The sequence below is a fragment of the Arvicola amphibius genome, chromosome 1 (genome assembly GCF_903992535.2).
Source record: "Arvicola amphibius chromosome 1, mArvAmp1.2, whole genome shotgun sequence".
In the NCBI taxonomy this organism is placed as follows: domain Eukaryota; kingdom Metazoa; phylum Chordata; class Mammalia; order Rodentia; family Cricetidae; genus Arvicola; species Arvicola amphibius.
The window spans coordinates 14,542,655-14,679,599 of record NC_052047.1 but is presented as its reverse complement, the minus strand read 5'-3'; the positions used below and the strand labels follow the sequence as shown (position 1 = coordinate 14,679,599).

Genomic DNA, 136,945 nt, shown 5'->3' with positions numbered 1-136,945 from the left:
CGGAGAGGAATATAAAGCAGGATGAGACAGGAACTTGTTCTTTCAGTTTAAGGATTTTTTTTAGAGGTAAGAACTCTCTAGTGACCGGGCTGCTTTGCTTTTCTGATCTCCAGACTGAACCCTAATATCTGTCTCTGGGTTTTTATTATTCATGTTACAGCTACCAAGGTGCAGTTACCCACTACCCAATCGGATTCCTCTTCTATTGCGTAATTGGAAATACCACATCCCAATCCCGGCAGATTTGTCTTTACATCTGTTGCAAGATTTGTTTAATTTTCCATCTGTTCCTCTAGAAGAGCAAACACTGAGTGTCCTGGTGTAGCTTTCATCTAAGAAAGAATTGTGCCACAATAGATGTTAAAAAACAAAACAAACACAAAACCACATTTTGAAATGTTAGTCGCAGTCAGGAAAAGGGTGTGGTTAGTATGAAGTATTTGAGGAAGGAGGTTGTTCTGCTAAGAATTAACTCACGGGACTAATATCACTAATTATCTTCTGGAAGGAAGATCTTGGCACATGGGTAAGTACAGGGGAGGCTTTCTCCTTTAGTGTGCAGAACTCAGGACTCATTGGTTCTAGGTCCAGGACACAAAAATTCCAAGAACAAATTTCACAGAAAAGGGTCAGGTTTTAGGATGTTTTATTATTATAGAAAGGAAGGTTAGGAAGAAAGAGTAAAGATTTATATCATAAAACAGTTCTGAGAGCAGGGACTACCCTTTATGGGGCTCCAGGAAAGCAGAGAAGCCTGTTGAGCTGGTCATCTAGGAGCTTTTCATAGGACTTATGGCAGAAACGGACAAAGACTGGGGAAATTTCTGTTGAAATCGGTTAGCTCTCTGGGCTATCATGAGCATAGCCACATCCAATGGAGGGTCCACACTTGTCTCTATACCTGTCCCCTGTCCCCATCAGTAAGATGGTCATGTGCTGCTCCATCTCTGAGTCCTGCCTTGCTAGCGGCCATCTTTTGACTGTAGTGCAGTCAGCATCATCTTGCAGGCATCGCTGGCTGTTAGACCATGCTCTCTCTGATCTCACTATTACATGACCTGATTGGTGCTTTACCACAAAGGCAGTCAGCTCCTTCAGAGCCACCAAGATGAAGCTGCAGTCCCTCTTGACTGTCCCAGCTCCTGGGCCATGATGCAGGCTAGGTGGTCTCTTTTCTACAGTAGGTGGTAGCTTCTCTTGAGAAGCCATCTTTACCCACAGTTCAGCCGGTCACACTGAGCCGCATTAGAGGGAGCTATATGAAAGGGCAGCCGCGCTTTGCACGTGCTCCTCCAGGAAGGCGGCTTCTGAGACGCCACTGGGACTGCCAGCACAGCTCAGAGTTCTGTCCTTGTCACCTCTGCTTGGTGGTCTCATGCCCAATTGAAAGCCCTTTGATTTTTCATCCCTAGTGTTTCCAGCTTCAGCTTTCAGACCCTAACATTTCCCATTCGCCCTAGCATCCACTCACAATGTATCGTTATGACAGCCATAACCCAGTTTTCATCTCTTTTTTAATTGATTTTATTGAGCTATACATTTTTCTCTGCTCCCTTCCTTCCTCTTTCCTCCCCTTCAACCCTCTCCCATGGTCCCCATGCTCCCAATTTACTCAAGAGATCTCGTCTTTTTCTACTTCCCATGTAGATTAAATCCATGTATGTCTCTCTTAGGGTCCTCATTGTTGTCTAGGTTCTCTGGGATTGTGATTTGCGGATGGGTTTTCTTTGCTTTATGTTTAAACACCATTTATGAGTACCACCACCAACAGCAATGTTTCTCATCTTTTCAAAACACCTGAGTACTTTCAGGGACCTGACAAGAATGCTCTTCATTACCCACACAACCCTCCAATTGCAGTGTGCTAGGCAAGCATCATTTAGTTATATATATATATATATATATATATATATATATATATATATATATATAATTGAGTCTCCCTCTTTCTCTTTTCTAACGCATTTACCATACAACTTTCCTACCTAGTTCTCATTTCTTTAACTTTCTTTACTTCAGAACCTTCAGTTGACTCAAAAGCTCAGTCTTCAAGGAGTCCCCCTGTAGGCATTGTTATCTCTAGGAAGTGGTACATCTAAGAACACAGACATTAAAAGGCTTTTTGTCCAAATTTTTACCCATGACCTTTTGTCTTCCTGGCTGTTGAACTTACACATTTATATTAAATGTGTTAAACAGAGACTTGATAATTTCTCAAATATTCAACATTTTTCTTTCTTGTTTCTTGTCTTATTTCATTCACCCTTTGGCACAGCCTGGACATAAAGAGGCAGTCATATCTGCAAGTTGTTCTCTCTATGGCTTACTGTAACTCTTCCATATTTCCCTGTCTTTATTCTGTTTCTATCCTCAAATTATAAAATAATATTATGAATGAAATTATGTAAATTGATGTAGATATTTTGTATCAATAAATATAACATAATATAATATAATATAATATAATATAATATAATATAATATAATGCAGTGTAGCATAATGCCTTCTGGTCCTAGTGGGGCATTCTGAGATCTTGCAATCCTTTGCTTCATTAATGTCCACAACCTTTGGACCTTCAGAACTGTTTTCCCAAATCCTGGCCACTGCTCTGGAGTGCACAGCCCTCTCACTGGCCGTGATCACTCAGTAAATAACGTGTCCTCCTTTTCTAGCACAACAGTTCCTAAACTCACCTCCCTTCATCCTCAGCATCTTCATAGATGCCTGTTTTTTATACTGAGAGAAATATTACACATAACACATGGGCTAAACAAAAAGTCAATAAAACCAATTAACCTCAACACATTTATACGCTGCTTATTCAAATTCCCTTCATTTTTATTTATTCTGCTTAATTGTTATCATGACAAAATACCCCAAAAATTCACCACAGAAATGTGCATCTTAATGATAGCTATATAGTCTTGTTATGCGACCACCACAATCATCCATTTCCAGAATGCCTTCATCTTATAATCCCATGTCTGATTGATAATTCCTGGGTCTGGAAAGATGGTTCAGGGGGTAGAGTATTTGCTGTACAAGCATGAAATATTAAGTTCACATCCCCAGTATCAAAATAAAAATTACAAGTGACCACATGCATGTGTCTCTATTTCCAGCACTGTGGAGAACAGAGAGACAGGCAGAATGGCAAAGGCAAGAAGTTCCACTGTACAAACCAAGCTCCAAATTAAAAGGAAGGGGAAAGACTGTTACGTGAAGGCACAAATTGGAGACTGGAGATTGAAGAAGTTAGCGATTGTGAGGGGAGGTGAACACTGATAATTAACTGAGTTCTTTTGGACAGAGACATAGCTTTCAGCATCTTCAACTTATCGCTCCAGAGTAAAGCAATTATAGGATAAGCTAGGACTGCCAGACAGTTATGGAAGTTACACCAACAAAGTCATCAAGGTAAGTGAGGGTGGAGTTGAGCTTCCCCCTTCGTTCATGGTGCCTAAGCAGCAGTCGGGGCTCAGTGAAGCCAAGTTGTCTGCAGATCTCACTGGCTTGTCAGAGCATACACTTTAATATGGAATGTACTAAAAGTTCCCATGTATAATGGAACTTAACTGACTGAGCATCTATTTTGTTCTTTAAGATTTATTTTTAATTATGCATATGTACACATGAATGCCATGCGGGTAGCTGCTGAGGCTCGTAGCAGTATTAGACGCCTCTGGCACTGGAGTTACAGGTGTCCATGAGCTGCCTGATTTGAGTGTTGGTGACTAGACTTGGCTCCTTTGCAAGAGCAGTACATGCTCTTAGATGCTGAGCCATTCCTCCTGCCCCTATGAGCCTCTGTTATTTTAGAAATGACGTCACCCAGTTAGTTGTTATATGGTTTACAACTTGTTCATACAGGGTGGCATCCCACATATAACAAAACAAGGAAGAACTCTCTTATCACAGTGTGTTTCACAACATTGTTACTCTTAGAAAATTTGAAAACAGGTTTAGTGTTTGGTGGAGGACTCTTTTGTGCAGATGGCTACCACTTCCTTGCATAGTCCTCAGGGAAGGAGCGGGTGGGTACCAAGACTCAGCATAGACAGATCTCTGAACTCCAATGTGGGCTCTAATCCTATTATGAGTACCCCACCTCCATGACCCCATCTATATCTGGCCAGCTTCCAAAGTTCCACCCCCAACCCCATCACATTGGCACTTAAGGCTTTGACGGGGAGGGGGGCGGGACAAACATCAGTCCATTACCGACAGAGCCACAAAACACTGCTTCTGCTTCATTTATTCAGTAACTATCTGCAGAATGCTCCCTAAGTATCAGTGTTCTATAGCCGCTGACACATTTCATCTTGGTATCAACTTTGTGAGGTAAATACTACTATTCGCTCTCTTTGACAGATGAGAAACACAAGAAAACAGAGGTTGAATAAATTCCCAGTGATCATTCAATGGATATGGGTTGTAGCTGGACAGTTATCCCTGAAAACTCTCTGCAGGTGTCTCTATAACTCTGCATTGAGAGAGCATCCAGGCAAAGGGCTCGTCCTTCCACATTCTATGCCCTGTGGTGCTCACCTGGGATCTCCAGTAAAATGCCAACAACAGCAACGGAAGGAACAGGAAACTGGTATGGAAATTGCAGTTAAACAGGCTGTGGAACGGTTTAAATAAAGAGCTACAAACATGTCAATAATTATCTCTCAAGTCTCGTGTAGCACCTCCTGCATCTGAGAAGCCCTGGGATGGTGGGAGCATGAGGTTTTGGAGGTCAATAGATAGTTCAGCCTAGGCTTCATCAGACAACAACAACAGCAGCAATAATAATAGTAATAAAACTTTCAGAGACTCAATTTTGTAATAAAGATATATTTTGGAAAACCATAGTCCTTTGCACTTAAACCGGTGTCTTGTGGCATCCGTGTCCCTCACAGCTTTCCTGTGGACTTCCCTTAGTCAAAACAAGTTATGACCCATCATACAACAGGACAGTGACGGTTCAGGAACTATTGGGGTTTGGGAAGTTCCAGAGTTCAAAAGACAAAGAGGAGATTGCTGTATTGTTCTAAAATAAACACAGAGCTAAACTTGGCAATGATCTTTCTCCTCCTCCTCCCGTGTTTCTCTGAGGAAAAACTCAGGCCAAATGTGACTTATTTAATATCACAAAAGTAGCAGGAAAAAGCAAACGTCCTCACATGGAATAAGAGACCATAGGTATATTTTTAAAGTGTGTGTTCATCTCAGACAGGAACGCAATCTACAAAACTCAAAAGACAGGGGAAGCTGCCATCCACCCTAATCGCTCTAGTCCCAACTGGAGTCTTAAGCAAAGCAGCCCTCACGTGCTCACAACGGGTGTGGCCCACCACTCCCTGCGAGCTGAGTCCCTGGAATCCCGCCGCTCCCCGTGAGCCCGTCACTTCTCCAGCGAAGCACGTCACTCCCTCCCCTTTGGGACTTTGGGACAAAAAGCAAAAATCCCGGAGTCCAATCCTTGGGAGTGGAGCAAGGGGCGGAGCGACGTCCTTTCCGGTTGTGGGGAAACACCCTGAGCTACGGGAATTTCCCTGGCCCGGGACGCGGTCTTTTCCAGGCACCATGCATAAAAGGGGCTCGTGGAGCCCCAGAACCCCAGATTGCGCTTCAGAGCCTCCAACCAGCTACTGCACTCCAGACTCCAGCCACACTCCTGCTCAACGCCATGGCCCCAGCCACCCGTCCACTGCTCCTTGCCTCTCTGCTGTTGCTGCTACTGCTACTGGCCACCAGGCACCAGGTCACAGGTAGGACCCGCCACTGCTATCCCTGGAGGAGCCTCCGCTGGGCTCAGCCGCAGACAGTTCGCTGACACTGCGTCTTCTCTCACAGGGGCACCCGTCGCCAACGAGCTGCGCTGTCAGTGCCTGCAGACCTTGGCGGGAGTTCACCTAAAGAACATTCAGAGCTTGAAGGTGACGCCCCCAGGACCCCACTGCACCCAGACCGAAGTCATGTGAGTGTCTATCAGCGCAGCTTCTGCCACTTCCAGAATCGCCCAAACCCTCCTGCTGCCCCCATATCTATAGACTTCCAGCCTCACGTGGGTCCATCCTTCTCTCTGCAGAGCCACTCTCAAGGATGGTCGCGAAGTTTGCCTTAACCCTGAAGCCCCCATGGTTCAGAGGATCGTTCAAAAGATGCTAAAGACGTGAGTTGTGACTTGTGTTTGTACTTGTGAGGGAGGCATGGGTCGGAGTAGTGGCATCTCGCTGCCGAGCATTAATTACATCAGGGAAAGTCTGTGTTGACCAGAAGATCAGAAACTTATGGTCATTAGAGAACCCTGTCCGCTCGACTGTCACCACACTCAAAACCCCCACGCAAATGGATGGTGGCAGTGTGTGTTCCTAAAAGATGAAGGGGCCGGTGGCTCTATGAAGTCCCTTAAGGGCGTGGAAAACGGGATCCTTGGCAAAGTGTGCCCCCGAGCCTTCTTGAGGAAGAATGGAGCTTTTGGCAGTGTTACTTCTCTGCGTGCAAGGCTAAGTTCTTCGTGTGCAGATTACATAATTTATGGAATTTTAGCCAAGTAGGAGAACTAATAGCAGCTACAGCACAGGGTTGCCTGTATGAATAAAGTCACACTTGTAAATTAACCTGTGGCGATGTAGTTTGGCTTTTTTTCAAGTCACGTGGTTGACTCCACAAGAATCCAAGTTTTAGCTGTACAGAGTTCTGGGTGCAGGGGTAGACATGTAGAAATCTCACCTAGAGCCTCGGGGACTGGGGTAAGAGAAGAGTGCTTTTGATGACTGCTTGTAACACTGACTCTTTTCCCACTGCAGGGGCATCCGCAAGTGACAGAGAAAGGAGGAAGATTGCCGTGGTGGCGCCTGTGAACACGGGCTTCTGACAGCACTAGCTTAACACATTCTATGGTTTCTTAAGAAAGTCCTATTTATTTATGTATTTATTTATTTCACAAAGCTCGTGTATTTTTATTTGACATTAATATTTAACGATGTGGATGTGTTTTATCAATGGTTGTTCAGTTTGAAGATGGTAGACTTAAACTATCTTATTAAGGCCAGGTGTTGGTGGTAGAGGCCTTTTATTCCAGCACCTGGGAGGCAGAGACAGGTGGATGTCTGTGAGTTTGAGGCCAGCCAGGTCTACAAGTTCCAGGAAAGGCACCAAAGCTACACAGAGAAACCTTGTCTCGAAAAACCAAAAAAAAAATCATATTAAACTAATATTTAATATTTATTGGAGACCATCAAGTGTCAACCACCGTGATAGAAGGATGCGGGTTAGGAGGAAAAAAAGCAGAGAGATGAGAGCATATGATCATGATTTGTATTAGGGTGAGGGTATGTGTGTGGACCTATGTTTGAATGTCTTGAAAAGAATGTCAGTTATTTATTGAAAGTGATCTTTCATATTAATAGTCAACATGGATGTGTTGATGTTTCCCTTGGACATTTTGTGTCTAGTCTGTAGGGCATAATGCCCTGTTATATTCTGTAACCAGTGTTTCTCTTTGTCTTGGGACAGAGAGGTTCAAGGAACTGTTATAAATGAAATAAAAATAAAAGTTTTAACAAAAAATAACATGGGTGCTTTTTGTTTTGTTCTTTTTAACATCTCTGGTTTATATTTAATCCTGCACATGTCTGTGCTGACTGGCATTTCTCGTGACTCTTGCCCACTAGAGAAGAAGAATTGATCTTCTTGGAAGGCACATTCCACCCTCCCCAACCTCCTTGATAATTCTAGTATAATTCTATATAAAACATTGCCATTTTCAACACTGACCAATTTTCTATTCAAAAGGAGTTCCTTTATTTATTTTAAACACTTTTTTGCCCTTTATTTTGAGAGAAGGATCATGCTATGCTGCCCAAGCTGGCTTTGAACTCCCAGTCTTCCCGAGGCAATTAGGATATCTAAGCAATTCTGAAAATATGCAAACTTTAGAACTTAAAAAATATGAAAGGAAGATAAAATAGAATAAAAGAAATTACCTCAATCATGCATGTAAAAACCTAAAGAAATAACATAAGAGGTGCCCAAGGAGACAGAAAGATTCCCGAAGTTCAGGCTTAGTTCCTCATTGCATGGGACTCTGAGTTGGAGTTGGTGATTTGCTTCCATGATAGACATAAGAAAAGCAGTGTATTGGAGAAAGTGTACAAGCTCCAAACCCTGCCATGTGATCAATACTACTATCACTAGTCAAGACTTTGGAATGGTTCTGATCCAGCCCCAGGTGGAAGGTGACAGGAAAGGAAAGGACATATTTGTACTCTTCTACATAATCGAGAATCTCACATATGCAGGGAGCAGCAATCAAATTAAAAATTGGAGGGACATACCTCAAAATACCCAATCAAAAACTCTTCAAAATTGTTCAGGTGACGGCAAACAAGGCTCTATCATTAACTTACACAGATCAGAGGAGACAGAAGAGAGACGAGAACCAAATACAATGTGTGTGATGGGTCTGAGTCTGGAACAGAAAGGAAAAAAAAAAAGACATAAATGGAATACCAGTGAAATTTGAACAAAGACCCGAGTTTAGTGAACAATGCACCAGGATGAGTCTCTTGCGTTTGGTAAATAAATCCACTATGATAATGCAGCACATCAATAATAGGAGACACAAAACAGAATTTCAGCAGGGGAACTCTCTCACCCACAACAGTATTTTCTAATTCTAAAATGATTCTAAATTTAAATTTTAAAATCTCAGCTTGATTTTGGAGATTGTACAATAAATAAAACAATTATGTAATAGACTTTAATGCAACTCTAATAAAATTACAGCAGACTTAGCTAGAAGTGATACTGTAATTAAAAGTCAAAAATTATTTGGCTGTGTAAACAAGATGAATAGTGGTCCTTAAAGATTTATCTTACATATTTGACTCTAGATAGCTTGAAATTAAGATAATTTAAAAAAATGTGTCCCATCACACTAAAACTATTCGAAAGGAATCCAACATATATCGCCAGTTACTAATAATGCAGTAACTAATGTATGGTTGATACATTTATGAAGAACTGATCTGTTAATGAATGAAAATACAGAATTAAGTAGTCATGAGAGATTCAAATCAGATTCAAAATATAAAGGGGACAATTGTAGAAGAGACAATGTAATTTCAAAATTTTACAAATAACACTAAAATACATAAAGCAATTTGGAGAGACTAATGAAGAGTAGCATACAAATCAGAATTCATAGCTAAAGATTCTTTTGGACTGGTATGATGTTGGCACACACCTATAATTCTCTGTTTGGAGGGTCTGCAGTTCAAGACTTGCGTCAGTTACATGGTGACCTAGAAGCCACCACAGGCTACATGAAATCTTGTCTTAAAATAACAACAGCAACAAAAAGTCTTAGAGATAGGGTGTCACTATACTATTAATGCTGGTCTTGACTAGATAATCCATCTACCTCTGCCCCTTAAATTCTTGGATTACAGGAACTGTTGCCATGTTGGCTTCCCATAAATAAAGATTCTAACAGACTTTCTCAATGATGAATAGGGAAGGAAGTGAAATATTGCTAATAGTATGGAGTATGGGAGCCCACAGAAGTGTTCCATCTCAACTAAAGGTCTGAGAACTCAGGCCTATTTTTGGGTCCGTTCCACCCTGACTAAAGTCCGATAGTTCAGGCCTATTTTTTCTCCTTCAAGGTTATTGACCAGAGGTTTAACTTAAGGTGTGGCTACTAACAGGACGTCTTGACCCAGGGTGTGAGTACTTGGTGTTTTGGGTATTCGGACAGCCTACAGAGGTGGATCTTTTTCACCTTGAACAAAGGTCAGAGCGTTTAGGTCTATTCCTGCTCCTTCAAGTATAGGACAGGAGGCTCAACCCAGGGAGTGGCTGTCTACAGGATGCTTGGCCTAAGGTGTGGTTGCTGTGTGTCCTGCCTAAACAACAGAATACTTAACTCAGGGTGAGCTGCTTGAGGCTTCAAGTATTGAAGAGGTAGCTGCTCTGTTTGTTCTTTGTATTGTGTTAAAGCAGTCTTCTGCCTTCTTCCCCTGCTTTTTGGATTGGGGTATATAAGCATATGGAAAAGAAATGTGGGCAAATTAGTAAATTTACTGGATTACCTTCCTGACCCTATCATGTGTCTCTGAATTTCTTTTGTATATCTGTTCTGTCTGCCTGATATTTCTAATCCATATGCTCCTACCTTGGAGAATGCAAGCCCTGTCAAGATGAACCCTGACAATGGAAGAGTTCAAAAAGATAATTGAATTGGCTTGACTGATATCACTAGGTAGGCTCTTCTGCAACTCTATAAATCATGGCCGTTTTTATTTTGTTTTATTTACAGTACACAGAAAACTTCCCCTACAAGAGTGTATCACACATGGAAAATGTTGAAACACTATAGAGAACACACCCTGATCATCACTTTTATGATGATCTTACTTTCCTAGTTGAAATAGATATGATCATACACTGTGCATGTCTGTGGTTAGTAACTCACCCCTCAGCTTCCTAATTTTGCTTTCACAATGCCAGAGTCATCTTACTTTCCATATGTAGCATAAACCTCTCGTATGATAAAACTATTACTGTGGAAATATTTCCTCATTCCTTATGTTTATTTCAGACATAGTTTGTAAATTTTGGAGTTTCCTTATTTCTTAGGTTGGATTCCACGAATATAATGCAATTTAACTATGTGATATCATTACCACAAAGGGTTTTACAATTTTTTAAGCAAACGGAAACACAAAGTTTTGCATTAAGAGCCATTTGTGTTGGGCAATGGTGGTGCACACCTCTGATTCCAGCACCTTGGAAGCAGAGTCAGTCAGATCTCTGTAAGTTTGAGGCCAGCCCTTGTCTGTAGAGTGCATTCCAGGACAGTCAGGGCTATACAGAGAAACTCTGTCTTAAAAGACAAAATTTTTTTTAAAAAGCCACTTGTAAAAGAGTCTTGGAATACCGTCCAGATTTAATATATTAGATTAGTTATTGTTTAACAGTAATTAAAATGAATTTAAATATTTACAAATTATTGAAAGGATAAAAATAGTTTTACTACAAGAATAAAAAGGACTATCTGTATGTGAGTGGATGGAAGTGTCTTACAAATGAAAGAATTCTTCTTTTTCTGATTTACTTTATTTACCTTTTAAAAATATGTCACTACCTCTGATATGTTATAAGCATCCAATAAATATCTTTTGATTTTAAAATTTATCATCACTTTATCATCACCATCATTTTAATTTGAACCAAAAAATTTCCCCAGACTTCCCACTCTCCTTAGGGTAGACAGTGGATAAATCTCAGAGCATGACATCCACACATGGGCCGTGGAAACAGCTTTAGACGAAAGCAGTAGCTTCCCAGAGGAACTAACATCCAAGCCAATTGACTACAAGTGTTCCAACAGACCAAAGAAAAGGATTGTGGGGGCCCATGGATGTGAATCCTGTTCTGTCTTTACTAAAGGCCAGAGAGTTTGAAATCATTTGAACTCTTTCAAAGTTATTGACAACAGATGTGGCTATAAACAAGATGTCCAGACCTAGTGTGTAGCTACTTGGTGTTTTGGACATTAAGATGGTCCATAGAGGTGGATCTGCTCCACCCTGACCAAAGGGCAGAGAATTCAAACCTGCTCCTTCATTTTAAAATAGAAGGTTTGACAGAGGCAGTGGCTGCCTACAGGAGACTTTGTCTAGGGTATCTTCATGGTATAACCTGCCCAAAACATCACAATGCTTAACTCAGGAAATAATGGCTTGATGTCTCAAGTATTTATGCAAATAACCATTCCGGTTGTTCTTTGTGTCATGCTAAAGCAATCTTTTGTCTTCTCCCCACCACCACCTTTTTCTTCTGGGGTATATAAGCCTATGGAAGATAAACGCGGGTGGATTCAGTATTCAGTATTCACTGAGTTGCCCTCCCAGTACTATCTTGTGTCTCTGTGTTTCTTTCATATCTCTGTTCCCCCACCTAACATTTCTAATCCACACACCCCTGCCCTGGAATGTACGAACCTATTGTTCCTGGACTGCAACAAATGTCACCCCAACATGTGGCTTACAACAAAGGATGAAGTGTGTCACGGCAACAACAGAGAATATTTGCAACTCCCTGTGAGCAGCTCTGATAGATTTAGGCACCACATTCTCTAGAGCAATTTGTTGTCTTGTTCATCTTTAATAAAAAACAAAGGGGCCAGGTGGTGGTGGTGTACCCAGCTCTCAGGAGGCAGAGGCAGGTGGGTCTCTGTGAGTTCGAGGCCAGCCTGGTCTACAAGAGCTAGTTCCAGGAACGCTCCAAAGCAACACAGAGAAACCCTGTCTCGAAGAACCAAAAGAAAAAAAGTTGCTAGACATCAGTCAATAAGGAAGTAGATTCCGCCTCCCCCAGTTTGTTTTGTTTGGGCAGGAAAGGAAGTATGATGGGATGCAACAAAACTTTTAATAAAGTCTGGAGGAGGAACTATGCAATTTTATAGGAAACAATGGCATTTGCAGTTAATTTAGAGATTACTTTAATGAAAAAATGTGTGTGTGCACCTGTGTGTGTATGCATGTGTGTGCTGTATGTATTTGTGTGTGTGTGTGTGTGTGTGTGTGTGTGGATGTGTGCCCATGTGTGTTTGAGTGGATGTGGAGGGCAGAAGTCAACATCATATTAAAATTTATGTGGGGTAGGAAATCCAGACTCAGGTTCTCACACTTGTGTGGCAGACTTTTTGCTGGTTGAACCATCTCCCTATTTCTGGAGAAAGGATTTTTTTTTCTCTCTCTCTTTAAGAATAATCCAGGTTGGTACAAAGCAAGTCTCAGCATGGTGCAATAGTCTTTCTTTGTATATTCTTTTCTATAACTGTATCAAGATCTAATGAAATCCACCCTCTATGTGTAATCTATCAGGACAATGAAATACAGAATAAATTAACAGTTTGTATTTAGCCAGGAGCTACAGGCTAAGCAACTAAAACTGAATTGCTAAAAATAAAATATGGGTGTCAGTTCTATTCTTTGTCTTGTTATCAGTTTAGCATACTTTTCCCCTGAATCAACAAATCAAAGTCTTTAATTGAACAATTAATAGCATTGTATTGTTTATCAGTGTCTTGAAAATCAAATATCTCATTTACCTTACAAACACCATTGAGTTTTATTTAATAGATGGACTTAATATACATACAGAGAAAAGCTGGGAAACATTACAAAGAAGCATGTCTCAGGAAGCACAGCTTTGTGACAGGAAAAGGCACTTTAGGGGAACGTCTCCAGGTGCAACGCAACTGAAAGGCATGGCATCTGGATTTGCTGAGTCCTGGTCAAAACTCGTGATGACTCTGGAACACTGTTCATACAGGGTCTCCATCTCTTTAGTCTCAATTCCCAGAAGACCCAGGGGAGGGATCCTCTTGCGATCATCATTTGCTGCCTTCTGAACAAGGCTTTGTTTGCTCTGTCCTCTCCCTCAAGGAGGCCCCCCCTCAGGGTTATCTTCTCTCTATTTAAAGTGTCAGAAGTGAGCAAGTCCCCCATGAAAGCACGCCTGACAATGCTCACAAAGCCACAGTGAGAGCTGGGTTAGCTACTGCCTTTCTCCAAATATCAGGATGCATCTCATGTAAGTTATCACGGCATTTGCTGGGTTTTTGTGTCTTCTGCCTTACTTATGTATCTCCCTTGTTACAATGAGAGTTCAAGGGTTGTAGGGTGTCTGAACTCTCTTGGTGGCCAAGGAAACTAACTTCGTTCCCACATTATAAATCTGAGGAAATGATGTGGAAAATGCTGAGACAAAAGGAGAAAGGAAGTTTTAAACCAAGTTTAAATGTCCCTTATGACAGAAATCTGTCAGTAAGTAGAACCAGCCCTATACAGCTCCATTCGAAACGGACTGAATGAAGATGAGAATCATTTCATCTTCCCGAGACACCAAAAGACATGTGAGTGGGTGAAAGGCGGAGTCTCCAAGTTCAAAGATTACACCTGGTGATTGTTCTCACTCAGGCTAGATGGCTTTCCTCTCTACTGGCTCAGCTTCAGACAGCCTCTCCCAGGGACTGGCAAAGCTCCAGGCTTCTGCTCTGCCAGCTGGAACCCAGCAGGAAGTAAAGACCTGTTTTGTTTTGGTTTTTCTCACTTCCTGACAAGAGGGAATGGAGGGAATTTTTCTGACATGGATAAGATTATGTCATTTGCCTACTGGCGAGCTTACCAAGGCATCTAGGATGGATAGACACAGGTGCAAAGAACTGGCAATCCTCTGTGGGGCTGTCAGCTTACTCCCAGAGCTGTGGAGGAGGAGCAGTTGTCTTGAACCATACTGGGAAGAAAGAGAAATAGCAAGGAGTGAAAGCCAGAGTCCTGGTTTCCAAAAGAAAGTTCAGACTCTGTCATCAAAGGTAAACAAGATGGAGCTTAGCTCAGGCATAAAAGAAAATATATTAGAGATGTATTCAAAGACTACTTTGGATTGGATAAATTGAGAAATCTAGTGATGTTTTAGTTATCCATTTTTATTTACATGTATGGGTGTTTGCCTAGATGTATGTATGTGTACCACATGCATGCTTGGTACCCATGCAGGTCAGTTCTAGAGCATTGGATCCCCTAGAACCAGTATTACAGTCAACAGCTATGTGGGTGCTGGGTACTAAACCTCGGTCTTTTGCAAGAGCAGTTAGGGCTCTTAATTTCTGAGCTATCTCTCCATCCCTGGGCCCAGAAATTTAGTGCAGCATAGAGATCCCTTCATTCGCTCCTCAGTCTGATTCTTTCATTTTACTGGAAGCACTCACTGCAATAGAAGAGGGCTGGCAGCTGAGACATCTTGATTCCTGGTGGTGAGCAGGAAAAGCAGCACTACCCACTGGACCATCCTGCAGCTCCATTCATGCTCAGGATGAGCACAGCTCTGGATTTAAGAGATCTATCACATGGTCCTCAGTAAAACGGAAAGACATAACAAATATGACACATAATGAAAGGATAATAAATTAATGCTTAGTGATGATTCCATTCCCTTCAAAGTGGTGCTGGCTGGTGTGCCTTTAAAGGTTGGGCATACTCATATGAAGTTTAATTGGCTGGGGATGATACTTAACACTTCAAAAAGAAATGTGTTAGTTTGGTAGAATGCCATGTTTTATTAAAGTTTAAAAACCAGCAAGCCAAAGGTTAAGGATTTACCACAAAAATGGACATCATGTAAAAAGAAAAAGCTCTAGTACCCCGTTTGTAAGCAACTGTTGTTTTCCTACATGGTTTCTGGCATATAGTTGATTACTGCTTTTTGAGACGTTTATGCTTGCTTTGACAACTGCCGTGAAGCCTTGTGCTTGATTCTTTCCCAGTGCTTGCTAATGTAGTGTATCAGGTTTTAGCTGGAATCTTTCATCAGAGATCTTCTGTTTCCTGACATCATCATAAAGAAATGGACGGACTGAACAGCATCCTGATAATTGATGTGTGTAGTCTATCGATAAGTTAGAATTCACCAGACCAGCTTCATACAAAAGATTTAATCATAGGGGAAAAAGGAAACTCACATGACCAAGGATCCAAGGAACACCAGGAGCACGGAGAGAACAAAGAGAGAGCAAGGTGAGCGCACCTGGATGTTTTTATCTTTTTTTCTTGGCCTCAGGGGGACACACCCTAAACAGAATGTGATTGGCTTAACTTTCCCATCAGATAATATTGAAGGGAAATATTTCAGTTCTTAAAGCCCCCAAAATACTGCTCAAATTAGGTTGGCAGAGTCTGTGAGCTTTATCTAGGAAAATAAAAACCAAATAAAACACCTGGGACTAAAATGCCTTCTAGAAAACTCCAATTTCCACTGGCTTTAATTTTGAAGGAGAGATATAGTATGGGGTGGGGCACAAAGCATACCTATTTTGTTAAATTAAATACACCACATTCATTCTACAAATTTACAAATTTACAAATTTACAAATTTACAAATTTACAAATTTACTGTGAGTAAAATTTACTGTGAGTAAAAATTTACTGTGAGTAAAGAAAACAAACAATGAATGGAACCAGAACAAAACATCCTGAGTGAGGTAACCCAGACCCAGAAAGACAAACATGGTGTGTCCTCACTCATAAGTGGATAGTAGATGTAAAGAAAAGAACCAGCCTAAAGTTCACGATCCCAGAGAAGCTAGGTAACAAGGAGAACCGTAAGAGAAACATACATAGATCCCCTGGGAACTGGAAATAGACAAGATCTCCTGAAAAATTGGGAGGATGTGGGGGAGCAAAGAAGAGAGGGCAGAAGGGAAAGAGGAGGAAAGAAGGGGAGAAAGGGAGAGGAGAGGAGAACATGAGGGAATGGTTGAGATGGGGGAAGGACAGAGATGAAGAACAAAGAAAGAGATGTCTTGACTGAGGGAACCATTATGGGTCTGTGTGAAACAGGGCACTAGGGAAATTCCCAGGAATCCACAAGGATGACCCCAGCTAAGACCCTAAGCAATAGTGGAGAGGGTGCCTGAACTGGCCTTGCCCTGTAATCAGATTGATGACTACTTAAATTCTCATTATAGAAACTCTATCCAGCAACTGATGGAAGCAGATGCAGAGACCCACAGCTAAGCTCTGGGCCAAACTTTGGGATACCAGTCGAAAGGAAAGAGGAGTGATAATATGAGCAAAGGGTTCAAGACCATGTTGGGGAAACCCACAGAAACAGCTGCCCTGAGCTGGTGGGCATTCACTGACTCCGGCCTGACAGTGGGGGAACCAGCACAGGACCAAACTAGGCCCTCTGAATGACAGTAGCGGGGCTTGGGCAGTCTGTGGGGCCACTGGCAGTGGGACCAGGATTTATCCCTAGTGCCTGAACTATCCTTTTGGAGTCTGCTCTTTTTGGAGCAATACCTTGCTCAACCTAGATATAGGGGGGAGGGCCTTGCTCCTGCCTCAAAGTGATGTGTCAGACTTCTCCTTGGGAAACCTTACCCTTTGTGAGGAGTGGATGGGGGGGGGGGTGGAGGGTGGGGGGAGGGGGAGGAGAAGAAGGAGTGGGAATTGGGATAGGATAGGTATGTAAAATAAGAAAGGATTGTTTTAAAAATAAATAAATAAAAATAAAAATTTTTAAAAGAAAACAAATAAACAACAGCTAACCCTCAGACATTACACCAATCCATCGGTTTTAAACATTAGGAAAGTTGAAGTCGAGCCCTGAGGTATAAACCAGTCAGTAGCAGTTGGGATTGTATGTCCCGGTAACCGGTGGCACAAAACTTTCTACCTGGCAGCTCTGAGCATCAGCCTGCCTCTGGCTGCCCTCTACACACCTCTCTGCAAGATGCCCACCCAGCCCTCAGAGAGCTGGACCCAAACCCACACATCAACCATCTAAAACGCGTGTTATCTGACCCAGAATTAAACCGAGTATGAGACAAACAAGCTGGTGAGTGACAGAGGTCCAGAGGTGAGCATTTACAATCGCTTTCATCACAGTCGGTGAAAGCAACACATGATTCTCTGGTGGGAAAATCGAATCACTGGGACAAGAAAGCCCTGTAAAATAGCAAAGAAATGGGGGCTGCAGAGATGGCTCCAGGGTTAAAAGCACTGGCTGTTCTTCTGGAGGGTCCTGGATCAATTCTAGCACCCACAGGGCAGCTTATACCTGTCTGTAGCCCCACACAGACACACATACAGGCAAAACACCAATGAACATAAAATAAAAATAATCTTAAAATGAAACTATAGAAAAAAAGAGGGATTTGTGTCGATAATGCAAAACAGGGGAAGGAATGAGATTGCAATCTGGTACTTAGATATTCCACAGGTGCATGTTTTTGCTCTGTGGGGTTGTGAGGAACGCTACTGTGTGTGTCAGCACTGACTTTGGGGACTTCACCCTCCCAGCTCTGCCTACCGAAGCTGTTCCAAGAGACCACCGGATCATTGTTTCCTGAATTCATGAAAATCTTACACCCGCATGTGGTGCTCACGGGCACACTGAAGCCTCGGGAGTTCCAGAATTTCACAGGGGAAGTGTCAGAGATTACAACACTCTTTCCTAGGTTAAGCATGAATTAAGCGTTTGTCACATCTTTTTCCCCAACCCCTGTGGAAGGATATGACACAAAATGTGAGTTATTCGTGCTTGTTAAACATGAGGAACAAACCACTCTTGTGCACAGCCTGAGATAACTATATTTTAACAGTGCACTTAAGGAGATGTTAAAAAAATTCATTTATTCTAAGAAGCATAGATAAGTATGCAACGAACAGAGAAGCAACCCCCGCCCCCAAACACACACACTCCAGTCCTAATGACTAAGTTCTTCAAAAGATTGTCTCCACAGATGACATCACTCCTCTGAGAAGTCACTGGGTAACCACTGTCCTCCTAGCCGGTGATCACTCTGGAGCAGAGGTCACTTCCTTCCTCTTGAAGATTTGGGGAAGGGCATCCAGAGTCCCACAGTGGAAGGGCAGGGCAGTAGGATGAGGCAGGTAGCACGCGCTCGCGCGTGTCTCCAACCCACTCAGCTCGGGGGCGGGGCGCTCTCCTTCTTCCTGATGCGGAAGCGGAGACCCTGAGCTCTGGGAATTTCCGCAGCTCAGGGGCTCGGGCTTTTCCAGCCATCGTGCATAAAAGGGACTCGCGGGGCCCCAGAGCTCCATATCGCACCACAGAGCCTCCAGCCAGCTCCTGCACTCCAGACTCCAGCCACACTCCTGCTCAGCGCCATGGCCCCAGCCACACGTCCTCTCCTGAGTGCAGCGCTGCTGTTGCTGCTGCTGTTGGCCACCAGCCACCAGGCTACAGGTGGGACCCGCGGCTGCCATCCCTGGAGGAGCCTCGGGTGGACGCAGCCTCCCACAGCCCTACTGACCCAGTGTCTTTTCTCACAGGGGCAATTGTGGCCACTGAGCTGCGCTGTCAGTGCCTGAAGACCATACCAAGGATTGATTTTAAGAGCATCCAGAGCTTGAAGGTGACGCCCCCAGGACCCCAATGCACCCAGACTGAAGTCATGTGAGTGTCTACCTGGGCAGCCTTTGCCTCTGCCAGAGTTGCTTAGACCCTCCTGCTGCCCTAGGCTCACTCTAGTGGGACCTAGTGCCTTATAAGGGTCCCCTTTCTTTATGTAGAGCCACTCTCAAGGATGGTAAAGAAGTTTGTCTCGACCCTGAAGCCCCCTTGGTTCGGAAGATCATCCAAAAGATACTGAACAAGTGAGTCGTGATTTGTGCTTACACTTGACGGGAGTCTTGGTCAGAGTACTGGTGTCTGAGTCCTGAAAATTACATCAAGGGAAAATCAAGGTTAACCACAGACCCGAATCCTGGATTATTAATTTCATAGTTAACATTGCCTTGGGATCATCAATTTACTCTGGTATCAGAAAGATGTGACCTGCTCCTACCATCCACACACTCAAAAGTCCTACTCTAAAGGATGGTTGCTGTGTGTGTCCCTAAGAATTTAGTCGAACTGACTAGGGGCATCGCAAACTCTCTTATCTGTTAAGATACAGTACTTACCCCTGCCCTATCCATGTCTTTGGGTTGTAAAGTGTAGCTCCTGGTTTGGGTCAAGGTGCGCCTCTGAGGCTTCTTGATGAAGAACAGATGCTCTGCCGTGAGACCACTGGAAATTCAAATGTAGGACGCTCCCTACTAGTGCAGCCACGGCTTAGGTCAGAGTTCCTGGGCAGGAAGGTAGAGATGACAGCATTTGCAGAATAAAGAAAAGGTCCAAATGAAGGGTAAAGAAGAGTCCTGCGGTCAGTCTTTCTATCACCTGCTAACAGCAAGCGTTTTCTCATCATAGAGGCAAGGCTAACTGACCTGGGAAGAACTGGGAGTGTGGGCTGCTGTACCTCAAGGAGAAGAATAAAAGAGAAAAGAAACAAACAGCACCCGGGAAGCCTGGATTGTTCCTGATGCGTCTTACTGTCTGAAAGTTTAACTATTTATTTATATTTGTATTTATTTATTTATTTTTCAATTCTCAGATGTCATTAAGTTTATTGTGCTATTTAAAGATATAAATGTTTGGCAATTCACTGTAATACTATAAAAGGCCATTTTAATACGTTAAATCAAGTTATTTTACTTATGTAATTGGAAGGTGATGAATTTTGAAATCTGTCCATTCATTACTTTCTGAGGGGGGTGAGTTAGGTACTAGCTACATCATGCCCTTGCTATGGTAGAGACTGGGGGAAGATGGGAGGAGAGCCATAGATGCAGTCAGATGGCTTTCGAGGTGGGATTGGGCATGTACGTGTCGATTTTTATAGGTATTGAGAAGAATAGAACAGCTGTTGTTTATTGTTTAGTGTTTTTGCACTATGTGGACAGCATTCCTGATGCTGGCTTTTCAATCACTGTAATGTGAGTATCCCTTGGACATTTTACGTCTTCTTTGTAAGGCACAATGCCTCAGTTAGCAATTATTTTCATGTCTTGAAGTGGAAACATTTATTTATTCATGTGCTTTTACAAATAAAAAAATAAAATTAAAAAAATCCTTGCTTAAGTTTGTTTTCTACATCTCAATCTTCCATTCCTCCATTCTACCCAAGGCACAAGGACAGCTACTAGCTGAAGCTTCCCTTGTTTCTCTCAAGGAGGCACATTTGGTTTTTTTTATTATTATTACTTTAAAAAATCCAAATTTCCAGTCCTTCCCCTCCTCCCACTCCCTCCATACACCTTCCCATCCCACCACCATCTAATCCTAAGAGAGGGCAAGACACCCTGCCCTGTGAAAAGTCCAAGGCCCTCCCTACTACATCTAGGCTGAGCAAGGTAAACATCCAAAGAGAATACGATCTCAAAAGGCCAATACATGCAGTAAAGACAAATCCCAGTGCCACTGTCAGTGGCCCCTCAGACTGTCCCAACTGTCAACTACATTCAAAGGAACTGGCTTGATCTCATGCTTGTTCACTTCTAGTCCAGCTGGAGTTGGTGAACTCCCATTAGCTCAGGCAAACTGTCTCAGTGAACGAACACCTCATGGTCTTGACCTCCTTGCTTATACTCTCCCTCCTTCAACTCTTCAACTGGACCTTGGGAGCTCAGTCCAGTGCTCTCTCTGATGTGTGTCTCTGCAAGGAGGCACATTTTCCCCCAAAAGAGCCAACTTGAGGTTCAACGATAGCACAATAGTTTTTGAAACTGTAACTTTTTTTTCTCTTTTGGTTTTTCGAGGCAGGGTTTCTCTGTGTAACGGCCCTAGCTGTCCTAGAACTAGCTCTTGTAGACCAGGCTGGCCTCGAACTCACAAAGTTCCACCTGCCTCTGCTTCTTGAGTGCTGGGATTAATGTCATACACAACCACCACCCAGCTTTTAACAAATATTTTTTGAAGCTCTCGTTTCAATTGTTTTCCTAAGCCTTTATTTATTTGTTCATTTTTTTTTATAAATATACCTTACTTTCCCTCATAAAGAGGTTGAGTCTGAATGGAGAATGAACTGTGGTAGGTCTTTTCTTGGAGCTCAATTTCTGCAATAAAGATAAAACTTAGAAAAAGTGGAAGGCTGAGTACCTAAGTGTAAAAGACCACTCGGAGGGGGAGAGATGGTTCAATCTCCTGAAATGAAATGCTGTTCTAATGTCGTCAGGTTTAAATGCTCTCTAAGCCAGTCGGTTTCAACTTAAACTTCCCAGATAGACAGGAGCACGCTGAGTCTTCATAACAGAAATGAAATAAAAGGTGGGAAAAGCTGAGCCCATGAAAATAGCCTCCAGAGCTGAACAGGAAGAAAGGGTGTGTGTGGGAACTGGAGAGAGAGACAGAGAGACAGAACAGAGAGACAGATAGAGAGAGACAGAGGCAGACACACACACTCTCACACACACACACACACACACACACACAGACATAGAGAGACATAGAGAGGTGATTCACTGGGACCTGTCTCTAGACCATCAATCCTAGCTTTATACTATGAAGTATAGCATGGGGAAAGACCTAAAGAACTTGCCTGGTGGCCTGACACTCATTAATGCTATCATTCCTTATGACATTTTCATACATTCTTACTATTATTTTATCCTCCCCCTCATTCTTCTTCATTTACATCCCTCACCCCTCCCTAAATAGAAAATCCACATTTTCCCCATTTCTTCTTGTCAGAGTACTTGTGCCAGACAAAATCCAACCCTTTTGATAACTCAATGGTATTGGTCTCTTTGTTAGGTAAGTTAGATATTTTGATTTTCAAGACTATTAAGCAACATGATACTCACAATTTTACTAAAGTATGCTAAATACGACATAACTGGGGCATTTACCAAGACACAGCAGAATTAGAACTCTAATTCAGTTTTAGTAATTCAGTTTTAAATACATGGAAACAGCATGACCAAACACAAATTGTTGATTGCTTCTGAATTCCATTGTCCTGATAGCTTCTACAGAGAGGATGGATTTCAGTAGACCTTGATATGACTATGGAAAAGGACATAAAAGAAAAGACAATTGCAACCCGATGAGACTTCCTGTTAAAGGAAAAAATATCTCCAGGAATAGGGAGATGGTTCACTCAGCAGAGAGTCTACCACACAAGCCTGAGAGCTGCATTTGGATTTCCTGCCTCCATATAAAAGCTGGGTAGTTCTGCCCTCCACATGTACTCACAGACATGTGTGCACACACCCACACAAAACAAGCATACACAGCACACACACACACACACACACACACACCTCATTACAGCATCTTTTAATGCCATGGTTTCCTATAAAATTGCATAGTTCCTCCTCCAGACAAGGTTGCGACTTTATTAAGAGTTTTATTGCATCCCATACTCCCTTTCCCTCCAAATAAAACAAACTGGAAAGAATCTACTTCCTTATTGGGTGATGTCTAGTATCTTTTTTCTTCCTTTTACAATAAGGAGGGTCAAGACACTAAATTGCTTTGGAGAATGTGATGCCTGAATCCATCAGAGCTGTCCATGGAGAGTTCGCAAACATTCTCTGTTGGCTGCCCTGACACACTTCATCCTTTCCTTTGGTCTGTTGCAACACTTAAAAAAATATGAATCCTAAGTAGAGAGTTCTTGTTTCTTTTGTTTTGAGATATGGCCTCCTTGGAGACCCAGTCTTTTAGTAGGGAGCTGTGGGCTGCGTTCCTGCCACCCAGCTCCCGGCCGCCTGCTAGCTTATGCCCCGAAATAACAACATACAAATTGTATTCATTTAAACACTGCCGGGCCCATTAGTTTCAGCCTCTTATTAGCTAATTCTCACATATCTTGCTTTAACCCATATCCAATAATCTATGTAGCACCATGAGCTGGTAGCTTACCGGGAAGATTCTAGTGTACGTCCATCTTGGGCCAGAGCTTTATCGCATCTGACCCAGAGAGGAGAGGCCTGGCGATTGCCCGAGGCCTCTGCCTCACTCCCAGCATCCTGTTCTGTCTACTCCACCCACCTAAATCCTGCCCTATCAAAAAGCCAAGGCAGTTTCTTTATTAACCAATGAGAGTCCTCCATCACAGTCTGACTCCAGCTCTTGACCCTCTTAGATCAGCCTCCAAAAGGCTGGGGTCACAGATTTGAGCTACCATAACCAGAACTGGCTTTTGGCTTTAAGTGAAGCAGAACCTGTAAGATGGTAATGGAGGGCATTCAGGCCAGTTTGGCAAGCACCCAAATCCTTGTAAGGGTGAAAAACTTTAACTACCTAGTAATTCTGACTGCAAAGGTTTGTGCTTTCCTTATTAGACAGACCAATCCAGACTGTTTAGTAAATGGAATTACTGTATTCAACTGAGGTTCATGTCTAATTATCATAATTATAAAGTTGTGCTGAACTGGAGCACTCTTGTTTGTGTCGTGTTTGAGACAGGGTCTCTCTGTGTAGGCCTGTCTGGAACTTGGTATGTAGACCATGTTGGCCTCGAACTCTCAGAGATCCACCTGCTTCTGCCTGAAGCAGTTGCTTTATACTTACATAGGCTGTTGTTACCTTGGTGATATTAAAAACCTCAGGTATTCCCTGCAACATTCCATAATTGTCCCTCAGTAAATGCATACTAATTATTATATTAAGAATAATTACACTTCTGTGAATTCTCCAGTGTTGGAGTTATTTGATCAATACTGGGGCCCGACACTTTGATTTTAAATATTCACTAGTGTCAGGCAATGTGGGTGTCATTAGCTTCACTCTGAGTTTTGTTACACTTCTTTTTCACATGGCTCACACTTGTGAGACTGAGTTGTAGTGTCAGTATATTAGAGCATCTGCTGGGTGTTTTTTCTCCCAAGTGTATTGAAAATGTCCTGTTGACACTTGAAAGCTCTTACCGTAGCTGAAAGGAAACAAAAGACCAGAAGACACCAGGCTTAAATGAGGACAGCTGATAGTGTTTTCTGAACAGGAAGATTCAAACTGCACCTGACTAGGAATATCAGAGTCTAAGCAAAGCGAGAAAAATGTCTGGTAGGGGAACATCAGGAAGGTATGGACTAGGAATCACAGATTTAATTTGAAGGTGAATGAACATCCAAAATTTATTAGTTAGCTTCTTACTTATATTTATAGAATCCCTGACAAAAGCAACGAGTTTATTCTGCCTTTCAGTTCAAGATGGCGATGTAACTGCAGCAGGAACTTGAGGCAGCTGCTCATGCTTTATCCACAGTCAGACGTCAGAGAGGGGTTAGCGCCTCTAGTCCACTCACCTTCTCCTTACCCCAACCCCTTTCAATACATTGCTCCCCTGGAATATTGCTGCCCACACTGAGGTGTGTTTCCCTGCTCCCTCAACCCTCTCTGTAAAACACTGTCTTAGATGACACAGCAGGAGGTATGTTTCCATGGTGATTCCAATTTCCATCAAGTTGAGGATGAAGGTTAATGATTGCATTTAATAAGCACATGCATACAGAAAGTAATCAGGTAATGTGGATAATGTTACAGATTCTTTCTAACTCTTTCATGTGTGTGAATAGAGAATATTATAAAAGACACAGCATGTTTTTCCAGATTATTTTCTTATTTTATTTATTTATATTTTCCTACTCCTCTATTTCTGTGTATGCTCCTATGTTGGGCTGTGTGCATGCCATGGAGTGTATGCGGAGCGCAGAGGACAGATCTCAGGAGTCCATTCTCTCCTACCATGTGGGTGCCTGGGGTCAAAGTCAGGTCATCAGACCAGCAAGGGCTAGAAGTTTGAATTGCATTCAGTCTTCTTATTATAAATAGTGTGAAAGTCAAAATCTCAGTACCAGTTTCTAGCTAGGTATATTATAGATAACTAAGACTATACATAGATATAAAAACACATAAATGGAATTACTAATTATAAGGTACTGATAATTAACTTATATCTAAGTTCAGCAAGTAACTATTTTCAAAATGTAAATGAAAAAACATTTTCAAACGGTTGTGATTTATTTGGCTCAAAAGCAGCTCATGAACGTTCCTTGTCTGCCACCTGCTGGCCATTTTCTGACTCAAACTCAAACTTTCTGCCATATGACTGCACAATAGTAGTGGTCTTGCCTTACTTTTTCCTTAGTAGAAACGCAGTTAGTAACAAGGATATGCGAATATAGTTTTACATCATTATGGAAATTTTGAATACGAAAATTTAGAATTAGATTATATTTAATTCATAGATTAGTTTGAAGAGAAATAGTTGATAAATCTTTAAATAGTAAATCATTTTACAATCTGCAGATAGCCTGTGAATTAAGATCACCAAGTTCGTTAAATAACATTTACAAGATTTTCTTCTTGCCCATCCCTTATCAAGCTTGTGCCTAGAAACTTTTGTGGCTTTTATTTGGATATCGTAAGCAGTATCTTTCAGAGTGCGTTTTCTGATGTTCAAACCGCAATCTTTATATTTATCGATATTCTAATGATGTATCTGTGTGCTGCTTTAATTTTTTTTATAGACGGTTATGCTACTAGTGGTAGTTTAATTTTCTCATCCACTATCACGTATTTCTTTTCCTAGTCTTACTGAACTAGTGGGAAATTCCAGTGTGTACTTGAACGAAGGTAGCAGGCACTGCTGATAGCAAGTACTGCTGTTTGGATCTCAACAAATCTCTTAAACATTTTGCCTGTCAGAATATCGTTGTGTTTTATAACCTTCACGAAGTTAGAAGACTATTTGCCTGTAGAATATTGTTTTCTTTTTAAACTAATATCAAATTACATTATTATTATTGTTGTCATTTATTGCTATTATTATTATTCTTATTAAGCATCTATAAGAAAGCAGACTGAGCAAGCCAGGGGAAACAAGCACCCCAACCATGGCTCTGCATCAGTTCCTGCCTCTGGGATCCTGCCCTGTTTGTGTTCCTCTCCTGATTTCCTTTGGTAATGAACAGCAATGTGGAAGTGTGAGCCAAATAAACCCTTTCCTCCCCAACTTGCTCTTTGGTTATGGTGTTTCTTCACAGAAATGGAAACTCTAAGACACACACCATGCATCTCATAGTAAACCATCAGACCAAAGAAAGCAGCTTACCAAAAATAAACTCAATCTCCTATGGGTCAGCGTTCTAGAGAAGAGAAATGCACCTAGTTCTGCCAGTCTCTGGATCAGTAGTTCTCCGTTTTCTTAATGCTGTGACCCTTTAATACAGTTCCTCATGTTGTCCTGACCCCCACTCATATAATTAGTTTGTTGCTGCCCCATAACTGTAATTCTGCTACTGTTACAAATCACAGTGTAAGTATCTGTGTTTTCTGATGGTCTTAGGCCACCCCTGTGAAAGGGTTGTTTGAGCCACCTAAGGGGTTGAGAACCACTGCTCCAGGAAGGTACAAACACAATTTTCCCATTTTGTAGCTGAATTGATCTGGATATCTGGATTTTCTTTGTAAGGCAACTGCAACTAGCTTGGATTTTCAGGTGTATTTTAAATCAATGAATAGTAAACAAGCTTACAATAGGGAAGTGATCATAATAATTCTGTGTTAATCACAATCTGTGTTTTGAGATGGTATTGCAACTAGCTTAGATTTTCAAGTGTATTTTAAATCAATGAATAGTAAACAAACTTACAATAGGGAAGTGATCATATAATTTTTTGTGTTAATTACAATCTGTGTTTTGAGATGGTTTCTCTAGCAATGGAGGGATCTACTAAGAACAATGGTTAACAGTTTACCCACTCACTTAACTGAATTCATCTGTTTTCTTCAGTTTCATAGCCTCACTTTGCATGCCTAATAACTTCTGATTTAATGCTTTCTCTGGATTTTTCAGAGAACTATTTGTTGTAAAAGTAAATCTGCTGGCCTGACCTGTCTGTCACCTGGGTACCCTATGCTTTTAAGAAGCACCGCCCACTCCAGTTTCTCCCCAAGTTCTCTCCACATGGCTTATCTGCCTGTCTTCCACCGGCCAAGGTACCCTCCTGCTTCATGAATGATAACACTGTTTTCTAAATGATTCCCAAGACCAGTGAAAAACACTGTGCTTGCTGGTACATTTGGTAATGGGCTCCTATTTGTAGGATGCTGTGGACAGGCTGTAGCACGACAAACACTGTCTCTGACGCTACATTTGGTAACAGGCTCCTATTAATAGGATTAAGAGTTGAATGATGGATCAAAAATGATCAATTCATAGACTGTTTGATGGCTAGATGATCTTAAGGAAGTCAATAACTGCTTACTGTTGTGCCCAAATCCACGAAGTCCCCCAAAAGCCAACAAGGAGACCAAGTCCCATATGTAAAAGCAAAGAGCCTTTATTTTAGGCAAGTTTGCAAATTCAGTCTCTCTGCATGTCCAACGTATTGGAATAAATGGAGAGCCCCGAGCTCAGTTAGAATAGGGTTTTATAGTAGTAAACGTGGGGCTGAGGGGTTTCTAAGGTTCAGGACCACTGATTGGCTAACATTTGTCTAGGGGTGTCCTGCTGAGTGTGTGCTGGCAGGTGATCCTATCTACAGCGGTTGGAACGTTAGGAAAATTGTTTGGATGGTCTGTTTTTTGGTGGTGTTTGGGTAATCTCAGTTTGTGGTTCTTCCTGCAACCAGGTATTGCTTCAGGGTAAACTACTAAGACACAGGCCTCCATTAAACTTATTGACAGCTGAGTCCTACTCTGGCAGGTGATATTGGTTGGAAGTAAAGAACTTTCTTTGGGTGATCTATTCATACTTAGCTTATCATGGCTGGCTCCTACACTTACATATATATTTTCTGGTTTCTTATCTACAGCACACTATGCTCTAGCTAAAGAAAATCTATTTCGGTCCCCTGAAATGACTATTTGCTATTTGGATCAGAGCTTTCCACATGCTCTTCTCTCTACTGAAAAAAAATCCCTCATCTCCTCCCAAACCTTCACCTCCTTTATCCGTTTTTTGCTTACTCGTCAACTCGAAGTTTACAAATTATTTTCCCCAAGAGACTTTTCTTGAGCTCTGCAAGTGTGATTTTGCCTTCGAGGTGTCATGACAACCACCATGTCGTTCTTACTAGGATCTGTTGGTGAAGGGAAATGAACAAAGTGAAATAAATTGACATGCCAAAGGTTATAAAGCCTGCTAGACGGCAGAGCCACGGCAAATGAGCAGGATTGCTGTCTACGTTTTCACCCATTATTTCCACCTTAGAAAAGCAGCACTCGACTCCAGCCTCCTGATGTGTATATAGCCTCAGTGTATGCCCAGGGAAGATACGTGTCTTCTCCATGTCACCATAAGTTGCAGGAGATGAAGAGGTCCTGCAGGCTCCTTGCGCCCTCTTCCAGACTCCTCACAGGAACATCAAGTACCAGGATTTTAATCCGAGCCAATGCCTCTTTGTCACTCTTCCTCCTTGTTGCCATTGATAACGTAATCATCGTTATTTACTTAGATCCCTTTGTGAAAATCTCATTGTCCTTCTATTTTTTCCACCTTGCTTTAGAAATGATTCATCTAGCCGCCTAATCCGGAGACCCAGATTTCACCATGGACTGAGCCCAGTTGAGGCAGAGATCCCAGCATTTTGGAGAGGTCAGTGCCATAGGATGACCACTAAGAACAGCAGTAGCTGTAGAATGAAGCCAGTCTGAAGCTATGGAAAGTGATGTGTGCTGAGAACTGTGGCAGAGTCAAAGAAATTCCACTGCCTAAGTTCTTTGGAGCCCAGAAGACCTTGAGTGAATCCCAGCTGTCAGACACAGCTTTTCACACTACTGAAGTTTGGTTTCGCTTTGATCAAGTTGCAACTGTGCCTTGACTTCTCCTTTTATAACTTACTATCTTTTCTTAATTTTGTTTTACAGGAGCCCATAGTCAAAAGACTTTGAACTTCTGAAGAGCCTTTGGAATATTAGAGAGGCTTTGGAATTTTAGAGAGGATTTGGATATTTTAGGGAGGGCTTGAACTTTTCAAATGTTTGAACTTGAATAGAGGGGAGCAGAGAAAATGTATAACTCAATAAAAACAATAAAAATGTTTGAACTTATAAGAACAGTGGGAATTTTAAAAGTTGGAATGTTTTGTATTGCCATATTAAGAAGACATCTTGGGAACAACAAGAAAGTCAGCATTGCACTGATACCAAAGATGCCATCAAATAAGAAAACTAAAGATCACCATTTTGATGAACAAAACACTAAGAATCTCAATGGGACACTTGCAAACAGAATGCAATAGCTTACCCTAAAAACAAGCAAAAACAAACAAACAAACAAAACAAAACAAAACAAAAACCAAAAAGCATGCATCATGATCAAGTTGGTGACATGCCAGGGATACAAGGATGATTTGACATATTTAGATCAGTAGAGTGATTCAGCACATGAATATCATGAAGGACAAAGTCACAAGAACATCGTCATAGAGGCAGAATTGGCAAGTACAAAATTCAACATCCCTTCCTCATGAAAGCCCTAAAGAAACCGGCTATAGAAAGACAATACCTCAACGCAATAAAGACTAATACAGACATGTGGCAAACAGCATCTTGAATGAGAAAAAAACCTGAACAGCATTTTTAACAAGAAAAAAACTGAACAAGACCGAAAAATGAGGATGTTCACTCTCATTCTTATTCGATATAGTGTCTGAATGTTTAATTAGAGCAATAGTACAAGATAACATAATAACATAGACACAGGGAAGGAAGAAGTCAAACTGTCCTGTGTGCAGATTATATGTCCTGACTTAGAAGAGAGATGCTCTCCATTAAGAGGCTTAGAACTCTTAGAACTCACACTTTCAGCAAATCAGTGGGACACAGAATAAGGGCTCATTTTTTTTAAAAAAAAGAACTTCCTTCTTTTTTCTTTTTGAAATAACTTCACTTGAGTTCTATATTTAGATCATTTCCGCCCTCTTTAGTTATAGTTACACACACACACACACACACACACGTGAACACATGTATGTATATATATATATATATATATATATATATATATATATATATAAACGCATCCTGTGGAAAAAGAAGCAGATAAATCTCATGCACAGTGCCCTAAAGATAACAAAATACTTAAGAATAAACCAATGAAAGTATAAAACAAGGAAAAAAGGAATTGAAGGTGACATGGGACAGCAGAAGGACATCTCCATGCTCATGTATCAAAAATGTACCTTATTAAAATGGCCACTTTATGCAGTTCCTGTCAACATACCAAAGGTAACCATTATAGAACCAGAAGAAAAAAAAAAGCAGTCCTGGACTTCATGTGAGAGTATCAACTGCTCTGATGTGCTAAAACAACCCAGAGCGAGAAGAGCAATGCCAGAGGTAGCACAATGCCTGATTTCAGGCTTTCCTGCCTAGTCTTTGTAACAAAATCAGCCTTGTCCTGGCACAGAGACATATATACCAACAGAATAGAACAGAGTGTCTGGAAATAAGCCTGCACCGCGGCATATATCTAATTCTTTACAAAGAGTGCTAACAATAGGTAGGAGAAAAAGACAACATCTATAGCAAACAGTGCTTGGGAAAGTGGATATCCACATGTTGAAGAATAAACCTACATACTAATCTTAGCTCTTCATGAAAAATCATCTCAAAAGCCGGGCGGTGGTGGCGCACGCCTTTAATCCCAGCACTCGGGAGGCAGAGGCAGGCAGATCTCTGTGAGTTCGAGACCAGCCTGGTCTACAAGAGCTAGCTCCAGGACAGGCTCTAAAGCTGCAGAGAAACCCTGTCTCGAAAAACCAAAAAAAAAAAAAAAAAAAAAAAAAATCATCTCAAAATGGATCAAAGACCTAATGTACAAAACGAGGCTGGGCAGAGAGTCAAGTGTTTGCTATACAAGCATGGGGACCCGAGTTCAACTCCCCAGGACCCATTTAAAACTGGGACAGTGGTACGTTTCAGTCCTTTGTACATTTTGGGTGCAAGGTCACAATAAATACTTGCAAACACCTCACCCTGGCCCACCCCAGTTTTCTCCCTGGCTTTCCATTCTCTTGACAGATTTTTTTTATTTCCATAGCAGCAATTCAATTTTTTTCTTTTTTTTTTTTTGCGTGTTATGATTGTTATATCTAAACTCTCAATGCCAAGATTGTCTTCTATGTGCTTCTTTATCTATTGACGTCTATCAGCCAGATGATGCCCCGTTGATTTTGAAAAGATTTTTGCAGAACAAGCTCTCTGACATCTGGGACTTTAGATTACAAGTTCCCTGAGTAGGCAGACAACAGCTCTGAAAGAGATCATAGTCCTCACAAGGACAGCCTGACCTTGGGTGACATAGTTCTTGTTGGCTTTGTGGCTGGTTTGGCCTGGATTATTATTATTATTATTATTATTATTATCATTATCATTATCATTATCATTATCATTATCATCATTATTATTTTGCTGGGTTTTTTGCTTTCTCATTACAAACTCACTACTCACTTTGCTTCAAAGGGACCACAAACTCCAGCAGTGCAATGGCTCTTCTAGAAATGTCAAGGACACCGCAGTTGTAGAAACACTAAGGTCATCTCTGTCTTTTCTTCTCCTCGTATTTCTTTCTCAAAGCATCCTAAGGGCACTCAGGGGAGTGAAAAGCTAAGACTGGAACCAACTTTCCTGCTCCAAGTCGGGTTCCACGTAACCATGGAGACCACAGGCTGCAGCTGGGTCCTAGGGACAGGGGGCTTGGAGCCCCGCAGTGAAAGTCTAGGCCTTCCCTGAGCTCTTGTGGCGACAGAAGACAGAGCAGGGGTCGGAGCCAGAGCGGAGTCGCCCGCCACCCCGCGGCCACCAGCTGAGCCTCCGCGTCCGGGCTCCGCCCCGCCCGGCGCCCCGGAACTCTGCTGAGGGCCCCGGGCTTGCGTGCGGCCGGCCGGGCGGGCAGGGTTGGCAACTGCAGGACCTTCGGAGTCGGGAGGCGAGGCATGGCGACGCGGGCTCGCGGCTTCCTGCTGCTCCGGGGCGGCCTGTGCCGAGGGCCTGCGAGGGCCCCGGGAGGAGCCGAGCGCGCGTGGCGAGGCTTCGGGAGCAGCGGCGTGAGGTAGGGGCTGCGGGAAGAGGCCGCGCGTGGGAGCGGCGCGGCGGGGCGGGAGCCTGCGGAGGCCCGAGCTGCCTGGGCTCCCGCACCGGGGCCGCAGTGTAAGGAGCGCGGGGCAAAGGGCGGGGAGCTCGGACCCTGGGTTTGTTCAGGTTGTTACTGAGCCAGCAAGAGTAGGCGTTGGGTAGACAGTTCAGGAGCGTTTCGGTTTCTGTGTTCCTTTGTCAGCGGCTTGGCTGAAGTCTTTCCCACATCTGAATGTCTTACCGGCTTCACAAAACTGCACGTGAATGCTGGCCTCCCAGCCTTTCTCTGGCACTTGCCAGCCTTCCCCAAGCTGTCAGTCTTTTGCTTTCTTTGATCCCTGTGGGTTTGGTTGCTGGCTCGGACAATGAAGGGACACCGTGGTGCTCGGGAATAGGCCATCTTGCCTCAGCTTCCCTTGTCTGCGGGACAATCCAACCTATAGAACAATTAATTCATCGTGTCTTGCCCAGGGCCAGTGAGTTCCGAAAAACTCATTTGTACACTTTCCCCGGGATTCCAAGTGGTGACAGTCACTACTTTGGCTGGAACTCGCTTGCCATTTTATGTTCACTTTGTGTCCCCAAGGTCCAGGATAACACTTGGAGGAAAATAAGCAATGGCGCGTGCACATAGATGTTGTTTATTTAACTCCCCTTCGGAAACATTTGGGTCTTAGTCTTGAGTCACCGAAATTTAAAGTATTTCCTGTAGTTTTTTTCTTCGAAGATGGTTTATAGTGGTCTATAGAAGGAAATGTGAAAATGTTCCTGGTTCAGAACTGTATTGTATACTGTTATAGTGTCGGAATTCGCTGTTTCGCTTGACAGCGCCAGTCTGCTCTGCTGCCTAACAAGAGCAGGTTCTGTAGGATTCCGTTTGTGTTACAGAATTAACACAACTTATCTACTAACGGCATTCTATTTAAGTTATTATCCGTGGAATTTCAAGTTTTTAGCACTTCCCTCTAGAAGGATAATCATTTTGTAAGTGTACAAGTTGAATAATGTCTCCTCATCGGCACAGAGTCTCTGTTTCCCCGTTTGCTCCATGCCCAGTCCTACCGAATGAGTCACAAACAACAGTCACGGCCCCAAAAGTTGATTACAGCCGCATGCTTCGTACACAGAACACACAGACATCGTCCATCCGTTTATGGAGATTTCCCATCTTGTAACTTGTATTTGTTTCTGGGGAGGTCCTGGGTTTGAACTCTGATATCGCCCACTTGGAGAAGACATTTAATGGCCTCCTTACGATTGGCCTCCTTACGATTAAGAGTAGCCAGCACAGTGAAATGTGATGATAGAAGTTGAGCCTGCCTGTTTTCCGTGCCGTTTGATGTAGATTACAATTACGTGGAAAAAAAATGCTATTTGTATATATTTTTAATATAGCATGAGTCAGGAAAAGGTAGTATTTTTTTTTATATATTACTTTTGACACTGAATGCCATACCTGTAGGTGAGGTTGGCTATTGAGACGAGAAACACCAGTAGAGTGGTGTATCTCGGGTGGGGAGGAGTTCGGACAGTGTGTTGATGCTTATTGGTGTCTCTTTTCTCTTCTAGGACCAGCAGAGAGAAGAGATTCCTTCCTCCAGAGGTCGCCACTGTCTGCCTCCCCACTCAGTCATCCTTTTTAGTGACGCTTTTTTTTTTTTTTTTGGTCTGGTCCCTCACAGTGCTTGCCACACATTAATAGCATTCCTATTGACATGAAATTTGAACCGTAGTGTATTTTTCATTGGAAATTATCCTTGAGTTTGATAAACTCTTTCCCCAATGATATTAACTATTTTAAATTAACAAATTTATCACACTTTTGAGCCATTATACTCTTAGATAAAAATGATTTTTAATTTTTTTATAATTCTTGTCTAAGTAGACAACTATAATAACAAAACATAGCTAAATATTTTTTATATGAAGGGTTATTTTAGTTAAGTTGAATTTCAAGAATAATATTTGATAGAATTTGGAAGCTATATGATCTCATAATATTATTTACCATCTATCTTGCAGCGGTTTTCCCTTTAAAATTCATATGAATTATTTCTGTTTATGCACAAGAAATTAGAGCTTAATAATTAAGGGAAATTAATGTCAGCACATATGCTTTTCTATTCTTCAAGTTTCTCTTATTGCGAAATGAACTACTTACGTGGTCAAAAAGTTAGAGCAGCATTCTTTGTGCTTAAATTATTCTGTCTTCATGTCACTGTGTGTGACTTTACACCTGAGAATGGCCTTGGATGGAAACAGCCCCTGAGACTGGGACCAATGCTTCTCAGTGTGAGGCTCTCAGCAGCTGCCTGGCTCTTGGGGCAGGAATGTCACACACCTTGCGCCTTACCTGACATCAGGTTCACAGCCGACTTGCTGCTAAGCCGCAGCACAGGTAGTTCTCCATGACCCACCGCTTTCCAGTAGCTCAGTGGGGTACCCCCCTGGATTGCTCCCTGGTGCTTATGCTGCTGCTCAGTGGTTTCTCAAGCCAAGGATTTCGTAAATTCTCTTTTTGGTCTCCTTACAAACGCCTTAAAACATCTCTAGAATTTTGAACGCCAGCCAGCCGACAGCTTTTCGTACAGCCTCACCTTGCTTTATGCATGCTACACTGCTAAGAGCTTTATAGTCTGTGCTGCAAATTTAGCATTTTTAAAAAGCCCCCGATTGGGGAGCCAGTAAAAGATACTGGTGTATGTTACTTAACTAAGCTTCAATGGGTAGGCTAATAGTTTTAAAAAGACGGGTTTTCATAGTAACAGTGGTCACGCCTTCAGACTCTCGATCCTAGTACCTTCCCAGGATTTGCAAAGAGTTGTTATTTGGTAAATCCTCCCTGACGCTTGAAGGACCTAGACTCCAGTTAGGACTATTACGAACACTAATTTTATACAGGTTGATTTCAGTCAAGAGAGAGCTAGTCATAAAGGTTGCCAATGCAGTTTCTCAAAATCAGGCTGTTTTCTTAGCAAAACTGATGTTTGTTTCTGGTTAAACTTTAGTTATCTGGCTACAGTTTTGTTTACGAAGCCAGTATGCTGTTTTACACTTAGCAACTAAAGCTAAATGCTGCACCATTTGGTGTCTCCTATTTAAATTACATCTTTTCAACTAGGTCCCAGCTGTCCAGAGATAGCTTACTAATGCAGCATCTTCACAATCAAGTTTTCAGATTAGCAGTGTTAGGTCATGGGCCAGCCCCTTTAAAACTCTGGTCACTTTAAGAGGCCAGATCCCACAGCCTGAAGAAAGCAGGCCACACCTCCTGCAACCCTGCTGGACAGTTAAGAAGTTCTGCTGTACTGTGTTTTCTTAGCTCCCAATTGGTGGTCTTGACTTCTTCATGCTCCTTATCAAGTAAGCTGCTTGAGATAAAACCATGTGGGGTGGGACTTCCTGCCAGCCCTGAAAGGGTATGAGAATTAGAGTCTCTCTCTCTCTCTCTCTCTCTCTCTCTCTCTCTGAAGGTTTTCTCTGAAGCTCCTTGTAAGTCCCCCTCCCTATCATCCTGCCCAAACTTGCAGAAATATGACTGCCTGTGCCTCCCGAGTATTGGAATTAAAGGTTTGTGCCACTGTGCCTGGCCAAAATACGCATTCTTAAACTCTAAGTATAAACAGGTTTATACCAATTTTCTCCCATTCTCTTAATGGAACATCCCATAGATAGAATTGTGGGAATCCATAAACCTGGAAGGGAAATCACTAACATTAATCAGTTCAGCATTTCTTTCCTTGTGAATGTTGGCAACAGATGACACCAATATTATCATCCGTCAGCACGTGTGAGGTTACTAATACACAGAAATATTTTAACATCACAATGGGTAAGATACCACAAAACAAACACCATCTATACTTATTACTTTGATATTACCATACTTACTATAAGACTGGCCCCTTATGCCATCTCAAGAAAACTGGCTTCCCTTGTAACTGTATACTCACATTTGAAACCATTCCCCTGAGAAAGTACAAAGGCTTCTGCAGATGAGCCAGGCTTTCTCATGGTGACCAAGTCTTTTCTGGGAAAGTAGGTATATAAAAATACATAGTTAGTATTTTTGGTAATTATTAATTCTTTGATTAGATTTTATGGTTCTAAATCAGCAAGCAACAAAATTAACATTGGAATGAATCATAGCTTTGCTTTATTTATTTATTTTTGTTGATTTACAAATACATGATTTTTGGTAAAATTGCTTCAAGGTTTGAGTGAAGTACTTAAGCTGAGAAATGAAATGCCTATAAAAAGGTCATGAACTTAATTTTCACTACTATTTGTTTACTTTAAAAATATCCCACAAAGGCTCAGTGTTATTGTGCTATGAGCAGGATTGGATTTATTCCATATTTTACTTTGCCTTGGTTCTCTTGGATATTTTTTAAGGCAAACTTCAAATACCCATGTTCTGCCTCAGGACACACAGGGTTAAGCCAAACTCATGGAGACCTTAGAACTGTTTATGATGGCTTTTTCACCTTCAGAGATCCTAAAGCAGTTCACAGATGCTCCAATTAAAGTTCTATTTAAACATGGGTTTGAAATAAGGATTAAGAACTTGTTAAGTGTCCAAATTAAATGTACCGTTGATCATGACTAAGGTTTATTTTCTGGTACTTATGGAGGAATATGTTGATATGCAAAGAGTTCATTTTTTGTCTACTGCTCTGCTCTGGTTTATTATACATTATGTTTGGTTATAGTAACCCTTTAAAAAGTAGGACAAATAAACACATAGAAACATGGCTGACTTCTTGTCTCATATTGCTCCAGCTGATGTGAATGCGTCTCCATTATTTAAGAGAAGTAGGAAGTAGAACTACTTATGTAAACTTGCCAGTCAACTCTTAGTCTGATTTTGTAAGGTCAAAGGAGAGCATTTTCATTGTATACACGAGCCAGCTCTGTGTCTTTGGAAGCAATTACATAGCTTGCTTAACCTCATTATGGCTCCCAGTGTGAACCAGGCCTACACTCCCGCTTTCTCGTTTCAGTCGAGAGGGTTCTATTCCACAGTGCTGCTCTAACACATGCCCTGCCTTCTGAAGTGATTTATTGCTTATTAATAAAGTCCTATTTAACAGCTAGCTCAGCAATAGGAAGGGGAGGCTATGGGGAGAGCGCCTTCCCTGGGAACTGATCAAGATATCTCCATCATTTCAGGAAGTAGCATTAAAACAAACAATCCCAGGAGTGCTGTGAGAGCCATGTCTAAGGGGTCAAGTTGAGTCTCTTTTGATGTAGATCAATGACTACAGAAATTTTGACTAAATTGACATATTTCTGAGAATAAAAATGATTTTTAAAATTATGAAAGTTGTACATTGAAGTTATATGACCCTTGGGGGTCATATATCAGATATCCTGCATATTATATATTTAAATTATGATTCATAACAGTGAAATTATAGCTATAAAGTAGCAATGCTATAGTTTTATGGTTGGAGGGTCACCACAACACAAGGAACTGTATTAAAGGGTTGGAACATTAGGAAAGTTGAGAACTACTGATTTAGAACATTTGTTGTCTTAGAAACATATTATAGAACCTATTAATTAGTATCTTCAGAATCTTTTCAGTAATATTTTGAAAGTTTATATCCTCATACACAAAAACAAAATTTTCACATAAATTTTTAGAATGTTAAATTTTAGTAAGACTAAATAATTACCCTTAATATTTATGACAAATTTGAATCACTTTCTTAATCAAGCCTTTAAAAAATAAATACTGATGGATTTTTTCTGGGAAAATTTAAAGCATATTCTTAATTTTAAGAGGACATTTCTTGGCAATATACTTACAAGTTTCAATTTGAACTGTTTTGACGAAAGGCAATTTTTTGTTTTAAAATTATTTCATCTAAGATGTTAAAGCACTGTTAAGCTTAGGACAACTGCTAAATGGAAGAGTCTCAATCTTTATTTTGTATTGCAATATAAAGGTCTTTTTTTAAACGTAAATTAACCAGTGACTTCAGTCTAGTTAGGGATTCTATTGCCGTGAAGAGCCATGACAACGCTTATAAAGGAAAACATTTCATTTGGTGATTTGGTTCAGTTCAGAGGTTTATTTCATTATCATCATGGCGTAAAGCAGGGTAGTGTGCAGACAGACACGGTGCTGGAGAAGGAACTTAAGAGTTCTTGCATCTTGACTCTCAGGCAACAGGACGTGGTCTGAAACACTGGGTGGTATCTTGAGCACATATGAGACCTCAAAACTTGCCTCCACAGTGACACACTTCCTCCAACAAAGTCACACCATTTCTTTGGGGACTATTTTCACTCAAACCCCCACAATGTCGGTCTCCTTTTGGAGTCCTTGCTCCACTACATGACATAATATCATCATCAAAGAGGATGTGGGGAGGAACTTGGAGGAGTAGAGGGAGGGGAAACTGATTCAGATTGTATTGAATGAAGAAAGAATTTATGTTTAATAAGAGGGAAAAAGAATAAAGTCATCGCATAGGTTATTTGATTTTAGAACAACTTTATCATATTTAGATATAGTAAAATTGCTTTCTCAACTGCATTTTCATATATTGTAAAGTATAGAGTAAATAAAAAATATTTGAACTCACTCATTCAAGATTTTTCCTCATAAATTGGAGCATTTAAGTTGGATTACGGAAGTTTCCATTTATCCATAGCTTTACTTTGCTTGACTTCAGTTACCTGAAAATATTCAATGAAAGATTCCAGAAATAAGCATGTTTAAATAGCATGCCATTTTAGATAGTATGACGTAATAGCGCACCTTCTTTCTTTACCCCTTTCTGGATGGGAACCATTCATTAGTTCAGCGTGTTCGTACTGTTTATGCTTCCTACACATTATTTGTTTAGAAGTTGCTTCACTTATAAATTGTGCTACAGTAGTACCTTCTTTTTCACACAAATAGAGAGCTTGGGGCTCTTTGAGTTTCAGAATGTGGTGGGAGGAAGGGCTACTGCATAGGTATGCACATTTACTAACGTTGCTATAAACAAAGTAAAACTGTAGAACACTTAACACTCCTGTAAACTAGAAGTCTGACACGAAGTTACAGTGGCACTGCACTGGGTTTTGCTAGCAGTCCTTGGCATTCTTTAGGCTGCGTTTGCACTAGTCCAACTTTTCCTCTGTCACCATTTGGCTCCTCCTCCAATGTTGCACCTTGTCTTTTCTTGAAAGGTCAACATCATATTGGAATAAGGATCTTCTCTATTCTGACAAGGTGTTACATCCTAGACATACAAGCAAAAGCACACACAAAAAGATTGTAGTTCCAAATATGGTCACATTCACAGGGACTAGAATTGAGTTAGCTTATTTTTTTTTTCCTGAAGGAACAGATTTCTGCATGATATAATTTAAAAATTACTTGCATATTGAATTATTATTTAATCAGTTTAGCTCTTTGGCTTATGAAGGGTAAATTTCTGTATAAAAGCTTTTCTTTCATTGATTGCAATTTGTCTCAAAACTTCAAGACTGGAATGTGCCTTCTCTTTTTGGTCCTCTTGTTAATTACATTAATAATTTCCATCAGATTTTAAATAAAATGTAACAGTTGTAGGTATGATAAGATGATTTGTAAAATAATTTTTCAAATCCTTATGTCTGAAATCTGATTGCAGAAACTAGAGAAGAGTGATTATTCTTTGGTAAACTATTTTCTGTATTAGATATAAATTTTATTACTAATTTTATATTTTAATTATAATAATAATGTTTGTACATACAATATTTGTTAATTGTTATGGGTTTACACTTCAGTTAATGGATTATTAAAGCTTTTATTTGCATATAGCTTTGAATAGCCTATATATTCAATGAAGAATTTTGAGCACATTTAGTCGTGATAAGTTTCTTCAAATTACAAGTAGAAATTTATACAAGGGAATGAATCCAGTTGGGGAGTAATGGGCGCTCAAATCAGTGGCTCTCAACTGGGGCTTTGAAGAGCCAAGTGTAGATTTTTAACAAAACAAAGTTGATAAGCAATTTACAGAATAATCCCCCTCCCAAATCTGCCAAGTCTTAAGCCAGTCTGTTGGAACAACTGCATCTTGCTATCTAAGGAAGGAAAAGTATAAGTTCTAGAGGCAAGCATAGTTGAATTTCACCTTACAATTAAGAATTTAAACAACAACAGCTACAACAAAATGAAGATATAAGCTATGTTCTGGCAATATCTTCCACTTAAATTCACTAAGAGAAAAATGATGTTTTGACTGAACAAATGGTGATGGCATCAAGAGGATGGCGGAAAAGGTCTTCTCTCTACCCACAGAATCCATCTGAACAGCCCTCCATAACGGAAAACACCTTTGTAAATACGGAGGAATGCAGTGAAAGAGTGAAACACCATGATGTATTATGAAATGAGAAGAGGGTGAGAAGGACAAGTTCATACTGTCTGTACAGTCGTCCACCCGTCAGACTCCAGTGGGACAGCACGGAGTACACGCTTTCCTGGAGGACGGAGGAGTAAAAGCAGCACTCAGCCTTGCTGCTAACCCCAGCACTATGCATGGTGTCTTAGGCTTTCTGTTGCTGTGAAGAGATATCATGAATACAGCAACTCTTATAAAGGAAAAGCATTTAATTGTAGGGGGAGGGAATTATATTTTCAGAGACTGAGTCCATGATCATCATGGCAGGTTATGGTAGAGTGCAGGCAGACATGGTGCCGGGGCAGGAGCTGGCAGTTAATACATCTTAACTTGCAGGCGCCAAGCAGTGGTCTGAACTAGGAGTGACCTGAGCATAGTAGACCTCAAAGCCCCCACAGTGATGCACTTCCTCCAACAAGGCCACACCTCCTAATCGTCTACTCTCTATGAGCTTATGGGGGCCAATTACATTTAAACTACCAAATTCTACTCTCTGCCCCCCATAAGCTTATCACAATATCATAGTGCAAAATGTATTTAGTCCAACTTCAAAAGTCCCCATAATCTATCACTATCTCAACAATGTTTAAAAGTCCAAAGTTCAAAATCTCTTCTAAGATTCATACAATCGCAACTGTAATTACCCTATAAAAACAAAATTACAAAAAAACCCCCCAAAACCCCAAATCACATACTTCTAACATATAATGGGACAAGCTATATGTTACCGTTCTTAAATGTAGGGAAGGAAGCATAGTGAGGAAACACTGGACCAAAGCAAGACCGAACACCAGCTGGGCGAACTCTGCTCTCTGCACCTCCATGTCTGATGTCAAAGTGCTCTTCACATCTCCAACTCCTTCCAGCTTTGCTCGCTGCAGCATGTTTCTTTCACTGATTCCATTTCCTATTAGCAGCTTCTCTCGGCAGGTAGCCCACAACTCTGGCATTTCCAACATCTTGGGGTCTTCAAGGCAGTCCAATCTTCTCCTTCACAGCTTCACACAGTGGCCACTCTGGGCCTCTAATCAAGACACTCTGTACACATGCAGCAGATTTCCTCAGTCATGGAGAGAAATTCCATTATGCCTTTCTTCCATGCTTGACTCTAAAGCCAGAACCAAGTGGCTGAAGCTGCCAAGTTTCATGTGTGCTTTCTGTAGCTTGCTGAGCTTAAGCTATTTGGATTAAAACATTGAGATTACCTGAAATAAATAATCCAATGATGTGCCTCAAGGTCTTAGAAAAGCAAAAATCCAAACTCCAAGAGCAATAGATGCCAAGAAATAATAATAAAATGGAAGGTAGATGGATGATGGATGGAATCAACTGAAAAACCCATAGCCAGACTAACAGAAAGAAAGCAAGAAAGAATATCCAAATTAATAAAACTGGAGATGAAAGAGGAAGGTTAAAATAGATTATAATAATGTCTCAGTCATTAGGGAGTACTTTCAAAATTTATATTCTAAACAACTAGATAATATAGAAGAAATTGATGGATTCCTAGATATGTGACCTACCAAAATTAAATCAAGGAGAAGCAAATGTATTAAACAGAAACATAATAACCACATTAGATTGAAACAGTAATAAAAAAACATTTCTCAACAAAAGTGCAGGGTTCACTGTAGAGTCTACGAAACCCTTAAGGAAGAGATAATACCAATGTTTTCTGGAAATGTTCCATAAAATAGAAAGAGAAAGAACACAGCCAAACTCATCCACAAGGCCAAATTTGGATGAAGACACAACACAAGGAAATTGTAGTTCAATTTCCTCAATGAACAAAGACACTAAATTTTTCATTAAAATAGGTAAAAATGAATTTAAGAACACATTAAAATGACATCAAAAACAACCTGATTTCATTCCAAATGTAAAGTTGAAATATTAAGAAAAGAATTTGAAGACATAGAAAGATGGTAAATTCTCTCAGGCTCATAGGTTAGCAGAATTAATATTGTGAAAACAGTTATATTAACAAAAAATGTCCTTCAGTATCTTAAGGACAATCTTCATTGAGCTGTAAAATCACTATAAATCTGTATGGAAGCACAAGACCCCAAAGAGCAAAATCACTTTTTTATACAAAAGAGCAATGCTGGAGGCATCACAATATTATTTCAAATTATATTACCAAGCTTTAGTAACAGAAACCATGTAGCACAGGCACAAAAACAGAACATAGATCAAGTGGATAAAACAGGAGAACGTAAACCCACACAAGTACTGCCATCTACGTTTTTGACAGAGGTATCAAAAACAAACACCGGAGAAAAGATGGCCTCTTTAGCAATAGGTACTGACTGGGAAGACGATACAGATGAATGAAACTAGGTCCACATTTTTCATCCAGCACAAAAATCAATTAAAAAAATTAGCAAAGTCTGAGATCAGAAACCTTGAAACTCACAGAGGAAAACACACGTGAAACTTGAAAGGCAGAGACGGAGGCTCCTGGGTCAGTTCCAGCTCAATCCCTCCAAGCCCTGTGTCCAAAGTAAACAGTCAACCATAGAGTCCTTGCTTCAAGACAACAATGGGCAGAAAGAGCTTGTGATGTGTTTGAAATCACTTGAACTCCCCTGTTCAACAACCCCAAGGGAGGATTCACTGCCTGGTACTAGGGTTTTCTTAGATAGTGTATGGCCTTGGGGCATTATCAGCCCAAGTGGTGTAACTTCATTTAGATTATTTATATATGCATATGCATACACTGATATGTTTTTAAGTAAACAGAAAATAATCACCGCTAATGTTCTTTGTACCCCTTCCTCTCTTTCCCTCTGTTTTGCCTTCCTCTCCACTCCCCAGCTAAGAGCCCTCCTGCTTTTCCTATGTTCATTCCCCTTCAGAGAATCTATACCATACTGTGCCCCTCTTCACGGGTCCTCTCACGGTGATCCTTTTTTTACTTTCCCTGCCTCTGTGGCAATACACATTACATAAATAAGGCCTGCACAATAACAACAATAGTTGACATGCCACTGTGGGTGGGGGAATCTCGTAAGGCCCCAGCTTCAGATGAAGACTATTATTAATGGCTGCTAAGAGAAGGACAGTCAGTCTTCTTCAGGGAAGAGCCCCATGATAGGTTTTCCAATCTCCAGCCGTCAGTCCTGAACATGCAACACTAAATAGACTCAGTGGGTTGTATTTATATATGCTTATATATAAAAGTGAAATAATAATTAAAAGAGGTCATGGATTTGGGAGAGTGGAGAAGCATGGGAGGAGTTGGCAGAGAGTGTGTTGGAAATGAGGCAAATCCAGTACTTATGTATGAAATTCTCAAAAAAAGGTGAGAAGGTACTTAAAAACCCAAAATGTTCCAGAAAGGCTCCAAGGGCAATGAAAATAATCACAAGAACTGATATGTGGGATGCTATGAAACTGAAAAGTTTCTACACAGCCAAGGAAGGAATAACCAGAGTTAAAGGGCAACTTAGATGGGGAAACAAGATCCAACTACACTTGGGATATAGGACTAGTACCTCGAATATAGGAAATTAAACAGCAAAACTAAAAATGAGCTTGTTTTTCTCTCCATTTCATCACCCGCAAAATGACACAGGGAAGGGGAGTGGGAGCCGTTGGAGTGTCTTGTAAAGACACTAACCACATTTACAAAGACTTTTTTCCCATGGCTGATCTGTAGAGGGCATGAGGCCTGTCCGCTCACAGATAAACACTAGGAAACCCAGAAATACTAAACATATGGGGTTTACCCTTCAAATGAAGAGGTGTATGACCAGTTTTCTGTCCAAAAGACAGGAAATGGACATGGTTAATAGCCCAGCAACCTCTGCACTCTCTCTATGGCAAGGTCACATGTGTCTCCCGCAGACTCTTATATTTATCCCAATTATCCTCCCTAGACCCTTATTTTGAGCATTGTTTCTCAGCTAATAGAACCCATCTTTAAGAGACATGTAACATGTACTTTACACATGGGAACAGAGGCAGTTAATAACCCAATGACGCTTACATTATCTATACAACCGAGATCATTCCCCAGACCCTAAAGATATCACAATTAGTCAATCTATAGAACCCATTCTATAGAAGCAGTCACATATCCTTTGAAAAGAGTTTCAATCTAATCATTTATGAGCTTTGTTGTATGCACGGGATTGAATTAATTGTCACCAGGAAATGTTTTTTCCAAATTGTCCTGTACTTAAATATGCCTGACATTAACTGCTCAGTGTCAGATTCTCAAAGTTTGAACCAGCACTGGTTGCTGAGTTGTGCTGACCAGACTTCCTTCTTGTCTCATTGTCTCTTGGATTGTTACTCTGCTGGCCGTGGTGTTTGCGGAGACCCCCACACTGATCTCCTCCCACTCTCAGAACAGAGAGGTTTAGAATTTCTGTAAAATTTGGGGGGGCATAAACACATTCAGTCTAGAACAATTAAATTATAATGTAGAAGTACAGAAATTATATTCTTCCAGAAAAATCGTTACATTATTTATGAACCTGAAAATGGAGTGTCAGATGTTGTTAGAAAAGCCAAATTTTAGATGCTCATGGTTGTTTTGAATATTTTTATTTCATGTGTCTTTGCCTGCATGCGTGGCAATGTACCACGTGTGTGCGGTGCCTGTGGAGGCTAGAGGAGAGCTGCTGTTCCTCTGGAAATGTAGTTACAACCAGTTGTGAGACACCATGTGGGTGCTGAGAACTTGTCCTTCCTCTGCAAGAGCAAGAGGTGCTCTTAGCCACTGAGCCATCTTACCAGCCCCACAGCTGTTTTGAACATTCTTGTTCCACACATTTATTCAGCTGAATGTTCCTTATTGACTTTTTAATATTATACATAGTGTTTTGTTTCCCACAGACATGAAGCCATTGTCATCTCAGGAACTGAAATGGCTAAGCAAATCCAAAAAGAAATACAGCAAGGTGTGGAATCATGGATTGCTCTTGGGAACAGGAGGCCCCACCTCAGTATCATTTTAGTGGGAGATAACCCAGCAAGCCACACCTACGTCAGGAATAAGATAAAAGCTGCTTCTGCTGTAGGTGGGTATGTATGTGAGCTGTCCTTGTTCCTAAATGTTTCTGCTATATAAAATTACATAACCGTGATTGATAATTATCAAGTAAGTACCATTCAAATAACATGGATTATTGTTATTATTAGAGATTATGCTATTACCCAAGCTTATATGTCTTACTGTTTTCAGGTTTCTTATAGAATTATTTCAGTGTGATTCATATTTTATGGAAGAGGCGATAAGAATCTTTGCTTTTAAAAAAGAGCCTGTGTGTTGGGGGTGAGGATGCAGGTCAAAGAATCACAAGCTAACAACAAAAGATTCCACTTATATTTTCTTTATTATAATGGGCAAACTCATGGAAAAGGAATGAGAATTCCAACCTCAGGTGTATAACGTGGGAAGCAGAGAGAGAGAGAGCCCTAGGCTGGCCTGCGGTTTTCTCTGGGTACCCAAAAGGTCATGCTCTAACCTGGTCTAACCTCTTAAAGGTCATTGGCTGGCAGAGGACTCCCATTACCTTCCCCTTTTGTCTAAATAAGAGAGTTCCAAATACAATACAAAAGTATATACACTAGGAACAGATATTAAGTATAAGATTAGGATTACAACCAGCATAAACAATATTAAGCAAGGAAGATATTAAGTATAAGATTAGGATTACAACCAGCATAAGCAATATTAAGCAAGGAATATATGTCAAATGTTTTAATAAACATTTTATCCTAAAGAGTCTAAGTCTTGTATTGGAAATGGCTTGGCTAAATCATAAGAGGAAGGTAACTATAGCTGTCTAATCTTCAATCCCATTGAAGACCTGAGAAGGGAGATAGTATTACTTGAGTAGGCAGGAAGTACAATCAAGCAGCTTCCAAAATGTGCAATTTATGACAGAGACAACTGGCTACCCAAGCAATCACCCAAAGTCTCATTTGCAATGTTGAAGCAACCAACTTTGGTTAAGGCCTAGTGTGACTGACAGGTTTTCAGAGGCAGGAAAAATTTTAAAACCGTCTTACTCTTTCTTGGCAAGGTTTGGCAGTCTTTTTCCTGGTGTCCTGCTTATCCAGTCTGGAAACGATGTACTTTGTCAGTGGAGAAGGCATGGGCAGTTCCTTGTCCAAAAGTCAATTGTGCCAAGAAGAACACAAACTCCAAGTGGAGTGTCTGTGGTGCTCAACATTCTCTTGGGAATAGATCAGTGCTGTCAGGAGCAATCTTGTCTCCCATCAACAGAACCCCAAGTTATTTAAATGCCATGTTCTACAGATCCTTGAAATAGTTGAAGATTATCTATCTAGGCAGATTACAATCTCTATGTATCTAAAAAACCTAATTAGTCTGACTAAAAGTATAACAAACACGAATGAATATTGACCTATATAATACCGTGTAACTTAAAGATTAAGACTTCATATCAGAATATTAAATAATCTGTAAACAACTGTGCAGTAAATGAGGGCAATGACTTCAAAATGTAAACAATGTATAAGTATCTTAGTCAAAGTTAGGAATATATAATGTAATATGATAAATCAAAGGTTCCCCATCACCTGTGTTCACTGCATTCATTTTAACTGAATCATAAACTTCATTAATTTCCTGTCTAGCTTGGTCTCTTCAAATCTTCTAAGAGGGGTTATCACGAGTCAGTGCAGGTTGTCACATGGAATAGTAGCCAAATGATACTTAGAAATCAGGAGAGAATCCCTGTACAGTCTGAAAAATCCCTTCTCCTGGGTGACTAGAACATTGACTCTGCAGAAGGACTTTCCCTTCAGTGGGGCAGGGTCAGAAGAGACCAGACACACATTGGAGAAGAGCATAGACAAGTGACCTTCTCTGCTTGTCTTCCAGGTATCTGCAGTGAGCTCATCATAAAGCCCGAGAACGTTTCTCAGGAGGAGCTTTTGGATATCACTGATCAACTGAACATGGACCCAAGAGTCAGTGGTATACTTGTTCAGCTCCCTCTTCCAGGTACATGATGCTCTTTTGTGTGTCTGGGTTAGGCAGGAGAAAGGGCTTATCATGGTCTTGAAGGCAATTTATAGAACACATGGAGGACTGGCTATCAACTTAGTACAGTAGTAACTAACTGCTAACAGGTTCTTAAAGGTTTATATTTACAAGATGAAAAACTGAATAGGAAATTTAGGTGTGGGAAAGACACATCTCTGTTCGCTGGGAGTAACTACAGCTGATTGCAAGCTGAAGGCAGGTGGTGCTTCTAATAAACAATGGGGAAAATTAGCAATTTTTTGTGTCTCTTAAAACTTTTGATCAGGTATTAGAAACTATCTTATTGTGGTTTGCAAATGTATAATGACATAAAAAGTAGTGTGGTTAATATCTATTTACAATATTATCTTTTAAAACATTAGTCACAAGAATTAAAGTGTCTGTTTTTCTCTTTGTTTTATTTTTTAAAATCAAATCATGTCAAGAGTGGTGTGCATAGCAATCACTAGCTCAATGTGCAACTGATGTGGAACAAACATCTTTTCAATGGCGGGATGGATTGATTTGCCATATTCCTTTCTAAACCATATATATTTTATTTGTACATTCAGAGAGTTCCTTAATGTGAAATTTTAGCTGATGTCGCTTCCTCTGGGATTCTTTCTTCTGTTCATGGTCCCATCCCTTATTTTTTTTTATAATTTCTTTTATTTTACTTTTTAAAAAAGAAAACAAACTATCTTTTTTCATTTTACATAGCAATCCCAATTCCCACTCCCTACCTTCCTCCCATTCCCTCCACCCCCTCCATACCCCTATCTACTCCTCAGAGAGGGTAAGGCACATTGTTTTGGGGAAGGCCCAAGGCTCTCCGTACTATGTCTAGGCTGAACAAGGTATCCATCCAAAGAGAATAAGTTTCCCAAAAGTCAGTACAAGTAGTAGGGATAAATCCTGGTGCCACTGCCAGTGAGTGGCCCCACAGTTTGCCCTAGCCATACAACTGTTAGCCCCATTTAAAGACACTAGTTTGTTCCTATACTGGTTCCTTCCCTCTCTGGCTGGAGTTGGTGAGCTCCCATTAGCTCAGGTAGACTGTTTCAGTGGGTGTCCCTATCATGGTCTTGACCTCTTTGCTCATATTCTCACACCTCCCACTCTTCAGCTGAGCTTTGGGAGCTCAGCCCAATGCTCCGCTGCAGGTCTCTGCCTCTGTTTCCATCGGTTGCTGGATGAAGGTTCTATGGTGACATTTAAGATATTCATCAGTCTGACAACAGGAGCCTGTCCCTTATTTCTCCCTGACCGTCACTCAGTTCCCCGTCGTATAGTTCCAGTTCCTCACAGGATGCAGTGTTAGCGTTCCAGTTGGTTTGCATGTCTCCATTTGCATTTTGGTTGACTTCGGTTGGAGTGACTTACTATTCTTATGTATGTTGGAATTTTACAATGGCGTTCTTACCTTTGCTTCCTGCAGACATAGGTGGCTCCTGGCTCTCCTTGCTGGTTCCTGTTTTCCTGACCTACTCACAGATGTTACACTACATTATCAGCTCTTGTTTCTTTTCCCTTCATCTTTACAGGCCAGTCTCCTTGGTCTGTTCTATACTTGTATAATGTCATGTGGGTGTAAGGCTGGATGCATGCGAAGACACACTTTATGGCTATACTTGAACTACATAATAAGTAGTCAATTCCCATTCAGGTCTTTGAAAGAAATACATTGTAGACAGAGGCTTCTAGAGACCTATTGTACAAAATCATGAGATAGTTAATTTATACAACACATAAATACAATTTTCATAATTAAAAACATTTCAGAGGTATCTTCCAAATCACTATATTTCTTTTGTCAGACTTTTTAAGTACATTGTATTTAGTCTGTCCTAACTAAATCAGATTTGTAGCTAATGTTGCCTTTGTAACCAGTGACTTTGTTACTAGTGGCCACTAGATGGCACTGGTGATCTATCTGTACTACAGACAAACTGCTTGAATTCTCTGTTCCAGAGAAAGTAACAGGAATCCCAGCAAATAAATATGAGGGTGGTTTGAGAGAGGACACTTTTCTATATGCAAAGCCAATAATATGTGCACAAAATACCAGGGGGATCATCCACTGCACTAAGTCTTTGTTATATGAAGATTTTGTATTTACCAATTCAGTTTGAATCCTCACAGTAACTGTGGGGGTGGAGCTATCATGGTGTGTCTTTGGTGACAAGAATACAGAGGTCATGTCCCTTCCTTCTGAGTGACCATATCTGGATCCAGGCAGACAGATCCCCCCACGCTAATATCTGAACCATAGTTGATACAGTTCCAGGGTATCAGCATTAGCTAGTGGATAAAGTAAATGTTTGAAAGGTATGAATACATGTTAAACCTTTTAATATTCAGAGAAACAGTGATGTTGGAAAGGATGGGTTCCATAAGGAAGCTGTCTGGACTTCAGTCTTGGCTGTGCCGTTCACTAATAGACAATACTGATCACCTCTTTGTCTCAGTGTTTCCATCCGGCAAGAGAAGAAAATCCCGCATGCTTCATAGGCTTTTCTTTTCTAGCATTAAATAAAATAATCAGCATAAAGGAGGACTTGACACAGAAGATTAATTTTAAATTCTGATTTATTTCGAGATAGCAATCAATCTGATGGAATTTGTCACCATTAAATCGTTTCTGGTTTAAGTTTTCAGAAAAGACACCAAAGGAGTAATAGGTACAGGAACCAAGACGAGATTTAAAACGGGTTGGAACAGGAGTAGAGATGGTTTAATAGGTAGATTTCAAACGGGTTGGAGCAGGAGTAGAGATGGTTTAATAGGTAGATTATTTGTGTAATGGAAAACATAGATTGTTGTCAAGGTGATAGCTTTTGTTTCTGGTGACAAATTTCTTATACCTATGTTATGAAGAAAAATAAAGAATCCACTGAAATGTGGGTACTTTGGGGTTTAGAGAAAGATTGTGTCCTAAGAGGGGTGGCTCTGTTTGTTAACTGCTGTTAAAAATTTAACAATCTAATTTTGGGCTCCTGGTTCCTATGGAAAAAGCTGAGCGTGATGTTGCCTGCCTATAACCCTAGCACTGGGGAGGCAGAGGCAGGAGGACCCATGAGACTTGCTTACTAGTTTATCTTGCCAAATCTGCATGCTCCTGTTCATTGAGAATCTATGTGGGATTCCCCTCTGTCTGCTCTGAATATGTTTTATTACTGTTGTTTAATAAAGAACCTGTTTTGGCCTATGGCAGGGCAGAATATAGTAAGTCAGGAAATCCGGGCAGAAATAGAAGAGGAAAGAAGGCAGAATCAGGGAGATGCCATGCAGCTGCTGAAGGAGAAAGATGCTGGAACCTTACCAGTAGGCCACGGCCCTGTGGTGAACATAGATTAATAGAAATGGGTAAATTTAAGAGGTAAGAGTTAGTTAATAAGAAGCCTGAGCTAATAGGGCAAACAGTATTGTAATTAATTCAGTTTTTGTGTGATTATTGAGGTCTGGGAAGCAAAAGAGCAGTCTCAGTTTACAAGAATCTAATTCAAAAGGCGAGCGGGGGAGTGGCAGGGCAAGACAGCTGATGCCAGTCTCAGGCTTCCACACACATGAACACATACACACGTACACAGCACACACACACAAGCAGCATGCATGAACACAGGCACCCACACAATACATTAAAAATGAATATCATCAACAATAAATTATCATGTCATAAAGCTGTGAATTATGGTTAATTCAACTTAAGATTCATTTTAAAACAATATTTTGAGAAGAAACATTTTGCTTCAGGTAATTTTATCATGATTTTCAAAATCCCATTCTCATAATGTTATTTGTCTCCTTAAAAATTTTGTAGATAACTTTTTTAATGAGGTAAAAGACAAGAAAAAAGGCGGACAACTGTCCTGCAATGGAATGTATCTCCACTAGGTGGCAGCATTGAGCAAGCACTTTTTACAACTGTTTGTTTCTGGAGCCACTAACGTCTCTTCCCGTTCATGCCGAAGTATAAACCATCCAAAGAGGGTTTGTTTTATTGTCCAAGTTCATAGACATACCTTTTTTTTGAGATGACTTCTTAAAACAAAACCACACATATAAAAATAACAACAACAACAAAACCACTTAAAATTCAGGAATTTTGAAAACAACAGTAATTTTCTGCCTTTCTTCCTATCTTTTGCTTTTTCCTTTATCATCTATTTTTTAGTGTATTCTTCTCAAAATCCCATTTGTATAGTGTATATTTCTTTTTTAAAAAGTCTTTTAAAATATATATGAACAATACTAAATGAACTCAATGGGGCACATTTAAATATTTATTCACTTATAACAATATATTATTTCCTCACCTGTAACAATCACAATTAAAGTAAAAGAGGTCATGAATGGTACAGGAGCCGGACTGGAGGTGTGAGAGAGGTAGAAGGAGAAGGAGGGGGCTGATATAAAAACAGTACACAAGAAATTTTAAAAATCATTTAAATTTAAAAAATAAGATACATGTATTTATAGGCTGTGTATTATTGAATTTAATTTCCAAAAACTCTGGCCTGATAACCCAGGGGAGATGGATAGTTAAAGAACAATCTGAATCTAAATTATTGTTCCTGAGACCTTGGCAAGCAAGGTTGTACATAGAAGCTGCTTGTTCGTTTCCCTGCTGCCCAGGCCCGAAATAATTACACAGAAACTACATTAATTACAATACTACTTGGTCAATAGCTTAGGTTTCTTATTTACTAACTCTTACATCTTAAATTAACCCATTTCTATTATTTTATATTTTACCATGAGACTTGTGGTTTACTGGTAAGGTTCCCGGGCATCTGTCTCCTTTAGTGGCTGCATGGCACCTCTCTGACTCCGCCTTCTTTCTCCCAGCATTCAGAGGACCACATTAGATGTCTATATAATCTTCAGCTCTCACCAGAGAATCATAGACTCAGATAAAGCCAAGCTGAAAAGCTTCATAGGATGTATAGATTCCAACCCTCATGGGATATCTGTAAAGTAGCTCCCAGACATCCTGAGCAGTCTCCGGGACTGTAGGAGGGGAGGCTGCAGGTACATGCAGGAAGAGATCCACCTGGAGCAGCTGTTCTCAACATGTGGGTCAAGAAAGACCGCCAGAAAACAGATGTTTACGTTATGATCCATAACAGTAGCAAAATTACAGTTATGAAGTAGCAACAACAATAATTGTATGGTTGGGGATCTCTAAAAGATGAGGAACTGTATTAAAGGGTGGCAGTGTTAGGAAGGTTGAGAACCACCAGCCTAAAGGATCCCGCTGGCTCCATTTCCAACCTTTACTAGACTCAAATTGGGAGTTGGAGTGGCTCCATGAGGTGAGACTCACTTCCCATTCCTTTTCTGTCCCCCCACCTCTCAAAGATAAAATAATTTATGGATGATATTGGACAAGGAGGTATTTTATAAGTATTATCTGTCTTGATTTTTGCTTTATGTAGCACACAAAGAATGTTTATTGAGACTACATTTATACTGTTTGGGCAAATATTTATGCCATTAGAATGTAAGTTCCATAGGACATGAATTTTGTCTTTGGCTCACTTATACATCCTAACTCCCCATTGGACACATTGTTGTAGAATATTATTTTAAGTGAGCAAAGATGTATTACATTTGTTTATGCTGAAGAATATTACTTTAACTTGTAAAGGTGTGTTACTCTTGTTTGTGCTGCATTTGTTTAGTTATGTAAAGATGTGTTACAATTGTTTATGCTACAGGATATTGCTTTAACTGTGTAAAGGTGTGTTACTCTTATTTGTGCTGCGTTTGTTTAATTATGTAAAAATGTGCTGCATTTGTTTCACCTTGCCTGCCTAAGGCACCTGATTGGTCTAATAAAGAGCTGAATGGCCAATAGCTAGGCAGGAGAGGGATAGGTGGGGCTGGCAGGCAGAGAGAATAAGTAGGAGGAGAAATCTAGACAAAGGAGAGAAGAGAGAAGAGAACTAGGGAGAAAGAGAGGGACATGCTCAGACAGAAGCCAGACAGCCACCAGCCACACAGACATGAGAAATCAGTGAAAATAAGAGATACAGACAGAAAGAAAGGTAAAAGGCCCCGAGGCAGAATGCAGATGAAAAGAAATGCTGTAAGTTATAAGAGCTAGTGGGACAAGCACAAAACATGGCCGAGCATTCATAACTAATAAGAAGTCTTCATGTCATGACTTGGGAGCTGGTTGGTGACCCAAAAGTCTGGTGCAATACATGGAACACATTCAACTATCAGTTGAGTGAATATATGAATGAATTTTCAAATCCTTATATGCTAAGGGTGTGAACTTTATCTTGTTAGCATGAAGCTATGTGTGGAATTTTTTATTTTTTATTTTTCAAGACTTGAAAGAAATATTTCACCTTAAGTTGATATTGGATAATATAGTAGTGTATATATTATATACAAAATATAAATGTATCCCTCAATATATTTCAGAATCTAATATAGTGTTAAATTAAGACTGCAGTGAATTTATAAGTCAGTTTGGGAAAATTGAAACACTATTGTGTTTTCCGGTCCATGAGAGAATATGACTTGGTCCACTGTCAGCAATCTTTTGTAGTTCTATTACAGGAGTTGTTCTCAAATTTAGAAAAATTTATTCCTAAGAACATTGCTGTTTGTTAGGTATTATAAATAGTAGCTTAGAATAATTTTATTGTTTGATGATTGCAGCTTGCATGCTGAAATGCGCCTGGTCTTTGTGTGCTCACTTTGTGCTGTGTGTTCTTGGCTGAACTGAGCTTGACAGTTCTGCCCATATCTCACAACCTCTTTAGATAGGCAGAAGCAGCCGTGCCACTCAGGAGCGGATATTCACTTCCTTTCAGTGAGGACCTTGACACCAGAGGTGAATAGAAATGGGAGTGGACTCCTTTGTCTTCTGATCTTCAGGCTCAAGGATCAGTGTTTTCCTCCTAAGGCTGCTGGCTGAGGGTTTGGGAAAATGCCTGTACCAGACTGACAACTTTCTTCCTGGGTGTGCTGCAGCTGTAACCCTGTTTCCTTGCCAGTCTTCTCACCTTTTCACCTGGGCTTCAGGGAGTTTTATTTCTCTTTATGTTGTTAGGGGGTTAGCCAGAGGTTTTAGCAGAATTTTTGCATCACATTTGGGTAGCCTCTGTGGCTTCCTCTTTTTAATCTACTTTAATCTTTTTTAATTTAACTCTATTTAATATATGGTGTTCAGTTTTTTTCACACGCCAATTAGTGGACATGTCTTGTGGTGGAGAAAAGTGGATTTGGTCCCCTTAAATCTGCAAGCATGTTGAGGCAAAGACATCTGCCTACTTGTGGCTGCATTTCCTAGGAATTGTTCATTCCTCACAATTCTCCAGTCCAGCCGCTGTAACCTCTTAGTAGCCAATCACAGCTGCCATCCAAGAGCAATTCGGTTTACTATTTTCATTCTCCGGGCTTTCACATAAACATTAATTTTAAAAGAGACCAATTGTATGTACTTTTCAGACCATGTGGATGAAAGAACAATATGCAACGGAATTGCCCCAGAAAAGGACGTGGATGGATTTCATATTATCAATATTGGAAGACTGTGTCTCGATCAGCATTCTCTGATACCTGCCACTGCCAGTGCTGTCTGGGAAATAATAAAAAGAGCAGGTTGGTAACTTGGGTGTGTGGGAAACTTGTGCCAGATGCAGGGGAGCTCTGGAGCCTTGCTTCAGTAGAACTTCCTGTGCATACAAGCAACAAAAATGATAAGCATAAAACCAAAGGTTATAAAAACATTATACACTTATGAATGTTACGGAACAAGACAGAATGGACGGAAGTGAAGAATGTCTGCCAGGTGATAGGCCACTACAGTCATAGCTTATAGTGAGTGGGCCTTCCAGATGTGGCCATGTCTTCCGACTTTTGAATTATGAATTTTGATGACAATCTATCCCAAGTGTAGACTATTTTCTTACTAAGATAATGTGCCAATCATGTAAGAACCTTGTCTGTTGACAGTGGTTTTTAATAAAAGCATGTGGGCTTCCACTGTGCTAGACACATTGTGCTCTCACAGGCTGGTGGATACACTCCTGAAGCTCTGTGGCTTTGCACACTGATGGCTTTCCTGCCCCCACCACGGTCCTCTTGGAAGCACTCCAAGAGAAAGCAGATTCTAGAATCAAACACTTGGCTATCCATACTTGGATAAACGTCAGTTCGTTTTTTTGTTTTTTACCTGTGAAGATATATGTTTCCCCCACGTCGCAGAGAGCTGGCTTTCAGAGTAGGGCTTCTTCCTGTGGAGTAAAGTGTGTGTTATCTGCTTTATGTTATCCCAGCCTCACTGGAAGGCTGATTGCCACTGCTGCTTAACATCGCTGCATGAACTTCTTAGTCTGATTAGCGGGTAATGTATTTAAAGACTGTACACTTCATAGGCAACTCAGCGTTTAAAATGACTTTAATGGCAACTTGAGAATTTTCTTGGTTTGTAAATGAGGACATAATGAGAGGGGATATGGCAAATCCAGGAAGTATAAAAAGAAATATTTATCAATAATTCAGTGAGGGCATGCTGCAGACCAGGTAGAAAATCCAAATTTAATTAGACATTTTTAAAAAACATTTCAGTTGGCTTTTCATATGTCACTTGCTTTTTTGTGTTAGTCATGCATTTAAACAAACTGTTTATTTTTTTAAGGAATTGAAACATTTGGGAGAAATGTGGTTGTAGCAGGAAGATCCAAGAACGTGGGCATGCCAATCGCCATGCTGCTGCACACGGACGGGGAGCATGAGCGCCCTGGAGGTGAGTGCCCTGCAGGGCTTTGAGGTGGGAGTTCCTCCTCCCCTCAAGAAAAGACCGCTGATGGTGTGTGTGACTCTGCACACTCGTGGGTCTGTGCGGCTTATCTCATGGTGTGAAAGCCTTGAAAGTACACAAAGGAATTTCTGATATACTAGTTGCTTTCCTTCTGCTGTGACCAAAACGGCTTGCCGGAGAGTTTATTTGGGGCTTACAATTTCAGAGGGTCAGAGTTCGTGATGGTGGAAAGGAGGTAGCTGGTGGCTGGAGCAGCAGCTGAGAGCTCAGTCTCTAAGTAAGCAGGAGGTGGAACACACTGAGACTAGCAGGAGGCTTCAAAACTCAAAACCCAGTGACATACATCTTCCAACACAGCCACACCTCCCAGTCATTCAGTAGTTTCACCAACCAGAGACCAAGTGTTCACAAGTATTAGCCTCTCAGGGCTCTCCTTGTTCAAACCACTACTGCTGAAAATATGTGACCCCTTTGGTCCATTTTTTCTGCTTTCTTTCTTCCGATTTTACTTATGGCTGTACAGTTTTTTTTTTCTCAGTAACAATATAGACATTAAAAAAGGATAAAAGCCACTACCTACGTAAAAATCACCACTCTGGAAAATTCTCAAACCTGTTAGAAGTTGAACATTGAGTCATAAAGTGGTTGAGTATACCACAAGTCAGCTTGTTAGCTCCCTTAATAGGAATGGAACCTGGGACTTCGGACTCGTAGCTGAATGTCTGGGTTAGATAGCTAAGTCTAAGGAAGAGCTTAGACTTCACTCCGCAGGAAGAGCGGCAACTCACCACGAAAGCCCAGGATGATATGAAGACGCTGGAGAACATGCGCCACATTGTCTGGGTGACTACTGCCTCACTACCCTCCTAGGACCTTGGCATTTGCCCTAATAGCTGGGTGCCGAGCAGATCCGCAGTGAGGGCTGGCGACAGGGTAGAAAAGATATTTTGCAAAGCACAGGGGGCACTGTTCATAGTGTCTGAGCCAATGCTGTGGCATGGGACCTAAAGTTGTCTTTGCTATGATAATACATATGAAAGAATTTTTTTAAACTCAAATTAATATGAACTTATCTCAAGCAATGGCCAAATAGGGGGCCATACACATTTTTTTAGACCCATCTCTCAGGAATCAGAGGCAGGTTGATTCCTGTGAGTTCAACGTCAGCTTTGGCTACATAATGAACTCTAGGCCAGTTGGAGCTATTTAGTGAGATACTGTCTCAAAATAAATAAATAAATAAATAATGGATGAATGAAGAGGATGAACATGAGGCTTTTGAATATTATTTTCTGTTTTAAGGGCCTGAGTATCATAAGAAACTAATACATGTGTATGACCCATAGTAAGTAAGGCTTGGCAGTGACTCCAGGCAGGTGCCATGCACTCGTCTATCCAGGCACCGTTCAGGCTCTCTTCTTCCCTGCCAGCTCACTCTGCTGCTTACTATCCTCACAGCTGAAGAATACTGGTTCACCCTGGCCTTCATATAGCACTTTTATATTAAGCCAGGTAAACCAGCAGACATTTTACAAGAATATACTACTTCTTGTGGAAAATGTTGATCGAGACAAGAAAGTCTTCCTTCATTTTCAACATTCTCGACCTATTAATAACCTACCAAACATCATTCTGAGCCCGTGTTTTGATGAACACTTTCTCATAAACTGTCTAGCCAGTTTGCAATAATTCTGGTACATAGAATTAATTATTGTTCCCATTTTATAGATAAAGCTTGTAAGGTTTTTATGGCTTTGAGGAAGTGTCAGTCTCAGAACTGGGAGCTAGGGATGAGCACCTGCCAGGGTTAGGAGTACTGATCAAGATCCAGACTCATTGCTGATTCTATGACATTCAACAGCCGATGATCCTTTGTAGACTTTTACTTTTATTATCTGAGACATGCATAGCCTTAATATCTCTCTCAGTTACTGGGAAAATTAAATGAAATAGAAGTTTTAATAAATCACTAGACATGATGTATTTGAGGTGTTACTACTTGGCACACAGTAGATTGAGTTACTGCGTGTAGGCATGACAGTTGCTGTTCTTCCAATAATTGTCAAGTTGATAACCTGTAACATACCGCTCACATGTTTACAGGAAAATGCCCTGAAGTTAATGATGATTTCTTCCTTGACTTTAATTTGAAACTTAGATTTTTTTCCTGTTGAGCTTTATTTTTGCTTTTAAAAATCATATTTAGTTTTTTTAAACATTTGAATAAATTCAGTTTATGAAGGCTTACAAAGCCATGGTTAGATATTTTCTGCCTTAATACTCCAACACTGTTTGACAACATGCCTTTTCATGCAGGCTTCACTGTTACATGCTAATTTATTGTCATATTTCAATTATGAATTATTGATAAACCATCTTAGACAAACTATCCCCATTTAATTCAATTTTAGGCTACCTAATACTATGTTACAAATATTGCCTTGTGTATTTTAGCATATGTAGCTATTTATAGATACATACATATGTAGTAAAATATCAAAATAAATGCAAATTGATGATGGTAATAATTTTTAAGGAAAGAATTATGGGCTTAAACTGATTATTTTTAAAACATCTCATATTTTGTTCAATAAAATTTCTCTCCGTAATGAACTCTAAAATGAAATACATGGAGAATCATTTATAATGCTGCTTTCAAGCCAGTTGGTTAAATTTACCTTTATTATAGGGTGCCCTACTTCCATTATGATTGTTGTATCTAAAAGGTAACAGATTATACTAAAAATGATATTAGAGTTTAGGCACATGGGTGGTGTTTACATACATATTTGGTAGGATCATGGTGACATCTGTTATTAACATAATGAACTGTAGTAAGCGACGTAGCGACTATTTGGAGTCTGTGGGAAAGTTAGCGTTTGGATGTCTTGGCCTGGCAGAGCAGTAATTACATGCATTGTTAGCTAATGGAGATAATGAAGGTGGATTAACTGCAAATTCATATCTAAGAACTTGCTCTAATGACACAACATTGAGCATTTAGCTCACATTGTGCATTGTTTGAGACTCAGAGCCTACTAATTCATTTTTTAATCCCAAGGACAAAAATAATTTTGCTAAAAGGAAAAGACAGCCATACTGCATTTAGTTTAATATGTGTCTTTTCCCGACTCACTTTAACTTTTGGCATTAAGAGCCTGAAGCTCAGGTATTTGTCAGAAAAAAATTTTTGTTTACGGGGCTGTGAGGGAGAGGGGTGCGGGGTGGTGGTGTTCGCCACATTCAAGCGTGAGAGTGTACTTAAACCTCTAAGTGAGAAGCCCGCACTACCGCCCATCAGCGGGAAAGCTGCACCCTTCTCCCTCAGCATTGACCAGAAGCAGGGAGGAGGCCACAGGCTCTGCAGGAAGCTGGGGAGGAGGTCGGCCCCCACTGAGCTCCTACCTGGAGAGACTGATTCTCTTCTCCTTGACAGTCTTGGTGGAAGTCAGTGATGAAGGGGGCAGGGGAATTTGTGAAGGTTCTGTGAGAAGCAAACATTCTGCTAATTGGGGCCGCCCACAGGCTACCATGAAGTGACATCACAAGGGAACAGAAGCAAGTTGTATCTTGTGAAACTCAGCGCTTCCTACAATGTTTAAGAACCCCTGTGACCATCGTGAGGTTATAGGGTATTCCTTTTTTTTTTTCAAATTTAACTTTTCCTACATTCTTGTGGTTTTCACCTCATGCATCTGGGTCCCACTCTCCTTTCCATCCATCCTCTACCCTTGCAACTGCCCTGACCCGGGGAAGAAGAGAAAAGAAAAGAAAGGGGAGGGGAGGAGAGGGGAGGGGAAGGGGAGGGGAGGGGAAGGGAAGAGGAGGGGAGGGGAAGGGAAGGGAAGGGGAGGGAAGGGGAAGGGGAAGGGGAGGGGAAGGGGAAGGGAAGGGAAGGGGAGGGGAAGGGGGGGGGAGGGGAGGGGAAGGAGGGGAGGGGAGGGGAGGGGAGGGGAAGGGAAGGGGAGGGGAGGTGAAGAGGAGGGAAGGGAAGGGAAGGGGAGGGGAGGGGAAGGAGGGAGGGGAGGGGAGGGGAGGGGAAGGGAAGGGAAGGGAAGGGAAGGGAAGGGAAGGGAAGGGAAGGGAAGGGAAGGGAAGGGAAGGGAAGGGAAGGGAAATTCCGCTGTGGAAGCTGCAGAGTGACGCAGTGAGCCACACAGTCCTTTAGTCTGTACATTGTTACATGCAAGTGTTTCGGTCTCTGGTTTTTGCTATATCGTCAATACTAGCCCTAAATGGGGTTCCTGTTCGATATCCTGTTATCCTGTGTCAAAGAGATCCTGGGTCTGCAGGACATTCTTGTGGAGAGTTGTCCCTGAGGTCACTAGAGCGAGGCACCTGGTCCTTCCTCTCGCCAACTGCAGCACAACGCAGAGTAGCCCCTTGACTAGGCAACACAGTATAGCTGTCCCTGGTGATTTAGGTGTGGGCAAGCCAACCCTGAGTACATACGAGCAGGAGAATCACCCTGCCCCTTGCTCACTACATAGGGTGAACTAGCCAGGGCAGTACTGGAGAGTTCACCTGGTGTTGAGGATGAAGGAGAGCTGGCGGACTGACCAATCCTGCAACTACCCAGACGCAGAACAATGAGTTGGCCCATCCCACCATCTACCCCATCTAGGGTATACTTTTGACATTTTTATATGTAGCAACAGAAGAAGCTTCTCTTTCTCTGAGAATGAAAACCCAGTACTACTGGCTTTTTAGCACAGTGGCTTTGTCTAGCTTCCCCATAAGGAAGGAAGCCTGGGGAAAATCCTCTAATAATGCCTTTAAATACATTTTTTCCATCATGATAGCAGAGAGCCCTCCCCCATCAAGGTACTATAACTATTAACTATCAGTGGTAGAATTTAGAATCTAATTTTACTTCCCATTCAGAGAGAGCTCCTTCTGCATACATTCACTCTTAAGCAGCACAGCTCACTAGAAGTGACCAGTGAAGTGCCCATGGCATTGGTTACATGCTCTTTAACTGGAATGTGGTAGCATTGCTAAGAGTGAAGAAGACTTGGTCTCTCTCTTCCCAACTCAGTGCTCTTCATCTTCAGATTCACCATTCGAAGGTGCGTCTTCACCAAGCACTGGCCACATAGCACCTAACTGATGTGGGATTCCTGTTTTTATGCTGTGATTACCATTAATAAATAAAGAAGCTTTGGACCTATAGCAGGGCAGAACTTAGTTAGATGGGGGAAACTAAGCTGAATGCTGGGAGAAAGGAGGTGGAGTCAGAGAGATGCCATGTAACCCTGCCAGAGATAGATGCTGGAAATTTTCCGGTAAGCCACAACCTCGTGGAGATACAGATTAATAGAAGTGGGTTAAATTAATAAGCAAGAGTTAGCCAATAAGAAGCTAGAGCTAATGGCCTAAGCAGTGGTTTAATTAATACAGTTTCTGTGTGATTATAGTAAGAAGGCCGCTAGTTAGTTCCCAGGGCTAAGCAGCCAGGAACTAACTAGCGGCCTTCTTACTATATCCAACATTTATAGTCAACCTGACCTGCTACTATGCTTCCTTTCCTCTTTCTTTGAGATTTTGAGATGTCCTTTGATTGTATGGTTTTTTTTTTTTGAGAAAGGGTTTCTGTGTAGCCCTGGCTGTCCAGGAACTCACTCTGTAGATCAAGCTGGCCTCAAACTCAGAGATCCACCTGCATCTGCCTCCCAAGTGCTGGGATTAAAGGAAAGCACCACCGCCACCTGGCTAAGTAAAAATCCACGTAAATTTTTGTTAATGCACGGTGTCAGTTAGGGTTACTATTGCTGTGATGAAATACCACGACTAAAAGCAAGTTGTAGAAAAAGGGTTTATTTGGTTTACTCTTCTACATTGTAGTTCTTCGTTGATGGAATCCAGAACATGAACTCAAATGGGGTAGGAGCCTCTAGGCAGGAACTGGTGCAGAAGCTATGGAGGGGTGCTGCTCACTGGTTTGCTCACCATGGCTTGCTCAACCTGCTTTCTTATAGAGCCCAGGACCACCAGCCCAGGGATGGCACCACCCACAATAAACTGAGCCCTCCTCCATCAATCACTAAGAAAATGCCCTACAGACTTGTCTACAGCTCAGTCTTATGAAGAAGGATGCTCAAAAAAGAAATCCCACACTAGCTCAGAATTGAGAATAATAAAAGGTTATTTATTTATGGGTAGACTCACAGATAGCAATCCTCTGCTCAAACAGGGAACAGCAACCGAATCCAGCAGCCAAGAGGCGGGGTGTGCACTTTACATGAGCATATATAGTATAAGAGGCCACGCTCAAATGGGTAGGTAACTTAAAGGTTCCTGGCGGTAGGAATTCCCACAGCAGTCTTATGGAGGCATTTTCTCAACTGAGGTTCCCTCCTTTCAGATAACTCTAGCTTGTGTCAAATGGACATAAAATGAGCCAGTGTGTGCTGAATCTTTTCATTGTGAGAACTGACTCAAAGATGTGTTTTTACCACCTCCAGGAGGCAGTAGCCAGTCGGAGATGCTTGAGGCACTGCAAGGTGATATGATGTGAGAGGCATGTGTGATTAAGCTCCGCTCAGTAGCAGGTGGGGCCAAGCTCCTTTGGGTTTCTAAGAGAAGAGCCAAATAGAAACACCTAGGAGTGAAGGAATTACGCAAATCTTCACACACAGGACTGGGAAACTCTTAATCCTGTTGTCCCCGAGTGGAGTAGGACCTATATGACCTCTGTTGAGGAACCAAGGCCAAGCTGGGCAGGGGGGATGGCAGAGGAACCACGAGGCAGAGGGAATAGTAGATATTTTGTTTCTGCAAGCATCAAATCTTTGATACTCTGGGTTAATCTGGTTTTATCAATTTAGAATTTTGAGTTTGTGTAGTTGATATATTAGAAGAAAGCAAATAATTATTCTTGTCTCACTTTCTCATTCAAATAAAAGGAGTAGTGTTTTAGTGTCGATGTTATCTAAATTTGGCTAGCTAGTATCTAGAAAACATTTAGCTGGGAGATAGGCACTCTTACTGGATAAAGGGGATTATTGCACATTAAACCTATTTGAATTATAAAGCAAGGTTGGGGAGTTGGCTCAGGGATAAGTCAACAACCTAAGTTTGATCCCTAGGGCCCACAGAGTGGAAGGTGAGATCCAGTTTCTGAAAGTTGTCCTCTGACCGACACATTAATGCTGTGGTGCATGCAAACCCTGCCTGCTCTCCTACACAAAATAAATAAATGTAAACGTTAAAATGTCAAAAAAAATTACAAAGCAAAATTAAAAGAAACTCTTTATTCTTTCTCACTTTCTCTTTTAATTATGACCTCAGAATACCACATATCAGCTCTATTGTGGGTACAAACCATCGTGTCTCTAATCTCTATGTACCTGTCCAAGTAGGCACCTTACCTTCTCAGCCATGTTGTTACCTGTTACCCCTCCCCATCTTATGTTAAGACTTCACAGGACAGCATGCCATTCCCAAAGCACAGTTCCTCATGTTCCTGGGAGTTCTGTGTCCTGATTCTTTTGCCTGAACCCCTCTGCTCATTCTCAGAACCAATCTCCTTTCATTTCCCACTCCCCAGACATTGCTCTGTATGTCCTGCCATTCCAGTCCTTATTCTTTCTCTCTCTCCCCTTTCTCCCTCATTATAAGAAGTGAATATGGGGCTGGAGAGATGGCTCAGAGGTTAAGAGCATTGCCTGCTCTTCCAAAGGTCCTGAGTTCGATTCCCAGCAACCACATTGTGGCTCACAACCATCTCTAATGGGGTCTGGTGCCCTCTTCTGGCATGCAGGCATACACACAGACAGAATATTGTATACATAATAAATAAATAAATAAATATTTTTTTTAAAAAAGAAGTGAATATGAACTTCTTTTGGGGGTGGAGCAGTTTGAGATAAAGTCCCTTGCATAGTTCTGACTGGTCTGGAGCTCCATAAATAACTTAAGCTGGCTTTAGACCTTGCAATGATTGTCCTGGCTCAGTCTTTCAAGTTCTGGGATTACAAGTATGAGTCATATGCCCAGCCAAATGCAAACTTATTAATGACAATACTTTAAACTTTTTATTTGTAAAATTTATCATAAGGACTCATGAAAAATAATAGAATAACTCATTGAACAAATAAGTCTGTTAGATATTTTCATGTGCCAATCACTAGCACATTGTACAAAATAAGATAACAGATAGGAATTTGAAATATGAGTTTGTCATTTATTGAAAAGAAACTTTTATATGGAAGGAAGAAAGGAAGAGGAGAGGTGTAAATAAATGCTCCCCTAAGGACCAATTTTTTCATATTTAAAATGATAAGCCCTGTATAAAAGGATAATTTAAAACTCCCAAAACCTAAACCGAGAACTCTCAACAGAGGAATCTAAAATGGCTGAAAGACATTAAGGAAATGCTCATCATCCTTAGCCATCAGAGAAATGCAGATAAATACAACTCTGAGATTCCATCTTACATCTGTAAGAATGGCCAAGATCAAAAACACTGATGACAACTTACACTGGAGAACATGTGAGTGCAAGCTGGTACAGCCCTTTTAGATATTAGTATGTTGATTTCTCAGAAAATTAGGAAACAACCTTCCTCAAGACCCAGCAGTACCACTTTTGGGTATATATACCCAAAGAATGCTCAACTACACCACAAGGACCTGTGCTCAACTATTCAAAGCAGCATTGATTGTCATAGCCAGAACCTGGAAACAACCTAAATGCTCCTCAACTGAAGAATGGATAAGGAAAATGTGGTACATTTACACAGCAGAAAAATATAATGACATTTTGAAATTTGCAGACAAATGGACGGAGCTAGAAAACATATTGAGTGAGGTAACCCAGACCCAGAAAAACAATTATCATATATAATCACTCATAAGTGGATTTTTTAGCTTTAGCTAAGAAAACCAGATGATAAATCACAATCCCAGAGAACCTAGACTAGACAACAAAGAGGTCCCCAAGAGAGACATACATGGATCTAATCTACATGGGAAGTAGAAAAAGACAAGATTTCCTTGAGTAAAATGGGAAAGGATTGGAGGGAAGGGGATAGGAAGGGAGGGGGTATATAAAAATGTATATCTCGATAACATCAATAAAAAATAGTTTCCCAGTTCTAGCCCTCAAGAAAAATGGAGATGAGAATCTAGGAGCTAGCACAAAACATCTATATTTTTATAAATCATGGAGGAATATTTGTGGTTGAGCTTGAGAGTGACTTCTCAAAACACAGAATTAGACTCATACTTCACATCTTTGTCCATACCCATTCCCTAAGTCAGTGGTTCTCAATCTTCCTGGTTCTGTGACCCTTTAATACATTTTCCACATCGTGGTGACCCCAACTATAAAATTATTTTCATTGCTACTTCATTACTGTAATTTTGCTACTATTATGAATCATGATATAAATATCTGATCTGCAACCTCTATGAAAGGGTCATTTGATTCTGTACTGACTGGTTTTGTGTGTCAGCTTTATACAACCTAGTCATCTGAGAGGAAGGAGCCTCAGGTGAGGAAATACTTCCATGAGATCCAGCTGTAAGGCATTTTGTCAATTAGTAATCAATGTGGGAGGGCCTAGCCCATGGTGGGTAATGGCTGGTCCTGGGTTCTATAAGAAAGCAGGGTGACCAAACCTTCAGGAACAAGCCAGTGAACAGCACCCCTCCACAGCCTCTGCATCAGCTCCTGTTTCCAGATTCTTACCCTATTGACAAAGATTTCTGTCATGCCCAGTCTCACAGCCATTCAGTCCCAACAAAAGACACAGAGGTCTACATTAATCATAAACTGGTTGGCCTATTAGCTCAGGCTTTTTATTAACCCTTATAGCTTACATTAGCCCAAAATTCTTGTCTGCGTTAGCTATGTGGCTTGGTACTTTTTATCAGTGAGGCAGTCACATCTTCCTTCCTCTGTATCTGGATGATGACTGCAAACTGAGTCTTTCCTCTTCCCAAAATCCTCCTGTTCTCGTTGCCCCGCCTATGCTTCCTGCCCAGCTACTGTCCAATCAGCATTTTATTAAAGCAATACAACTGATAAACCTTTACAGGATATAAGATCATTGTCCCACAGCACTACCCTGTTTGAGTTCCTGTCCTGACTTCCTTTAGTGATGAACAGCAATGTGGAAGTGTAAGCTAAACAAACCCTTTCCGCCCAAACTTGCTTTTTGGTCATGGTGTTTCATCAAAGCAATAGGAACCCTGACTAACACACTGTGAAAGGTGCCACAACCCATAGGTTAAGAATCGCTGCCCTCGATGATCCTTTGTAGCCCCATGACCCAAAATACCACTGTACTCTAGACTTTTATATCCACTCAATAGTTTCACAGGCATGGCCCAGTAAACACTTCACACTTCATTTATGGACTCTTACATACAATTTTATTCCCGTTATCTTACCCACAGCTTGGATCCCAAATGTCTCTTGTGGGTACAGGTGGTAAAGATTTACTCCCTGGGCAGGGTTGGGAGTCCTGCAGAGTACATAGAGCTTTTCGGAGGAGGTGGAGCTTAGTTGGAAGCCTTGGGTTGTTGGCTGCATGTTCTCGAGGAAAATTGTGGTATGCTACTCTCTTCCTATTCTTTTGCTTCTGACTGGAAGGTAAATGGATGGTTCCATGCTATCAAGGCTTCTGCTGTGATGTTCCACCACATACCCAAGGCAAGGAGGTCATCTGCTCAAGCATTGAAACTTCTAAACTTATGAGCCCAAACATTTTCTCTCAATCGCTTGCTATCGTAATGCCAAACGAATATGCCACCTTAGTCAGTGGTACCATAAGTCCACCAGAAGCTCACTCTGCCCTTGGCTTCTCTCTCACCTACAGCACATCTAATCCCCAGCAGTGTGTAAAATACTCCTAAGATGCCAGCGTCTCAACTAATGCATTCTAGTAAGACAACTGTTGCTGGAAATGTTCGAATGTCTAGGAACCGATTTCTCTGTATTTTACAGAACTCATCTTCTCCACACCATGCCCACTAGGGTGTATAGTTGCTCAGAAAGATGGGCGCCAGGTATAGTTCAGAGGCTCTCTTCAGTAGGAGTCAGAAGTCTACACACCTTTGCTTTTAGCTTCTTTGGTTTATGTTTCTTTTGCTAACATCACAAGGACTACCAAATAGCCTGCCAAGAGTCTCGCCATGGTTTAGTTATCATCAGAGTCACAAACACTGGTCAGTCAAATCTAAATATGATTTTAGTATCTGCTATGGGCCTTTCTAACCGAACTTAGAGTAGCAAATTAATCTGATGTTAATAAAGAACTATAGTAATTTTTAAATGAAGATTGAAGTTTATGTTTTAGTTTGCATCAAACTTTGCAGATTGCTAGTGTGTGTGTGTGTGTGTGTGTACCTCTCACTGTGGTGTTAGATAGCTCCCAATTTCTTGCTGAATCGTCAATACTAATAGAATGGGAAATTTTGGCTCTGATTTCTTTTTATTCTATTTTAGTTTTTGGTAGGGATTTGGGAGACTCTCTTCGAAATAAGAGAACACTGGGTTGGCCACCTAGGTGTAAGGGGACCCTTCTGAATAGGAAACTGGACTAGCAAGCAACTGAATGCTTCCTAATTAGTTCTTTTATGGAAGATGTAAACACAAACACTGAACTAGTAGTGAGCAAAACTAAAAGAAAAAACAAGGGAAACTTGGGCTTTTATGGCAGGACCCGAGAATAACATGCACCATTTACTAAAATGAGACAGACCATAGACTGACCAGTTACTTCTGTTTCTCCTTTTCAGAATTTTTTTGGCTAGTTTCTTTCGTGTTTTCTATAATAACTTTAAAATCAATTAGATGCTTCCCTCCAAAAGAAAAATAGTTGATACAGAGTTGTACTATTTTTGCAGCAGATGTAGGAGAATGGTCATCATTATGGTGAGAGTTTTTACCCAGGAACATGATTGTGCATCTAGTCCCTCTAGTTTATGTCTTTTAGTATTATGTGAGGGAAATTTATATCACACTGATTTTACACCTTTCCTTCTCACGGTTCCTTTTGATCTGCTATTACAATGAGGGCTTTGCCCAGTGCTTTCTAATATGCTGTTACATATATCAGGTATTTATTTTTGCATTTTCATTTTTTCCTTGGATAATTTAATGAATTCTCTTGGTGTTTTAATAGTAAAATAATGCTATATGTATTTATCTAATGCATCTAAACTTTATGTTCATTAATCTTTTTTTCTATTGATTTTTTTATGTAACTTTTAGTAAGTTACATCAATGATTGATTAATTTTTCTGATTTCTGTCTTATTGATATAGTAACTTAGGTCTATGTATTATTCTTTAAGAATTGCTTTATATTTATTTTGTAAGATTTAATATAAAGTGCTTTTATTATGAAAGTTTCTAGAACTTCTACAGTACTGATTTGTATTTTCTTTTTGATTGAATAGTTATTTGAAATAGGATTTTTAAATGTTCAGTAGGAAGGTTATTCATGTCTGATTTTTGTCAATAATAATATCTTTACTAAGTTTTGATCAATACTAATTATTTATGAATTATATAATTATATGCTTTGGTATTAATGAAGATAATGCTACCCAAAATAATACCACTTGAAAGTGTTGTCTGGCTACATAAGGCATACATATAATTTATTTTCAGAGTTTAACACATTGTAATCATATAATGTTATTTGTGTTTTCTGTATTTGACGTCATGATCTGAAAAGGGCAGATTAAACTCAGCAACTGCAGTGTCTTCCTGTTTATCATGAGTTGCATTTCTCCATTACTTGTTACTTAGATGTTTGCGTTCACATGAATTCATTTTCTTCATGATGTCAATTTTATTTTGTCTATTTGTATTCATTTGTGTCACACCTTCTGTCCTCTTTCTCTCCCTTCACTTTCCTTCTTTTTTTTCTTCTCTTTTAAAATAATTTTTGGGAGGTTTTGGTATGTGTCTCAGGCTAGCCTTCTAGCCTAAAACTCATTGTGTAGCCTAGGATAACCTCAACTTGGAAATCCATTCCTCTGTGACTCAAGCACTGGAATTACAGACATTAAAGGTCACACTTACCTTACCCCTTTGCCTTTGCTTTTTAGTAAATATGATCTCTTTATGTAGTTTTGGATGTCCTGGAACTCACCGTGAGAAAGGTTGACCTCAATCTGGAGATCATCCTGCCCCTTCCTCCCAAGTTCAGGGATGAAGGCAAGTGCCATCACGCCCAGACCGCCTCTTTGCTTTCTCAGGGTACATCTTTGTCCTGTTTATTATTGAATTGCTCCTTCCACTATCCTTTATAGGTGACTGAAAATTCTTTATTCATTTTTATGGTAAAATACCTATGGTCAGGATTATCAATGTACTCTCTATTCTGTTTTCCTTTTACTTTTAAGCTTTTCTGTCCTGAATATTTAAGATTTTTATTATCTTAATAATTATAACATAGAGCAGATTTAGTTCTCTAATTTTTGTGTACTATCTATTAATACTATGAAAGAATTGGTAGAATGTTCTTGCTCCATTTCTGATTTCAGTTTTTGTTTCTTATCTGATATTAATCAATAAAACTCATCTTTCAGAATATTTATATTTTGAAATAGATGCCTGTATTATTGGCTTATTAGCTTTTAGAACAACTTGTTGATACCCATTATTATGTATGAGTAACTTGGCCTTCCCTTCCCATTCTCCTTTTGTGTGTTGCATTCTTTCTACATTATCTAAGCAAATACCATTTATGTTTGTCAGTGTCTGAATCAGATTTTTGCTACTATAGCAGAATACCGCAACCGATAATCTGTGAAGAACAGAGGCCGTTGCTTTACAACTTCAAAGAGTGAGCGTTACAAGACGATGCGGCTGAAACTGTCTTTCATGAGGCATCCACTCCCCCAGCAGCATTAATGACCAGGGCTCTTGTGCATCAAATAAACACTGCTGGTCCCACCAGCATATCGTTGCCATGGCAGTTAAATTTCAATATGACTTAGAAGAGAGGTATCAAGACATGGAAGTCTGTCAGTCAGATCTCGACATGTTTTAAAGTCTTATTTCTGTAATAAAACATGTCAAATCTCTCCATTCTGCAAATGGGTTTGATAAATCAGAGCACACGTCTTAGCAAGTTCTTTTCATTTATAAACAATATTCTCCAAGGTCATGAATTTTCAATATTGCTTGCAACTCTTAATCTTAATTTGAGTGGCTGGTGGGAAAATTCTTGCATCCCAATTTCTTTACATGAGTCTTTCTGGGAATTTCTCTATTTGAGGCTGGGAGGGGGGTGGTGGGTGAGGTTGATGCTTGTTTATAGGATTCTTTTTTTTTCAATCTTTAAAATTCAGAATCATTACTAAAATACCTCTCAGTTTTGACCAGTATAGGTCAGTTTGGATGGATTCATGTCACATCCCCCTGACTTATTACTTTAAGCTCCAATTAAAAATTATTATAATGTTTGTTCATAATGTTCAATTTCCACAACAAATCGTTGCTTTTTGATATATCGATAAATTAGTTAAGACACATTTTGATTTCATTTTTGTGTACTTCTTTTTTATTTCTGCCACATTTGAAGTATTTCCTTTAAAACTTTTCTTATGGTAAAGTTTGCTGCATCTTGTTCATAGCTGACTGGATAAAAGCACGAGTCATCATGACTGGACTGGGCTAGTCTTAGCCACCACCGGAGCCCTAACCATTTCGTCACCTGCGTATTACCCTAGACTTGTCCTTCCTGGGGATGTTTATTGATGCCTCACCAAATCCTTATTTATTACTCATCATTAAATGGATGGGTTTTTGTAAATTGGCTGTTTGCACGATATTCCTGCTGGGGGTTAGGGTGGTGGCGTTGCCTGGCCTTCCGCTCCCCTGCAGTTCCCAGTGCCTCCTGCTGGGGCGACTCCTCTGAGTCACCCCTCCCTGGGCTGCTTCCCTCGCTGCATTTGCCTCATTCTTCCTCCCAGGCCGTGTCATAGCTTGAGATGACAGAGCTCCTTACATTCCTTCTTACTTTCTAGCCCTTTCAAATTTTCCCACAAAGGCTTCCTGCTCTACTCCAGTCCTCTTGACTTTTTCCTTGATTGGCTTTATCTTCTCACTTGAAATGTCCTTTTCTTCCTTTTCCCATCTGTTATACTTGGGAACATTAGCAGATACTCTGCCTCCAATAGGAACCGCATCTTAACACCCCTTCTTGGCAGAATTAATAGCTCACCTATTCTTCTGCAATACATTGCCCATTTTTAGAACATGTGTCTTGTTGCTGTCTGCATTTGTCATTAATACACCACTGTGCAACCCTAATACCAGCGTAGAGCCAGTCAAGACAAAATTTAAAGGGATGTCCATCCAAGGATGGGAGGCTTTTACTCTCATTTAGCCTCATATGGTTGTCCGTGTACACAGCTGAAAGGTAGATTTTAACAGTTTGCTTCATCTAGAATTTCTTTCTTTTTTCTTTTCAAAGTGATTTAATCATGTCGAAGCAATTTTCCTATTTATGAGTAGCAGCAAAAACTACCTCAGGTTTAAAACCTTTGTGGAATTTTGGAAATCACAGTAGCCCTTCATGGAGTCTCTTCTGCATTGCAGGAGACGCCACGGTGACAATAGCTCACAGACACACTCCCAGAGCGCAACTGAAGGCCCATACTCAGCTGGCAGACATTATCATAGTGGCTGCAGGTAAGTCCAGAGTCACTGTCATGTGGTGACATGGTAGAATCTTTCCTGCCCTAATTTCTGGGGCACTGAAAGAACGTGTAGGAGACGCACATGGGCAAGCCTATGACTGACGTCTGTGGACTGAATTTTGTCTCAATGCGGTCATTGTATTATTGGCCTATTGCCCTTGTGTTAGCATCTGTCACACCATCTGGGAAACACTAATGACCCTCGCAACGATAGATGAAGCCCCGGAACAAATGTGTACTTTTCCAGTTGCTTTGGCAAACATGACTGAGCAACATGTAAGAAACAGATCATGTGGTTTAGGGAAAAAAAGAAACTGAATTTGATCTTGAAAATTGTGCTGGTAAAAATAGAGTGTCTAAGTGTGGAGGGTGCAGCTCTGCCTGTACCCATGCTTGTGGCATTGGCTTCAGAGTCTGGACTCTAAAGGGAGGAACACGTGCTAGACCGTGTCCCAATGTGGGCACCTGATGCGAGAATAGCAGCATTTGCTGAAAGGAAAAACAAGAGTCAAATCAAACTTTATTATAACAGGGCCCCATAAAGCCATAGTTCTTGAGCTGGTGAGCTCCCTGTCACTGTAGTTATTCTGAATAAAAATTTTCAAAAGTGTTATAGATAAATATTTGATAATTTTGGGAATTTGTCATATTTTGAATGACATAAGTATTTCATATTTTTTTTAAAATTTAACTTTGTTAAAATATTTTGACATCATTTACAGTCATGCTACATTAGGTTATTTTGTATTTTAGTAAAGAAAGAAAAATATGTGAAATATAGTGAATATGTATATGTTTATTATAACATGTTTAAATTTATTAGTTTTAATCAATAAGTTAAATTAAGTCACCTGAATGATATTTTAGTTCCTAGGAAAGGCTAGAGTATAGAGTTCGTATGTGTGATTAATTTCCTTAGAAATATTGAGGGTTGACTGCGTGTCTCTGACTTTATCAGACATTAATACTCTCAGAGAGCGAAGGGAAAATTGGATTTGACCACCAGTAATTGTTGTACTCTTGTGCAGCAGATGTTTCAAATTGTAAGGATGTAATACTTAATAAAATGACAAAGTCTGCCCATTGTAGAGTTTATATTTTTGTGAGAAAAAGCAAAAAACAAAACAAAACAAAAATGCCCGTCAATCTAAAACAGTGTTGGATACAGATAAGGGCTTCGGAAAGAATGTGTATAAGATACCATTTTAGATATTGATCCCTGGAAATAATTTTCAAGAATTGGCCAGTGAGTAGAGTCTCATTCCTGGTCACTCATCTGCCCACTGGGTCCACTCTACCTTGTGCTCCTTTCTTCCAGGGAGACTTATGAGTGTGGACAGCCTGACCTGTATATTTTGGTCACTGGCTTCTGCCTAGATTTGGCACTGAAGGGAATCTGAAGGGAAGAGAAAGAAAGCTCAGGCCAGGCTATCTCTTCTCTCTTCTTCCTCCCTTCTGCTACTCTCTCCCGTGTCTATGGCTCTTGTTTGCAATCCTCCTCTCACAGCTTTTGCTCTCATTGGGCTGTAGTAGTGGTACTATCCTTCACCTGCTCCTTCAGGAATGGGATTGCCCATGCTTTCCCAATGTATAGCACCTCAGGCTTTCAACAGCCCCAAACACAGCTCTGTAAAAGTTCCTTTATCACATGATGGTCTGAGGTGAATTTCATGACCTATGTAAAGTGGAAGAAAGATTTAAAGAAACATCTGAGAGAAGAACATCCCAAGATGCAAGAAAAGAAATAAAAAGTTTTCACAGAGGGATGTATGTTCCAAAATGGAGATACTGTGGTACATGATTTACATAATATACATTAATATATTATGAAGGATAGTGTCAGAAATACTGTGTGGAACATAGCCAAGGTCACCTCATATGAGATCTTAAAGCTGTGGATATTGGTAGAGCCAACGATGGAGAAGAGAGCAGGAGAGAAGCTAAGGCTTCTGAAGCCTCCAGAGCCTGTTAAGAACTGTTTCTAGAGATCCAAGAGCAGCAACAGAGAGAGATTATTATGATTTCATTTACAAGATACAGTGTTTTTTCAATTTCCTACTTTACTTGGCATACAGTGTTTATTTTTTTCTTTATAGTCAATTGTTGCACCCCTTGCCACAACTAAAGCTTGAATGATAGATAACCTCTGTTGATTTCCTGTTTAGTTACATGCTACTGGTATTTTCCAGGCTTTAAACTTCACAGGTATTTATAAAATATGAAGGGAGAGTAAAAACTCCAAGTGAAATTAATTTTATGAAAAGAATAATGTCAGGTTAAATTAGCTTCAAATAAACTTAATTAAATTTCTTCTTTTGTGGGCATTTTTCTGAATAGGGTAACTCACGGGGCACTGATGTGTTCCTTGTAGAATAAAAATGGAAGTAATGTAGTAAGCTGCTAATTTAATTATGCCTGCAAGGATAGATTCAGGTCCAAAGTTTTGAATAAGATTGAGCAAGATGTATTTAGAGATACATTGAACTTTTTCAGAGCACAAGCCATTACCCAGTGAAGCACTACTGTAGTAGCAATGCATCCTGGGAGATGAATAGTGTGTTGACATCTTAGAAACACTCATACCCATATGTTAAGACTAAGAATGTGGTGAGCAGAGATTGGGAGTGGTCACCTATCCCACAGGATCAATTTATATTTTGAAAGTGTTGTTTTTACAATTTGAAATTGAAGAAGACACCAGAAAATGGAAAGATCTCCCATGCTCTTGGGTAGGTAGAATTAACATAGTAAAAATGTCAATCTTACCAAAAGTAATATTCAGATTCAATGTAATGCCCATCAAAATCCCAGCAAAATTCTTCACAGACCTTGAAAGAACAATACTCAGCTTTATATAAAAAAGCAAAAACCCCAAGATAGCCAAAACAATCTTGTACAATAAAGGAACTTCTGGAGGCATCACAATCCCTGACTTCCAACTCTACTACAGAGCTACAGTACTGAAAAAAGCCTGGTATTGGCATAAAAACAGACAGGAGGACCAATGGAACTGAATTGAAGACCCAGATATCAATCCACTCACCTACAAACACCTGATTTTTGACAAAGAAGCAAAAAATATCAAATAGAAGAAAGAAAGTATATTTAACAAATGGTGCTGGCATAACTGGATATCAACATGTAGAAGAATGAAAATAGACCCATACCTATCACCATGCACAAAACTCAAGTCCAAAAGGATCAAAGACTTTAAGGTAAAACCAACCACACTGAACCTCACTGGAGAGAAAGTGCGAAGTACATGTGAACACATTGGCACGGGAGACCACTTCCTAAATATAACCCCAGAAGCACAGACACTGAGAGAAACAATTAATAAATGGGACCTCAGAAACTAAGAACCTTCTGGTAAAGCAAAGGGCATGGTCAACAAGACAAAATTACAGTCTACAGAATGGGAAAAGATCTTCATCAAGACCACATCGGACAGAGGACTGATTGCCAAAATATACAAAGAACTCAAAAAATTGGTCATCAAAAGAACAAATAATCCAGTAAAAAAATAGAGTACAGACTTAAACAGAGAACTCTCATTAGAGAAATCTAAAATGACTGAAAGACATTAAGGGAATGCTCGACATCCTTAGCCATCAGAGAAATGCAAATCAAAACAACTCTGAGATTCCATCTTACACCTGTAAGAACAGCCAAGAACAAACACACTGATGACAACTTATGCTGAAGAGAATGTGGGGTAAAGGGAACACTCCTGCATTGCTGGTGGGGGTGCAAATTGGTACAGCCCCTTTAGATATCAGTATGGTGATTTCTCAGAAAATTAGGAAACAACCTTCCTCAAGACCCAGCAATACCACTTTTGGGTATATACCCAAAGGTTGCTCAACCGTACCACAACAACATGTGCTTCACTATGTTCATAGCAGCATTTTTTTGTCATAGCCAGAACTTGGAAACAACCTAAATGCCCCTCAACCAAAGGAAGAATGAATAATGAAAATGCAGTACATTTATATAATTGTGTACTACACAGCAGAAAAAAAATAATGACATCTTGAAATTTACAGGCAAATGTATGGAATTAGAAAACATCATATTGAGTGAGGTTACCCAGTTCCAGAAAGAAAAATATAATATGTACTCATTCATAAGTGGCTTTTAGACATAAAGCAAAGAAAAACCAGCCCACAATTCACAAACCCAGAGAACATAGACAGCAAGGGGACATACATGGGTCTAATCTACATGGGAAGTAGAAAAAGACAATATCTCCTGAGTAAATTGGGAGCATCGGGACCATGGGAGAGGGTAGAAGGAGAAGGGAGAAGGGAAGGGAGCAGAAAAAATATATAGCTCAATAAAAACAAAGAAAAAAGAGAAAGTGTTGTTTTTAATGTTAACGACTTATAAATAGGGAACAATGTTCCTCAAATTTTGCTTCTATCAATTATAATATTGAATGGGTATTTTCTTCTAGTGGAGAAACATTCCTCAGCATGGATCTGTGCTTGTGTTTTGTCTTGTCATCATGACCAATGGCAAATCTCCTGTGACATGTCTCTTGTGCCTGAATCAAATCTTATGTCATCACAAGTCATGACGTACAATGTCCAACACTGTCATCATCCTCGGGTTTCTCCCATGGGTTCCTTTTTAAATTCCTAGATCAGAATCGGGCTTGAGGCGTTACAAAAGATGGGGAAGGCAACTAAAGGAGGTAGAAAAGGAAAGAATAGAGCTTAACCAAGATTAACAAATAGGGGTCAGGTCATGGAAAGGCGCCGGGGTGATGTCTGGTTGGCTAGTTTCTTCACTACAGCCATTTCCCGGGGAGGATCCTCTTACCACCAGAGGGCGCCAGTCCTGTTTTACATGTTGGTAGCCTGGCCATAGGCTACCATGGTGAGACAATATTTTGAAGGAAGAGGGTGGGAATGTATCATAGTCCTGGTCTTGTATTCTACTTGTTATGCCTCTCACTAGTTACAAAGACTCACTGAGTGCTGGAGGACAGCCCAACATGTAGCCCTGCAGTCATCCAGAAGAAATAAATGTTTAGTTATGGGAATTTCCCGGAACCACCATTGAGACTTTATGAGAGACAAATAAAGACTGTTTTTACATTTCCACTTTACTTATTAATAGTCATGAGGAGAATTTAAGGATAAAACAGGAAGATATTGGTAATTACAGTAATGACAGAAAGCAAGAGTTTGTACTAAAAAGAGGTCTCTATAACTTGTACACAATAGTGATAAAGTATTACTAAAATGACCACACCATGCACCCTGGGTGGGAGGGAAATCAGCAAATGCAATCAGCCAGTGAAGAATTTGGTGATGAAATCTGGAAACGGGCTTGCAGAAGAAGAGTAAAAGAAGTCTCTTTGTGACAGTCCTGAGGCGTGAGTAATATTAGCTTACGTTCAAGCTGACTTCATCCCTCCAGGCTCCCAGGGTATTTATGCTATAGGTCTAACTGTATGTCACATAACTCTTGACCATATACCCCCAGAACTGAGATTTGGAATAAGTCAGAATTTCAAATTGGAAAATCAGATCTCGTTAAACTATGCATCTAAGAGGAAGAGGTTTCAATTCTATGGGAAGCTACCATCCTGAGTTTATGGAGGTGCTCGGTTTCTAGGGTACTGAATTCTTTGTAGTTGTCTGAGGTCTTCTGTCTACATGGCAGGGACAGTCCTGATTTTGTTACTTCTTCTCCCTTCTCCTCTTTTAAAGCTCGGTGGGTGTGCGCTTAGAATGACATTTGGCACAGGACTGAAAAGAAAGTTCAGTCAGTAAAGTATTTGCCTTATAGGCACTGAGAGTTGAATTCACTACACAAAACCAGCATGAAAAAAGTCCAGGCATAATAGAATGTGCGTGCAATCTCACTGCTGGGGAGAAGGAGACAGCCAGGTCCCAGGGTGCTTGCTTCCCGTTCAGCCTAGACAATATGGTGAATTTTAGGACAATAAAAGACCTTGTGTCACAAAGGAAAAGGTGGATGATGCACAAGGAATGACACTGAAGTTTATCTGTTCTCTCTACTCTGGTACATAAAGGTGTCTCCCCTCCACTCTGCCTCAACACTCAAGAGCTGATGCATAGCACCTGCCAAATGAAAGTGTGATGCATTGGTTTTGAGGTGATATCCAAAGCAAGGACTTCTTTAAATTGGCTTAAATTTAGCTGATAGGCCTTAAGATTATAATTTTTATAGTATGAAATCTTTATTCTAGTTATTGGATGACATATATAGTGTAGCATTATTTTGAGGAACTGCTAATACATCTAGGTTGCCAGTGTATTATAAGTAAGAGTCCTGTAAATGAAATAAGTTGTTTCCAAGGAGCCATTCATAATGTTAAGTCGTGAACAGCTGACTTGAGTACAAATGTTAGGAGTAAGTTAGTTGGAGGTTGAAGACAAAATAGACTTTTACAGATGTCTAAAGTGTCCAGGGACGAGGAGTAGCGGAGGGCAGGACAAAAATCAGTTTTGTCACCTTAAGAAGGGACCACTGCCTAGAATAGGGCATGCATTATGAGATGACAGTTGCAGTCCCTGGGTTCTCTTGTATGTTGTGCTCCAAGGAAACTACGGGATATGCTGAGTTTGTGAAATTCCTTGAAATAATCATTATTCAGACAGGACAGCAATATTTTATGGAACTTCCCAAAGTGCCTCCGCCCATCTGAGTAACTCAAACTGGCTTCCGTTCTGAGAAGGGTACCAAGTCACAGGCGTGTTCACTTCTGGGTTTGGGTGTTGCGGTGCTGAAAATGACACCTTGTCCTCTAGCCTTTCCCTCCAGCAGGTGATAAACCGCCACGACACTGCCTCCAGCATATCCATTGCAACCCTTCTAATGACAAACACTGTCATATTAGAGAGGACAGATGGGTGGTCAGGGCACTGGTTTGGAATATGTATATACGTGGATAGCATAAGATGACCAGTTGACTTCCTCTCAGCATTCCCCCATCAAATTAAATCTTAGGTAGATTCCTTTTAACCGTCATCCTAGGATCTCTAAAAAATTTTTTCTGGTATACTTCTCACTCAATGGAGGAGGCTTAGTAATTTTCAAAATGCTTGAACACTGAAATCCCAAGGGCTGGGCATAGAGATAGTCAACGCAACGTCTCTGACTCACCCACCCTGGGAGTATAGACATACTGACCACAGAGGTTTTGAACAATGTAATGATGCCACACTAAATCATTGTTCCCATAGCCTGGTCCTCCTTCCCTAGTTTCCACCGTAAACTCTGCTTCCCCAGTTAGAATTCCTTCCCTCCTTTAGCTCAGATTTGTCGGCCATCTTTAATGGTAGAAAGGGATGTGCACAGGCCCTGGGAAGTGTGAAAGATTTAAATCATAACTCTACTGTTTATTGGTTGGTAACTTTAACATCATCTGATCTCTCTGAAACCCACTGTCTCTCTTCATATTCAAACCAACAGTATATAGGACTCCATTCCCATAAACATTTATTATTCTATAGTATTCTGACCAGAATGAGGTAGAATCTCAGTGTACGCTTTGATATTTACTTTAGTAATGAACAAAGAGGTTAAATATATTTTATGTGTTTATTGATCATTGATTCTTCTTCTTGAGAACTTTTGTCCAGTCCATTTGCCTATTTGTTGGTTGCCTCATTTTCTCTTTGGGCGCTTGACTTTTGAAGTCTATGTACATTTTAAGTATTAATCTCCTATTGTTGTAGGGAGCATGGGGGCCCTTTGTTCCATCTCAGCCACCCAGCTAGCTTACACCCAAAATAACCACACAGAAACTGTATTAATTAAATCACTGCCTGGCCCATTATCTCTAGCCTCTTATTGGCTAACTCTCACATCTTGATTTAACCCACTTCTAATAATCTGTATGTCACCATGAGGTCATGGCTTACCAGGAAAGATTCAGTATGTCTGACCTGGCAGCTCTATGGCAGTTCTCTCTCTCTCTGCTTTCTTCCTCCCAGAATTCAGTTCTGTCATCTCTGTCTACCTAAGTTCTGCCCTATCAGGCAAAGCAGTTTCTTTATTAATTAACCAATGAAAGCAACACACAAACAGAAGGACCTCCTACACCATCCTATCAGATTAGTCACTATCAAAGGATCACCCCATTGCTCCCTTCTCTGTTCAGAAGCTCTTAAATTCAGTGTGATCCCATTTGTTATTTCTTGCTCCTGCTCCTGAGCCATTGGAGTCCTATTGACAAAGTTGGTGCCTGTGCCTCTACTTTGAATCCTTGGCAGCTTTTATCATAGGCATAATTAAGACTGGTGATTTCCCTGGTACCATTGTCCATTAAAAGATGGAAGGGAATTGGTTTGACGGAAGAGCTTCAGATATTTTTTTATTAGCCAATATAAGTTGGGTTGGCCATGAGGTCTCCTCTCTTACAGGCTTGTGGGGGTTACATTAAAAGACACAGTCTATGAGAAAAGTTTTTTGTTTTGTTTTTATATCCTGTCTTCAGTTTCCCCTCCCTCCTTTCCTCATATTTCCATCCTCCCACCTCCTCCCTTCTGCACCCCGTCCACTCCTCCTCTGTTTTATGAGGAAAGTTTTAAACATTATCATTAACATGAATTCTGTTTAACAAGGTGAAAGCTAATCACAAAGTTGTTTTGATCTTGTCCCAGAGGCCCTTTAGGATAAGGTAACTATAATATGCTCTTTGTTATGATGGACTTCCACATGAGGAAGAAGAACCTGCAACCTTTGTAAGAGAAGCAAAATCTGTATATAATACACAATTTAAAATATAAATATATTTCTATTTAGTAGTTTTATTGGACCATCTAGCAACACCCCAAGGACACTCTTTGGATATCCTGAATAATTTGCCAAGCCTGTGGATTTGATAACAGCCTCCTTTAATTAGGGAGCATGGGTGGTAAGGGCATGAGAGGACACATTACAGTTGTGAAAGGCATGCTTACAGAATACAGCTTTTACTTTTGGCCTCAGTATTTAAGAAGACAGGGCTGTTTCTCTCAGCTGTGGAAGAAACATAAAAAGCAATGTGGAAGAAAGCTAATGTCTTGTCCTGCATATGGAATAAATGATATAGGTATAGCTATAAATACATGGATGTGGATGTTGATACTTTAGGAAGAGAATCATTCATCAGAAATAGTTGTTCAAATAGCATTTCATATGGTGGAATGTAATGTCTGAGGACTGTTGAAGGAACATACCAATACAGATATAGAAGGGGTATAGTTGGGGGAAAGGTGTAAATATGAGTAAAACATTGCTTGGAATTATCAAAGAGCTAATATAAATGCTGTTTTTTTAACATAAAAAACAAAATAAATGAACAAGAAAAGGAGACTAGAATTATAAAGGAGCATCTTTGGGATGTGACATGTGGGCAATACTGAGAATTATGGTAGGAACATGACTTCCACTGTACTGGGACCTCAGCATCCAGGATTTTGTCTGTTAATCACTGTGCTTCTTGAACCTGTTGAAGAACCCCACTCTCAGCGATAGACATCTCACTGATGGGCTCAAACAGTCTTCGTCAGAAACCAGGGGGTTATCTTGGTCCAAGCTTCTTTTTTTATGGTTTTTTTATATTTAAAAATTTCCATCTCCTCCCCTCCTCCTCCCCCTTCCTCCCTTCCTTCCACCCATACCCCCTTCCCTCCCTCTCCAGGCCAAGGAGCCATCAGGGTTCCCTACTCTATGTTAAGCCCAAGGTCCTCCCAACTCCCCCCAGGTCCAGGAAGATGATCGACCAAGCTGAGAAGGCTCCCACAGAGCCCGTCCATGCAGAAGAATGAAAGCCCAGCGCCATTGTCCTTGGCTTCTCAGTCAGCCTCCACCGTCAGCCACATTCAGAGAGTCCGGTTTGTTCCATCAGTCCCATTCCAACTGGAGTTGGTGATCTCCCGTTAGTTCTATCCCACCGTCTCCATGGGTGATCACACCCCTCACGGTCCTGACTTTCTTTCTCAGGTCCAAGCTTCTTTACTAGAAGATGAGGATGGTCTTTGTAGGGGAAGATAGTCTTTTTCAAACCCATTCAGCCCCAGATTCTTCTTAATTCCTTGTTTGGGGCTGTTCACTTTATGGAGAGTGAAGATGGCATTGCATCAGCACCGCTGACTCAGGGCTTGCACCTGCAGAGTTCAAGGTGAGGGAAGGAGGAGAAACAACTGAATAGGTGATGACTGTTTTCAGTGGAAGAACTAGAAAACACTGCACTTTACTTTCTAGTGTGGGTAGGAATGTGAGCCCGTGTGCAGGTGAGGTCATCATTCCTGTGGGCTAGGAGCATGTGGCATTGCTGAATGTTCCTTTAAGACATGTGCTGACTGGCAGAGAGTGAACGGTTCACCGGGTTTATAGTCAGTTATTCTCAGCTGTGACTTTGCAGGAATACTCATGGACACAATTAAATCCAGAAAAATAATGAACTGGTGATGAAAGTGTTACACACCATGCTTGTATTACAGTTTGATATACAGGCCATGTTTGACATGTGCTGTGGAGTCTATCTGTGTACCTGGATACCTGCTTTAGGTCTGGCTTTAGTTCAAAAGAAGAGCCATGAAAAGGAAGAAATTATGTTAGCATCTACTGCACCCCTTCAAGTAACTTGTGTAAAGTCCTTTTCACAAACAAAATAACAAAGCCTTTTTATATAGACAGAAAAAGGACTGTGACTCTCTTCACTATTTGAATGAGTACATTTGCTTGTAGGTAGAAGGCTGCTCTTTTGTTTCCTGGCATGAACTGTATTATTATAACACTGCTTGGCCTATTAGCTCACACTTCTTATTGGATAGCTCTTATATCTTAAATTAACCCATTTCTATTAATCACCATCTGCTTGTAGCTTACTGGTTAAGGTTCCACTCGATGTCTAGCTTCTGTTTCCTGGGGCAGCTACATGGCCTCTCTCTGACTCTGCCTACTCTCTCCTCCTCTATCTGCTTGGAATTCCTGCCTTGACCTATTCTGTGCTGCAATAGACCCAAAGAGGATTTTTTATTAACCAATGGTATTCACAGAATACAGAGGGGAATCCCACATCACCTCCCCTTTGAGAGAATGTTGAGTACTGAAGATACTTCACTTGGAGCATGTTTTCTTTTATCAAAACTGGCTTTTGGGCAAGGAACTGCCAATGCCTCAACCACTGACAAAATGCATGGTGTCTGGACAGGAGAAACAGGATACAAGAAAAAAGTATGTCAAACTTTTCAAAGACAGTTTTGAAAATTTTCTTGCCTCTGAAAATGGTCTGTCAGTTACTCTAGACCTTATCTAAAGTTGTTTACTCCAACATTGCAAACGAGACTCTGAGTGATTATCTAGGCAGCCGGTTGTCTCTGTCATTTGCTGCACATTTTGGAAGTTGCTTGATTGCACTTCCTATTTACTCAAGTAATATTATTTCCCTTCTCAGGTCTTCAATGGGGTTGAAGACTAGATAGTTGTAGTTACTTTCCTTTCATGACTTGGCCAAGCTATTTTCAATACAAAACTTAGACTTCTTAGGATAGGATAATTATTGAAATGTTTAGGTTATGTTTCTTGCTTGATATTGTTTAAACTGGTTATAATTCTAATTTTTGTTCTTGTTATTTGTTTTTATTGTATATAGTATTGTATTAGGCTTAGAACTCTCTTATTTAGACAAAAGGGGAGAGGTGCTATAGGAATTCCTTCAGCCAGTAGCCTTTAAGATACCAGCTCACTTGGGTGTGATCTCTTATACTATAAATGCAGCCATAAAGCTTGCATGTGCTCTCTCTCTCTGCTGCTGGGTTTGGTTCCTATTCCCTGTTTGTGCAGAGGACTGTAATCTGTGAGTCTATCCCCGAATAAAGAACCCTTTATTATACTCAATTCTAAGCTAATATGGGATTGCTTTATAATATCCAACTTCATTTTATCTTGATTTTTTTTTCTGGGTAGGTTAATTAATAATGTCTTATTTTATATGAACCTCTGTTTCAAAGCCTGAGAATACAGAGAACCATGAGTGTGAGCTTTACAACTGTGAAGGAGACAAAATCAGGTACATTACACATAGTTCTCTGAGAGTGTGGAGTGCAAGTGATTTACTGTTCATCTGCACATATGACACATGTCATTTTGTCTTTTATAGTATATGTTTATATGGTGTGATGATTATAAATTCAAATGTTAAAGAAGCTCTAAGTCCTGAAATACCAAATATTCACCCAAGATTTAATTCTTATTAAAAATGAATAATTACACCTATCTCACTGAAAACTTTGCATCTTGTAAATGGTAAAATTTGGGTTACTAAATAATTATTTTTGAACACACTTCTTTATGATTAATTGTCAAGAAATTATAGGCAACAGAAGCAAACATATACAGTTGTTAGCTACAAAACCTTGACATAGCAGTGAAGCAGGATTTTTTTGTTTTTTTTTTGAGGCAGGGTTTCCCTGTAGTTTCTAGAGCCTGTCCTGGAACTAACTCTTGTAGACCAGGCTGGCTTCGAACTCAGAGATCCGCCTGCTTCTGCCTCCCGAGTGCTGGGATTAAAGGCGTGCGCCACCACCCCCCGGCTGTGAAGCAGTTTCTAAATGAGAAAGCAACATATAGAATGGGCGAATGATTTGAAAATCATCTGTCTTAGAAAGTGTCAGTGTCTGCCCATATAAGCAGCTAATGGCAAGACATGAAACAACTAAGGGAAAGGTAGACTGATTTAAACTGAGCAATGGAACTGAACAGGCCTTTACTCCAACAAAGAAATAAAGTGATAAGCAACAGAAACATGAAAAGCTCAGCATCATTATCAGAAGAATAGAAATTCAATCTACACTGAACTACCACAAATCTGTTAAGATGGCTGTTTTGGAAACAGGGATCATACTTGCTGGTGAAACAAAAGCATCATTGTGCTTTTGAATGAAAACAGACACAAGAACTATGGAAAGTACTATAGAGTTTCCTCAAAACAGAAAAATATAACCTAGCAATCTAGCTGGTAAGTATACATATATAAATACAAAGAAAACCAGAAATCAGTATCATGAAGTATTATCTGTATTCACTTGTTCATTTGAACATAGTCACAACAGTCAAGACATGTAATTTACGTGTTCACTGATAGGCCAGTGGGTAAATAGAATATGACATGAAATAAAAAAATAGTCATCCATAAAAAGAAAGAAAATCAAGATTGGGAAGATGGCTCAGTTGGTAAAGTACTTGTTGTATAAGTATGGCAGCATGAGTTTGGCTCTCCAGAACACACAGAAGATGGGTGAAGTGGCACAAATAAACAACCCCAAAACTGGGTGGAAACAGAAGAAACACTCTCCCTGTCAAGCCAGTCTTGCCAACTCCAGAGGTCCAGATTCAGTGAGACTCTGGCTCAAAAAATAACATGGAACATGACTAAGGAGGGCCCCACACATTGTTCTGGACTCCATATGCAAGTATGTGCACATACACACAGAAGCACACACATAGATCTCTCATTCACATAGGACGTCCAACTGTCTGTGATCATAGAAACCTGGAAGATAGTATGCTTAGTGGAATAAATCACAGAATTACAAGTAGGACATGTTTATATGAGCAAACTAAAGTACCCAAACTCATAGATATGGACATTAGAATGGTGGATTCCACGGCTAGGAGTGGAGAGAATGGGGGGTATGTTTGAGTGTTGCAAAGTTTCAGTTACATATGATGAATAAATCACCAGAGATGTGTTTATCATAGAGTCCATAATTCACAGCATTTTGTTGTACAGTTAAAATCTTGCTAGGAAGGTAGGTATTATGTGAAGTGGTCTTATTCCCCTAAAAACAATTTGAAATTAAATTTAAAAGATGGGAGGAATAACTTTGTGGTTGATGGATTCTGGTGATAGCTTCATAAATGCGTGCTCACCTCTAACCCCATTAGGATGTTTGCATTAAATACATACAGAATTTTTATATGTCAGTCACACCTCAATAAAGTAATTTGGCATTTTAAAATTCAAATATAACTCAATACATTACAGGATAAAACATCATGAATAAATGATGTTTATCCCTTATATATTTATATAGATGAGTTTATATAAATATTAAATAGATGAGTTTAACATTGTAACATTAGTTTTTGTAACTTTCTAAGTTAGCAACAAAAAATAAAATACAAATTTTACAAAGTCTTCATAATCTTAGAAACCATATATCACCAGTTCCTGATAAATATTCCCAGCAAACTGGGAGTAAAAGGAGACTCCCCTACATGATGAAAAGTATTTGTAAATATCTTACAGGAAATATTGCACGCAATGGTAAGAGTGTGAAAGCTCCTTGTGTAACTCTGTACCTGGGGAGATGTGAGACGCAATCTCTTAAGGCCCCCAGCCAGAGAACTGGCAGCAGACCTGAGTAAGAATGCAATGGAGTTCCATTTTCATAGTACAAGGAGTTTTATTGGGGAATATGGTTGAGAGGTTATTTACTAGAACAGGAATGACTGCGACAACTGTCTCATCAAAAGCCTGTCCTGCATGACTCACAAAAGCTGTAACCTGGAAAACACTGCATAATTTGAAAGCAGTTCAACAGGTTAGAAAGTATCTCTTTCCAGGCAGCTCAACAGGTTAGAGAGTATCTCTTCCGGTCAGCTCACCTTATCTGAGAGTTCTTGTAGTTTTTATACACTGTGACCAGAGGGACCTGGTGATTCTGCTCAGTTTCAGGGATCTCCTGAAGCTTTTGAATTGTTTACTTCCTGAGCTTAAGGTGCTTCCCTGCAGGATAGAATGTTTCACCTCCCTTTAGAACATCCTGTGTCTTTTATAAGAGGAAATGTTTTATATCTGAAGAAATGCTACAGGAAACAAAACAATCAAGAACAAGTAAAAGGTATTTCCACTCGCGGATTCTGTCTACCATTGAGTTATTATTCTGTCTAGTATAGTGAGATGTGTATCCACACTGGGAAGGAAAAAGCAAAACTGACTTTATTTTCAGACAACATGATCATCTTTGCCAACAATAAAGTGAAATTGATGCTAAAAATCAAATTGATTTTGTAATTTAATCTCTATGGTTTACAGAATATAATCATTATAGTAATATAATGATGAATAACTGTGTACTCAAACCACCAACGCAAGAACTATATTATTCTAAGTAATTTATATCTAGTATGCCTGTGATTCTCTTATTTCATCCACATACCGTAAAACCACTGCAGTGTTTATTTTTTTATTGTACATGTATTTTGTGCTTCATGAGTTCACAATGCAGAAAAAAATGAGGAAAAAGGGGTTGGAAGATTAGAAGAATTATCCAAAAGTCTGCTAAGAGGATGACAACAGGGATCACCTTTGAGAAATGCTTTATCTACACAATTCTTACAGCTTAAAGGGTCGTGAACATAATGTGGGTTTTTACCATTTTGGAGTGTAAATATAAATTTGAACTGAGTAGCAGTGATATGGGGCTTCCTATTTTTATTTCTATACTTTCTAAATTATATCTCTGCTATGTGTGTACATTTCTTTCTTTCTTTCTTTCTTTTTTTTTTTTTTTTGGTTTTTCGAGACAGGGTTTCCCTGTAGTTTCTAGAGCCTGTCCTGGAACTAGCTCTTGTAGACCAGGCTGGCCTCGAACTCAAAGATACACCTGCCTCTGCCTCCCGAGTGCTGGGATTAAAGGCGTGCGCCACCACCGCCCGGCTGTGTGTACATTTCTATAATATTTATATTACTGAATTTTCAGACACGGAAAATGGATTAATTCGATACTGTAAATGAGAAGTCATGGTGTACAGTAATTTGAAAAGGTAATAACAAACTTTCCCCTGCCTGTGGAGATGTTAGCTATCAATTGAAAAAGTAATTTATTGTGTATGTGTAATATATTTTAACTTACAGAGTATGTGCCAAAATGTTCACAAGTACTTCAGTTATGATCACTAGTAAGAAATTTATATTCTATGGTGCTAATGTTGTGGGACTAACCATGTAAAACCTCATTATATTAAAAGAACAGTCACTATTACTATTATAATCCATGAGTCTGTGGCTTGGAAGATCACATTCTAGGCTACCCTCAGTTAATCTCAGACTGATTCATTCATATATCCACAAGTTGATTGACTTGCTTTTAAGTTTGTGAGTCAACTCTGCCTTCCGCTATAGTTAAGGCTTGTTTGAAGCACTGTTTCTACTGCATGTGTGTCCTATTTTGATCATGGACCTAGTGTACATACGAATGTGACCTTCCTTGTGGTGACTTCAGAAGCCCCAGAGAGTGAGTGGGAAATGCAGGATCTCTAGGAATAGGCATTGCAATTTCTGTCCTATTCTACTCCAAATTGACTCCTAAATCCAGGCCCAGATTCAGAAAGGACTTTAACCTCTTGAATGAAAGGTACTGCCATGTCCCTTGGCAGGAATCTGAGTGTGCTGGAGGGAAGCAGGTAGGACAGAAATAATGAGGCCTCTAATGAAACATGTAATACATGTGTTATTCCATATATAAGACAATTTTAATCAAAGAATACATACCTTTACTGTATGTATTGTTCTCTAGTATATACCAAACTATGTTAAATTGAGAGATGCTTGGCTTTCACATTGGACTGTGTTGCATCTAGGGGACTTTGAGATGGTTGTTGTCCCATTCTAACCCCACCTTCTTCTTTCAGGTCATACAGTTCGCTCCTGTAATTGTTTTACACGCTTAACCCAGTAAGCATTTTCCTTTTAAAGAAAAATTTCAGGGCCTGGAGAGATGGCTCAGTGGTCAAGAACACCAGCTGCTCTTGCCCTGGACCAGCAGCTACATGGTGGCTCACAACCATCTGTAATGCCTGTTTCAGGGGCTATGGTATCCCCCTTCTGGCCACTTCTGGCAGTGCAAACATGTGGTGCACAAACTTATATTGAGAAAGAACACCAATACTGAGAAAATAAGAATAGGTAAATCTCAAAAACAGTTATGGAAATAATTCAGTGCCTGGAACATTATCTCAGCAGTATTTGCCTTAGACCATGAGGTTCTGGCTCCCCTCCAGAACCATGTAGTCCTACACTGTGAAGATGGAGATGGGCAGATCCTACTTGGTCAACTCCAAGCCAGTGAGAGACCATGTCTCAAACAAACACACGCTGGCCAGGGCCTGAGGAATGGCACCTGAACTTTCCCTTTCTCCTCTATGTGTATGACCCTGTGCATATTTACTCATGAACACAACCACACATGCACAAAATGAAGAGTTTGAAATGTTTGAAGCCTATCCCATGACTTGTGTTTCTACATATAGCATGTTATATGTCAATATAGATTTTAGATAATTAGTTCACCAGCCTCCAAACTATATTCATATCCAGATCCACAAATGTGGCAATATCCTTTTGTAGACCGATAGCATTGTATCTGTCAATATAGACTTTAGATATTTAGCTCACAAGCCTCCAAGCTATGTCCATATCCACATCTGCCGATGCAGCATGATCCTTTTGCAGAGACTAAGATTTGCTTATAGGAAGAGAAGAGAAACTGCATCTCTTCAGCTGTCCAGGAAAATTATTGGAGGCAGAAGTTAATGGGACTACTTAATAGTTACCCTAGGAATTTCTGCACCCCAGCAAATATCTGTATCCAAGTTGATGAAATCTAAAACAGCTCAAGATCCTTAGCTTGGTCACAAACCTCTCACTATCTTGGTTTCCCAGATGTTGCCTTTGTGGTTAACATAATTATCCTGACATGTCATTACCATGCGAGTTTCAGATAGGAGACAAAGAACACAGAGAAAGAATGACAGGAAGGATAGGATGTGCTATCTGGCTGTCTTCTAATGCCTCATTTGCCAGCACTCCTTGAGACTTCCTAGAAATGATAGAAAGATGCTTGGGTGAAAATACTCTACTCTTAGTATGGGTTCTATTTACTGAGTGTGCTATGGTTTCTGTATGAATGCCTCTACATGACTCGGGTGTTGAACACTAAGTCCCAAGCTGGTAGCACTAGTCAGAGAGGATCTGAAAACCTTAGGAGGCGGAGCCAAGTTGGAGGAATAAGGTTCCTCCTGATAACTTGTTACTGGCCTCTTTCTTTCCCTTTCTGTGCTTTCTGCCCACCCTGGTATCAACTACTTTCTCTCTTGGTTTCCCTGATAGAGTGAAGCCTCTGAAATTAGGAGTAACAAATCATTCCTTCATTTTCCATTTTTTCTCTCAGGTATTGTAATCTCAGGTTGGTAAACACAACCAAGACAGCTAGGCTCCATGTATCCTTGATATGACTGCCACCAGAGCAAATAAGGCTTTAGAATGTGTCCTGATCTACAAGAAAACATGCATCCATACACATTCCATTGCGCTTACTCTTAGTATTTAAGTAGGAGGCTACCTTCCAGCTGATAGCATGATCCACCTGAATAGGCATTTCCATGGCTCCAGTTTTATATCTGAGTTCTGGTCTTGTTCCCAGCTTCACCTCTGACTCAACATTGTGAAACTAAGAAATCATTTAGCCTCCCAGTACCTCAAAATCTAGCTTCTGTGAATGAGGATAATGGGTAAAGCTCTCTTGCTTCACTGACTTGTGAAGTTTAATTAGGTAATGTTTACACAGCTCTTTGAACTCTCCTAATTAAAGTGATGTATAAGTACAGTGCCTCCTTTTATCAGGATGTTTGGACCAAGCTGTTTCATAAAGACTCAAAGATGACTGAGATAGGAGGAACTACAATGAAGAGAATTTATTTTTGCGCGTGCGTGCGTGTTTGTGTGTGTGTGTGTGTGTGTGTGTGTATGTGATCATGGCTCTGAACCTGTCACTTGGCATATGAAAATACCTAGTTAGGACTGTGTTTAAGGAGATGTAACTTCACACCTACAGCAGTGGTAAAGCTCTGCTTTACACTAAGGGGCGTTCACACAGCTTTACACTAAGGGGTGTTCACACTTACAGTTTTACACTAAGGGGCGTTCACACTTACAGCAGCGGTGAAGCTCCGCTTTACACTAAGGACCTCTGAGCTCCTGCAACGTGGAATGGTGCCTGCGGCTTTAAGTATTGCCATCCTATATTGTGCAGCACGTTTTCTTTAACAATAGTGGCAAATTGTTTTACTTTTCATGTAAAGAATCATAGAATGGCAAACTACAGCATTTGATTAGACAGCGATAGTATGCAAATTAGTGTAACTCTGTATAACCATCCAATGATGGTATACTCATTAGTCAGAGGTCTTCTCGCAAACATAGCATATGAATAGGAACCCTACTGATTATTATGAGACTATTGAATTCTAATATGATTGTTATTTTTTAAATTCTACATTAATAATAAATTTTCTTCTCCAGAAATATACTGATAGATAGGTATTTTATTTTTTGGGAAAGAACAGTGATTTGTTTCCATAGCCTGCCATGAGCTTTTGTGTGTAAATGTATTTAAAATAAAAATTTTAAACAAGATCATTGGCATATAGCAACTCAATTTCATATTTGACTAAATGACTCAGAATTTTGATCAATAGAAACCTAGTTAACTATTTTATTGGAAATGTAGACAACTGATTAAAGAATTCCGAAAACTCCAGAATATTCAGGTGGGAGGTTTCAACTGCAAGTTGTTTTTTTTTTTTTTTTTTTTTTTTTTTTTTTTTTTTTTTTTTAATTGTGAAATCTGGTCCCTGGTGTATTGCACTTGGACTCCTTTTTGCTGCAGATTCAGAAATGCATTTGCTCATAGGCCAAAATAACATAACCACACATTGAGCTCTTAGAAACTTGACATGAAGAGCCTAACTCGTATTTTCTGAAATTTATGTTCTTTCTGATCTTCATCACCACTATATGAAAAGAATTACAGTGACATTTTTGTTTTTGTGCACTAACTTCTGGCTGGTAGAATGTGTGAGGATCCTTTAGTAAATCCTGGGGTCTAGTATCTGACTAGATATTGTTATTTGAGGAAGACTGCTAGGAATTATTTTACTGTAAAGATAACAAAATGCAGATCTGAGATTGCAAGATGTATAGATAACTTCAAGGGGCAAAAGACAACGTCTACATTTGTTAGTGCCAGGAAATTGCTTAACACAGCTGCTTAGGGCTCTGCGCTGTGGATGCTGATTAAGAAGGAGAGATGGCTTAAGAACAAGTTCATTCTTTGTCAGCCTTTGGGTTAAGTGGGTACCATGATCCAGAGAGAGGATTATAAAGGTTGGTGTGAATGTTTGTGGGTATAGTCCCCCCATTCTGCAATATTATTATTTTTAGACTTCTCTGACATCCCTTAGTGGTCCTCAGTTGGGCTCTTTGGATGCAAAGGTTTGATTTTAAATCAATGTCCACTTGGCTGTTATTTTATCATGAATAATCTGTACCCACAGGCTCTAAGGAGACACCTGGCATCATTTATCTTGACATTTCCGTTCTCAGAGAGCTACCAGGGATGTCACAGGAGAAGGATGGTGTGGCCTCTGTCTGGGGCAGGGTAGGAAGCTGTCTGAGAACCCAAAGACACCATTGCCTGCAGAGTTTACTTAGCCCAGGGGACACTTTGGATAAGAATAGCAGACTTTAGCTAACAAAGTATTGCCCACAACAACATAAATAAAGGTTGTCCTTTAACTTTAGAAGAAATTCCTCCTTGAGAAATTGAGAACTAATTAGAAGGTGAGTTCTGGATTTTTTTCTCACATCCTTGAATTTAAGGCCCCTCTCCCTGCAGTGTTTTCTGTTTATAGTAGCTCCCCAAGTATTTATCCTGTTTTTAATGATGGAAAACATCACACGTTTTTTTAAATCTGTAAGACAGTATGTTTATGCCGAGTCTTACTCGATTTTGCAATGATACCTTCTTAAATGTGAAGCAGAATTGTAGAACTCTGAGAATATGGGTTTTTCTCTCAAGTGTTTCTGAGATTTTTGTTTGTTTTGTTTTGGTGAATTAGTGTGTGTGTGTGTATGTGTGTGTGTGTCTGTCTGTCTGTCTGTATGTCTGTCTGTCTGTGTGTATTGCCATATTTCTTGCTAAGAGTATAAGACAAATGACCAGAAAGCTATGACTTCATCTACCTCAGGATTTATGTATGTATGTTGTCACAAGGCAATAAGAATTTGTCTCTGGCGGGGCAGATATGTCCAACTGTACGCAGTCAACACACACAACATGGGACATAATAATAAAGTGTATGTTAATGCAATGTTCAGAGCTCACTCCGTAGAGACTCATAAAAACAACAACAAAAAAACCCAACTGCAATGTTAATTGTCTGTTGTCCTTCTACCTGATGACCAGTAATCAGAGTGAAGTTAAGTCTCTTACTCGCAAAGTAAGATACTTTGAGAATACAGGGCAAAGTACAGGACAGAATTCGAGTGTTTCACGACTGTTCCATTCGCAGGTATTCCCAGGCTGATTACGGCTGATATGGTTAGAGAAGGCGCAGCAGTAATTGATGTGGGTATCAACTATGTTCAAGATCCTACGACAGGAAAGACGAAACTAGTTGGAGATGTAGACTTGGAAGGTAAGAACCCGAGCCTCTTGATAAGTGAAGGGGATACCTCAATTCCAACCTTCGTCCTTGTGTATTTTTGAGAATTTCATACAAATACTGTTTTTACATAATTTCCATCCTTTTCTCCCCCTCCAACTCTTTCTGTGTTTCCCCACTCTCTATCAAGTTTCTGATCTCGCCTTCTATGATTATTATTGTTACACATGTATATACACATATATATGTATATGCACAGCCTACCAAGCTCGTTTAGTGATGCTCCTTATGTATATATGTTTAGGGCTGGCCAGTTGGGATTGGATAACCTGAAGGGAGATGGTCCCTGTAGAAGACTGATTCTCCCTTTCTGAGCAGCCATTTGTTTATTGCCTATAGTTCTTCATCTAGGGGTGTGACTTTATGAAATTTCCCCTTTCTGAGCTGACATGCTGTCTGGTATCATTATACAGATCCTGTTCAGGTAATCATGTTTTTGAGATTTCATGAGTACAAAACATTGTCTAACAGCAGGGATCCCAGTTCTGTCCCTTAAAAATCTTCTCACCCCTTTTCCAAGATGTTCTCTGAGCCTTAGGTATAGGTGTCATATTGCAGATGAACCAACAGGGCTGAAACTGCCATTTGATCACTTGTACTACAGAGGTAGTACCTCTGTCAGCTGTGAAAAGAAGTTTCTTTGAGGAGGGTGAGAGTCACACTTTTCTGTGGGTATGAAGATAAATGTTTGGCATATAATTAGAAATAATATTGGTTTAGGAAAATGTCAGTAGAAGGTTCTCTTCTAGGGTCTGTGACCTCTTCAGCCACCCTAGGGCCAGATTTAAAGGACCAGACATGACTCCACCCTAGCAAGGACTCTCAGTCCACACAGCTGTTGGATATTCCCAGGGTATGAGTACCACTAGTGGACTATTGAGGTTAGGTGATTGGTGAGCAGATCATTGTTGTGGGTCCTGGACTTTGAAGGCAGGTAGGACTATTAATTGTTTTTTTCTTCCTTGATGCTTTTTATAGCACCTTTGGGTACTACATGAGTTAGTCTTCATAGAGGAGGCATCATGTCTGTTGCAAGGCTGATTCCTCTAAGTCTTCTGTCTGAGGTGTGTGGTATCTTAACCAATAGTCTTATCTTCAGGTCTAGGAGGCAGCCAAGGGCAATAGTAATAGTGCATGTGGTTTTGGAGTTTCTTGGACTCCCTGAACAATAATTCTAAAGGAGGCTTCCTGATGGGGGAAGCTCTGCTAATCAATCACCTTTAAGAAGTAGAACCTAGTTACGGTGTGGCTACCTGGAGCCCAGGAAGAAAACGGGGAAGGACCAGGTGCGCGCTCTCTCTGTGGGTGATTCCTGCCGGACACAGAGGAACTCGGACTTCCCATCCTTGTGGCGTGAGATTCCCCTTATAACAATTAAAAATATAATTGTTTATTTTTAAGCTGGACTGGTTATTTCCCAAATCGAGCAAACAGCTTCACTTGGCACCCAACGTGCACTTGGCGTGGGGCCGCTTAATTCTTAGGCGGATCTGGCCAGTTGCAGCATAGAATTCCCACACAGCAGCCCTATTTAGCTGCTACTGGCTGATTTCAGGGTCTAGTTTTTTTCTGCACATAGTGGAAAGATAGAGCTGACACACACAGCTTGTCCTTTGGCTTCCTCATGTGTGCATGCACACACACACACGTGTATGTGAATTTACACAAGCAAATGTAATAAAATATTGACAATGACTGCTCATTCTGACCAACACAGCAGGTCTCATTGACACACTTGATAGATACAGATGGAGCATTACAAACTAAAGGAATAAACAATGCCATTTTAAAATGGAGGTTTTATTTTTATGCATATGAGTGTTTTGCCAACATATATATTTATGTATCACATGCATGCTTAGTTTCCAAGGAAGTTAGAAGAGGGAGTCAGGTTTCCTGGAACTAGAGTTATAGACAGTGGTGGGTGCTGGAAATTGAGCCTCGGTCCTCTGAAAGAATAGCCAGGCTCTTAGTCACTGAGCCAGATGTCTAGCCCCGAGAATTCACACTTGAGATTTATACTGAGAACTTGATCATCAGTTGCTCATTTATCCAGTTTAACATGATGTTTAATGAGATTTAAAATGCAGATGATTGCAAGGGTCCCAGGGCACGGACCCCACATATGTAAGATACTGCACTGAAACAGGGACTAGACCCTGATTAGGCAGTTTAAGTCTCGCATATGCAGAATCTAGCCAACAACATCTGTGTATGTAAACACATGTGCATGTGAGTATGACATAGCATGAAGAAAAGAGAACAAGAGAGGTTGAGTGCAGGTGAGGTCACACAGCTAATTGTTCTCTGGTTCTAATTCTACCATGGATTTTTGTTTCGTTTTGGGTGGTGGACACGTCCATAAAATAACCTCAATATTGAAAGTGTAAGATTTAATGTGAGGCTCCACAGCTTCCGTTCCAAATGCCTACTCTAATTACACAGAAATTCAGTGAGCTGTATTGGTTTTAGGTCCGGTTAATTATGGCATGCAATGTTTTTATTTATGTGCAAGTTTTTATAATAAAGTTTATACAGTTTTTAGAAGGATATAATTTCTTTACCATGTCTCATATACCATGCCAGTTAGGGTTCAGTGATGCACTTGAATTCCTCAGTTCAAATGAGCGAGCAATGATTCATTTGGCCGTAACACCCGGGGTTTCTTTCCTGTTTTCCTTCCCCACTGATAACACACAGTGACTGTGCTTCCTGCAAACCCTCCACACGCTTAGGATGTCTGCAAGACACTAGCAGCAGAAGATAGCAAATGAAAAGAAGAGATGGTCCAGTTCACAGCCTTGACTTCGGGAGCAGGCTTACCCAGCAAAATGCCTTCCCTGCCCCCAATGTGTATTGTTTTTTGTTTGTTTGTTTGTTTGGGGACATTTACATGCATCTTTTTTTTTTTTTGATTTTTGCCTAGGAACACGGTCCAGAAACACTTTAAAATGAGCTACTGTGAGAGCTGCCGAGGCTTCACTCGGCTCAGTTGTGTCATCAAGCTGAGTTCTGTGTAGTTAGGTAGATGGCGGCCTAAAGAAGGAACTGTCAAAGGCAAATGTAAGATGAGAGGTGCGAGCCTCGGGCTGAGAACGGATGAGGTTGTGTGAGACGCAGCAACGTCTCCTAAGAGCCCTGCATCCCCGTTGTCACCCATATTTCAGTTCAACAATTATTAGGACAGCTCCCCCTTCTGTGTTCATAGCTTGCTGAAGCAGGAAAACACCGTGATATCTCAGTTCATATAAAAAGCCTGAGCAGAGCACAGTAAGATATTGTGGGTTTAGTTTTTGCTCATTTGTTTTCGTGAGAAAGTGTCCTACTGCATAGCCTTGGCTGGTCTGGAGCTCCTTATATAGACCAGTGTGGTCTTCACCTCACGGAGACCTACCTGCCTCTGCTTCTCAAGTGATGGGATTAAAGGCGTACACCACCATAGCTGGCTCAGCAATATATTTTGAGAGAGGATATATACATGCACAAAACCATTATTACAGTATAGTGTTCTCATATTTACTATAACTGTCTTCCTCTGTCTGTTTATAGACTAAACTTTATCAAAAGTAGGTATGTAAAGGCAGAAGCCTCAGAGCTACGAAGTTCAGTACTGTCTGCAATTCCAAACACCCACTAGCAGTCTGAGAATGTTCCCCACAGGCACCGGGAACCACTGTCTCTCAGTGTTCCCTCTCAGTTTTAATGTTCAATGTCCCAGACTTTCGACCACATACTGTAAAATGACCGTGTAAATAAAAGCATAGAGATTTTTAGAAAGAGGTTACAAGATCAGAATATCTTGATCCTATCATAAAATAAACGTCTGAAGTTTTTTCCTGATTTTCCCTGCCACCCGGCTGGTTCACAGATCCAGAGCGCTAAGGGTGAACTGAACTCAGTGAAGAAGGCCTTGCCCGTGAGGCTATGACTCAGCCTCCCAGAGGAATAGGCTTTGACATGTCGCTTTTCAGGTTGTTCATCAGGACGTAACCTGAGGTGAGGGACGGTTTCCTCTCCCATTGAGAGAGAGGGATTTTACCACGGGTCATACCACAATCTCACAGGTTTGGCCTCAGATTGCCACAGGGAGAGCCTGAATGCTTTGTGAGCATCTGAGAAGTTTCACTGTAACTTCTGCCAACATGAACACAGCGATGTGGGTAGATTCAGATGGAGAAGAGTTTCCTCACAGAGAAGACTGGCTCATTAATGCAGGAAGTCGGGCCATGCATGCAAAGTAGATTGCACTGATGGGAATGCTTCTCCAGTGTAAACAGGCACAGCGGACGTAAGGGAAAGGGTGACCCCGTTCCATAGGAAGTCAGGCTGTTTTACAGCTGTGGTTACAGAACTCCCAGGGACAAAGTGTAAAATGTTGGAAGCCAGTGGGAACTGTGGGAAGGAGAAGAATTTGCTGAGTTATGGAATGGATGATTTCTTTAAATGGGAGGTGGTACACCAGGCAGCAAGTACCAGATTGTTCCTTCTAGAGTCCTACAAAGTAATAAAACTTTAATTTTCAATGTTTCTGTTTTAAAAAATCTTAGCTTTACTATTATTTTCAATTTTTCATATACTTATAGATTATAGAAAGATACTTTTCTGTACTTTGACAACATAAATTTGTCAAAGGCTACTGGACAAATATAACTCCCTGTGCTGATTATTCAGACTACTTCAATAATCACATGATGTGAGATTCCCCTCTATATGCTGTGAATACCATTGGTTAATAAAGAAACTGTCTTGGGCCTGTGCAGGGACTAAAGGTAGGCGGGGAAAACTAAATGCTGGGAGAAGGAAAGCAGAGTTTAGAGAAGCCATGGAGATGCTACTAGAGACAGATATGTTGAAACTTTGCTGGTAGGCCATGACCTCGTGGTGATGCACAGATTAACAGAGATGGGTTAAATTAAGAGTTAGCCAATAAGAAGCTAGAGCTAATGGGCCAAGTAATATTTAAATAATATGTTTTCTGTATGATTATTTTGGTTCTGGGCAACTGGGACAAACAAGCAATCTCCCTCCAACAACTGCAGTATGCCACTGCTGCAGAATCTTTGCTGCTGCAGCATGCCACTGCTGCTGCAGTTATCTGAACACACAATGAAATGTCATGAGGTTTAAAGGTGCGCAGTTCTGATTCCACCTCTCATCATTGCTCAGTTTGCTTGGTTCCAGTCTCCAACCCTTCCCACCACAGCACTGTCCATGTAAACCGCCCGGTGTTGGAGATGTTGCTTGCTTAGAAGCTTTGTGGAGAAACTATAGGGCCTTAATAGGTCTTTCCTGCAATGCTGTGCTTTCTTGAATCCCCTTAAGAATAAATAGAGTCAGCTGAATGTGGTGGCAAGTATGTTTGATTCAAGCACTTGGGAGGAAGAGGCAGATGGATCAAGTTCAAGGTCAAACTGGTTTACAGAGCAAGTTCAAGGATAGCTAGGGCTGTTACATAGAGAAATCCTGTCTCAAAAACAAACAAAAAGAATAAATAGAGCCATAAAATTAGCCTCACATTGAAGCAATGTTTTACTTTGCACAGATCCTCAGTTATAGGACTCAGGAATGTTCATGGATGCTTCTAGCCTCTGATCAATACTTACCATCCTCCTTCAGCTATTTGAGCATACCTCATTCCTCTAACCTGAGGTAGTATTTAAAATTTTTTAAGATTAATTTTTATTATCTTTAATAATATGTGTGTGTGTGCCTTGTGTGGGTATGTACATATAAGCATAGGTGCCTGAGAAGGCCAGAGAAGTTGGATCCCATGGAGCTGGAGATATGAGTGATTGTGAGATACCCAATATGGGCCATTCTCTAATCCCCCAAGACAGTATTTAAGAGCATCTATATAACAAAACTGTTTCTAATGTCTAGGAAATTTTTCATTAGCAACAATCATGCAATGAATAACACATTTGAGAATCCTAGATTTGCTTTGTAGATTGCTATTTTATGACGGGTCATAACGACTTTCTCCTTCACCTTCTTTCAACTGTTTGCTGTTGAAGCTTTAAGGTCTCCATCAGACATTTATGACAAAACAAGAGATTACAGAGTGTGGGCGGTAAGGAGCTCCTTCTGAGTTACAAGCTGGAATGCAACCTCTAGTCCCAGACGGTCATAATTACACTGCTTTTATGGCTGCAATTCGCCAAATGGATTTGGTCAGCTGTACATGTAATTAATGACTTCCCATGCTGCAATTCAGTTAGCCCTGCTCTTGTTGGTTCCCTCTCAGGCCTCATCTATGCCTCATGCCCAACACAGATGTTTCTGCAAACGTATGAAGCATTAATGACTTTGTTGCAGTTTTATAATGCATTATTCCACAGGGGTTGCAATGGGATGGGAAGAACAGGAATGTTTGCTCCTTAATGCCTGCTCCTCCCTCCTCCCTCTCTGCCAATCCCGACTTTGCCTCCCTAAAGGATTAGTTACATGAAACAATGTAGGGAAGGACTGGGAAGGAGGAGGGGGAGAGATGGAGCAGGAATAGTGTTTTCCTCATGAACAAAAGCGGTGGGTTCAATGTCTAAAGACGGGTTTTCTTCACGTGTGGTCTCAAGGTTACAGGACAGCAAGTAGAAATGACAGTGACAGCTGGGAAACTGCCAGTGCAATAAACTTAAGTGTGCAGAGTCAAGAAGCCACATTTTAATGAAAGTCTACCCATTAAACACCATTAGTATTTTTTTTTTTTTTTTTTTTTTTTTTTTTTTTTTTTTTTTTTTTTTTTGGTTTTTCGAGACAGGGTTTCCCTGTAGTTTCTAGAGCCTGTCCTGGAACTAGCTCTTGTAGACCAGGCTGGCCTCGAACTCAGAGATCCGCCTGCCTCTGCCTCCCGATTGCTGGGATTAAAGGCGTGTGCCACCACCGCCCGGCTTCACCATTAGTATTTTTAAAATTTAGTTTTGATTTGTTCTTTGAAACTTTTGTTTCATATCTGTGGTGTATCTTAGTCATATCCACACATGACTCCTTCTAGATGTTTTTTGTCTGCTTATATCATAGTTTGGGGAAAATGACTTACACATGTAAACTGTAAACAGTCTTTTCCATAAGAAGGCTCAAGTGCACAGATGCATTCAAAGAACATGTAATGATTTGCTTTGCTATCTCCAACAATTTGGTGGCTCCCTTTATTTCTTGTAAGGATTATGCTTGAGTACAAGGATGAACTCTTAAAATGAAGGTATGTTGCAATATGTTACCTCAAGTCGCAGCCCCCTCCAACTGAAGTCTGTAGTTAAGCAGGCGGCCAAGGACATGAAGCAGTTCTTCGGCCACAAATGCTGCCTTTGTGCATCATGGAGTGTCTGCCGCACTTCACCAGAGTGCCAAAGCAAGCTGCAACAGATAAGTTGCCTGACACAGCCGTCATGGATTCCACGCACTTCTAGAAGCCCAATGTCCAGATGGAGGTGTCTTGTGAGTTCCTGCTCTATCCTGTCTTCTTTGAATGTAGATACCCATCTTTTCTTCATTAGCGTATGACATCAGCCCTATTCTATTAGGCCTTACTATAATGATCTCATATATCATATATGCTCTTCAAAGACCTTGTCTCAGGAGACAGTCACATTCTCAGGTGCTGGGATGTTAGCATCCGAGTATACAGATTGGGGAGAGCACAGTTTTGCACATCACACCTTTGAATACACGATGTCTTTGTCTCCTCCTTCGTGTGCTCTCCCCTTGTTAGGAGAGCACGCGGCAAAGCCCCTTCACTCCTGAGAACAGGAACCTGGATTCCCTTGTCATTTCCACCTTGTCCTGTGAACCTGGGCATAGGTATATGCCGGAGCAGAAAGGATGTGGAATCCAAAATTGGCCCTATTTGAGGCGATAGAAATCTACCTTATATCTAAGAGCATGAATATCCAACTCTTACTTGGCAGCCTTCAGGTTAGATACATTCAGTTTTCAAATATTTTTTTGAGCATTTGCTGTAAATCCATCCCATGGGAGATAATTGTGGACTAAATAAACAAAATTTTATCCAGGGTAATAATCAAACAAATGCATTTTTATAGTATATGAAATAGCAATTAATGCTACAAAATACGCCAGCTTGGAGAGATGTCTTAGCAGTTAAGAGCATTGGCTGCTCTTCCAGTGGATCTAATTCCCAGCATCTCCCTGGCACCTTACAACCATCTGCAATTCCAGCTTTAGGGAATCCAAACCCCTTTTCTGGTCTCTGAGGGTACTGTACACATGGTGTGTGCATATAACTCAAAGGCAAACACCCATATATGTTGTCAACACAAACTCATAAAAAGAAACTGTGTCTACGGAGACTGATTAACAGATTAGAATTTCAATACTGAGGAGAGATTGGAATGTTGCAAGTCCAGAGGTTAATTACCTCATCTTAAGCCACTTCAAGCCTTCTGAAACAGCCATTCCTTGCCCACTTCTGTGTTGGAACCAACATCTCATGGCTAATAGATAAAAGCCTTTTAAGACCTATTAACTTAGCTCACTAGCCTCCACCAACCCCAAAGCTCAGGTAGCATCTCGGGCCCATAGGAAAGCTTCCCCGTCTTGCTTCACCTGCCTCTCTGATGGACCCACTTGATGGAGGAAGGTCATCTCTCTATGTGTTACTTTCATTGGTTAATAAAGAAACTGCCTTGGCCCTTTAATAGGACAGAAAATTAGGTAGGCAGAATAGACAGAACAGAATTGTGGGAGAAAGAAAGCAGAGTCAGGCAGGAGCCTCAGGCAGTCACCATGCTTCTCCTCTCCGAGACAGCCACAGGTTAAGATCTCCCCTTGTGGTGCTACACAGATTACTAAATATGGGTTAAAGCAAGATGTGAGAATTAGCCAATAAGAGGCTAAAACTAATGGGCCAGGCAGTGTTTAAAAGAATACAGTTTTCGTGTAATTATTTCGGGTGTAAAGTTAGCTGGGTGGCAGGACGCAGCCCTGCTGCTCCATCTACACCCACTGGTGTATTTTAAACTCACCTTGATTCGTGACTTTCTTTTTACGTGAAACTACAACACTCCACGAAACTGCTTCCACATTGGAGCATAGAATTTAAGGTTATCTAAATCTGTATTTCCAGGCCACGGTCACTCACAATGACTCCAGTACAAACCATCTCTGTTTCCTTTAGGATGAAAGCTTTGGCTTATGCATTAACAACATGAAATAAAAAACAACCTTTAAAATGAAACAACGGAAGTGACCTGGAAATGGATGGGTAGAGGTACTCAGAACAAATTCACTGCGAACCTGCAAATTGGGGGAAACACCATGTGGACAGGAGAATCATTCCAGGCAACCAGAACGGTCATTGTGAAGATCTTGAGATCATGTTTGTTTTGTTTTTGTTTTGTTTTATAATCTTTGAGACAGAGTCTTTCTGTGTTCAGGCTGGCTTTGAACGTGCTATTTTCCCAATGTTGGCCGTGAACTCATATGACTCCTCTGCCTTGCCTTCTGTAGTACTGGAGTTATAGATGTGTGAGCCATCTGGTCCCACTCTGTAACTAGACATAGTAGATAAAGGGAACAATGTTATGGGAAACCTCAAAAGAAATGGCCGTGGGGCTGGTATCTCACATTAAGCCTTGAAGACCACAGAAAGCAATCTGTATCTTACTCTTTTTGACTTGTTTTCGACAGGATTGTTGTCAGGATGTGGAAAGTACAGACCCTTGGTAAGACATGCTTGTTAAGAGGCTATCATAATTACCCAAGTAAGAAATGATGGGGTGTGGACAAGGGAAGTAATGGGCGTAAGTATTATGAGGTGGTTAGATGGTAGATATAAAGGGAGAACTGAGATGACTGGTCACATGATTAGGTGTGAAAAAACAATAATGTATGACTTCAAGGATCTTGGGATGAGCGTGAGTGTAGATTCCAGCTCCATAAATTCTTGTGAAACAATTTTCACCAGATTAGAGTATTTGATGTGTAGCTGCTGTGGAGTGTTAGCAGGGAAGGAGGGGGCTGACCCAGGGTGTACAGCTCTGTGGAGAGTAGGTAAGTGAAGAAGGGGGAATTATCCAAATGGAAGCAACAGTAGAGGCAGGAAAGATGAAAAATTAGAGGATTAATAGTCAGTGCTATGCCCAATACAGTTTATTTAAGAACGGATCTATGATACAAAACAGTTTATTCAAGAATGAAAGTATGATGTAAAATCTTGTAAATTTGCCCCAGATGCTGGAGTCTACATTTGAAGTTTTCAAAGGAATATGCACTGAACAGGAAATGGCTCCCCAAAGGGGGATAACTCTTAGAACTAGAACCCCATCTGGTGAAATCTGTCCTTCAAAATTTAAATCTAAGAGAACACAGGGCAGTGAAGCCACTTATTGCTCCTCTAAGAAAACTAGTGGAGGCGGGACCAAAGCCTTCATCCGTTTTCTCTCCTTTTAGAATATTCTACACCCGAAACCTCAGAGTTTTCCCAGCATATTCTCTTATGTCATTAACTTTTCATAAATGACTGCAGTCTGGAGTCAGACTGACTTGGGTTTGGATCCTGGCTCTCTTGTTTAAAACAATTACGATCTCAGGTAAATCACTTCACCTCTCTGAGACTTGATTTTTATCAATGAAAACCTGAGAAAATAATATCTATCTTAGAAAGTGATCACAAAGTTTAATGGAATAATCACCTTACATGCGCTAATGCATGTATGTGAATTGCTGACACACTGCTGGCAGCAGGCAGTGTACGCGTGCACATGACTCACTTCCCCTACCCACGGCGCTGATGATCCAGAAGTCTGTAACTCCGAACTTCAGTTACCACCTCGTTCGTCACTGACTTTCTGTCCTGTGTCTCTTTTGTTTCGTCTGTTATTTATCCAACTGTCAAGAAACCAACATGAATGCATTCATGACTATTTCCGTCTTCTTCAGCCTTCCATAGCATGCTTAGCTGCCAATTTTTTTATACTACCATGCATTTTTATTTAGTTGGTCTCAACTAAACTCCTCATTTCTAGTGTGAGCTTCTTGTCCTGTATATTCTGTATTTCTACCCCACACTAAGTTTTAGCCTTCTTGTTCATGCTCTTAAGCCTCAAACAATGCACTCTTAGGCCTCTGATGCGTAGACCTGAAAAGAAGGACAGAGGTAGAAAGACTCTAGGTCCACTTCAAGAACTGTATTTATTTTTCCCCCTTGCTGTTTATATGTTGTTTAGGTAGCTACTAGGGATAGCATTGTAGGCAGAGCCTGACAAACTGTCTCTGACCCCTTATCTGAGTTTTTCTGTACTATTTTGTGCTTGTGGCCTTGTTTCACCCTGGAGACTTTCCTCCTAGGCTTTATCTCATGCCTGGAGTTTTCTGAAATCTCACTACCTCATCTGGGCCAAGAGTTGTGTTTGAGTAAGAAATTGTGGACTCTCTGTACCCCAACACTTCTCCACTTTTCATTTTATAGCACCATTGTGACATAATCATCTTTTTCTTGGGCTGTCAGTCGTCTCTGGATTGTTTGAATGTAGAGCCTAATATTAAATTTATCAGGGTTTTGGTAGCCTGTTTGTGTAAAATATTAAAGGATTGAGACATAACGTACTTCACAATTTATCTGCAGACTGTTGGCCAGTGAGTACTGATAAATAAGTTAGAATTAGAATATTATGATGATATGTTTCTTAATGTAACTATCCAAAGTCAGTAGTACAGTTGTGTTGAGACCATATTCCATCAAGATGATTCTTAACCAATTTCCATAGATATTTATATTACCACTTTAAGGTAAAGCAGAGATATAAATACAAGTTAGTTATAATGTTAATCAATTTTAATACCTTGCCTTTAATGCCCAATCTAATCAATGTTATCATTAAAAGCATCCAGCCTTTCTTTAAAAAAATCTATGTCTGTGTTTTCCTTGGGTTCTTTCTATCCTTGAAACATTTTTAGCTAACTCATTGGTAAACTCAGCTGTTTGTATTCCCTGCTGGGGTGTCAACACTCCCACCAGAGTGGCTGCTATGAATCCATTAAGCATTTAGATGCCAACAATTATCAACCCTATGAAACTTCTGGCATTTATTGCTATCAATAATTTTCCCAAAATAGCATTTATATTTTTCTAAAGACCATTTTTCTTTTATTTTTATAGGAATGCATATGAAGGAGGGTTTTAATATCATAAAAGTAGAGTTGAAGATATTACTACTACTTTAAGTAATTTGACAAGATGTATGCAAAGTATGGTACAGGGTGTCAGTGTAAGAAAAAAACGGTTTGATCGATGTGGTAAGAATAAGAAGTTGCATGAGGTTTATACGTGGTTGAAATTCTCTCTTTGGTTACCAGGAAGTTGTCTTCTGGTGACAATTAATGGTGCAGCTTTTCCTTGTGGATCCAGAAGAATCTGTAGGAGAAAGCCCTGTGGCAGAGCCTGTGAGCTTTGTAGGAGACTCTGTTGGTTTTTTATTTGTCAATTGAGAGCTGGGAGGAAATTGACTCCTAGCTTTGAAGCTTTTATGTCTAGGATATGGATGGACTAGGTAGGCAGCCTCGGTGAAGGAGCTGACAGAGCCCTGTTTGCTGCTGTAGCAGCAAGTGGCAGGACTTTTGAATGGTCTGATGAAGATAGGGGCCCAGACAAGGAGGCCTCACAGGAATTGCACCTGCATGGTATGTCCAGGGATTAGTCCATTCACGGAATTATTCAGCACGTATTGTTGGAGTTGAGGCAGGCTACTTGTGTTACAAGTATGGTGCATATAGACATGCAAACAATTAATAAACCTCTGAAATTTATACTTTTTGGATATGTCCAAATTAATTTCAAATAGATTCTATTTGAATCTATAACTCTCCACACAGATGTGGAGCCCAGCTCCAAGTTATGAAGAGAACAGGGGCTGGGTCTACGAGAAAGTTTGCATAAAGACTTGAGTTTGGATAAAACTTCTTTTTTTCCCCCATGAGTTTTTAAATAGGTGTCAGGGGAGAAAATTCAAGAAATAATTTAAAATGTCAAAAGAATGTGTATGCATTGCTTTGCCAAGTTGCTTTTAAGCGTTTAACCCCCTTAATCCCCATTTGCTGTTTATGTATTTGATTTTTTAGTAATAAACGAACTCATTCAGTTATTACTTGTCTTTGGGGATTATAGGAAATGCTACGAAAGGCATCAAATTTCCAAAGTTGACAGAAACAGATAAAAGTTTAGCTCCAAAAGCAGGACCATTGTCCGACTTAATCTGTGTGAAATCTTCATTATCCAGGCGTTGTTAATAAGTGTCGTATAAAGCTCTCGAAGACACACATGCTGGAATCGTAGCAAAAATAAAGCCTGAAAACTCATCAGGATACATGTGAGCCAATTTTAATGACAAAGGAGGCTTTGTGCTGTGAGCCTATGTCTCTGAGGGCTTTACTTGCTTTCCTAAGGCTTTAATGGCAGCACATAGACCTGTTATTTCTCAGTGTGTTGGATTTTGAAGTTTTAACCTTGTGTGCGTATCATCTTTAAGGCTTGTCTCATACATCCATTAGAGATCTTATGCAGACACTTCAAGCTGTATAATAATTTTTTTAATTTTATTTTTCATTTTTGAAGCATCTAGGTATCTTAACCTTCACTATAACTTTATATTATTTTTCTTTTTTCTTTTTTTCTTTTTTTTTCTGTATGTAGCCTTGGCTGTCCTGGAACTCACTCTGTAGATCTGTAGATCAGGTTGGCCTTGAACTCAGAGATCTCCCTGCCTCTACCTCCAGAGTGTTGGGACTAAAGGTGCTTACAACCATCACCTGACTTTTCCCCTCTCTTTGTAAATCTGGAAACATCCAACCATTGTATAAATCTTTATCCTTTTTTCTCCATCTGAAAATACCCAAGCATTTTAACATATATAAATATACACTATATATATATATAAAATCTTTCATTGTTAAAATAATTTATTTTTATATAATTTAAAATTTTTATTTACTTTTTCTTCTTATTAAGAGTTGTCATCAAAAAGACAAGTTTTTGGTTTTTTAATTATAGGAGCATAAAGGAATAGTAAAAATCAATTTTAAAACCAGTAACAACATGGTACTTTTGAATTTGTTTTCTCCCTGGCACCTGTTTGTGAGTTTTGCCTACCTCAGGAGGAATCCCATTAACTTTAGAAAAAGGCAAGGCCTGATTTCTACATTCAAAACACTTAGAGGCCTAGTCAGAATTTGTATTTTCCTAAGTCAATGAATGAATGTCTCATTATTATCTATCCCTTTACAGCTTGTTATAGAAGGTTAGTATAGTCCATAAAGTTCTTCTTAGGCTTTGACGTATTAGAGGAAGAAGCCCATGAGTGTGTTTTAAGATCAGGAACTTTTGTTTGTTGGTATGTCTATTTGATTACTTACTTACAGCACGGTGGCAGAGCCCGTGAGCCTATTAGGAGCATCTATTGGTATTTTATTAATCAATTGAGAGCTGATAAGAAATTGACTCCTAGCTTTGAAACTTTTATGTTTAGGATATAAATGGACTAGGCAGGCAGCCTTGGTGGAGGAGCTGACAGAGCCCTGTTTGCTGCAGGTTCAAGAGCAGGTAGCAGGACTTTTGAACTGTCTAATAAAGATGGAGCCTGGGACAAGGGGGTCCCACAGGAATGATACACACATGACATGCCCAAAGATTAGTCCATTCACTGAATTCCTCAGCACGTAGTGTGTGAGTGTGTGCCGTTCCACTCACAGTGTGAATATGGGGCATATAGCCATGCAAACAATAGTAAGTCTATTTATACTTTTTGATTATGCCAAAATTTACTTCAAATAGATTCTCTTCGTGCCTCTCAGTCCTAAGAGAGCCTTCCATCACATGGGGAGGTGAGAGAACGTTTCCAGTTTCTACGGTAGATTCTAAGGTAGATTCTAAGGTAGTTTCTAAGGTAGTTTCTAAGTAGATTGCTCTTGAACTACATCCTGTTTCCAACTCAGCTGTCAGTGTTGTTCCTTTAAGCTGATGATATGATTGGTCAGTCTAATGTAAAATACCAGAGTTTTAGAGTACATGATTATAAGATCACCCCACAGTCTAACTTTAGGAGGGAAGACCTGATGCTTTAACCCAAAGATTACCTGTCTCGGTAAGGTGAAAAGTTGGTAGAGGTTGCAAAAACAGTTCTCTGGACAGACTGTGCTTTAGGGCCACAGAGGTCATCTCTAAGAACATGTAGAACCATGGAGGTCACCATGAGATCGCTGCCATCTGTGTGTCAGCTGTCTCCACAATGCTCACAGTGAACACAAGGTGGTCACTATGAAGTTTGGGTTTCTGAAATGAAGTGAATCTCTAAACACATTCTAGTTAGTAGGGTGTCTTTGACATGAAACGACCTTGTTTTTATAGGAAAGAGTACAAAAACACATCCTAGGAACAATGGGAATTTCTGATGTCTTTGTAAGGCTTTCTTGAACGACAATAAGATTGTTTCTGTAGTTCTTTCTCAGCATCCTGAGACACAATTACCTATGAAGAAGGCATTTAGCACCTAGTTTAGGTCAATTATGGTAAGCTACTGAGATCAAGGACCCACCAAGAGATATGGAAGACTCTTCAGCACTCTGCATAGTTTCTCAGTTCACCACTGATGGCGGTGCTCAGTGCCTGGAGGAAAAGGGATTTAGAGGAGGGGAGAGAGAGGACTGTGGAAGATGGCACAAGAAATCATGTCACAGAGTGTCACAAGGACACCGTGAAAGGGAGATGGTAATGGTCAAGTCCAAGCTATCAACAGAAACATCATAGAGGTGTTTAAACTCTGGCAAACCAGAAGAAAAGTGTGATGATGGTTGACAGCATCAATGGCCCGTGAAGAGGCCTTGCTGGTGATGAGCAACTTCACAGACAGTAGCTTTTGATTTATCCAAGCAACTGGGTTGATATATGGCTCCATTCAATGTTTTCTGTGAAGTATGACTGGCATTGTTTTGGACACTCACATCTATGAAATGGCTAGCCAGATACATAAAGATTTGATTTAATATAAAGAGGGAAGGGAAGAGAAAGGGAAGGGAGGGAGAGAGATAGAGAGAGAGGGAAGATTAATGAGTAGCTGCCTCACAAACATACATTGAAGAGTAAATGGGTGAAGCAAGTTCATGTACGTCCAGTTCACTAACCTAGTGAAGCCAGTCTGGATGGAAGCACAGGCCAGAGTTCCATACTTCTCTGCCCCATTCTAGGCAAAGAACCCTCTGTGCCGCCCCTTCTCTCAGGATAACCTGACAAGGACTGTTTTCTTGAAGTCTATGCAGAAAACTGTGGGAACCTTTAGAATCAGGGAAACGGGCAGGCAGGATGACTCATCAGGTAAATGCGCTTGCTACCAAGCCTGAAACCTCTTAAGCCTGATCCCTGGAACCCTCATGGTGAAAGGAGAATGGACTCCTGCAAGTTTCCCTTTGACTTACTTACCCACACATGCAATCCCAAGTAAGTGCACGCGTGCACATGCACACAAACACACACACACACACACACACACACACACGCACGCACGCACGCACGCACGCACGTACGCGCGCGCACACAGACAGTAAGTTAATCAATCAATTGATCAATACAATTTTAAAAAAAGAATCAGCGACCCAGATAAGCTTAGTACATTACCTCCATTATACCTGATCCTATTGCCGTACAAAAGGTCAGTGGTGGGCCATGTGCTAAAGAGCCCTCCCTTCCTCTCTCGCTCAGCACACATTTCAGCATCATTTTATAACAGCTGAATGAGAAAGTGGAGTGGTTTTGTGTTACCTCCTGAGTCATCCTGTTTCTCCAGCCCTATGCCATTCAGGTTTTTCTGGTTGTTACTCCTGCCCTTCGTTTTCCTGAAGCTTGTCTCCCCTTCATTAGAGTGGGTATGTCTGAGAGGCCAGGCCTAAGTTGTTTGCATTTAGAAGCATGGGAAACTTTTCCAAGCATTTAATTTAGACAATTACGTATGCATACTAGGAAGCCGAACTTCACAAGAGGAAAGGGAGGCTTTCGTGTTGCTGCTTTGAAAGTTAACCTCCTAAAAGTTTGCAGTTGCACTGTTAGAAATCTAAAGTTGGCCACAGAGTGCTTCTTTAAAATAACAATCGAGCTAGAAAGAAAAACAACACAAGAGAAACTGGCGGCAACATTTTCTGTTGCTCCACCCAAACACAGGTTTGTAGAGTACAGATACATGCTTTCTTCCAGGACTTAGTTTCATAAATCATCAGCAGAGTCAGTTCTGCTTCGATACATCCGTTCTCTTACTGAAGGACCAGAAGGACCATGGAGGAACACACAGTGGCACTGAAGTAAGAGTCACTCCCTGCCAAGGACCTGGAACATGTCCAGATGACGGATTTTCAACGATAATTTCAGTTCTTAGGTGCCAGTCCTGGGAACCCGGACCATAAAATTCCCAGAGGAAGTAATGACCTAGAAAACCCAAGCCAGAGACACCCTCTCATGAAGCATGGCTGCACTGTCCAAAGGTTAATGGTCACATCCTTTTTCTTTTGTTCTAACTAAGTTGTTAAAGAGCATTTTAACATTCCTTAGGTCGCCAGTCGTGTCCCTTGTGAGTCATCTTTCCACACCCTGTGACCACATGTCACCTTTGCAGTTTTTGAGGCACATGCAGAGACCGAACACCTTCTGTCTTTCATCAGCCTCTCATTGCCTCCTTTTGAGCATGAAGTAACCTTTGCTCCATACTTGATGTTCTTACTCCAATATGAAAATCAGTTCTCGTCAAGTGAGAATAATGGAAATGAACATGAAGCCGAGCCTGTCTCCAGTCTTCCCTTCAGAAATACTTGAGTGGTTGATTTTAGGTTCTACTATGAAGCCAGTGCTCTCCAAACCACCCGCTCTTCCGTAGCCTCTTCTGTTGATTCCTTTTACCTATAGATCAGCAACACCAATCTTCTTGCGACTTTCCCAGATTCAAGCCGCTTTCCACCCAAGAGAAGATTTGTTTTGTTTTGTTTTTTTCCATCTTGATTGCCGCCTGAGCTCTCTCTTTCTTCCCTGGAAAAGTCTGGCTCTCTGCGCGACATCTACATCAGGTTAGGAAGGTCCTCCCGACTCATTCACAATACCCTAAAACATTTCACCTTAGCATACACCACAGCCTTCGCTCAATTACCGCTTGAGTAATTGCATTTAAAAAATATGTGTCTCTATAAGACTGTTAGTTCTAAGGGTTAGTAATTATGTCTTACATAAGGGAAATTTTTCTGTGACTCCATCTTGGCTGGTTTGTAAAATGTGTAGGAACAGTAATAATCATATATGAAAATAGGACCAGAGGACAATACATCTTAGCTGCCATGATGAATGCTTTTGACTTCATCCTAAGGTTACTAACAATGCCGCTAATGTCTATGTGTGAACTGATCAGATGTGTTTTAAAGAATAAATCTGGCCACAGATGGTGGGGCTCAAATGGTAGATGGGACATCAACCATTGCTATTGTAGACTATAAGACATGGTCACATGTTCCCTGTGTCCTGGCACATCCCCTTTGCAAAGTAATTATGCCACTATTTTTATCCCAAAATTTAGAGTTAAAATGTGGTAGTGAGACATGATCTAGCCAGTGAAATATTACCAACTGTGATGCTGTAGAGGTTTCAAAACTGCCTGCTTATTGGGGATTGCCTAGCAACCTGAAGCTTCCATATGATATAACTCTCCAAAACAATGATTCCCTACCTCAATCAGGCCTTAAATTTCCACCACCTTGTTCACATGGGAAGCACAGGTATTTATCTGGTACAGTCTAGGACACCAAGGGGTTTACACTGGAGTCTAGAGGGCGGGGGAGGAGCAGCCATAGCTGCTTAAACAGGATATCCTAATGCTCTCAGGACTTTACCTTGAACACTATTCTGTAAATTTAATGGAGCAATGAGTGAACAGTTAACCCAGGGAGCTAACCAGCTCTATTGACATCTTTACCAGACTGAGGAGGAAGAACAAATATGTTCACCACATGGAACAGGGAGCAAGTATGTTAGAGAGTGTGGTCAGTATAACCAGGTCCATAAGTTCAAGAAAATATGTACAAGTTACTTTACAACATCTGCTTTGTAAAGAGGTCATTCAAATAAAATTTTGTTATAATTATTGTTTTTCCTAAAAAATTCTTTTCAAGAATTTGCTATTATTGTCATTTCTATCTAAGCCTTATCCCCAGGGCACATTGTACACAGTTAATGGAACTGAACAGATATTTATTTCTGGGCACGTTGCACACAGATAATAGAACCTAACAGGTATTTTATTTTCTTTAATTGTCAGTTTCAATCACTCTAAAACTATGATGATTTTATGAAATTGAATTTGACTCTTGATTTTTCTCTGTGTCCTTTAGTGAATTATGAACTTACTGACCAATCTAATACCTAATTCTCAGTCAGAAGACTTTCGGTATGTCTCTTAAACACATGCACACACACACTACCCCACTTGTAGAGCCACAGTAAGTTAGTCTCTGAATGGAATTATTGCTCTATAATATTTCTGTGTTCTCTGCAATGAAACATAAAGAAGCCTCCAAAACACACATTAGACACACACACACACACACACACACAGACATACACACAGATGTACACACACATGCAAAGATACACACAGACACAGAGAGAGAGATATGCACAGACACATACAGATACATACACACAGACACACACAGAGATACAGACACACAGAAATGCACACAGAGACAGAGACACACACAGATGCATAGGCCACACAGACAGACAAAGACAGATACACACACAGACATACACACAGAGAGATAAACATATACAGACACACAAACACACACATACACACTGAAAGCATCCTTTTTATAAGCAGGTACAAAGCCAGCCTGCTCTTAGGGAAACATTCTATGAGTAGTTCTAGTGATTCTGTGCTCATTAACTTACTCTTTTCTAGACATAATCAGGGAAGATGTATTTCACAATATCAAACATGACCTGAATTTTTATTTTCTCTCAAGATTAATCTCATCTCCAACCATCTATGGTACTCCACAAACATATAACTTATGATAGCCTTGAGATGGTTATACAAAATTGTTATTTAGAAAATATTTATTATTAAAGAAACAAGGTCTTATTTTATTGTCCAGACTTGCTGTGAATTTCTGGGTGCAAGTTACTCTCCCATCTCAGCCTCGTGAGTCCTTCCCAGATGAGCACTTTTCCTTCACCCACTGATGTCATCTGCTAGGGTTTCCTCACCTGGAATGGGTGTTCCTCTTCCTTACGTAAATAGACCATAAACCACAACAACACCATCCAACAACATACATATAAACTTCGTTCTTCTCTTAGGAAAATTAAAAAATGACAGAGAAACCTAATAGGTGCTTTTAAATCAAATTTATTATTTCTTCTGTCTCATCACCGTGTACAAACCTTGCCTCCATGCGTATTCACTTTGTTTCATACATAAAATATAATTGAAAATAGTACTTGGATGTGCAACTGTGTTCGCAGCAATGCTTCGTCTGCTGCCCTCTGAGTAATGTGCAGACGTCCACTAATGCTAATAAAGGCTTGTTAATATCCAGGGAAGTTCCAGCCCAAGGCAGGTGAAGATCCACATGAAGGACAGGCAGGACAGGATGTGCGTGTGCGGTTTCCACTAGCAACCTAGGCAAAAAGTGCAGCTTCTGAGCTAAGGTGTTGTACAGGTGTTTAATGCAACAGCCCATTCCCAGTCCCATCACTCAATGCAGTTCTTACTTTTTGAGCATGAATGTAATCCTGAGCATGTGATTAAAAGACCACAATTTGCAAAAGGAAGATTGCGCGACTCAGGTAGACCAGCGGTTTATTGGACCTGAAATCAGAGGAAGAAAATGACCCATACTGCTTGCTAAGCTGCTGTGTGATTTGAAGTGTAACATGGGACTTATACTGGGAGCACTCTGAATAAAAAAGTAGTAGTTGCTTCCAGTGTGTTTCTTTTTCTTCAGAACATCCTAGTATTCATTGCTCTCCCTTCAGCCACTGGGGACTTTTCCAGACTTTTCCATAATACATCTATACTGGGAAGGGGTGCAATTGTGGGAATATAGAAATTTTCAAACCTAGTTGTGCCTCTGTCAAAGAGGAGAGGGATGAGTCCCTGCATCCCATCTTCCAGTTATGACCAATTTCATATCTTTTAGAGTTAGTTAAGTGAAATTGTTAGATCAGAGATCCTCTAAGGGTCTCCTCCCCAAATCAGCTCACATCATCCTGTAGGCTGACAGACTCACTCTCTCAAGGCCAGCCATGCTATGCTAACCTGCAGTGCTCAGAGACTCTCTCTCTCCTCTCCCCCCTCCCATAACTGTGAGCAAGCCCAGCAGCCCTTGATGTCCAGACTTGGGACAACCTTGAAATACGCTTAAGACCTTCCTGCCTTGTGGCTCCTGGCACATGGCACACAAGCTAAATCAAATGAACGTGTTCCCACTTTAGGGCTCCAGATGACTACCTATAGCTGTGTGAGTAATGTTAGCCCAGCTTCCGTTCTGTAAGCCTACTTTTTTCTACAAGTTATAGCATGAATGTCAGGCAATCACATTGATCATAGCTTATTGCTTTTGTTCATATAAATCTGAAGTGTTTATAAGTGAAATTGAGTATGTCCTTTTGTATCTACTATAGATATCAAAGAAAAAAGTGTGTGTGTGTGTGTGTGTGTGTGTGCGCGCGTGTGCATGCTCACGCACATGCGCTCATGCGTGTGTGTTCAATATAGCCTACTTCATCTTATAAATGATTGGAGGTTTATGGAACCATGTTGATAATAAGGAAATAGACTTAAAAGATGGTATTCTTAGACACACTTAAACGAAATGTTCTGTCTCCTCAGCTGTTAAGGAGAAAGCCAGCTTCATCACTCCAGTGCCAGGAGGTGTGGGACCCATGACTGTCGCCATGCTTCTGAGGAACACGCTGCTGGCTGCTAAGAGCATCACTTACTAGATCGCGCAGATCTAGCATCAAAATGGACAATGGGGCTTATTTATTTGACATCAGGCAGAGCTATTTCTATTTTACTACAAAGCTATTTATTTCTACATTGTATTTATTTTTTCATCAGTGGACTCATCATGGAACTAATTATTTACACAACCTTTTGAATTTCTTGCCAATAGATTTTGAGTTTTAAGAAAAAAAAAACCAAACAATTCCAACGATAAGTTTGGTAACAATTCTTTATGAGTATTTGTTCATAATGTTAAAACAAATGAAGAATTCATATTAAATAAATATATTTTTGACATACCCTAAATATCACACACAGTATGTTTTTGAACACTGTTTTATCCGCCAAATGGGTGCCATGTAAATTGTAATTTGTTATAACCGTGATTTTTTTAAATATAGTTCATTATTCTAGGTTGTCTGTTGAAAAAGAGCTTATCTGTTAGGAGGAAGACAGAATGTTGAGAATGAAGTCTTCATCTCAGCTATCTCCCAGCATCCCACACAGCAATCCTATGGAAAAATTGACGTTTTAGTTAAAAATGAAACTATTTAGGCAAAAGTCACCATGCTACTTGGAAAACTAAAACTTGATGACTTGGTGTAGTACAAGGACATATGTGTTAGGTGCCACATCACTGAGTTCACTGGTGTGGGATAAGACCGTGTGTGTTAGGGTTTCACACTGTTCATTTCTCTTCACTACTGATAATAGAAATTCTCAAAGCAAATGAATGCACATAGTTAAATGAGAGTGATCTTCCCCAAAGTGTCAACCAAACACAGTGCTGATGCTGCGTGACTGACTATGCCATTAAAGAACTGTCATATGTTTTTTCATGGAATAGAAATCTGATAGAATCATATGTTTTCATTTTACTAAAATTGAATCCTGAGATATAACTAAATGCTAGTCTTTGTGCAGACATTTCTTCTCTTTTCCAGGATAGCAATTAGTTTCTAACAACAGATGCTGTGTTTCTAATACAATTGAAATTGGGAAATATGTGTGACTGTTAAAGGTTATTAATGACTAGATCCATATAATTGGTACTGAGGTTTCATGCCCAGATCCCAATATGTTTGTGTACTAATAATGGTCCTTGTTCAATGCATGTGTTTATCAGTGTGCCTCTTGATCCTCTGTGTGAAAATAGACTAGCTGTTTATAACTAGTGTTTTAACTGTCCAATAAAAGCATTTTGATGAAGAATTACAGCTATGTTCTTTTATTAAGATAGCTCTCATTTTTTGGTGGTGGTGGTGGTGTATGTGTTGGGGGTATGAGAGAGAGAGAGAGAGAGAGAGAGAGAGAGAGAGAGAGAGAGAGAGAGAGAGAGAGAGAGAGAGATCAGGCTTGGCACAAGTACCTCTACCCCCTGAGAGGTCTTGCTGTCCATGTTAGCTGTTCATTTACTATATTCTGGGGAAAATGAATTGAGTTTCTCAAACATGAAAGGACAGTAAAATGTGTTCTACAGTGAGTCCAGACCAGGTGGTCAAGTATTCCTGACAAAACTCTAAATACAGTTTGCAGGCAAACATTTTAGAAAGAGCATGGTTTTAAATAAATTTTAATGGAGCCTGGGTTTCAAAAAATGCCCAAAGATGCATAAATACAGGTACTATAAAAATACAAGTACTATAGTTATGAATGTTCCCCTGCCCAGTGAGATGAAAAGGATTATTTTGGTATATTATTTATTAGGGATCATTCTTCCCAGAGACTAACCAAAAAGAAAATTTCTGATGCTTCTTTAAATTGAAAAGGAATACTTTCATCAAAACAAGTACAGTGGAGTCAACAGAGTAAAGGAGACAAATTGACTTTGTCTCTACACAAAGCAAAGCCACATAGGGATTTATAAACGGAGTCACCGAGATGGCGAAACCAACACATGAGGAATTACTAAGAGGGATATATTTAGATATCAAGAAAGGGGAAGTTCTTGTGACATGATTTGTTAATTTTCTTGGTAACAGCAGGCCAGAGACTTTGACATCAATGTAATGCATGGGAAAAAGGAACTGCATCACCACTAAATACAAAGTATGGGATGGAGTTGTCATGACCTGAGTTAGCAAGATTCTCTGCTGCAACTGAACTTAGTTGCCTGAGATATAGTCTTTGTCAACAAGGGGGCTCAGATGAGTAAAGCCAAGTATATAGTGAAGACAGGAGTATTTTTCCATACATAAGAGACAAAATAGCCGGGCGGTGGTGGCGCACGTCTTTAATCCCAGCACTCGGGAGGCAGAGGCAGGCGGATCTCTGAGTTCGAGGCCAGCCTGGTCTACAAGAGCTAGCTCCAGGACAGGCTCTAGAAACTACAGGGAAACCCTGTCTTGAAAAACCAAAAAAAAGAGAGACAAAATTAGCTGAATGGTATAACTCTGTGCAGGGATATTTGGAGTCTAAACTCGAGGAGAAGTGTGAAGAAACACTATTTTTCACATACTGTCTTCAGAGAAGCTTAAAGAATTGATGAACATGGGTATATGCCCAAGAGTGGTATGGCTGAGGTAGGTTAATTCCCAATTTTCTGAGATACCACCATAGTGATTTCCCACCATAGTTTGCATTCCCATTAGCAATGGAGGAGTGTTCCCCTTACTCCACATCCTCTCCAGCATTAGCTATCATTGGTGTTTTTGATCTTAGCCATTATGACTGCTGTAAGATGGTATCTCAGAGTCATTTTGATTTGCATTTCCCTGATGGCTAAGGATGTTAAACATTTCCCTAAGTGTCTTTTGGCTATTTGAGATTCTTCTGTTTAGAATTCTCTGTTTAGATATGTACCCCATTTTAAATTGGATTATTTGGAAATTTGATGTCTAATTTTTTGAGTTCTTTATATATTTTGAAGAATTGTCCAGCATTATTTGCAATAGCCAGAACCTAGAAATAGCCTAGATGTGTCTCTACAAAAGAATGGATAAAGAAAATCTGGTACATTTACACAATGGAGTACTACTCAGCAGTAAAAAACAATGACATCTTGAAATTTGCCTGCAAACAGGTGGAACTAGAAAAAGCCATCCTGAGTGAGATAACGCAGGCCTAGAAAGATGAATATGGTATGTACTCATTCTAAATGGATACTAACTATAAAGGATAATGAGCCTATTGTCCATGACCCTAGAAAAGCTGTTACACAGAGAGAATTTGTTAGAGGAGGGGGCCACTTGTTTGTTCCTGGCTGCTTAGCCCTGAAATAATCACACAGAAACTATATTAATTAAATCACTGCTTGGTCCATTAGCTCTAGCTTCTTATTGGCTAACTCTTACATATTAATTTAACCCATTTTTATTAATCTGTGTATTGCCACGACTGTGACTTACTGGCTAAAGTTCTGTCTGGCTCCTGTGGGGCCACATGGCTTCTCTCTGATCCACCTTCTTCCTTCCAGCATTCTGTTTAGTTTCCCCACCTAGCTCTGTTTCCCTATAGCTCTGCTATAGGCCCAAAGTAGTTTATTAACCAATGATATTCACAGCATACAGAGGGGAATCACACATCAAGAAGCTAAGTAACATGGTGAACCCTAAGGGAAACATATACATTCCCCTGGGAAGGGGAAATAGACAAGGTGATGTGGGATTCTCCTCTGTATGCTGTGATTATCATTAATGAATACAGAAACTGCTTTGGACCTATAGCAGGGAAGAACTTAGCTAGGTGAGGAAAGCTAAACTGAATGCTGGGAGAAAGGAGTCAGAGCCAGAGAGAAGCCATGTGACACCCTGCCCATCAGAGATGGAACTTTAGTCAGTAAGTCAAAGCCACATGGTGATACACGGATTAATAGAAATGGGTTAAGTTAAAATGTAAGAGTTAGCCAATAAGAAGCTAGAGCTAATGGGCCGAGCAGTGATTTAATTAATACAGTTTCTGAGTGGTTATTTTGGGGCTAAGCAGATGGGAAACAAACAGGTAGCCTTCCTTACAACAGACAAGGTCTCCTGACAAAATTGGGAGCATGGGGGTGGAGGAAAAGGGAGGGCAGAAGATGAAGAGGAGAGCAGAAGGGGAGTGGGAGGAGAACTTGAAGGAACAGGATGGTCCAGATGGGGGAAGGACAGAGATTGAGAGCTGGGAAAGAGATATTTTGATTTATGGAGCCATTATGGGGCTAGCAAGAAACCTGGCACTAGAGAAATTCCAAGGAATCCACAAGGATGACCCCAGCTAAGACCCTAAGCAAAGTGGAGAGGGTGCCCAAACTTGTCTTGCACTGTAGTCAGACTAATGACTATCTCAAATGCCACCATAGAACCTTCATCCAGCAACTGATGGAGACAGGGGCAGAGACCCACAGTAGAGTACTGGGTTGAGCTCCCAAAGTCCAGAAGAGTGGGAGCCGTCAGAATATGAGCAAAGAGGTCAAAACCATGATGGAGACACCCACTAAAACAGTCTACTTGAGTGAATGGGAGGTCACCAACTCTGGCCAAATAGGGAAGGAGCCAGCAGAAGACCAAGCTAGAACCTCTGAATGGGGGTTACAGTTGTATGGCTGGGGCAGATTGCGGGACACTGGCAATGGCACCAGGATTTGTCCCTGCTGATTGTACTGGCTTTTTAGAATCCTTTCTCTTTGAATGGATACCTTGCTCAGCCTGGGTATAATGTGGAGGGTCTTGGTGCTTCCTTGGAGCAATGTGCCTTACCATCTCAGGGGAGTGGATGGAGGGTGGGTTGGGAGGGAGTGGAAGCTGGGATTGGTATGTAAAATGAAAAAAGATATTTTGTTTCCATTTTTTTAAAAATAGAATGAAGAAAAAGAATTGATGGAAGTAGTATTATAACACAAGAAAACATTAAATAGAATTTAAAAAAATCAGTCAGATGAAATGAAAGGAGAATGGTGGAAATCAGAAGAGACCACGAGAAGCAGGAAAGAAGATGGCATTTATCAAATGAAGAGCCAGAAGATATCATCATTAGCATACGGAAGTTAAAGGGAGTTGACTTGGGAGAAGAGATAATAAATTCAATTTAAGACACGTTGAGTGTGAGGCAATGACATAATGCACAAGCGATAGTTATGAAGTAATACAAATCCTGGAAAGGGGTGGATGTTCATGGCTACCAGAGGAAATATAGGATGCAACAGCGCATACTGGCAACTACATTCTTAGGCTTGGAGGTCACTGTCTGCCTTGACTCTTTTACCCCATTCAGTGACTATAGATATTGGTTACTTGAACAGCTATTGTGTGCTAAAGATTTCCTCTCAATCTTTTTGTCTTTTCTCTGTCTTAACCATCTCTATGGTAGGTAAGGAAAATGACCCTCCTAGTTACTAAAGTGCTTGGCTAAGGGTAGAGATCACATCACTGCCTATAAAAATCCTACTTATTAAGATTCATTCCAAATGAAATTTTGTAATGAAAATTTGAGTTCCGCTTCTCAACTGCCACAGCCCTCTGTGCTGGTAACCATGGAAGCTGGCCCTTTCTACCAGGTTACACATGCATGTCCCCTGGCTGAAGGTCAGGAAGCATGCACTGTCTATACGTTTGCTTCCACAAATAGCATTCTGCACAGCCCCATGTTATGATCGTAGGAGACTTCTGGTACCTTATGAGTGAATCGAGAAACGTCAACAAAATTCAAAAGAATTACAGGGCAAGTATAGAGGGACCAATGAGACTCACAAATATTTCCTTCTGACAACAAGCTATAAGTTCTCAGTGAAAGACCAACAAAACAAAAAGACCTGAAAGTGCCAAAACAGAAAGAAATGGAAGAATAAACTTCTAGAGGTCCTTATGACTAGAGGAGAGATGAATGCTCTAAAAATAAGCATGGCATGAGGGAAAAGTGACAGTGGAGGGCCCCTTCTCTTTCTTAACTCTGATTTGCTTTGGTGTGTATTAGCAACAAATGAAGATGCCATCGACTGCATCTTGCAATACACAGCTCTCTACCCTTCAAAGATGGGACAAAGGACTTTGTGGTAAGAGGGTTGAAGTGACTTTCATATGGAGAGTGGTATTGGATCCATCAGTACAGACCCCAGAGAAAAAGCAGCAGGTAAACTCCCGAGAGTTGTTGCCTGGTGTAAAGTGGAAGCCAGGTTGGCAGAGGGTGTCTCAGTGTGGCCTAGGTGACAGTGGGAACTCCTCTGGGAGTTAGTCACCAATCTCTAATCTCTGATCTCTGATGTGGAATATTCCTTTACACTGTAAAATGTGTCACTGTGATTGGCTTGATAAAGAGCTGAATGGCCGATAGGTAGGCAAGCGTATAGGCAGGACTTCTGGACAGAAAGTTATGAGAGGAAGAAAGGTGGAGTCGCCAGCCAGAATTTGAGATAGCAGGATGGGCAGTACATAGTGAAGGTAACTGAGCCATGTAAAGAGCACAGACTTAAAAATATGATTTACCTAACGTTATAAGAGCTAGTGGGACAAGCCTAAGCTAAGGCTAAGCTTTCATAATTAATAATAAGTCTCTGTGTCATTTTGCATAAGTTGGAGGCCCAAAGAAAAGCCCAGCTACACTGATATGAGTGAAAAATGTTTGTTCCTTTGCTATTTACATTCTTATAATAAAGGAAATGTATTTAAAATTTGACTGTGGGAGTTAAGGGGCTTCCTCCGTGATTGCTACAGCCACTTGTGTCAGGGGACACTGTAATTGAAGCTTTCTCTGCCCCATCCTGCAGCCACTTAACTAAAAAAATCACTCAGATACTTAATATCAAGTTACAAAATGCTTGGTTGAAGAGCTCAGACTCATTACTAAGCAGCTTCTTACTTTTAAATTAAACCCATTCCTATTCATCTATGTTTTGCCACGTGTCTTATGGTTTTACCTGTAGTGTAATACAATCGTGTTCCTCTGGAGACTTGTTGGCATCTCTCTCAGCTCTGCCCCTCCTTGTTTGAGTTCTCAGTTTGATTGTTCCACCTAACCTTATCCTGCTTGGCTATTGGTCAAACAGCTTTTATTATTAACCAATGAGAGAATACATATCGCAGCATACAGAAAGATCATCCCACAGCAGGACACAGCTGGAAGAGTAGGAAGGGCTTCTGAGTGAGCCAGCAGACACAAATGAAACAGTAGGAAGGGCTTCGAGGAAGGATTTGAAAATGAGAATAAAGTCCTATCTGATGCATGTTTGTTGGCATGTGACTTGAGTCTTTTTTCTCTTCTCTCTTCCCACTTTCTCCTTTCCTCTCCCTTACTCTACTACCCTTCTTTTTCTTGTGTACTAGGGACTGAGTTCCGGTCCTCACTTCTGTAATCACTCCCTCAATGATTCAGTTATACCCTCCACTCTAGTCAAATCTTATGATCCTCCATTCATCCTTGTTATCTAAGGTTTCTTTCTTTTTAAGTCTAGTTAGACTTTAAGTTGCTCTGGTAAATATCATGAACAAAGGCCAGCCTGGGAAGCAAAGAGTTTATTCTGCTTGTATGTCATAGGTCACAGTTCTCCACACTGAGGGAAATCAGGGCAAAACGTGAGTCAGGAACCTTGAATCAGGAACTAAGGCAGGTTACCAAGGAATAATTCTTGTTACTGGCTTACTCCCAATGGCTTGCTCAGCTTGCTTTGCTACACAGTCCAGGACCACCTTCCCAGGGGCGACACCATCCACAATAAGCAGAGCCCTCTCGTGTCCATCATTAATCAAGAAAATGCTCCACAGACATGCCTGCAGAACTGTCTGATGGAGGCAATTCTCAGTGGAGATTCTCTCTTTCCAGAGAGAATTCTTGCGTTCTTAACGCAACGCGAAGTTTGTGTTGTTGACAAAAATCTAACCAGCACCAACATGATATCTCCACTGAACCTGGGAATTACCAATTCACGTAGAATGGTTTGCAGCAAGCCCTAAGAACCTTCCTGCTTCTTCCTCCCCAAGCGCTGAGGCTTTCCAAGTGTGTCCACCACCCCTTGATAGTCCGTGGGTGGAATATTCAGGATCCAAACTGGGGTCGGCACAATTACATGGGCAGCACGTTACCAACTGAGCCATCTCCCAGTCTCCCTAGTTAATTGTTCTTACAAAGATAGCCATTGTGAATCTATAACTCAGTCTTAGGAATGAAGATATCTGGGCCAGGTGTATTTGACACTGTTTTGAGAACTTGCTTACTTGCTTAATATGTGATGATTTCTGAGTTTGATTTTTTTTTTCTCTCTCTCTCTCTCCCCTCCTCTCTCTCTCTCTCTCTCTCTCTCTCTCTCTCTCTCTCTCTCTCTCTCTCACACACACACACACACACAGTGGAGGAGGGGAGCTTTCCAGAAATTTTGAAAGACTTGTGATAGTATTTTTAATCCATAGTAAATTTGTGTCTTAATTCTCCACAAGGTGCTAGAGGAGATTCTTATCTATAATTCAACTATTAATTTCTTGTGAAAAATAAGCCAGAATTTGATGTGTACTACGGAGTTCTCTAAGATCCTAAAGCTAGAGAGAGCTACAGGGTGTAGATATGTTTAGAGGAAGCCAAGTGGGACATACCCTTTCAGCTTTAAATGATGACACTTGTGGTAAGTGATTGCCCAAGCTGTAATGGTTACAACAAGCTCGGGCTGGTGTGCGTGATTTCTAAAGCCCAAATTCTTATTGTGAATATAGAAAGGGATCCTTTCTGATAAATATCATTGCTTGATTCATATAATAACCCACCTTGGACAAGATTTCAAGGCTCAGAGAATATGAGCAAATGAAATTCCAAGCATAAAAATCACACATTTTCAGTAAACCCTGCTCGTAAATATTCAAAAGTAATTTGGGGGCACATGAGAATTTTCAAGCAGCCACCTACAGTTTTAAAACAAAAAGGGCACAGGCGAAATGGACATATTGGGGCTTTTATAATCTATCGTTTTAATTGTTATGGGGTCACCAGTGAGCAAACCTTGAGTGCTGTAATGAATTGGAACTAGCAATTCATTAAATATCCCCAAATGAGAGGCTACCTCAATGAAGATCTATGATGACTATTACCACCATACGTGTTTCAATATTATTAATCTATCGATTCTGGGAATCCAGATTTAAAACACTATTGTTCCTGGACTTGGCGGTCCATTCCTATTTCTTCAATAAAATATTAAATGCCAGAATGCCATAAATGTTAATGTTATAGTATTAGAAGTAATGTTATTTAAGAAAACTTGTCATGAGTTCAGATAAGGGACAAAACAAAAATGAAATACTACAATTCTTTTTACACAAAATCGGTCTTCTTCTTTCTCTATAGCATATTAACAAAATATTTTTAAATACGCTTAGTCTTTTTATTCCCCAGTGGCTATGATGAAAGGGAATAGTGCTGACTGTCGAATGGAGGACTTCTCCAGATTCTCATCAGTTATGCTCTCTACTGGTTTGCAGATACCTTGGCTGTGATCCTCTGTCGCCTACTAGGAAAGCCGTGGTGCCCTTCACAGCAGCGGGGACTTTTCTGCACTTGCGTTCATTTTTGTTGTTTTAAAAATTGTTTTACATGCGCGATGATGCCCACAGGTGACAGGAAACCAGTGTTTCAGGAGGAAACTTGATCGTATCTCTAGATCGCGCAGGTATCCCAAACAAGTGTGCGAGTGCCTGCAGGCTTCAGGCTGGTGCCAGGAGCACATAGTTTTTGGATTGGTAAGAACTGCCAAATGACGCTTCATGAAATATAAATGAAAGAAAGACTCATGGAGCGCAATAAAAACCCTCCGCCCTTCAGTCTAGAAGGACCAGGGAGAGAAGTTCAGCAGCTACAGGATATGGCTCTGGGGGTTGCAATGGTAGTCTGCCTCCTGGTCAAAGGTAGGTCATTTCCTTTTTGATTTTTGTTTCCTTACTGTAACGCTGAAAAATGTAAAGATTTAGTCCCTGAAGTCGAGGTGGCCTCTGGCAAGGATCAGAGCAAGGGATGTGTGGATTAATCGGGTCTTTATGGAATATATGCTCTTTTCTCTCTGGTTTAAGAGGGCTGAAATGATTGCTTTAAGCAATTGGACAGCTACTGCCCTGCAGTAAGCCGTGTGCGGTGATTGACTCAGCATGTAAACACATTGGAAGCTTTCTCCTAAGAATGAATGTATTCAGTGGTTCCGGGATGTAATATTGCCAATGAGACAGCTAAAAAGTAGTCTGGAATCGCCCTTGTCAGGTCTGGATCCCATCAACTATAGCGAGTTAAAACCAAAACAGAAAATGGGAATCCCCTAGAACAGACCCAGCTTTGGATCTGTTTGTTTGAGCACAGCGGAGACTCACCTGTCAGAGATGCTTTTTCCCACCACAGCCATGGCGGCCGCACTGACGGAGAAGAAGCAGAGGTGCGCATGACGCCTCCTACCACAGCGCCGCAGAGCAACCGGACAGTTAACGAAACAGAAGGTATCTCCTTGCCACTCTGTTGGTACAAGCGCCTTCTTGGAACCATTAACTGAAAGTTAAATTGTAATAGAGATAACACTGGAACAGTTCAACCACATGTTATTAGATAACCAGCTAGTTTGGAAAGACGATGCTAAGCTGAAGTGACAGTAGTCAAGGGTTCCTTTTTTTTTTTTTTTTAAAGGAGGAAGTGAAACGAGGGTGAGAAAAGCTGCCTGTCTTCAGCTGCTTTTCTGGATGTGAGGCCTGGCACAAGGTTCTGCTGGGATACTGCTGGACTCCCCAGTGACCCAGGGTATCCAAGTGTAATTGCATTTGACTTCGACATTCTTGAGGAGAGTCACTGTATTTTGAACTCTGACAGCAAGCTTAGCAGTCGCAAAAATATAGATGCAAGAACCAGTGTTTTTCTTCATCTTAGGAAAGGTCTTTTTTTGTTGTTGCCTGTTGCCATTTTAGCATAGGCAGAATTTTCTAACCTCTTCAGTCAGTTTTTGTTACTGATGGTGGTCATATTTTTCTTTCCACTGACTGTGCATATCACAGAGGCTTCTGGCTGCTGCTGAGCACGTGCTGTGGCAAGGCCTTGCAAACCCATTTAAACCAACAAATGAACTTGGAAAGCTCATTGCCTGTCAAGACCTGTGTCTGAATGCTTTGCCTCCCTCACAGATCTCATAATGTCCCCTGACGGAAAGACTATGGGTTGTGATCAGGGCACAGGCAGCTCCTTATCTTGATTTCAGGGTCTAGTCAATAAAAGAAGATGATGCCAAATAGTTCATTCTTGAATATTAAAGATAGTAATATCAAGCTGTTCCTCATTTTTTCCATGATTTTAAACACCCAAGCTGTCCATTTGATTTTTGAGCATCAATTCATAAAACTGAACATATAGAAAATATAAAGACATGGTTTCATCTTAGTGGCAGATGGCAGAGCCGTGTTTCCAGCGCCCACCTTCCCCTTTCTCTCTTATAATGCAGAATGAAGTGCATCTTCAACATAGATAACAGAAATGAGTAAAGAAGGGAGCAGTTATAATTATTTTCCTTTGCATTATTTTATTCATGGAAAAATCTTGTATTTTCCCCTTGTTTTGTTGCAGTGCTGGCACAGACTCCAAGGCCATATGCATACTTAGCAAATATCCTGTAACTGCAATATAGCCCTTCTTTTTACTTAAAAATATGAATCATATCTTATAAATGTTTTAAAGAAGTTATAACTAATATTCTTCTCTTCAAGGGAAGAATCTGAAGTGCCCTTTTTATGGAAATGGTATCTTTCAAATTCTCGTATTTTCTAGAAAACCCTTCTTTAGATTTGGTTATGTGAACTTGGTTAGTCTTAAGTTAAGAGGAACATAGCATAGCTTAGATGAGAAATCCTCATTGTCTCCAAATCAATTCATAAGGCAATAAATTATGTTAAGATTCTATAGTCAGCAAATTGAGTTTTAATTTTAGTTCTGGTATGTGTTTCCAAAGCAAAGTGATATGGTGTCATGTTGGTATTCTAAGATATAGACACTTCGTATTTTCACATGAAAAGGAATGATTTTAGGTATTTTATATTGTCTACAGACACCTGGTAGTTTCCTCTTGGTCTCTGTAGGAATGCACACATGGTGTAGCATGACTGATGACCAAGAGTGAGGAGATGATCACTCAACACAACACAATATGCCGTTAATTCTGCCTCGGGTTTAAAAATGGCAAAGATTCAATTATGCAGTCGTCCCTATAAGTCTTTCCCCACAGCAGCAGTTTGTGACAGATCAGGCATCTGCCAGAATCAGTGGCATCCTGAAACACAGATGATTTTTCCCAGCACCCTTTCCTGACACGGGTGTCCCAGAAGAAGGTTCAGATCACTAGACTACACACAGTGGTTATATTTGCAGTGCTGGAAACAAAAGAAAGAAAAATCTGTCTCAGATGCCACCTCTGTGGCTTTGCCACTGCTTCATGACACAGTAGAGCTGTCACTTAGTATGTGGTGGTTGTGCCATTGTCTGTGTCCGCCTGAGCCCCCCACATGAGGTCTGGCTTCTTATATCAGTCATAACAGCCTCGTTGCTAGACAGGCAGTGAAAATGTCCCCTGTCTAATTAAGCAACCCTCGTGGCAGTTGGTGGAAAAGTGAAAGGGGTTTTCATCTTTTCCTCTGGAGAATGCATAAACATCTATTTTATTATAGAGCGAAGCCACATCCAGGCCTCCCTAGGTGCCGCCCTCCCCCATGCAGGGGGAAATGCAAAATGAAATGAGGCCTTCTTTCTAATTAGCTTCAGTACCTGTCTGGGAACGTTGTTCAATAATTACCTGCTAAACTGGAACCAATGCTGCCACCTTTCGGCCAACTCACCTCTATTGCTTGGTTAGTAGCTCTAAGGAATGGGCAGTCGTCAATCAACTCCACCTGTAATTAATTAACAATGTGTGTAGAGCTATGAACCCAACCTTTTGTGGAGAACACCTCCCCCAAGAAATCAAGTTTCAAAGGACAAAGAGCCTAAAATATCTGAAATAAAAAGCCTCTTTACACATGCATTGAATGTGTATTGTAAAGCTGGCACACTGAACTGTTGATGACGTCTCTCCTTTGCCTAGCTGACTACATAGAAGAACCTGTAGCTTTGAAGTTCTCCCACCCTTGTCTGGAAGAACATAACAGCTACTAGCATTAATGGGATGTGCGCCTTCCACCACGAGCTGGAGAGAGCCATTGGCAGGTAACTTTGAAGAACTCAGCAAGCTTAGGCAGAAGAGAGTGGCAGACATAAACACAGTTCCACCCTGTTCTGTTTGGTCCAGTAAGACGAGTGCTCGTTAGCCAATGGGTATGCTCCCCCTGGAGAAGACTGTTTTCTCCTGCTTGCACCATTCCCTAGTCAGGCTATAGCTCTTTGTGTAGGGGAGACATCCTGAGTCCTTCCCTCAACCCTAGTCCACATTAGTTTGTCTGTTGCCGTTGTCATTGTTCTGGTCATATGTAAGCAGTCGCATTGGTGAGACTTCATGGGTGTCGCTTCTGCCATTTCTAGGAGACACAGTGTCACAGAAAACTACCCTCTTTCTGTTAGGAATATGGAGGTGCTTATAGGAAGAAGAGGATGGGAAATGTAATTCTATTATAATCTCAAAAAAAATTAGGAATAAGATGATGAAATGTCAAAACAATGAGGAAAAATATTGCTTGATCTGAATGTGACTGGGCAGTCTTCTTCATATTTGAATATGAAGAAGTCTTTTCTCTAATCTACTAACCATGTTACTCAAAACTATAGTTCCTAGACTAGAGTATGCATCGAACCTGGAGCTTCCTAGAAATGCTGACTTTAATGGTCTATAACTATCAACTCAGTATCTTCATTTCTAAAACATGCAAAGATGACTCTGAAATTTCATTGGTTGGCAGGATGAGACAGACTCCCACAGAAAGAAAATCTGTTCAGGGAGATGAAGCCCTGGAGCTGCCATGGTCTTTTTTTTTTTTTTTTTTTTTTTTTTTTTTTTTTTTTTTTTTTTTTTTTTTTTGCCACTGGCTTGCTCAGTTTCCTAACAGTCTGCCTCTCACTCCCAGCATTGAGGGAGATAGGTGGAGGCATACCGACAAGAGCTTGGTAAAGCTCAGGCTGCTTCATTAGTGGATTGGCTCCCATGTGCCTCTGCAAAGTTGTCTCTTTTCTCATTCGTGGAAGCGTGTCACCTGGTTGTTCTTCTGTCATGGTAGGCTTTAAGGCTGTGTGTATTCTTTTCTCTCTTTAAAGGTGCTTTACCGGTTAACGGGAGAAAGATGTGAGCATTTGACCTTAACGTCGTATGCTGTGGATTCTTATGAAAAATACATTGCAATCGGGATTGGCGTTGGATTACTAATTAGTGCTTTCCTTGCTGTCTTATATTGCTACTAAGAAAAAGGTATGGAAAAGACAAGGCATTAATGGGCTGGTGTGTTAACTTGACAATTGTTTACTGAGTCCCTACTGTTGACATGTGTCTTGGAGAAGGACCCTCTGTAACATTTTTAGTGCCTTTTCATTAACCCAGACAAGTGGTAAAAATTGCCTTCAGATGCAATAGAACAGTGCAAGTTAAGTTTTCTTTCTTCTTATCTGTGTTTACCTCAGTCAAAGTCTGAATGGGAAGGACAACAGGCCTCTAGAAAGGCAGAAATTAAGTATATCTTACTGATGATTATTTAGTGTCCTAAAATGCATACATATTGTTGAGTTAAAAAAATAAGTTAAAAGCTAGGCATTGGTGGCACACACCTTTAATCCCAGTGCTCCGAAGGCAGAGGCAAGTGGATCTCTGTAAGTTCAATGCCAGCCTAGTCTACAGAGAGAGGTCCAAGACTGGCAACACAAAGAAATCTTGTCCTCCAAAATCCAAAACAAAATTTAAGAAATACTTATTAAATAAATGAAAATGTGTGACAAATACGAGCCAATGTCTCCATAGTCATCAAGGGTATGTATCTTTAGCAATTCTGTGTGCTGCTAAAATCCAATATCAAGAACTTAATCTGCAAACAGTTTAAATTAGTTATATGTGCACCATAGTATTTCAAGTTTCCCCATGTTAGTTATTGGTCATCAAATCCACACAACTAAGAAAAACTCAAAAATTAATGAGAGGCACATTAAGAACAAATGATTTTCCTTGTGGTATTTTCACTATTCTCAGTTTTTAAAAATCAATTAAACTTCCATGGCTTAATGAATGCCTATCAGAAAAGAATTGAATATGTGTTATATTAGCTTTATTCTTGTCAAAGAGATGAAGAATATAATAGAAAGAAGGAGGAAGAAAGCAAAGAGGAGAAAGAAAGGTAAGAGAAGGAGGAAGAGGAGAAGGAGGAGGAGGAGAAAAGGGAGAGGAGAAGGAAGAGATAAGGAGAAAAATAAGGAGTAAAGATTTGTAGACAACCGAGAGCTGGGCTGGAAAGTCAGGGTCTCTGGAAGAAGGGTCTGAAATGGAGATGGTTATGCTTGTGTGGTTGTCGCTGGTATCTAAGACAAAACCTGTAGTGAGGTAAGCAAAGCAGACAACACAACCCAAAGTTGCCATGCAAAGATGTGGCTTCATCTCCAGCGCAGTCTGGGCCTGATTCTCTAGCGACAGAGAGAATGCAAATGACATCATCAGCCCATCCCAGAGAGGAGTGGCCCTTGGCTTAATTCTCCACATCAGTTAAGCATGGGTCACCATGCTCACAATGGAGTAGTGATCGGTTGGGGTCTTAGGAAACTTGTTGGCAAAGCACTCTGTTGAGCAGGGTGCTACCGTACATGGGTTGCTTCCTGTGACTGAGTGATGCATCCACCAGACAAATGGCATCTAGGAAGAGTAACAAGAGCAATTGCTACAGCAGCATGCATGTGTGTGTGTATAATTCATAGCAGACAGCACTCTCATGGAAACCAATGTTCTCTCTGTTTCAGATGTTTAAATCTGAAATCACCGTACATCGTCTGCTCTGGAGGGAGACCATTGTGAGACCTTACAAGGCATATTCTTCAAGTCATTTGTCAAAAGCAATGGGGACTCTGATGGAGATTTCAGATGATACAGAATGCCACAAACTAGCTTGAAGATATTGGAAGTTTGGGTCACAATGCAATATGAGGATAACATTGAACATTGGTTCTCAGGTTTGCTGTCTTTGGGTGCCACAGGAGCTATGTGAACAAGCTATGCAGAAGCCAAGTTTACAATGCTACTTTGGGCTTGTTATTGTGTGGTCATTGCCACTGTAGGAGGACTTGTTTCATGCTTCTGATCATCTCAAATGTGAATTTTCATTTTAATCATTTAGTCCATATCAAGTCAAGTAATGCCATGCCTGTGTTCTTCATGTACGCAACATTTGGACCACCTGTCTCAATGGACCTGATCTCAAATCTTCTGTCCTTATGGGATTTCAGGGAATTTGCTGTAAACTTCTAAATGAAACCAATGAATGGCTCTTTGAGTGAACTAAAAAATGCATTCAACCCAAATCACTGAAAGAAAACGGAGTACCCAAGGCAAGCACAAATCATATGCAGCTTGGGACAAGAGTGTGCAAACTTTATTTGCGGAGTTTGGAATAGCAAAGGAATTCTCAAGGATGGAAAGTCACCTGGACAGCAAATCCTGAGTAGGCAAAACTGCTCCTTCTGTTTGGATCATAAAGCCTTGGGTTGGGATAACCGGTCCCCTGGTGCTCTCATCCTTCCATAAGGCTCACTGGAGTCTATCACCTGAACTGAAGTCCTAGAATTCACCTAGCAACTAAAAACCTCCAACTGATCCCAGAATGAAAACTGAGAACTAGATATAGGAACAACAGCTAGTGGAATGTTACCATTCTTGATCGATAACATATTTGTGCTTAGGTAAAAATGGAACAACGGTAGAAATACTTATTTGGAAATCAGGATCCTTCATTTGAATTGTGTTTCTGCCACATGATCTAGTCTTGACACATCTTTTACTCTCTTTGGGCTCTGGTTGCATTTTCTGCAAGACCCATGTAGCTCTAAAATTGAACTATAGAAGAAGAGAAAAAACCCCAACTACTATATCTGTACTGTAAGTGAGATTATCTTCAACACTTCCATTATTAACCCCATGCCTAATACCAAAATACCTATGGGTGTCATCCTTAGTGTATATCTTAATGTTCAGTTTGTAAGATAATAATTTATTTTTAGAGGAAATACAAAATGAAATCACAGAGTAATAATATCTACTGTTTCTCTTTCTGGGTTTAATTCTAGAACTACAGACCTATTTCTTTTTCTCATAAAAAGAACAATTTAATGGTGAGATTAATTCAAAGAAAGTGATACTTGGGTATTCTTACAATAGCAACTAGTCCTAAACCCGATGCCTGAACTGGCCTAGCGTTCCTTCCACTCTTTAGGTAGGTACACTACGCCCTGCTTTCCTCTGAGAGAAGGTGTTTCCTCCAGAAGGAATGCAGCGCAGCTGTGTGCCTGTCAGCACTTTTCTGCATATGCAAAGTTACATCACGCCGAAGGGTGGGGAGTGACAGTTCCACCCAGTGACTCCAGCAGCCCCACCCAGAAGCAATCTCTTCCTGATCATTTCAAAAAGATGGAGATTTTGCCTAGGAGGGTCCAGGAAGATATATTGGAGGCCTAGTTTCAACAAAGAACTACCTCTTTTTTTCTTTTTTTTGGAAGATGCAGAATGTAATTTGTTTAATTGGCTCTCAGGGACTAGAAACCTTAATGATAACATTAGGGAAGAGTGCAGGGCAGATAACAGAATAATCAAAAGCTGGGACTTTTCCAAATAATGAATGACATAGGAAGTGATACTTAATCATGTGCATGTCCTTTCAACGTGGAAACTGCCACTGGGCCACAGGAATGGAGACCAGGAGGGTCTGGGACATTTAAGAGGATGTGGAATGGTAGGATGTGGAGATTCAAGGGTCTTCCTTCCTGGGATCATTGCCCAGAAAGAAGGCTTAGCGTTTCATCGAAATCTGCTTTTGTTGTTGTTGTTGTTTTTCTTGCTGTTGTTTTATTACAGTCCTGGAGATTGAACATTGGGCCTCATGTACACTAAAGTAGAGTTTTAGCACAGAGCCACTCCCCAGGCTCCAGATTTAGCCTCCCATCTCTAATGGTGAATATCTGGACGACTTAAGAGAGAAGCCAACCCCCCAGTTTGCAGATGCTTCCAGAAATAACTAAACAAAAGCTTCTATTTCTCTTGAGAAAAGAGGAATTCCTGCTACCTCTGGAGAGGTGACATCACATACGCTTACAGTCTGTAAGTGCCTGCCAATTTCAAACACACTATCCTGACATTAGAATATCAGTTATGACTTCCAGAGAGCAAATCAAAATGTTAATTGGAACAGTGATTCACATCCAATATTCTTCACTCACAGCAGACTATTTTTTTTAACAATATAAAGCACACCCAGCATAACAACACAGCAACTGAGAGCACAGTTTATGAAAGCTGTCAGATCATGGGCGAGTGTATAAAATGACCGTGTGATCCTGTAACTACTGGGGTTCCTTTTGCAGGAAAGAATCTCTGGCATGCCTATGGCGGTGGAGGAACACGTGGCAGATCTCTGTGCACATGAGAAAAGATGATACAAATACCATAAGAGTCTGAGCAGAACAAATCAATAAAGTCTTTGCCTCAGAACTGCATTTTCAGCTACCCAGGTGGATTGTTTGATGGCACGTTTCTGGTGTCCATGACAAAACCAAACAGTTAAAAAGTTCAACTTCTTTCTTCTTCCCTTGTATCGCCTTCCTGTGGCCACCTTTCATGTTTTGGAGACAACGTCTTAGGTCATCTGCATTTATGAGTCTATCATTATGTAGTAGTTTAGACTATGGTAGGGGCGGAGCAAACCTCATAATATCAGCCAGAGCAAGCTAATAACTTTACAGAAAAGGATTCACAACAGTTTGTCACTGTAACCCAGTTAGCTTTTTAATGTGATCATGTTTTCATAGGATGATATTATAAATTAATCCATCTTTTAGAATTTCCTGCAACCATGCATATCTAATCCTTTAATTTTGACATGTCCGTTTTGGTGATGTCAGGAAGATTTCCCTTCATTATATTTAATTGAAAAAAAATGTCTTAAGAAAACAAAAGACAAACCCCAGCAGTTTAAGCTGTTGATGTGGAGCACAAAGACAATTCATGTATGCAGAAGTCTCCGTGTAACTTTTCTTTGTTACAAAATGTTACATGCTCTCCGCGTGTATAAATATTGATAGCGAGCAACCCACACTCATGGGAAGGGTTACCAGAATCTCTCTTGCAAAATACCACTCTTTCTGGCTTACATCATTGGCTGATGACATCAGGCATGAGCACCTGCCAAGAAGCAGTGGAAGTGTTGAAATTGAGTTTGTCAGCGTCTGGCACCGTGAATCTGGGTGAGTCCACATTTCCGTCCAAACCTTTGGCCCAGATCTATCCAGTACTGCATCTAAGAGCACATCTTTCAAGTCCAGGATGATGCGTCTGTTAATTATTCAAAACAATCGATGGGTGTGAGAGTCTCTGAGCATCTAGTGACCTAAGAATCCTAACCTTGAGAAGACCCATGTTTTAAAAATTTAAAAATTATGTGCTGGCCATTTGATTTCAGGTCTCTACATAACCTAATGGAAAAGAATTGGCAACACCTGCCAATTCCAGAGAAATGCCTTATCGCCGATAGGAATGTGATTGTGTGATAACGAGGATAGCCTTGCTCCGTCAAGTCTTATCTCAACCCCTTGTGGCCTTTCTTCTCATTTTTATGCCTCAGATGCAGCCATAAAATACATACAGCACAGGTGTCTAGATTGAAATCCAGTTAAGACCAAAGGCATGCAGCTACAGCCAACAGTGTTTCTGATTCTCAGGGAGATACTAATGAGAATTCAGGCTTAGTAGTGTATGACTGTAATCCTAAGCGTTTAGGAGGCAGAGGGAGGCTCTCAGAATTTCAAGACTAGTTTAGGCTACTTATCTAGATTGTCTCCAAAGACAAGAAATAAACAAACCAAAGAAAGACAAATTAAGCCATAGATCTTTCTGGAAAGAATGACATTCTTCAGACCTTTGAAGTTGCACAAATTGAATATGAAGTTCTTGTGCTGCCATTTGTGAGGTCTTACAAGGTTTGGGAAGCATTGCTTTAATTTATCTGATGGACACACCATGCAAATGTGGTCAAAGACACAGAATTTTCAGCCCTTCTGTCTATGTCATACTCTTTTTGATGGTTCCCAACAGTATATGGAAAATTCACATTGTAGGTTAACATCTGGGTGAACCTGGAAAAACAGCCAAGTGAACATCCAAGGAAAAACTTTCTTTCCTTGATAATATATATGGTAGCTTTTGTCACAGATCAACCACAGAAAATTCCCTACTGTCATCTTCAGATTAAGATAAGCATGCCATCCTCAGGGTGGGGCCAGAAACGAAGCGAAGAGCCTGCTGACAGGGTCCTCAGACTCTGGAGACAGGGCACTGTAAATACTGCCTAGTGTATCCTCAGGACTCAAGGCCAATTGAGAATATTCTACATTGTCTCTGGACAAGAATTGTCCGGCATTGTTAACTTCATACTGGGCATGCCTGACTGGGGTTGGGGACAGACAACAAACGAAGCATTCAAAGTTGTCAGTAGAATTTAGGAGAAGCCCTCTTCCTCTCACACTACCTTCAGTCCTAACCCTACCCCAAAAAATTGTCCATTAGAGCAAAATTTTGATGGATCAGGTTAAGACAAAAATTATAGACCTGTCAGAATGACCAAGATCAAAACACTGACTGATAGCTTCTGCTAGAGAGGATGTGGAGAAAGGGGAACACTCCTCCATTGCTGGTGGGAGTGCAAACCTGTACAGTCACTTTGGAAATCAATATGTCAATTTTTCAGAAAACTAGGAAACTATCTACCTCAAGACCCAGAAATACTACTTTTGGGTATATACCCAAAGGAAGCTCAATCGTACCACAAGGACATGTGCTCAACTATGTTCACAGCAGCATTATTATTTGTAATAGCCAGAACCTGGAAACAACCTAGATGCCCCCTCAATCGAAGAATGGGTTTAAAAAGTGTACATTAGCCGGGCGGTGGTGGCGCAACGCCTTTAATCCCAGCACTCGTAGAAGAGGCAGAGGCAGGCGGATCTCTGTGAGTTCGAGACCAGCCTGGTCTACAAGAGCTAGTTCCAGGATAGGCTTCAAAGCTACA

General features: G+C 40.5%; 4 protein-coding genes across 4 annotated transcripts; all 4 read left to right on the top strand.

The window, feature by feature from the left end:
* The first annotated feature begins 442 nt into the window (after window positions 1-442).
* Window positions 443-7,564, top strand: LOC119816212 (growth-regulated alpha protein). Its single transcript, XM_038332628.1, has 6 exons — window positions 443-526; window positions 3,349-3,418; window positions 4,471-5,757; window positions 5,843-5,966; window positions 6,078-6,161; window positions 6,799-7,564. The coding sequence occupies exons 3-6, from the start codon at window positions 5,676-5,678 to the stop codon at window positions 6,812-6,814; spliced, it is 306 nt and encodes a 101-aa protein (XP_038188556.1). The 5' UTR covers window positions 443-526; window positions 3,349-3,418; window positions 4,471-5,675; the 3' UTR covers window positions 6,815-7,564.
* An 11,085-nt stretch (window positions 7,565-18,649) lies between these two features.
* Window positions 18,650-19,874, top strand: LOC119816216 (C-X-C motif chemokine 2-like). The gene is made up of 4 exons (XM_038332642.1): window positions 18,650-18,775; window positions 18,862-18,985; window positions 19,102-19,185; window positions 19,784-19,874. The coding sequence occupies exons 1-4, from the start codon at window positions 18,697-18,699 to the stop codon at window positions 19,797-19,799; spliced, it is 303 nt and encodes a 100-aa protein (XP_038188570.1). The 5' UTR covers window positions 18,650-18,696; the 3' UTR covers window positions 19,800-19,874.
* A 12,386-nt stretch (window positions 19,875-32,260) lies between these two features.
* On the top strand, window positions 32,261-117,023 carry Mthfd2l (methylenetetrahydrofolate dehydrogenase (NADP+ dependent) 2 like). Its single transcript, XM_038331291.1, has 8 exons — window positions 32,261-32,417; window positions 45,679-45,863; window positions 47,696-47,818; window positions 55,307-55,459; window positions 56,499-56,606; window positions 72,188-72,280; window positions 93,673-93,798; window positions 115,695-117,023. The coding sequence occupies exons 1-8, from the start codon at window positions 32,302-32,304 to the stop codon at window positions 115,805-115,807; spliced, it is 1,017 nt and encodes a 338-aa protein (XP_038187219.1). The 5' UTR covers window positions 32,261-32,301; the 3' UTR covers window positions 115,808-117,023.
* An 8,542-nt stretch (window positions 117,024-125,565) lies between these two features.
* On the top strand, window positions 125,566-131,691 carry Epgn (epithelial mitogen). The gene is given in 8 exon segments (XM_038331303.1): window positions 125,566-125,608; window positions 126,090-126,109; window positions 126,112-126,184; window positions 128,800-128,867; window positions 128,869-128,921; window positions 129,960-129,970; window positions 129,973-130,109; window positions 131,635-131,691. Coding segments are annotated over 8 exon segments (462 nt in total).
* Window positions 131,692-136,945: the final 5,254 nt, after the last annotated feature.

Bases quoted from the DNA above. Each gene is read 5' to 3' on its own strand.
- LOC119816212 (XM_038332628.1), top strand. From the start codon at position 5,676: ATGGCCCCAGCCACCCGTCCACTGCTCCTTGCCTCTCTGCTGTTGCTG. The intron at 5,758-5,842 runs GTAGGACCCGCC...CTTCTCTCACAG, and splicing joins CACCAGGCACCAGGTCACAG to GGGCACCCGTCGCCAACGAG. The intron at 5,967-6,077 runs GTGAGTGTCTAT...TTCTCTCTGCAG, and splicing joins TGCACCCAGACCGAAGTCAT to AGCCACTCTCAAGGATGGTC.
- LOC119816216 (XM_038332642.1), top strand. From the start codon at position 18,697: ATGGCCCCAGCCACACGTCCTCTCCTGAGTGCAGCGCTGCTGTTGCTG. The intron at 18,776-18,861 runs GTGGGACCCGCG...CTTTTCTCACAG, and splicing joins CACCAGCCACCAGGCTACAG to GGGCAATTGTGGCCACTGAG. The intron at 18,986-19,101 runs GTGAGTGTCTAC...TTCTTTATGTAG, and splicing joins TGCACCCAGACTGAAGTCAT to AGCCACTCTCAAGGATGGTA.
- Mthfd2l (XM_038331291.1), top strand. From the start codon at position 32,302: ATGGCGACGCGGGCTCGCGGCTTCCTGCTGCTCCGGGGCGGCCTGTGC. The intron at 45,864-47,695 runs GTGGGTATGTAT...CTTGTCTTCCAG, and splicing joins AAAAGCTGCTTCTGCTGTAG to GTATCTGCAGTGAGCTCATC. The intron at 47,819-55,306 runs GTACATGATGCT...TGTACTTTTCAG, and splicing joins TGTTCAGCTCCCTCTTCCAG to ACCATGTGGATGAAAGAACA.